This window comes from Schistocerca nitens, chromosome 7 (genome assembly GCF_023898315.1).
Source record: "Schistocerca nitens isolate TAMUIC-IGC-003100 chromosome 7, iqSchNite1.1, whole genome shotgun sequence".
In the NCBI taxonomy this organism is placed as follows: domain Eukaryota; kingdom Metazoa; phylum Arthropoda; class Insecta; order Orthoptera; family Acrididae; genus Schistocerca; species Schistocerca nitens.
In genome coordinates, this window is record NC_064620.1 from 627291978 (window position 1) to 627414445 (window position 122468).

At 41.0% G+C, this 122468-nt stretch overlaps 1 protein-coding gene across 4 annotated transcripts; it reads right to left on the reverse strand.

Moving 5' to 3' along the window:
• Window positions 1-512: 512 nt before the first annotated feature.
• LOC126194919 (HSPB1-associated protein 1) lies at window positions 513-88628 on the reverse strand. 4 transcript variants are annotated; one of them, XM_049933296.1, is made up of 7 exons: window positions 87838-87959; window positions 68571-68738; window positions 68364-68500; window positions 39569-39693; window positions 35042-35166; window positions 24786-24890; window positions 513-1549 (listed from the first exon to the last, which is right to left on the reverse strand). In XM_049933296.1, the coding sequence occupies exons 1-7, from the start codon at window positions 87880-87882 to the stop codon at window positions 1139-1141; spliced, it is 1116 nt and encodes a 371-aa protein (XP_049789253.1). In that variant the 5' UTR covers window positions 87883-87959; the 3' UTR covers window positions 513-1138. The 4 variants fall into 4 exon arrangements, with proteins under 4 accessions (XP_049789253.1, XP_049789254.1, XP_049789251.1 ...); XM_049933297.1 differs by lacking the exon at window positions 87838-87959 and adding an exon at window positions 70600-70652; XM_049933294.1 differs by lacking the exon at window positions 87838-87959 and adding an exon at window positions 88400-88628 and having other exon boundaries at window positions 515-1549.
• Window positions 88629-122468: the final 33840 nt, after the last annotated feature.

The following is a 122468-nucleotide window of genomic DNA, read 5'->3' on the forward strand; positions in this document are numbered from 1 at the left end:
CATGCACAGAAACATGCAGTTCACAAAATGAAAAAATGCAGAACACTATGGCTACAATATTAATGGGTCTCAATTAGAACCAGTCAACAGATACAAATAACTGGCTATAAACAATGTGTACAGATATGAAAAGAAATGATCAAATACACTCATTTGTAGGCAAGCAGGTGGCTGACCGGTTCAGTGGCAGGAAACTAGGAAGAAAACCCAGTCAGCCTAGATACAAGACTGCTTAAAAATCACTTGAGTAGCCCCTTTTAGAATACTGCTCAAGTGTGTGGGACACATAACAAGTAGGACTAAAAGGGATATTGAACATATGCAAAGTAAGGGTAGCAAAAATGGTTACATGTTTGTTTTACTAAAGGGGGAGTGTCACAAAAGTGTTGAAACAGCTGAGTTGGTACACTCTAGAAGACAGATGAAAATCATCCCATGAATGTCTACTTACAACATTTCAAGTATCATATTAAGTGAATAATCTAGATATATTCTTCAGCCTCAAACTTAACAGTCACACACAAATCTTGAAGAGACAATTAGAAAAATTACAGTATACACAGAGGCATTTATGCATTGGTTTCTCCCTCACTTCATATGTGATAGGAATGGGAAGGAACCCTGACATGTGGTATCATGCTGAGAACACTCTGCTATGTCTTTCACAATGGTTTGTTGAGTATGTACGTAGATGTGGAATTACCATAAGGCTTGTAAAATCCTACAATTTATTATAAAAATATGCAAAACACATGTACTTAAAAAAAAGGAAGAAAGAGACAACAAAACAGTTATACAATGGATATCACACTGAAATCATTGCTCATTTTTCTGACAGACACAGCAGACTCTGCATCTTCTAATTAACAACTAATTTGAAGTGGTAAAATTGCATCTTCACTTATCTGTCTAAGCATTTTAAAGTTTCTATTGAGTGTACATATTATTTAACGAAACATTCTTTACACAATTACATAATTCATTGCAATTAATGGAACACCAAATAACAAATTTAACTGCAGGAAACTCTTACATGGACCAGAAAGAAAAGAGGAAATAAAATATGATGCGAATGGGTTTTGGAAATGGTTGACTGTGTTGCCTTGTACAAAAATATTAATGAGAAGGTCAGTTCCTGTCATCTTAAATTTGTCTGTTTATCTGTTTTCAGAAGTACATCTCTGACTGCTGCGATGACTGTTGGGTGGCAAAATGCATTTAGACACTCTTCTAACAGTGTTCTTTGACAATTCTTCTCAGAGTCCGATTTATCAAAAGGTACGTTTTTACATTTATCAAGCAACAACTGCTGAAAATCTGCTACTGGGCAAGTAGGTACAATATTCAAAGCCGTTTTACTTATGGTGGAGTATATTTTACTTTTGTCTTCTTTTTCTTCTTTGCTTGCTGTAGTGCTCACTAACTTATCAGCAGTAGTGTGTGTGTCAGATGTGGTCACATCTTCAGAGGTTTTATTCTGTGTGTGCCTCTCCAAGCTTATCTGCACTAGCTGAAGAGTATCTTCAAGTGGAGAGACTGGCAAGTCAACCTATAAAAAGAGAATCCACAGAGCAGTCAGCTTCACAGTTCATTTACAGACTGTCACACAGAAATTAAATGTAAAAGTCAACATCTGATAGATTCAGGCTGAACCTGGGTCAGTGAAAATGAGATAGATTTGTGAGTAATTACAAACTTGCCACTAGTACCTGCAGTTCAAATTTTTCACATTATGTTTTTTCAAGACATTGAAGAATGTAGCAACTTCTGGGTACTGGAGTGACTTTTTTAAAAAAAATTATGTGACAATATTTAACTTGAGAAATAAAATTTAGTTACTTATGGTACATCGTGCAATCTCAAAAAATATATAAAATGAATCTGAACACTCACTTTTGAAGTAGTACAAGAGGAAAAGCACTGTAATATTTTCCAGTAAGCAACTCCACAGCATATGAATCGAGAATGGAGAATCCATCAAGCATTGAAAAAATGAATACCAATGCCTATAGACACAGTGTAAGCAGTTCACACAGGGAAGCATTGTTATTTGTTGTTAGACAAGGTGCATTAGGTGTATTTTCTAATGGCTTATATTGTAAAGTTGGGTGTGCAATTACTGGTAGATTGGAATGTTGTGATATATCCGATGAAGTACACTACTGGCCATTAAAATTGCTACACCATGAAGATGATGTGCTACAGATGCAAAATTTAACTGACAGGAAGAAGATGCTGTGATATGCAAATGATTAGCTTTTCAGAGCATTCACACAAGGTTGGCACTGGTGGCAACACCTACAACGTGTTGACATGAGGAAAGTTTCCAACCGATTTCTCATACACAAACAGCAGTTGAGCGGCGTTGCCTGGTGAAACGTTGTTGTGATGCCTCGTGTAAGGAGGAGAAACGCGTACCATCAAGTTTCCGACTTTGATAAAGGTCGGATTGTAGCCTATCGCGATTGCGGTTTATCGTATCGCGGCATTGCTGCTTGCGTTGGTCGAGATCCAATGATTGTTAGCAGAATATGGAATCGGTGGGTTCAAGAGGGTAATTTGGAACGCCGTGCTAGATCCCAATGGCCTCGTATCACTAGCAGTCAAGATGACAAGCATCTTATCTGCATGGCTGTAACAGATCGTGCAGCCACGTCTCGATCCCTGAGTCAACAGATGGGGACATTTGCAACACAAGAACCATCTGCACTACAGTTCGACGACGTTTGCAGTAGCATGGCCTATCAGCTCGGAGACCGTGCCTGCTGTTACCCTTGACACTTCATCACAGAGAGGAGCGCCTGCGATGGTGTACTCAACAACGAACCTGGGTGCACAAATGCCAAAACGTCATTTTTTTGGATGAATCCAGGTTCTGTTTACAGCATAATGATGGTTGCATCCGTGTTTGGCAACATCGCATTAAATGCGCATTGGAAGCGTGTATTTGTAATCGCCATACTGGTGTATCACCCGGCGTGATGGTATGGGGTGCCATTGGTTACACGTCTTGGTCACCTCTTGTTCGCATTGACGGCACTTTGAACAGTGGACGTTACATTTCAGATGTCTTATGACCCGTGGCTCTACCCTCCATTCGATCCCTGCGAAAACCTACATTTCAGCAGGATAATGCACAACTGCATGTTGCAGGTCCTGTACGGGCCTTTCTGGATACAGAAAATGTTTGACTGCTGCCCTGACCAGCACATTCTCCAGATCTCTCACCAATTGAAAACGTCTGGTCAATGGTGGCCGAGTAACTGGCTGGTCACAATACGCCAGTCACTACTCTTGACGAACTGAGGTATCGTACTGAAGCTGCATGGGCAGCTATACCTGTACACACCGTCCAAGCTCTGTTTGACTCAATGCCCAGGTGTATCAAGGCCATTATTACGGCGAAAGGTGGTTGTTCTGGGTACTGATTTCTCAGGATCTATGCACCCAAATTGCATGAAAATGTAATCACATGTCAGTTCTAGTATAATATATTTGTCCAATGAATACCCGTTTATCATCTGCATTTCTTCTTGGTGTAGCAATTTTAATGGCCAGTAGTGTAATAAGGACAGCAATTAAGTTTTTAAAAGAGCTACACAGGCCTCCTATTACTAATAGTCCAGACCATCACTTTTTTTAAGGTTATGCAGGAACTATCAGTCACCACATAAGGACAGGCAGGAATGTGCAACAGAGAGATTCCTAAACATCAACAATGCAATGCTTGGTACATGCAATGGAAAGACACTTCATACAGAATTTCAAAGATGGAAAACAACACCAAGAATGCAGACTTTGAGGATGAAACCAGACAGATTGGAAGGGCTACTACTATGAGAAACAATAATCACTGTAAATGCCACTGATTACATTTCTGAAGGCTTCTTCAGTACTGTTAATTACCACGGAAAAAAATGTTTCTCCATGATGAAGGTGGCCTCAGATTCCTTTGTTGTGGTTTCATACGACCAATGTGGCAAGCTGGCAGCAGTGAAAGTGTATGATTAGAAGCTGAATGGAAACAAAGTGCACACATGTGGAGACATGATGGACTTTACAATAGGTCAAGATGAAGACACGGCCAAAATAATAATGATGAGAGATGAAGAGAGACATAACAAAGATATGCCATGGTTAAATTCCCTGCTACTTTCTATGCCCACCATTTAATCACATAACCACATGCAGATACACACAACAAAATGATAGCTTTGGCTAGGCCACAAAAATTTTTTGTACAATAGAAGTTCTAATGGTCAGCCTCAAAGATGAATTAGTGTCACTAAGATAATTGGAAAACTGAGCAGCAACAGAGCTATGCCGTTGTGATGTGGCGTACATTTCATTAATGCAAGCACATCCCTGTGGGAAGAGGATAAACTCTTTCTATCACCATAAGGGTGCTGAAGCACATTAGAGATTGTTAGTTCTTAACATGACTGCCATCATGTGGAGATTTGTTTGACTTGTTCCGGTGTAAAGTCAAGTGCCGGCATGCCAGGCAGGAACATTAGAGCAGAGGGGGGCTGTGAAGAAGACGTCAGAAAATAGTATGCTGACCGAGCCCTCTCTAGGACAACGATGCAATGGCTGCACCCTCTACATGAAGAGGACATAAGCGCCGCGCCACCTGGCTGTGACCCAGTTCTCTGAGTTCCATAGCAGCGATTTCAAGAATAGCATCAAGACTAGTCAGTTCACTTCTATTCTGTAGCATTGTCTATACTGAAGAGATTTCTTATTTTGTCTGTCACCCTTTGCTTGCAACACATCTGTAGTTCACAAAGTTAAGAATTATCATTTCCTTTTGTAATAAACTTCATTAATATGATTTGTTGGAATTGTTGTGTAGCGACCAGAGAAAGCAGGTTTCCTAGGCACCCCATATTCGATGAGTAGGCAAGATACAAGACTTAAGAGACCATTATATATAAAAAGAATGACTGTCCACATGCCTGAAGAAATTATGAGTGCAAAAATCCAGGTATGCATTGTTAACTTGAATAATGCAGAAGTGGAGCTAATGCAAGGTTCAGTCATTGCAACATCATCTAACATCTACATCTATATTCTGTAAACCACTGTGTAGAACACTGCAGAAGGTACTTCCAGTTGTAGCATTTGTTAGGGTGTTATCTCATACCATTTGCATATAGAGTACATGAAGAATGATTGCTGAAAGACCTTCGTGCACATTGTAATTAAGCTAATCTTAGGACTTTCAGGGTTAATTGGTACCTTCATGCGTCTGCCACTTCAGGTTTTTCAACATTTTTGGACATACTCATGTGAGTCATACAACCTTGCCACCCTTCTTTGTACACACTCAAAATCCTCTGTTACAGTTACCAGGTACAGGCCCTACACACTTAAGCACTATTCTTGGATAGTTTGCAGAAGTGTTTTGTAAGCAATATCCTTTGTTGACTAGCTGCATTTTCTAAGTATTCTATGAATGGACCTAAGTCTGCCAGCTTCTTTATCTATGTGTGAATCTGTATAATTGTTTCAATGTGTGTATTCACAATATGTTACATGCTGGTGTTTCTGCAAATTGAGTGTTTTAAATTGTGACTCACTGACATTGTAGCCATTGAATAGCACATTTTTGCATTTTTTCAAGTGCACAGTTTACAGTTCTGAACATTTAAAGCTAGTTGTCAATGTTTGCACTGGTTTGATGCCTTGTCAAGATCTGACTGAATATTTGTGCAGCTTGTGTCATATAGCACATCTTAGGTGACAGATATATTGGATGGCAGTTTTGTGGACCATTTCTGCCATCCTTCTTGTAGATGGCCATGAACTGTGCTTTCTTCCAACCAACAAGCATAGTTTTTTGTTCAAGCAATCTAAATTATGGTTAAAAGAAGGGCAAATTCAGTCTTAAATGCTGTATAGAATCTAATTGGGATTCAATCAGACTGCAGTATTGTCCAATTTTGACCATTCCAGATATTCTCAGTGGAATATTCACTAATATATGTATCATTTATCTTTGCAGGGGTGGAAATTTAAAGTGGGATAATACTTCTGTGACCTTCTGTGTAAAGGAAGATTTGGCAATAGTCTTCAGCATTCCTGTTTTTGCTTTTCAACTCTCACTTTCAGTTTCTGTTTTATCTATGAATGGCTAGATACTAACTTTAGTGCCACTAAAATGCATAGATGTGACCAGAATTTTGTTGGGGTATTTTGATAAGGTTCTGCTATGGTAATTTAAGAATTCAAGCATTGCCAGTGTATTTCAATTAAAATTTTTCTATCTATAGATCTATGCTTTGCTTTACACCAGTAGTACAGTAGTTGCTGTTTCTTTACAGAGACTACATGCCAAAGCCCACCTACCATCACATGATGTTCAACAATGTACACATCTGTTCTGTGTACCATCAACAGTTATAGTTCCTCTAGATGTTCCTTCCCAGAGCTACATGTTGTGTTCCAGTTTGAGATGTGCACCACTGCCTGTATCTAGTTTACTGGACTTTTCAACTATTTTAGTTGCACTTTGTGCTTTGGTAATCATTATTGGTACAACTGCCTCAGGGGTCACTGATACCAGATTTGATGAGGATATCCTTAAAGATATCCAACTTATTTCCATGATGTGTGGAATTCCGAATTATCTGCTCTGTTAAGTTTTCTGAGAAGCTATTTAGTATTGTTTCACAAGATATCATGCCACACTCACCACTTAAAAAACTATAATCATCCCAATTGATTTTAGGATGTTCAAAGTCTCCTCCAATGATGAAAATGTGAAAGGTGAACATAAATAATAGTGAAATGAGGTTTTCTCTGAAGTTTCAAGTCACATCTGGGGTTGAGTCTGGCGTCAATACAACAATCCAATGATATGTTTATGCCCACCCTTGATACTGAGTCTTGCAGAAACACTCTCACATGTACCGTCTATTACTACCATGGTGTATTTGAGTTTTCTGTCCACTGTGGCATATACACAACCTCCATTTTCATGAGCCTATCCTTTTTATTGGCCAAAAATGTCAGTGATGTCTATTTCTGAGTTAAGCATTCTTTCTGTACCTAGTAATAAAGTGACCTCCATTGCCTTTTATGACTGTGTCAATCTCTAACACTTTGTTTTGAATGCTTTGTCGTTTGGTCACAAGGATTATAATAGTCTTGCCTGGAGGGAGAGGGGTGGGGGAATTTCTTTGGATCCTGCGCCAACAGTTTCAGTTTCAGTGAAAGACAGCACTCTGAACTCCTTGGTTAGATGGATGGATGCGATACCCTGGGTTATGTCTGGTAAATGTCTCCCCTTGCGCAGAGCCTCCAGATTTATGACACATACAAACAAATACGCAAATGTGTGCATGCATACGGACACATGCACGATAGTTAGCTCTCTCTGTCTGACACAACATCTTTTGATTGCACAGTCTCAACAGCTTAAGACACTGGCAGATACCATTAGGAGACTCAGTTTCTGCTTTTGACACACTACAGAAAAACTGATAGAAAAATAAGCAACACTGACAGTGTTCCTTATATAATATTAGCTGTATTTCCTCAAATGTCACTCACAGTTGATAATTTGGTAAGCAGCCATCACTAAATGTGCACTAACACAAAAAGTATTGTGATGTATTAAACCTATACAGTAGCTGGTAGATTTACGCTAACAGTCGTTTAAATTTTTCATTGTTGATGCTTACACTTTGGCTGTTGTTTGTATGAATATTTCAGTTAAGAAAGCCTCCTTCAGTCATTTTAATATATTATTTATTGCATTACGCATTTCAAAGCCTGTGGCTTCATCATCGGCTACATTTTGGCTGTAGCTACATGTTCATTCTGCCAAAGAATGAGTTAATTAGATGAAGGATAATGTTAAAGAAAATCTGCTACCAGTCACTTCTGAAGATGATGATGTTTGGTTTGTGGGACGCTCAACTGTGCGGTCATCAGCGCCCATACAAAGTCCCAATTTTTTCACAGTCCAATTTTTTACACAGTCCAATATAGCCACTGTAATGAATAATGATGATGATCAAATGATGAGGACAACACAAACTCCCAGTCCCCGGGCAAAGAAAATCCCCAACCCAGCCAGGAATTGAACCCGGGACCCCATGATCCAAAGGCAGCAATGCTAGCCACTACGCCCCCCAGTCACTTGTGAAGGTAGGCTTATTTAAAACATTTCAGACTTATGCCCATACTCCAGTGAATACATTAAGTTTAGTCTTTCATTCATGTGTTAGTGATCACTGTGCACAAGAAAAACAGAGACAGATGTAAAATGATGATGGAAGCAATGTGTAGAGGATGATGGTTGATTTGGATGTGAAATATAATTTTCTGCTTTGATCAGAGCACCACTACCCATCAACACCTATCCTACCACCAGTGGCCTCCATGTCAATCCTTCATAGCATCCAGACCCTCAATTGCCGACCTTTTTCTGCAGTAATACCCTTCCCAACTCCTTCCCAACATATAACAATATCCAAATCTAAACAGACCCAAAACACTTGTGAGCTTAGCCACCAAAAACTTCAATCCTGCAGAAATTTTAGCCCTATCCAAAGGCCTCACCTTCAGCCCCACACCCAAGTTCAACCATGCTGGACTCATCAAAGACCTACTCTCCGTCTCCTGATCCCCACAGTGGAAACACTTTTTTAGCTACCAATCCCTCCTACCAAAACCAATCCAATCTCAACACCGAATCTTGCCTCTTCCAGTACATACACACAACCAACTGTGACTCTCCTCCTCTACCACCTAACCACTGTCTAGTTACCTTCTAGGAATTTGTTACCTGCAACTACACCTCATAATCATAATCATAATCATCAAAATCATCATCATCCTTCCCAAAGTCCATTACCTCTCAATGGAAGAAAGAAATACATCCACAACCTCGAGACTGATCCTGCAGACAAGGTTCTGCAAGTCATGATGAATCACAGCAACTACCTGACAGAAGGCATCCACCAATTATCTGGCTCTTCCCACCACAGGCCCCTGCCCTAGAGACCCCATCCCAGAAGTCTAGCACTCCAGAATCCTTCCCCTGAACCCACCTCCCTCCTCCCTTGAATGATTGCTCACACACTAACCTTATACATGCTTCCCAAAATCCATATGTCCAACAATCATGGATGCCCCATTCTATCTGGTTTCTGTAAGCCCATTGAAAAACTCTCCATTCTTGTTAACCAACACCTCCAACCTCCCATATTAAACATACGAACTACTACCTTGAGAGACTCTTGACTATCCCCACTGCATTATCACGTGGATTCCTACTAGTCACTGTTGATGCCATCTCCCTCTAAACCAACATTCCCCATGCCCATGGCATTGTTGCTATCGAACACTACCTCTCTCTCAATGTCCTTCCAATCCCAAACTCACTATCTCATTATTCATACACCTAATTGTCTCCTCACACATAACTATTTCTCATTTGAGGAAAAGATACACTTGAAATGAAGAAGAAGAAGTCGAAATGAAAAGAAAAGAAAAGGTGACACCACATGAAGGATTTCTCGATGGGATGGAACTTGGAGGACGTGATGTACATCTACAGACTAACAAATGATTACAGTTTCAGAAAAACTGGATAATTTATTCAAGAGGAAGAGCTTCACAAATTGTGGAAGTCAATAACACATTGGTTCACCCCTGATCATCATGCAAGTAATTATTCGGCTTGGCACTGATTGATAGAGTTGTTTAATGTTCTTCTAAGGGATATCGTACAAAATTCTGTCCAGTTGGCATGTTAGATCATAATAAATCCTGAGCCCTCAGCCCTCCCCTTAATGCTCCAAACATTCTCAATTGGAGAGAGGTCTGGCGAACCTTGCTGGCCAAGGTAGGGTTTGGTACATATAAATACAAGCAGTAGAAGCCCTCACTGTGTGTGAGCAGGCATATCTTGCTGAAATGTAAGCTGAGGGTAGCTTGCCATGTAGGACAACAAAACGGTGTGTACAATATTGTTGACACTCGACTGTGCTGTAAGGGTGTCATTGATGACAATCAAAAAGGTCCTACTATGGAATAAAATGGTACCCCAGATTAATGCACCTGGCTGTTGGGCCATATGGTCTGTGACAATCAGGTTGGTATACCATCACTGTCACTACCCTGGGTGTCTCTAGATGTGTCTTTGGTCTCGAATCTCATTGACTGGAATAGAATTCCCTTCAGTGATGAGTCCCACTTTGAACTGGACTCCAATGATCAGCCAGATAAAGCCCACCTACCGTACACACGGTGAGAGTTTCTACTGCTTGTCTCCGTTCTTGCCAAACGCTACCTTGGCCAAAATGGGCACTGGGTCTCACCACAATTGAGAATGTTCGGAGCATTATGGGCTGTACCCTCCAACCAACTCAGGATTTTGATGATCTAACATGTCAATTGTACAGAGTGTGGCATTATATCCTTCAGGAAGACATCCAACAACTCTATCAACCAATGCCAAGCCCAATAACTGCTTGCATGAGGGCCAGAAGGTGCCCAGTGTGTTGCGAAACTCTTTCTCTTGAATAAATCATCCAATGTTTCTGAAACTGTAATCATTTGTTTGTCTGTACGTGTACATCAAGTCTACTGACTTCTATTATTTTTTGGTAATTCCTTATTCCTTCAAGGTGTGTCCTCCTACCCCACCCTTACAGTGCAAGAGCCTGTTCAAAAAATTCTGGAACTTTGCCCACAAAATTTTTCTATGCTTACCTTTTACTTATTGTGCAACGTTTCCTTTGAAATACTCTCTTCCACAATTGATACACTGCTCCCAATGCCATTTCCACATTCGCAAGCAGTCTTGGTACACCTCTTGCCCTATCTGTGAATTTTCTTTTATCTCATCTATTGTTGCAAATCTTTGTCCTTTTGATGAGGTTTTCAACTTTGGGAATAAAAAAAAGTCCATATGGGCCAGGTCTGGAGAGTATGGAGGATGAGGCAGCACAGTGATTTTGTTAGTCATGCACCAACAGGGAAGAACGTGCTGGTGTGTTATTGTGATGCAAGAGCCATGAATTTTCTCACCACATTTCAGGCTATTTCCTTCTCATATTTTCTCGCAGGCATCGCAACACATCCTGATGGTACTACTGATTAACAGTTTGTTCCTGTCGCACAAATTTGTGATGAACTAATCCTTCAAAGTCAGAGTAAATTATGAGCATGGCTTTGACATTTGCCTGACTTGAGCAGCTTTTTTTGGTCTTGGAGAACCTTTCCCGACCCACAGTGAAGACTGAACCACGGTCTCAACATAATAACCGTAGGACCACATCTCATCACCAGTTATGATTCTCTTAAGGAACATCTTCTTATTATTTGAGTGATCTAAAAGTTCTTCGCAGATTGTGAGGCAAAGGTCTGTCCGGTCTTGACTCAAGACCTGTGGGATGAACTTGACAGCGACACAATGCATTCCAAGATGTTTTATCAGGATTTCACAACATGATCCAATTGAAATGTTACATTCTTCTGCAATCTCTTGAACATTCAGTGTTCCATTGGCATGCACAGTTCTGTTGACATTCTTGACATGAGCATCATTGGTACACATTGATGGGCCATTTTTAAACTGAGTGTAACATTTGTGACACTGAGTATGGCTTTAGCATTCATCACCATCTGTCTCTGTAAAGGTTTTCTTGAGTTTCACACAAAATTCAACTAATATAGCACTGAGCAATAACTAACTGACATACAATAATGAAACTTTCAGCTGTTACATTTTAAACACAGGTGAGTGCAGGGACGCTAATGGCAGAAGTACTTAACAGAACTACCAACAGAAAGAAGGCTCTGCAATGGGTAACACTTTGTGTAGCCTCCTATCGCATATTTCTATAAATCGCTTAGTTAACAAATTTTTAAAGGGTAAAAGGAAACTGACAGAAAAAGTAATTTATTATAAAAGATATGTTGTTGATACTGACCTATGTTCAATGACATCGTAAATGACATAGACTGTCTACCAGCTGAATTCAGCTCTCACCATACACACACATACTTTACAGTACAATATTAAGTGAATCAGTCTATAAATTTCCTTGATCTGACAGACAGGAATGAATACAAGCATGATTTTGCCATGTACAGGAAACCAACAGCCACAGACCTTCTACCCTCATCTAATGAGGACCTTACCTTTTCTGCAAATGCACTTATGCTGTTTATAGAATTTTTCTGTTTCTACAAAGCACATTGACTTTTACAAATAATAATGTTTTTTGTAACAAAATTTTCAATTTTTCTGGCCACAATCTTTCCAATTACTCTAGAGAACACTAGTGGAAGTGATACAGGACAGCAATTTGCCTTATCTTCTGTTGAGTCCTTTTTGCAGAAATTAATAGGAGGTATACAGAATTATTACCTTATTTCATTCTTCTCAGTGCTCTCTAAAAGCTGGGCACGCAAGTGGATTTTTGTGACAGGCCAGAACTGCAGGCCATTTCCGTGGACACTGTTGATGAATCTGGTCTGTCATTTTCCAGTATCATGCTGACCCTACCCATTGGACCTATTCTCTGATTCGTGCCCGGAGGCTGGATCCATTTGTGTGTGCAGTAAATCAGTGAACTTTCTTGATTTTTCAGTAAACTCAGGACTATAGTGCATGCTTAACAGGTCAGAGGTCCAGGCAACAGATTTCAGTACTCGTGACAACATCCAACAGAAAGTATATTGTACAGTGTGAAATATTTAGAAATTATTTTATGGCAGTTAAATTTTTGGATTTTGAAACTTGTTTATATCATCAACAGGAAGTTATTATGGATGGTAGCAGGAAGAAAAGTTGCTGTGATTTGTGTGCTATGTACTTGACAGTAAAAAAGCACAGAATAATCAAAAGATGGATTGCCAAAAGGCAATCTTCCAGGCATATGGATCTGACACAGAAACATGGGCACTCCTCTGAGAATCAGAAGATGTGATATGCTAGGAAAAGGTCATTCTCAACTCTTTTGTAAAGTACAGTAATTCTTAATACCTGCAAAACAATGGTTGTAGCACAGTTATGGGTAACACAACAATGAACTTAGTACAAGCAACTCTTTGTTGGTACTCCCCACTCAGAGACATATCAATGTGATCCTGTGACCTTGGCAGAACTACTAAGGCTTCGCCCCCTTCCTGAAAAGCAACTTTTCTGCAATATTTCAATGTTTACAACATACATTTAGGAAATTTTGTAATTTGTAAGGTAGGTTGATTAACAATGAAGATTTATTGAAAAAATATTTCTTAAATCAGCTATAGAGATGAAACGATACAGATAGTCATATCATAGGTGCAACCACAATGAAGGACTGTCTGTGAAGAGGACAGATTATGCTGTACCTCATGAAAAGGGGCAGCAGCTTTTTCAGTAGTTGCTGGATGACTGACTGACCTGGCCTTGTAACATCAACCAACATGGCATGCTGGAACTGCGAAAGGCTGAAAGCAAGGGGGAAACTACTGCTGTGACTTTTTTTTTCTCAAAGGTGTTCTGCTGTATTGAACAGTTAAATGAAAATGGTGTCCTCTCAGGTAAAATACTCTAGAGGTAAAGTAGTCTCCCACTCGCATCTCTGGATGGGGACTACTCAGGTGGATGTTGTCATCAGGGAAAACAAAACTGGCATTCTATGGGTCACAGCATGGTATGTTAGATATCTCAATATGGTAGATAGCTTAGAGAATTTAAAAAGGTAAATGGATAGATGGATGTTAGATGTAGAGGGCGTTAGTGAACTGCAATAGCAGGAAGAATGTGATTTGTGGTCAGGTCAGTATCAGGTTGTCAACACAAAATCAGATGCACATAATGCAGGTTTAGGTCTCATAATGAGTAACATGATAAGAATGCAGTTACACTACTATGAACAGCATAATGAATGCATTATTGTAGCAAAGATAGACACAAAACCAACTGCCACCACAGAAGTACTACTTTACATGCCTACTAGCTCCACAGATGACGATGAGAGTGATAGAATATATGATGGGGTGAAGGACATTGTTTAGATAGCTGTGATGAAAAGGAAGACATGGAAAATACTAACATAACATGGACCTGGGGAAAGTAATGGAAAAGGTCGCTGCCTGACAGAATATTGCAAAGAGTATAATTGCAACATTGCCTGTACTTGATTTAAGGATCATGTAAGAAGACAGTATATGTGGACGAGACCTAAGGACACTGAAAGGTTTCAGAGTGATTATGTAATGGTAAGATAGATATTTCATTTCAAGGAGCATATGTGGACACCGACCATAATTTATTGGTTATGAACTGTAGGTTAAAAGAGAAAAATTGCAAAACGACAGGAAACTAAGGAGATGGGACCTGGATAACTAAAATAACCACAGGTTGTTTAGAGTTTCAAAAGGAGCATTAGACAATGTTTGGCTAAAATAGGGGAAAGGAATACAATAGAAAATGAATGGATTGCTTTCAGGGGTGAAACAGGGACAGCAGAAGAGGTTCACATAGGTAAAAAGATGAGACCTATTACAAATCTTTTGTATGTCACATACTAAACTAACATAAACTAACTTATGCTATGAACAAAACAAAACACACACACACACACACACACACACACGAATGCCCAAAGGAGGACTCGAACCTCCGGCGGGAGGGGGCAGGCAATCAGTGACACGATGCCTCTAACTGCGTGGCCGTTCCACACAGCAAATTTGCTAGATGCGGATCTTGGTGAAGAACAGTTTTGGTCCAGAGAAATATAGGAACATACGTGGAAATAATGACCCTACATGTCCTAGAAGACATGTTAATGAACGGCAAACTTATGTTTATAGCATGTGCAGATTTAGAGAAAGCTTTTGACAATGAGGACTGGACTACACTCTTTGAATTTTTAATGGCTACAGCAATAAAATACAGGGATTAAAAAGTTATTTATAACTTCTAGAGAAACCACACTGCAATTATAAGACTCAAAGAAATTACAGGGAAGCAGTCGAGGAGAAAGTGAAACAAAGATATGGCCTATCCCCAACACCATTAAATCTCTAATTGAGCATCAAATTGTGAAATTCTATTTCTGCAATTTTTTTAAGTAACTTCTAATTATGATGATGAATGCATAATAATAATTACACAGAATCTGTAATAGTTGGGAACGATGCAACTGAAAGAGTGGGAAGCATTAACATGTTGACTGCTGTTGGGCCACCAGTGGCCACATCAGAACCATGTGTCTTATGCTGTTTGCCTTGTCCAGCCTGGTAGTGAAACATCCACCGTGAAACATATGGCAGTCTACATGTTAAATATGGCATGCTGCAAGGTTCAGTGCTTGGCTTGCTTCTGTTCTTGGGCTATGTAAATGATTTCCTGGAAATATCGAAGGACTCTTCAAAAACTGTAATGTTTGCTGATGACACAAGTATATTGATAAAAGGTCATACCTGACACACACAGGAGAATAATGGAACAGGTTTACAACTAGTTCATAGCCAACAGCATAACCCTTAATCTTTCAAAAAATTGTATGATGTACTCCCAAAGAAATGAAAATAAGTTACACGTACCAGAAATGGAAATTAATGGGTATACACTGTATGAGTCTCCATATGTGAAGTTTCTGATTATCCAGATGAATAATAAACCGAGGTGGCATGATCATGTGGATGAGTGAACTAAAAGGCTCAGTTTGACCTGCACTGTACTTAGAAATCTATCTCACTGTATCATCCTGGATAAAAGATTACTGTAACACTTTGCATACACTTGCTTGCAATTAATGACAACAGTGGATGAGTTCACAGATACAATCAATATACAAATAATTTCCATAATGACTGTGGATCCCTCTCTCGGGCTCAGAAAGGAGTGTTATATCCTGGTGCAAAGATCTATAGTAGGTCATTTGTGAACACCATGCAAGAAACTGAAAATTCCTATCTGAATACTTGGACTCAGGAATTAAAATTCAGCCTAACTCTACCATTTCAACAAAAAGAATCAATTTTTGATAATGTAAGTGGATAGATAAAAGATCTACTCACCAAGTGGTGGCACAAGAAAACATATAATGGTTAATTAAACATGCAATCTTTCAGAGCCAGTAGCATCTTCTTCTGGCAGAAGGATTGAAGGGGAAGGAAGAAGGATGAAGAAAAATGACTGGCAAGGTTTACGAAATGGGGAGAGTTAAGAAGTCACAAATAACCCTATGTCAGGGGAGACTTATCGGATGGGGTGAGAAGGAAAGACTGACTGTTGGGAACTACATGGGACACAATTTAGACAAGTGAGAAGTTAAAGGTGGAAGATAGGGCCATAAGAAAGGCAGAGATTATTGACAAGAAATCAGCGCGAGAGTTAACCCGATCAGAAAACTAAGTAAATTGTTTGTGGTACATGTGGGGGAGAACAGAAAGATCAGGAAAAAACAGCTAAAAACATTAAAAGGGAGTGAATAAAGGAACAGTTCCTGACAAGAAATGTAGAGACTGAAGAAAATTAACATAAAGTACGGATGGACGGGTGGCGAGAACAAAGGACATGTTGTAGTGACAGTTCCCATCTACAGAGTTCTGAGAAACTGGTGTCTGGGGGAAGAATCCAGATGGCAAGTGAGGTGAAATATGTATCAAGGTCATCACTGTCATCGCAAGAGGGTATTGCATGTTGCCAGTGTACACCTGCTGTTGATGCCCTCTCATCCTAACTGATAACTTGGTGGTAGTCGTACCAATGCAGAAGGCCAAATAGTGTTTACATAACAGACGGAGCACGACATGTGTTGTTTCAAAGGTTGCTCTCCCTTTGATAGTATGCCTTGCCACTTATCGGGCTGATATAGATAGTGGTCGGAGGGTGAATAGGCCAAGTCTTAGAGCGGGAATGATCACGGGGTAGGAGCCTGACGATAGGGAAATGGGCGCAGAGGGAGCATTGGGTCTGAGCAGAATATTGCTGAGATTTTTTTTTGGGGGGGGGGTGGGGGCACTAAAAAGCTATTCTGTGTGTGGTGGGCAAAATATCAGACATTAATTTCAGGACATTATTTTAAAAAGTCATGGCCTTGTTGAAGTAGATCATTAATACATTCAAGACCAGGATAGTACTGAGTGATGAGAGCTGTTCTCCCAAGTTGTTCTTTGGAGAGATAAACAGTACCAGGACTGGATGTGACAGCCCTGGAAATCTCCATTTGCACTAGCCTGGTGGGGTAACTATGTCCAGTGAGGTGAGAATGGCGCTGTATTGGCGAAAAGAGTCTGCATCTGAACAAATATGTTTGCTTCAACTGTCAAGGCTGTACAGGAGGGATCGTTTGAAATGGAAAGGATGACAACTATCAAAACATAGGTACAGTTGCTTCTTGGTAGTTTTGATGAGAATGGAAGTGTGTAGCTGATGTTTGGTGGTGGTGCATGGTGGTGGACAAAATGTCAGACAGAATTTTTGTACTGGATGGATCTTGACTTTTCAAGCACACAGATAGTGGTCTATGGAAAGTTACATAAATGCTTTGTTTTAAGTATTAGATAAAAATAAGAGTGGAATAGTGTGGAACAAGCAACAATGTTATTTTTAAAAGCATCTGTTTGTCTCTACATATACCAAGTAATGTAAAAGCAATAATCATACTTATCACTATGATTAAACTAGCAGAAATCATACTTTGTTGTTAGTATACTGTACACAAGTAGCCAGCTGTGGTCACTCCTGCCTGTTGATGTCTGACTTGATTCATACCACATCACTGAAGGCTCTCTTTTGTGATGCGACTGACAGAACGCCATGAGTGAATGAATATAAATGATACTGCAACAGTGCCTATAAACTAATGTCACATTTTTTGTTCTTTTGTATTTTCTTTTCATCAATTTACTTTTTTTCTATGAAAAAGGGCACTTATGATTCTTTTTCAACTTGACCTTGGTTCTGTATAACAAATCAGTGATTTGTAAACTGTACTTTTGGAGTCACAGAAATTATGCATTAATTTACATATAGACAGCTCAAGTAACAAACAATGGCCACTCAAAAAAACTGTCTCAAAATCTAGAACACAAGCAAAGACAAAGCACACACTGGAAACAACAAAATAAGCAAATAAATATGTTACCATTAAATTGATAAATAAATAAAAATTTACATGTGTTAAAATCTCCTTTGCCAAAAATAACAAACTAAGTCATTGCTTATGATACACTGGAGGCCTCACAACTCCTATAACCGAACACAGTGGAATCTACAAATTAAGCTCTATTGACTGCATTTCATTCTACATTTGAAAAACTCATTAAAACTCCACAGTAGCAAGCCACATGTACAACAGCAGACTTACAATGAGAGACTTAACAACCTCATTGTCCTACACATTGAAAATGACAGGAGAAATTGAGATTTATGAGAAGAAAGGGAAATACGGTTCTGGAAGGTGAAATTCAATGATCAAATACTCAAGGAACAAAGACTTTTGACTACAGCAAAAACTGCAGTATTTATGAGTGATGTACCTTCGCTCATGATGCATGCGATTCCAGAGGTTGTGCGTCCATACATTTCACAGACCTGCTTATGGAGGCCACATGGGTCGACCCCCTGGTGTGCTCTGGTGAGTCGCCAAATAAACATTATTATTTAAGCGACTGCAAACGAGTGCTCAATCTATTCTGCAACCTGTGTATCTTACGTGTGACTCTATAAAGTACTATGTTACATAAATTGTGTTTGTTCTTGTTGCAACAAACTTGGCAGTGAGTGAGGGCGGCAGTCTGGCCCTGAAATGTAAGTGGCTAAAATAGTGGCAGAGATTCAGGAAATGTCTGACTGTTAATGGTTGGCTACAGAAAGGACAACTGGGTGCAGGGTTGCCACTCAACAAGTGGTGGTGACTAAAGCCGCAGTGCCCTATTCGCACCCGAGCTAACATTACTTCCTCACAGTGAGACGGATGGGAGGAAGTCAACCAGGCTGTTGGAAGAGGTTTCACTTCTCCGAGTTTGTTCCCATGAAGGGAGCACCAATGGTCATGCCAAAGTGATGTGACATGCTGACAGAGAAAAGTTAAAATATCTTGTGAGGGAACAGAGTAAGAGGCGGGCTGACCGAGATAGACGGCAGCCTTGGCTGCAGCATTAGCAGCGTCATTCCCAGGTAAACCAACATGGCCAGGAACCCACATGAACATCAGTTGGGCTCCCCCATCCAGGAACAAATGGAGACTGCATCAAATGGGCTAGTACGGAAGGCACCAATGGCGAGATGGATACCCAAATGGTGTATTGTATTTAGACGGCGTAAGATAGAAGGCCATGCAGAGGAGTACACAATGCATCCATAATCCAACTTGGAGCGGACGAGAGGCAGAGGAGGAGAGTCCGGTTAGCTTCCCAAGAGGTACCACTCAATACAAGAAGGACACTGAGGGATCGGGTGCAGTGTGCAGCCAGGTAGGACACGCGTGGAGACCAACTGAGTTTCCTATTGAACGTAAGCCCTAGGAACTTCGTTGCATCCACGAATGGGAGAGCATTTTGGCCCAGTTGCAAGGACGGTGGAAGAAACGCCCTGTACCACCAGAAGTTGACGCATACGGATTTGGTAGCAGAAAAACGGAAACCATTTTTGACACTCCACGAAGAGAGACAGTCCAGACAATGCTGAAGACAGCATTGCAGGAGACATGCCCGCTGGGAGATGCAATAAATAATAACGAAAAGAGAGCTGGAAATGACAGCTGGAAGGCAGTCCATAAGGGTTGATGGCTATGGCGAAGAGGACGACACTCAGTACGGAGCACTGAGGCACCCCATTCTCCTGTCAAAAGGTGTGGGATAAGGAGAAACCCACACATACCGGGAAAACTTGGTTAGTTAAAAATTCCCGAATCAAAGTGGGAAGACAACTGCGGAGGAACCATGTGTGCACAGTACGTAGAATGCCTGTCTGCCAACAGGTATCATGGGCTTTCTCCAAATCAAAGTACATGGCCACTGTTTGTCGCTTCTGCAGAAAATTATGCATGATGAATGTCAACAGGATGACGAGATAATCAACCACGGAGCGGTGCTTTCGGAACCCACACTGAGCATTAGTGAGAAGACCGTGGGACTCCAGCCACAATACTAATCAACCATTGACCATGTGTTCCATCACCTTAGAAATGCTGCTGGTAAGAGAAATTGGATGATAGCTGCAAGGAAGAGATTTATCTTTACCAGGGGAACAATAGTAGCTTCACGCCAAAGCGTGGGTAATACACCGTCAGTCCAAATACGGCTGTAGGTATCGAGGAGAAAGCGTTACCCCACGGGAGGAAGATTCTGCAGCATGAGGACATGGATTGTATCGGGCCCAGGAGCAGAAGACCTGGAGAGGAGAGAGCACGCTTGAGCTCCCTCATAGTAAAAAGAGTATTGTAGCATTCTCGATTCAAAGAGAGAAAAGAGATTGCACGAGCCTCCTCCGCCTGTTTCCGAAAAAGGAAGGCAGGATGGTAGTGGGTGGAGCTTGAAACCTCTGCAAAGCGTTGGAAACATCGACAGGTTCGACTATAACATTTCCCACCACAGTCAGACCAGAAGTCAGGAAGTGGGCGGTAGTCCCGGAAAGCTGGCGCAGGCCACCCCAAACAAGAGAGGATGGAGTAAATCTGTTGAACGAGCTGGTGAAGGAAACCCAGCACGCTTTCTTGCTTTCCTTAATAGTGTGACAGCACTGCACACATAGTTGCATGTATCGGATGCAGTTCGTTAATGTAGGATGACGGTGAAAGACACAAAGCACACATCGTTGGGCACAAATCACATTGCCACACTCCACAGTCCACCAAGGGACCGGGACCTGACGGGGAGAGGTAGTGGTACAAGGGATAGAGGATTCAGCAGCCAAGAGAATAATGTCCACGAAGTGCTCGACCTGTTCGTCACAGCTGGGAAATGGCCGGTTGTCGAAGACTGTCAAGGAGGAATATAACCTCCAGTCAGCAAGAGAGAATTTCCAATGAGCGGACCGCTGTGGTGGGGTATGACTGTGCAGGCGAGTCACACAAGGGAAGTGGTCACTCGAGTTAGTATCGGGAAAAGCACACCACTCGAGACATCGAGCGAGCTGGGCAGAGAAGATCGAGAGGTCTACATGGGAATAAGTGTGCGTGGAATCAGAGAGAAACGTGGCTTCGCCAGTGTTAAGGCACACGAGATTAAGATGATTAAGAAGATCTGCCAAAAGAGAACCTCTCGGGCAGGCGACAGGCGAACCCCATAGGATGATGGGCATTGGTGTCACCGAGGAGCAGAAAGGGTGGAGGAAGCTGAGCAACAAGCTGCATCAGGTCTGCCCAAGTGATAGCAGAAGATGAAGGGGTATAAATGGTGCAGAGTGAAAAGGTAAATTTGGGAAGGAAAACACAGGCAGCAATTGCTTGCAGGTGGGTGTGAAGGCGAGAGGATGATGACAAACATCATCTGGTAGAAGCAGCATGACCCCACCATGAGCAGGAATCCCTGCCGTAAGGGGAAGGTCCATCCGTAGTGAAGTAAAATGAGAAAGCGTAAAATGGTCTTGAGGATGGAGTTTGGTTTCTTGGAGACAGACTACAAGTGGACGTTGTGATTGGAGGTGCAGCTGGAGATCCACCCTGTTAAACCGAAGGCCACACATATTCCACTGTAAAAGGGCCATAAAATTTAGGAACACCGGAGAATGAAGAAGAAGCATTCACCTCGACAGCCGCTTAGGGTGAGTCGTCAAGGGAGGACAGTCACTGGAATCCACAGGTGGAGGATCTTCGTCCATCAACTCTGCGGGATCAATGGAGCTTCCCCGGTGTCGGACAGTTGAAAGGGACCGAGTCGAAGAGGGCCGACGAGTCTGAGAGGGGGAAGATTGTTTGCCTTTGGACGATTGTTTTGGCTTTTGGTGATTGGCAGAAGAGCCAGACGGCTGCGAACTCAAGGTACACAACAAGTCTTCCCGGGAATATTTCTTTTTGAATTGACGGTTTGCTGGCTGCGTTGCAACCGTCTTCGCCGGTGAGGGCAAAGAACGGGTAGCAGAATCTACAGCCCGGGAAGTGGGAGATGGAATGTCAGCTTGAAGGCGAGGCGACTTTGGCACTATTGAACTTAACTGTAAGTCACAAGTTTGTGTAGCCATGTTTTTTGTGGGATGGGGAGAGTCTAACACGGTGCTGTAGCTTCCGGACGAAGGGACAGTCGGTTTACGTCTCGCCAACAGTTTCCGGGCAACAGGGAAAGGTACCTTCTCCTTCACCCTTATCTCCTGAACAGCCCGCTCATCTTGATAGACGGGACAAGAACGAGAAGAAGCAGCATGGTCTCCATGACAATTAATGCAGCAGGGGCTACATGTGACACATTTGGCTGTGTTTTTACAAGACGTGCTGGTATGGTTGAACTGGTGGCATTTATAACATCAAAATGGATTGGGAATATAAAGGTGCACAGAGATGACTTCATAGCCTGCCTTTATCTTGGTACGAGGCGTTAACTGATCGAAAGTCAGGAATAATGTGCAAGTCGGCACCAAATCGGTAGCTTCCTTTTCCATAACTCTATGAACAGCAGTAACGCCCTGATCTGATAGATAATTAGTTATTTCATCCTCCATCAAACCATCCAACAGCCATGTGTAGATAACACCGAGGTACGAGTTAAGTGTCCTGTGGGCCACCACTTTTATAAGTTATTGTGGAGGGTTTGGGCCTTGAGTAGTTTCTGGGCCTGGAGTGCACTACCAATTTCCAGAAGCAGATTACCATTGCGGAGACGAGAGCATGACTTCACAGGGCCAGCGATGCCATCCACACCTTTCTGTATAACAAAGGGGTTAACAGTAGCAAAAGTCTGGTTTTTGTCTAAACGTGAGACTACTAGAAATCGAGGCGCACAGGAAGAGACATTGAGGCAGGAGCCTCATTCCTCTTTTGTTTATGGGAAACACTCGGAGAAAGAGAAGGAAAGTCAGTCATTGGGAAGAAGTCCCCCATGATTGCCAGCATCTCTGATGGTGTGCTCCTTCCAGCAGGGGCCCTCCAAAGGGGGGGGGGCACCTTAGATGATTGTTCTCACCTTAGGTCACACCTCCCGAACAACAGAGGGAGGGACCAATTGGCAGAGGAGGAAGGTAACAGCTCAGGCAATCACCCTTCCCTGGGCTTGGCCTCTAACAGGGGGTACGTGTGGGCCCTACATGCCAACCCGCAGCTGGGAATTACCCGCTACCCAGTCTCCTGCTAGGCGAAAAATGTGTGGGTGGCCATCAGGCACACACAGGGAGGAGAACAAAAGATAAGAAGGAAAGGAGGAAAGAAAGAATGGCCTCAAAAGTCACAGAGGAGGAAAAAGAGATCAGAACAAGGAGAGAAAGGAACAAGGAGAGAAAGGAACAAGGAGGGAAAGGAACAAGGAGAGAAAGGAACAAGGTGGGAAAGGAACAAGGAGGGAAAGGAACAAGGAGGGAAAGGAACACAGAGAGAAAGGAACAGGGAAAACTGAAGTAGGGAAAGGGCAGTACAGGGAAAGGGCAGTACAGGGAAAGGGCAGTACAGGGAAAGGGCAGTACAGGGAAAGGGCAATGTAGGGAAAGAGCAGTGCAGGGAAAGAGCAGCGTAGGGAAAGATCGATACAAGGAAAGAACAGTATAGGGAAAGGGCAGTACAAGAGAGAAGAGTCCTACAAGTAAACCAACATAAATGAGCTTCAAGAGCCCATGGAGGCATGAGACTTCTCCCCAAGAGAGGGGAAAAGGACAGAAGAAGAGGAGACAAGTAGCACTGAAAGAGAAGCGGTGCTGCGAGGGCTGGGGCCCCGTGGTCGCCATGCACATAATCACCAAAGAGCGGTGATCCCCCCCGGGGGTGCTTACAGAAGCCACCTGGGTTGGCCTCCTGGTATGCTCTGGTGAGCCACCAAAGAAACAGTATTATTTAAGTGATTGCAAACGAGTGCTCGGCCTATTCTGTGACCTGTATGACTGTTATCCATTCGCTGTGTTCAGTGCAATCTGTACTTCATTGCATCTTACAAGTGGCTCTATAAAGTACTATGTTTCATAAATGATGTTTGTTCTTGATATAATAGCTAAATAGCCAAACAATTAGTTCCAGTAGTCAGCTTCTCTGATTTATCAAAATTCACAAATATTTTTAATGTATGTCTGAAGCAGGTATCTATCCTAGTTGTATGAGGCACGATTTTTGTCATTTTATTACACACTTATGAGAATTACAAGTGTACACATGATCGAATATGCATTACTTGATCAGTGAATTGGAATACAGATGAAAACTGTTTATGAAATTTAATGATACAACACACAGAACTGTAAGTATCATACAAATGTTTAAGATTTAGATACTGATATAAGATTTATTCATATGTTGCAATGAGTCTTTCATTGCATATAAAAGACCTTTGTTAGAATGAACATGTAACTTCCTCCAGAATGCACCTAATGATGAGGCCACAGACTTTGAAATGCATTATGCAATAAATGATACATTAACATGATTGAACGGTGATTTCTTAACCCCAATAGGAGATGTATCATATGTTAAAATTCTGTCCGTTACTGTGTCCTCTAATTATCTGCCTGTATGTGTTCACTACTGTAACAAGCAACAACAAAATTTAATTGCACACATACTCATAATTAACAACAAATGTCAATCAAGCAGTTTTCCTACCTTTGCAGAATGCATTAGATACTCTCTTGAATCTTCTCTTGAATAATATATTATTTTCACCATTTCTTTTGTTAACTTGTAGCTTACCTCATTAGGGTTCAAGAAAGACTGTGGATCAGTGCTACTCTTGCACGCCATGGCCATCATAAGACGAACTAATGATTCTTCTACACGAGCCTCATCATCAGCTTCCTGGAAAAGTTTGTTCAATTTTGTTCACTTGGTCAGTGAATTGGGATACAGACGAAAACAGTTTATGAAAATTTAATGATACAACACAGTTAATAAATGAGAGAAAAGTGAGTGGTATATATAAGAGTAAGAGAAAGAGAGAGAGAGAGAGAGAGAGAGAGAGAGAGAGAGAGAGAGAGAGAGAGAGAGAACTGCATCTTTATACTGAAGTTATAGCGTAGGCTGTTCGACACTTCTGTCCCATTTGCAGGCCCAGCACAATTTTAGATTTAGTGCAGTGCAGGAAAGGCTGACCTCCTGCATATAATTTTAATAAATTGTTTTAAAACATTTTAACTGAGCAACACAACTCTGTAGCTGTATTTACAGATGAGTCTACACAGGGGCACTCCATTGGTTGCTCTGTTGTTTTCCCTGTTCATGTCCTCAACATTCAACTGCCTCAAGGCTTTACTGTCTTCAGTGCAAAATTATACATGATCTTGTGGGCACTGGAGCAGATGAGGTGTATTTCAAGTGCTAAATTCCTTGTCTGTTCCAATATCCTGAGTGCCCTTCATTCTGTACAACACTTGCACCCAGCAGATAAAGTAGTCCAGTATGTCAAGGACACTCTCCCCCAATTACAAAGACTGAGGAAAGAAGTGTCTTTCTGCTAGCTACCAGGGCACATGTGTATCATGTAAACAAATGGGCAGATGTAGCGGCCAAGGATGCAAGCTGTGATCCTCAGATACTTCAGTGTGATGTCCTGCTACGTACTATCACTTCGCTGTTGAGGTGCAGAGTCACAGGTCTAAAGGGAGAAAAGTGGCTGGCAGTGACAGACAATAAGGTGTGTCTAGTAAAGTCCACAATGTGGACAAGTCATGCAATATTTGTTTGACAGTCAATTAAAATAGAGTGCAACTCTGTTGGCAAATGAGCTGCCACCAGAACAAGAAGCTGTGCGTCATAGGGCTGCGGACTATGAGGAGAGTAAGGAGGATTTCATCCTTCCTTCCAGTCACACAGGCAGGATGAGGTCCTCCTTACTCCCCTCATAGTCCACAGCCCTATGATGCACAGCTTCTTGTTTTGGTGGCAGCTCATTTGCCAACAGAGTTGCATTCTATTTTGACTGACCGTCAGATGAATGTTGCATGAATTTAAGGTTTTGTGAATTGTCCAACTCATCATCATCATCATCATTTAAGACTGATTATGCCTTTCAGTGTTCAGTCTGGAGCATAGTCCCCCTTATAAAATTCCTCCATGATCCCCTATTCAGTGCTAACATTGGTGCCTCTTCTGATGTTAAGCCTATTACTTCAAAATCATTCTTAACCGAATCCAGGTACCTTCTCCTTGGTCTGCCCCGACACCTCCTACCCTCTACTGCTGAACCCATGAGTCTCTTGGGTAACTTTGCTTCTCCCATGTGTGTAACATGACCCCACCATCTAAGCCTGTTCACCCTGACTGCTACATCTATAGAGTTCATTCCCAGTTTTTCTTTGATTTCCTCATTGTGGACACCCTCCTGCCATTGTTCACATCTACTAGTACCGGCAATCATCCTAGCTACTTTCATATCCGTAACCTCAACCTTATTGATAAGGTAACCTGAATCCACCCAGCTTTCGCTCCCATACAACAAAGTTGGTCGAAAGATTGAACGGTGCACAGATAACTTAGTCTTGGTACTGACTTCCTTCTTGCAGAAGAGAGTAGATCGTAGCTGAGTGCTCACTGCATTAGCTTTGCTACACCTTGCTTCCTGTTCTTTCATTATGTTGCCATCGTGTGAGAAAATGCATCCTAAGTACTTGAAACCCTCCATCTGTTCTAACTTTGTTCCTCCTATTTGGCACTCAATCCGTTTATCTCTCTTTCCCACTGACATTACTTTCGTTTTGGAGATGCTAATCTTCATATCATAGTCCTTACATTTCTGATCTAGCTCTGAAATATTACTTTGTAAACTTTCAATCGAATCTGCCATCACAACTAAGTCATCCACATATGCAAGACTGCTTATTTTGTGTTCACATATCTTAATCTCACCCAGCCAGTCTATTGTTTTCAACATATGATCCATAAATAATATGAACAACAGTGGAGACAGGTTGCAGCCTTGTCTCACCCCTGAAACTACTCTGAACCATGAACTCAATTTACCATCAACTCTAACTGCTGCCTGACTATCCATGTAAAGACCTTTAATTGCTTGCAAAAGTTTGCCTCCTATTCCATAATCTCGTAGAACAGACAATAACTTCCTCCTAGCAACCCGGTCATATGCCTTTTCTAGATCTATAAAGCATAGATACAATTCCCTGTTCCACTCATAACAGTTCTCCATTATTTGCCGTAAGCTAAAGATCTGGTCCTGACAACCTCTAAGAGGCCTAAACCCAAACTGATTTTCATCCAATTGGTCCTCAACTAATACTCGCACTTTCCTTTCAACAATACCTGGGAAGATTTTACCCACAATGCTGATTAAAGAGATACCTCTGTAGTTGTTACAATCTTTTCTGTTTCCCTGTTTAAAGATTGGTGTGATTACTGCTTTTGTCCAGTCTGATGGAACCTGTCCCGACTCCCAGGCCATTTCAGTTATCCTGTGTAGCAATTTAAGACCTGACATACCACTGTATTTGATGAGTTCCGACTTAATTTCATCCACCCCAGCTGCTTTATTGCACTGCAATCTATTGACCATTTTCTCCACTTCCTCAAATGTGATCCTGTTTCCATCATCATTCCTATCCCATTATACACCAAAATCTGAAACATTACTGATCGTAGTTTCACCTACATTGAGCAACTCTTCAAAATATTCCCTCCATCTGCCCAAGGAATCCACAGGATTAACCAGCAGTTTTCCTGACCTGTCCAAAATACTTGTCATTTCCTTCTTACCTCCCTTTCGAATAATGCTAATTATACTCCAGAATGGTTTTCCAGCAGCTTGACCCAAAGTCTCCAACCTGTTTCCAAAGTCTTCCCAAGATTTCGTCTTGGATGCTGCAATTATCTGTTTGGCTTTGTTTCTTTCTTCAACATAACTTTCTCTGTCTACCTGAGTTCTAGTATGTACCCATTTTTGATACGCCTTCTTTTTCCTTTTACAGGCTGCCTTGACTGTGTCATTCCACCAAGCTGTTTGCTTCATCCTACATTTACACACTACTGTTCCAAGACATTCTTTAGCTACTTCTAGTACTGTGTCCCTGTACCTTGTCCATTCCTTTTCCAATGACTGTAATTGACTACATTCAACTAACTGGTACCTTTCTGAGATCACTGTTATGTACTTGTGCCTGATTTCCTTATCCTGAAGTTTCTCCCCTCTTATCCTCCTACAAATGGACCTGACCTCCTGCACTTTTGGCCTCACAATACCAATTTCACTGCAGATTAAAAATAATGATCAGTGTCATCAAAGAATCCCCTGAATACACGTGTGTCCCTCACAGCCTTCCTGCATTGCTGATCTGTTATTATATAGTCAATGACAGATCTGGTTCCCCTGCCTTCCCAAGTATACCAGTGAATGTTCTTATGTTTAAAAAAGGAGTTTGTGATTACTAAGCCCATACTGGCACAGAAATCCAAGAGTTGTTTCCCGTTCCTGTTGGTCTCCATATCCTCTCCAAATTTACCCATAACCTTTTCATACCCTTCTGTTCGATTTCCAATCCTGGCATTAAAATCACCCATGAGCAGAACACTGCCCTTGTCCTTTACTCTAACAACTACATCACTGTTCTCTAAAATTTTTGGATGACCTTTTTAGTGTTATCACATTTCCTGGCTCATCCATGTTTTTTTTATGTGATCAGCCAACCACATATTTCTGTGAATCTATTTTAGTTTTTCTCATGTCCCACTTACATTTACTTAAATAAATTTTTGAACAGCTGAACAATTTTAATGCTATTTTCCAGGTTATGAGCTAGGGTGATTGTGTAGGTGTTCTGGTCTAACGTTTTGATGACTAACAGTGTGTGAGAAGTATATGTGCAAACTTCCCACTTCTCTTATACAGACATTGACACTCTGTTTTTTGCTTTCCAACATAGCTATCTGTCACAAATGTTTTTTGCTTTCCAACATAGCTATCTGTCACAAATGGTGTCCAATATCTACTGTCCCCTTTCCCAAAACATAGAAGATTTTTGTCAAAGTTTAAGATGACTTTAAATTCTAATAACCAATCTAAACAAAACAATATATCTCTATTGATATTCTCTACTATTAACAGCATTTGATGAAATAATATATTTACAATGCTGCAGTTCACTTGAGTTTCGTACTTTACAATCTCACTTTTTGTTCTTGTTATTTCAACTATATAAACTCCAGTTACTGGCAATAACGGTAAGTGCTGTTTAGTCTGTAATGAGTTAACGAATGCGCTAGATACAAGTGGTACTTCACTCCCTGAGTCGATAAATATGTTAACTTGAGAAGTGTCCACGGTCCCTACTATTACAGGTTGTGGATTGTTGATAACTAGGTTTGATTCTTCTAGTAGTAACCATTGTTTTGTAGGTATTCTGTGTATGAAATTAACATACTTATTATGAACCAAGCCTCCTAGTGTATCTCTATGACCTGGGCCCTGGATCCAGATCGCACCACATTTTCCTCGTTATTACTAATTACTGGTTAGTTACCAAAATAGGATATTACATTACCACTTTGTGTTCTATTATTATTCGGTACAAATTCCTGCAAAGTTAGTGGACCTAAATTCAAAGGTGGATGCTTCTTCTGATAAATGTCGTTACCATTTTTTCTGTTGCACTGGTGTAGTCTAGCTGGTTAGCCTCATGTTTATTAAAAATTATTACCACTGTTCCTTTTGTAGTTCGGGCTATTACTCTGGTGTCTTACGGTCTTTCTTTAGGGCATCTAGTGCATCAACAAAGGATAATAATTCTCCAATCATTTTCCAGCCACTACACAAGACGTCTTTTCTTGCATAGATGGATAATCATCTAATTAAAATTCGAACCAACCCCTCTTCCTCCATCGGCTTATTTAAATACTTAGCCCGTATTAGATGCCAGTCAAAATATTTCCTCGTGGTACCCCAAGTGTTATTGTAGTATTTCTGGTCCCACAAATCTGATATTAGTTTCTGCTGCACACTAGCAGACCAATATTTCTCTTTAAATTTCTTCTGGAAATCTCCCCATGAAGAAAAGTTCTCAATATTTACAGCACCCCATTCTGAGTCTGAGGCTTCCCCTAAAAGGTACCACACAGCAAATTTAATCTTTTTAGAATCTTTCTAGTTGTTTGGCAAGGCTTCGTTCAATCTTTTCAAAACATGAATCGGATGTACCTCTCTGTCGGGCTTGAATTTAGGGACTTGTCTTGATAATTCCGAATTCACTCCCCATTGCAAATCAGTAACTACTTCACTTGTCAACACAACATTGGGTGAAGTTCTTCATTTTTCTGCTTGTTCCTGGATAAGTTTGACTTCTCTGCAGAGTTCGTCTATGCCATTCCTAGTGTCAGTAAGTTCGGAAGAAGCCATAGGCGATGCATTCCCGGATGTTATTCTCTCAGTGACTTTCTGATCTATAATTTCTTCTACCTGTTCCTCGAGACTACTTACATTTATGATATCAGAGCTTGCTATCTTCTCTTTGAAGCTTCTTTCTACACTGCAATTGAATGACAGGCATTAATTCGCTATGCTTATCAATGCTCTCTTTCATAGTATGCCATCCCTGCTTTACAGCATTAAACTTAGCATTACATACATCCTCCAATGAGCCTAACTTTTCACTACTCTCTAATTCTACACTATTACATTTCTCTTCAATATTCAATTCTAATCTTTTTGTCAGATCCAGAAAATTATCCTTCTGTTTTTGATTGAAGTCAGTAAACAATTGATGTACATGAATGTTTAAAGAATCAGTCAGTTCCTTCTTTAAACCTAATTTCAAATTTTCTACTTTACTATTTAGGGTGTCAAATTCAGTCTTTAAAACGTCCATGCCTTTGCATAGATTACTAAATTCCTTGCTCTGTGTGTCACCTTTGGCAGTTAACAAAAATAGATTTGTTGCTTGACTATTCAAGATTTCACTCTGGTTATTTGGAACTTCACTCTGAGCATTTAAACTAGAATGTACCAAACTCAGCTCTTAACTTAGAGTTGCATTTAATTCCTTACTTAAAGTAGCATTTTGAGCTTTGATTAGATTTATTAACTCAGACCAGTCAGGCCCTTCTTTAGTAATTCTCATAGCCATGGTTCATTCTGACATTTCTCCAACTTGCTGTTCATTATCCATTTTCTTATGAGCTTTAGATCTAGTAAGCATTTAAAAATTAACTTTAACTATAACAACTACACTAATGAAGTTCATTCAACAGTTTATACCATGTTGTATTAAAACAATAAAGTTCTGTTTCACGCTCACCCGACGTAGAATTTGGGCTGCATCGGTGAGCGGATGGGGGATAAGCACCGGTGAGCAGCAACTGGTGCTGGCAGCGTCGGATTTTGGTTTCCACGTCTGTGTAACCATGATGCATGTGGGAGCTGTATGCTCCCCACACTGGATCTTCTCAGTCATCTAGTTCTAGACGTCTCTCTTCTTTTCCACATCTTCTCCCTTATTTGCATTTACAAATTCTCTCCATCAGATATTTGGACAGAATACAGTTCTGTGAAATGGTTCTCATCTTGTTATGCTCAGTTGCTATGGAAACTCTTGATAGCTTTTTCTCCTGTTTTCGTCTGTTTCCTTTGGTCCTTTCTCACTGGTCACCACATTCTAACATTTTGATGACTAAGAGTTTGTGAGAAGTATATGAGCAAACTTCCCACTTCTCTTATACAAGTCGACTTCCCTGGTGTACACAGATAATCTTCTTCTCTGGATAGCTGGCTTCTGGAATCTCTATATAAACTTCTTCTCCGAAGAATGATGCTAGTTACAGGAACCTTAAAGACTCTCTCCCTATTTGCGAAATAATTAGGTACTCAAAGAATACTTTTCAACAACTATCGGTATATTTGAGCTTCATAAAGAACAAAATTCACACTTCGCATATAAACATTAGACTCCTTGTAAGTCACTCGTATTGTGTCACATTAGAAACAGATTAAAGTCCATTTACAAAAGAGTTGGCTTAACAACCATGTCTATACTACAAACATATCGTAAAAATACGTCTTTCCTCCAGCAAGTCCAAGATAAGAGTTTTTTCACAATTCAGAATCTCAATTGCTCTTTAGTCACTTAACAATAGTCACAATTACAAACAGCACAAAATAACACAGAAGTTCCTTGGTTATTCCGTGTGTTTCACTACGACTTCCATGGATCGCCCGACAAGTACTCGTCGGCGCCGTTCAACCGCCACGTCAACTAAAAATTTCACACCTGCACACGCAGACAGGTGACGTGCAGTAGATAGGGTTCCTTTCTCCCACTCAGACAGTGGAAGGCCGAGTGGTTCTAGAATTTATGTGGAAATTCTCGAAACACTACAATGGGTGAGATTATTATTATTATTTCTCTTTCCTGTCTCAGACGTTATGTCTGGTTAAAAATGGAAAGTGAACGCGGACCTTGATCAAGCGTGACTTCCTTTCAACTGTACGGTATATGTTACATTGCATTTAGGAACTTTCGGGTAATTGAACATGTATCAATAATTACAGATTTCTGTAGTTGTATATATACGTTTGGATGCAGCTGTATTGCGTTGATGTACTGGTGGATATTGTGTGGTATAACTCCTGTAGTTGATAGTATAATTGGTATAATGTAAACTTTATCCTGATGCCACATGTCCTTGACTTCCTCAGCCAGTTGGATGTATTTTTCAATTTTTTCTGCTGTTTTCTTCTGTATATTTGTTGTATTGGGTATGGATATATGGACTAGTTGTGTTAATTTCTTCTTTTTACTGGTGAGTATGATGTCAGGTTTGTTATGTGGTGTTGTTTTATCTGTTATAATGGTTCTGTTCCAGTATAATTTGTATTCATCATTCTCCAGTACATTTTGTGGTGCATACTTGTAAGTGGGAACGTGTTGTTTTATTAGTTTATATTGTATGGCAAGTTGTTGATGTATTATTTTTGCTACATTGTCATGTCTTCTGAGGTATTCTGTATTTGCTAGTATTGTACATCAACTTGTGATGTGATCTACTGTTTCTATTTGTTGTTTGCAAAGTCTGCATTTATCTGTTGTGGTATTGGGATCTTTAATAATATGCTTGCTGTAATATCTGGTGTTTATTGTTTGATCTTGTATCGCAATCATGAATCCTTCCGTCTCACTGTATATATTGCCTTTTCTTAGCCATGTGTTGGATGCGTCTTGCTCGATGTGTGGCTGTGTTAGATGATACGGGTGCTTGCCATGTAGTGTTTTCTTTTTCCAATTTACTTTCTTTGTATCTGTTGATGTTATGTGATCTAAAGGGTTGTAGAAGTGGTTATGAAATTGCAATGGTGTAGCCGATGTATTTGTATGAGTGATTGCTTTGTGTATTTTGCTAGTTTCTGCTCATTCTAGAAAGAATTTTCTTATACTAACAAAGAGATACAGGGGCTGGCCAGTACTTACCTCAGCTCAGTACAGCCGATAGATACACAAAAAACAGAACCGAAAATTTACGTTCCTAGCTTTTGGAACAAATATTCCTTCATCAGGGAGGAGAGAGGGGAAAGAAAGGGAAGAAGGGAAAGTGGATTCAGTTACTCACAACCTGGGTTCCCTGTTGCTTCATAACCTGGGTTGTGAGTAACTGAATCCACTTTCCCTTCTTCCCTTTCTTTCCCCTCTCTCCTCCCAGATGAAGGAATATTTGTTCCGAAAGCTAGGAACGTAAATTTTCGATTCTGTTTTTTGTGTATCTATCGGCTGTACTGAGCTGAGGTAAGTACTGGCCAGCCCCTCTACCTCTTTGTTAGTATTTGTTTCACATCTTTATATGAGATTTTTCATTAAAGAATTTTCTTAAATTGTCTACCTGTCCATAATGTAGGTTTTTTATGTCGATAAATGTCCTTCCTCCTTCCTTTCTGCTTAATGTGAATCTTTCTGTTGCTGAATGTATGTGATGTATTCTATATTTGTGGCATTGTGATCGTGTAAGTGTATTGAGTGCTTCTAGGTCTGTGTTACTGCATTTCACTACTACAAATGAGTAGGTCAATATTGGTATAGCATAAGTATTTATAGCTTTTGTCTTGTTTCTTGCTGTCAATTCTGTTTTTAGTATTTTTGTTAGCCTTTGTCTATATTTTTCTTTTAGTTCTTCTTTTTATTATTATTATTATTATTTTGGGCAGGGGAGGGGGGGGGAGGGGGAGTCAGTATAATTTTATTTAACATTGTTTTCTATCTCTTTTCTCACATTTTAACCACATTGGTATCTACACATTTCATAAGAGCACTGATAACCATATTCCTGAATGCCCCTAGTGCACATGCATGCACGGAAGCTCTCTCTCTCTCTCTCTCTCTCTCTCTCTCTCTCTCTCTCTCTCTGTGTGTGTGTGTGTGTGTGTTGTAGGGAGCATCAGAATCACTTTTATTTAAAACTAAAGGACATGTACTGGATGATATGATAACTGAAAGAAACACCCTACATCTGAAGGAACCTAGAGCCCTTTATAAATGCAGGTTTACAGAAGCAGAAAAGAAGTTACTTTGATTAAAGCTATAGCTATTCCTTTTGCAGGAGCAGTACTCAGATGCTATTTTTATTTATCATACAATACTAACTATTTATTTAATTATTGCAATTTCAGAAACCATGTTCCGCTCTTTATATATTGATATGAATATTAGTGTTAACCATAATTTCATCCATTTCCCACATTGAAGTGATATTACTGAGATGGAGAAATTTCAGGGACATGGAACAAATCAAGGTATACATTAGCGATATACAAACAATATGAAGTAACTTAATCTGTGTGCTTATTACGTGACAACATTTCACTACGTGTGCTAGCATCAGCTAAAATGAACATAGGGTATCAGCAGTTACCCTCACTGAAAGATCTCTAAAATTTGCAATCAAAGCAACTGTCTGCAAGGAAACAGCATTTAATCACACACAAATGCATGGTCTTATAAGGCTAGAAAAGTACAAAGCATTCTTACCAGTGGTATCCATGTGTTAATACTGATAGCTGTGTCAAGATTCTCAACGTAGTGCCACCAATGGCGAGGAACAAAGAGAACTTGGCCAGGATTTAGAGTCACTACCCGTACTCCAGATAAATCTGCTGGCAATAATGGTGCATTACATAATTTTGTAATTTACTTAAAATATTGTCACAAAATAATGATGTTAGCTAATCAATAACCTTTGCTATCTGAATCAAAACCACAGAATATACTACTACTAGATTTTCTTGTCTTTTGCATCTGTCTGATGTCTTGCTTCTCCCATACTCCAGCAGAACATTGTTATACCTGGTGCACAGGAGAGACATGGCTGAAAGACATTTTGGTTCAGGTAACTACAGGAAATTCAGTATATGAAGGCAACAGATGAATCCTCAGAAAAGAGGACTCATATTATGAGGTATGTGTAACCTGAAAAGCCAAGAAGAGTCAACATTTAATTGAGAGATTTTAATGCACATATGATTAGATCACCCTTGGGATCTCTAACAATCATTTAATTGTTATTAGCCATTGAGTAAAATATTCTGGGGAGAAGCTGTATATTGGCAATGAATAATAATGAATGATGATGAGCTACTTTGAGAAATGTTTAATTCATATATTGCATTGGTAAATGGGAGGAAAGGCTAACCTGCAGTTGTGATGTTGAAAATGATACGAATTTCTAATGACATGTTATGCTTCAATGTATAATAGTACAGCAGAACTGAAATTGGATTGGATTGTTTGGGGGAAGAGACCAAACAGCGAGGTCATCGGTCTCATCAGATTAGGGAAGGATGGGGAAGGAAGTTTGCCGTGCCCTTTCAAAGGAACTAGCCTGGCATTTGCCTGGAGTGATTTAGGGAAATCACGGAAAACCTAAATCGGGATAGCTGGATGCGAGATTGAACCGTCGTCCTTCCGATTGCGAGGAACTGAAATTACCAGCAATAAATGGAAAACAGTATGGTAAACATGGTACGGTTAATTTTTTTTACTACTTCCACCAGAATAAAAATGTTTTACACAGTCCTCTTTCATAACCGAGTGTTCGTAACTGCCACAGCTTCCGGCCTAACTGTGCAGATGTCGCTGTGGCCTTACCTGGTGCAGCAGTGTCACTGTTTGAAGACACTCTCATCTAGCACACATACCTATCCACATCCACACTCTGGAAACTTCTGTGAAGTATATGACAGAGTGTACATCTCTCAGTACCATGTATTAGAATTTCTTCCTGTTACATTTGTGGATGAGACTGCAGGAATAATGACTGCTCAAATAACTCTTTACACATTGTAATTAATCTCATCTTGTGTTCACAGACCCTATGGAAATGACATATGGATGGCTGCAGTACAGTTCTAGATTCCTTGCTTATATTGTGGTGTTTGGAACTGAGTAATTAGGGTTTTGAAGGATGGCTGGCATATATCTTCAAGTGCTGCCAATTCCAGTTTTTCAGTGAATCATGATGGTCTCCAATGAGTTGTCAAACAAACTTGTCACCTTTCATGCTGCTGTATCGTGTACACATTCAGTATTGCCCGTTAGTCCTATTTGGTATGGATCCCACCTATATGAAGAGTGTTCAAGGCTGGGTCGCATAGGAGTTTTGTAAGCACTTTTCTTTGTAGACTGACTGAATTTTCCCAATAGCCTATCAATGAACGGCAGTTTACCACTTGCATTACCTACAATTGAGCCTAAGAGATTATTTCATTTCATGTCTTCACAAATTATTACATTCAGTTATTTGCAATTAACTGATTACAAATGTGATTCTGTGTTATTGCGTACTAAGAGTGCAAGGGTTCTGTGCTTTCTGAAGTGTACATTTCATGTATTTAAAGCATGATGCCAATTACTGCACCACTTTCAAATCTTATCAAGTGCTGACTGGATATTTGTCGAGGTTTTTTTGGGCAGTTCATTGTAAATTGCACCATATGTAAAAAGTCTGAGGTTCCTGTTCATACCACCTGGCAAAACATTATTAAACAACACAAACAGCAAGTGTCCAAACTAGCTTCTCTCTGGCACTCCTGAAGTTATTTCTACATATTTCAATGACTATCTATGCAAAAAAAACATCAGCAGTATAACATGAGTTATTCATGAACATGACTTATGTTTCACTGAGGACGCTTACACTGGCAAAAGATAGTAGTAACTCTCATAGTCATTTTATATAATGGGAAAAGTACACTGTGCACGCCCTGATCTGTGATTTATGCAGATGGTGCATATTCAGTGACGTTACACAATATGGGCAAGGCGCAGTGTTGTGAGCACAGTAGCAATTGCTGGACATGGACATTTATGCCTTGATGATGCCTCTTGTAGGTGTCATGAACACCTCAGAGAAAACTCACATACTACAATGTAAACACTCAGACAATTGAAGAGTGTAAGTTGAGTCTGATGTGGTCAGACATGCTGACTGACTTATTTGAATTTATGAGTTGCTGCTATTTGGATCTGTCTGCACAACTGACACACACTGTTGATGCAGCAGAAGATTATCACTGAAGACATGTTCGCCATTCAGTAGCTGGAAGATGTTCTCTTACTGCATCACCCTGTCTGGAGATGAAGCCAAGAAGAATAAGTTTGCACACAGGTGTGGTACAGAGAAGGCAGACCACAAGAACAAACCAAAAATGCGACCACTGTGGTAGACGAATAGTCAAAGGTAATTTAGGTCACATCAAACTGTCAGATCCATCACACAGCATTCCCTACTCATTGTGTTACAGTCACACACACACACACACACACACACACACACACACAAAGGGAAATACTGCATCTGGCGACCTTACTGAAGGACGAGAATACTGTGGCACTAGAAAGGAGAGTACTGGTAAAATTATTTGGAATTATTTCAAAGAAATACTTGGTTTACTTGGTTGCCAGGGCAGCTCAGAAATCAATATTAGAACTCATATGAGTGAGCACATGCTGTGTAGCACCCCAAAAAAAAAACATATAACAAAACTAATAAATTTTCATAACCAGAAGATAAGTAATGGTGGTTGTCTACACTAATTGAGACAACTGTTGTGTCTGTTTACAAAGCATTGTTCAAACTATGCACATCTCAACTATGGTGGTGCAAGTATTTGTGGTACGACAAGTCAGCTGCTCATTGCCAGAGTAGCGGCTGCCCGCCACCGCTTCTCAACACGATGCACCAGCTTCGTGTGTCCAGTTGATGGCACTGTCTCCAGTTCACTGTTCTACTCATTGGGTGAATTGAGATTCTTTTTTTATTGATTTAAGCCCACTAAGGAGCACTTATGACTAGTTGTTCTTCGATGCTCTTTTCCGTTCCCAATATCTCTTCAGCCCTGCTGGTAATTTCTCCTTTCTTTACTGTGAAAGGGTCTTCCAATGTTTAGGGACTCTAGGTGGTGGAGTCCAAGACTCTACCATAGCACAAAATTTGGAACAATCTTCTACCTCAAGGTCAGAGATCCCAGCTGAATCCAAGTCCTTTAGTACTTCATTAAGCCACAGGCTTCCAGACTTGTAGCTTTTAACCAATGAGACGATCTTCTTGGTAAGCCTATTGTTGTTCATTCATTGTAAGTGCCCATAGAACTTGAGCCTCCTACGTCACATACTGGTGTTGGCTTATTCTAACAGTTGATGTAGTTCAGAATTAGACTTCAGTTGGTAGGTTCCAACTGGGAGCAATCGCAGGCCATTAATTTTTCTGAGAATACGTCTTTCGGCTTTCTCCAGGTCCTCCATCATGCCTTTTCTGTTCATAAAGAGGGTCTCTGTGGCATACATAAATTGTGGTCTGGCAGCAGTTCTGTAATGACAGACCTTAGCATTCTTCAAAATGCACTTCTTGTTGTACAGATTATGGGACAGATGGTATGCTGCACTGAGTCTGTTACACCTTTCTAAGATATCCGCCCCCAGTAGCTGAGTGGTCATCGCTACAGACTGTCAATCCCAAGGGCTTGGGTTCGATTCCTGGCTGGGTCGGAGATTTTCTCCACTCAGGGAAAGGGTGTTGTACTGTCCTAATCATCAGCATTTCATCCCCATCGACTTGCAAATCGCCGAAGTGCCGTCAAATCGAAAGACTTGCACCCGGCGAACGGTCTACCTGACGGGAGGCTCTAGTCACATGACATTATTATTATTACCTTTCTAAGATGGAAGTGCCATCTCTACAATTGGGGTGGACCCATTCACCAAGATAACAAAAGCGATTGACCCTCCCAGTTGTTCCATGTATAGTCGTCAAAAGGGTGTTACTGGAGTGATGCTGTGACTCTGTTAATTTAGCACTTCTTTTTTTAATTCTGTTGTTGTTTTTTTTTTTTAAATAAAAAATACAAACAATCTGGAAATATTTACTGAACTATTCATCAATCTCCCTCATTTCTGAAATCGGGAAGCAGTACTCAAGAAACAGTTTCTATTTGTTATTTTGATTGAATGCATGGGTTGCACTAGCATTTGTATCAAATTGGCATAAGAAAAATAGCTTACCTTGTGTGATTTTAGCAGATGGACAATAGAAGTTGTGCATACTGAAGATACTAGACTCTTCATAAGGGATACGTGTGGGCAACATTTCATCATTCCTAGTTGGTGGAAATAAGTACCACTGTTTCCTAAAACATTTATCACAGTATTGCAGAAAATGATAATTCCTTAGGATGTGAGCAATTAATATTTTCCATATTCAAGACCAGTAACTTTAGTCTTAAATAGTTACAGTAGCTCGTATAGCTCAAAATAATATTTACAAAATGGGAAAAAAGAAAAGAGTAAAATATTCTAACTTCAGAATTGCAAATCAACTTCTATAATGTAACTGGAAAGATAAAAAATCTACTCACCAAATGGCTGCAGGAGAACACACACACACACACACACACACACACACACACACACACACACACACACACACACACACACACAAAGGTTTAATGTACGCAAGATTTTGAAACCAGTGCCTTCTTCTTCTGGCAGAAAGGATGAACAGGGAAAAAAAGAAATGATTGTGTGGCACTGTTGGCCATGAGGCCCCCATTCAGGGAGTTCGGCTGCTGGGTGCAAGTCTTATTTCAGGTGACACACACTGGATGACTTGTGCGGCAGTGATGATGGGATGATGATGATGATGATGATGATGATGATGATGATGACAGCATAAGACCCTGTCACCAAGTAGAGAAAGTCTTCAACCTGGCAAGGAATCAAACTGGGCCTGCTGCACGAAAGGCAATCACATAACCACTAAGCTAAGCAGGAGGATGACAAGGGGGAAGAAAGAGGGGTTAAGGAAAAAGACTGGAGAGGTTTTGGAAAAATGGTAAAGTTTGGAAAAGTCACCCATAACCCCGGGCCAGGGCAGACTTACTGGACTTACCCAGTCTCCAAGTGTCTGTCTGCCCATATCCCTTCTGGTAAATGTCATCTGACCCAGGGTTCTGGGCAACTTTTCCAAACTCTTCCCATCTCATAAGCCTCTTCAGTCCTTTTCTTTCACCCCTCTTTCTTCCCCTTCAAACACAACCCTTCTGTCAGAAGGAGGAGCCACTGGTTCCAAAAATATACATAATACCTTTTTTTAAAATTGTGTTCTCCTGTCACTGCTTGGTGAATAGATTTTTGTATCAATCCAATTACATTATATTGTCAAAAATTGATTATTTTTGTTGTTCAATCTACTTCTATGCAAAACAGAAGATTGTATACTAGACAAATCACACATTATGAAATAAGAGCAGCCCAGAGGTCCCTGGAGATAAGAGACAAGAGAATGAGTCTGTTATCCATAGATATTATAAAAATGAATACACATATGTATTTATGTACCACATCTTCTCCTAAATCAACAAAACTTGCTACACACAACACTTACTGAGTGAAGAGAGAATCGCTATGGGGGCAAGAACCAACTACCTATAGCAGGAATGGGAGTGGAGGTGAAAAAGTAGTGAAGCATTGAATTTGGAGAGTTTGTTAATCCAGTATTTGAGAAAGAGAGAACTTAGTGGCTTGCAAGAAACTTTACACACAATTTCAAATCCTTATGAAACTTTTCCTTGCTGACAACACCCACAAAATGACGAAAGGAAGAAAATTTTATCACTTACTACATTTTCAATGTTCATGCAGTAAAACTGTTGCATCAGCCATATTCATGAAAAATGTTATAGACAGTATTCACATATACTGCTGAATGTTCATGCAGAATTATATCATTTTATGAACATTTATGAACATGAACGATGGACCTTGACATTGGTGGGGAGGCTTGCGTGCCTCAGCGATACAGATAGCGGTACCGTAGGTGCAACCACAATGGAGGGGTATCTGTTGAGAGGCCAGACAAACGTGTGGTTCCTGAAGAGGGGCAGCAGCCTTTTCAGTAGTTTCAGGGGCAACAGTCTGGATGATTGATCTGGCCTTGTAACACTAACCAAAACAGCCTTGCTGTGCTGGTACTGCGACGGCTGAAAGCAAGGGGAAACTACAGCCGTAATTTTTCCCGAGGGTATGCAGCTTTACTGTATGGTTAAATGATGATGGCACCCTCTTGGGTAAAATATTCCGGAGGTAAAATAGTCCCCCATTCGGATCTCCAGGCGGGGACTACTCAGGAGGACATTGTTATCAGGAGAAAGAAAACTAGCATTCTACGGGTCGAAGTGTGGAATGTCAGATCCCTTAATCGGGCAGGTAGGTTAGACAATTTAAAAAGGGAAATGGATAGGTTAAAGTTAGATATAGTGGGAATTAGTGAAGTTTGGTGGCAGGACGAACAAGACTTATGCTCAGGTGAATACAGGGTTATAAATACAAAATCAAATAGGGGTAATGCAGGAGTAGGTTTAATAATGAATAAAAAAGTAGAAATGCGGGTAAGCTACTACAAACAGCATAGTGAATGCATTATTGTGGCCAACATAGATACAAAGCTCATGCCTACCACAGTAGTACAAGTTTATATTCCAACTAGCTCCATAGATGAGGAAGAGATTGATGAAATGCATGATGACATAAAAGAAATTATTCAGATAGTGAAGGGAGACGAACATTTAATAGTCATGGGTGACTGGAATTCGATAGTAGGAAAAGGAAGAGAAGGAAACATAGTTGGTGAATATGGAATGGGGTTAAGGAATGAAAGAGGAAGCCACCTGGTAGAATTTTGCACAGAGCATAATTTAATCATAGCTAACACTTGGTTCAAGAATCATAAAAGAAGGTTGTATACATGGAAGAAGCCTGGAGATACTGGAAGGTGTCAGATAGATTATATAATTGTAAGACAGAGATTTAGGAACCAGGTTTTAATTGTAAGACATTTCCAGGGGCAGATGTGGACTCTGACCACAATCTATTGGTTATGAACTGCAGATTAAAAATGAAGAAACAGCAACAAGGTGTGAAGTTAAGGAGATGGGACTTGGATAAATTGAAAGAACCAGAGGTTGTAGAGAGTTTCAGATAGAGCATTAGGGAACGACTGACAAGAATGGGGGAAAGAAATACAGTAGAAGAAGAATGGGTAGCTTTGAGAGATGAAATAGTGAAAGCAGTAGAGGATCAAGTAGGTAAAAAGACAAGGGCTAATAGAAATCCTTGGGCAACAGAAGAAATATTGAATTTAATTGATGAAAGGAGAAAATATAGAAATGCAGTAAATGAAGCAGGAAAAAAGGAATACAAACGTCTCAAAAATAAGATCGACAGGAAGTGCAAAATGGCTAAGTAGGGAAAAAAATTTAAGGATGTAGAGGCTTATCTCACTAGGGTTAAGATAGATACTGCCTACAGGAAAATTAAAGAGAGCTGTGGAGAAAAGGGAACCACTTCTATGAATAACAAGAGCTCAGATGGAAACCCAGTTCTAAGCAAAGAAGGCAAAGCAGAAAGGTGGAAGGAGTATATAGAGGGTCTATACAAGGGCGATGTACTTGAGGAAAATGTTATGGAAATGGAAGAGGATGAAGATGAAATGGGAGATGTAATACTGCGTGAAGAGTTTGACAGAGCACTGAAAGGCCTAAGTTGAAACAAGGCCCCGGGAGTAGACAACATTTCATTAGAACTACTGATAGCCTTGGGAGAGCCAGCCCTGACAAAACTCTACCATCTGGAGAGCAGGATGTATGAGACAGGCGATATACCCTCAGACTTAAAGAAGAATATAATTCCAATCCCAAGGAATGCAGGAGTTGACAGGTGTGAAAATTACCTAACTATTAGTATAATAAGTCACAGCTGCAAAATACTAACGCGGATTCTTTACAGACGAATGGAAAAACTGATAGAAGCCAACGTCGGGGAAGATCAGTTTGGATTCCGTAGAAATGTTGGAACACGTGAGGCAATACTGACCCTACGACTTATCTTAGAAGAAAGATTAAGGAAAGGCAAACCTACGTTTCTAGCATTTGTAGAAAGCTTTTGACAATGTTGAATGGAATACTCTCTTTCAAATTCTGAAGGTGGCAGGGGTAAAATACAGGGAGCAAAAGGCTATTTACAATTTGTACAGAAACCAGATGGCAATTATAAGAGTCGAGGGGTATGAAAGGGAAGCAATGGTTGGGAAGGGAGTGAGAGAGGGTTGTAGCCTATCCCTGATGTTATTCAATCTGTATATTGAGCAAGCAGTAAAGGAAACAAAAGAAAAATTCAGAGTAGGAATTAAAATCCATGGAGAAGAAATAAAAACATCGAGGTTTGCTGATGACACTGTAATTCTGTAGGAGACAGCAAAGGACCTGGAAGAGCAGCTGAACGGAATGGATAGTGTCTTGAAAGGAGGATATAAGATGAACATCAACAACAGCAAAATGAGGATAATGGAATGTAGTTGAATTAAGTCGGGTGATACTGAGGGAACTAGTTTAGGAAATGAGATGCTTAAAGTAGTAAATGAGTTTTGCTATTTGGGGAGCAAAATAACTGATGATGGTCGAAGTAGAGAGGATATAAAATGTAGGCTGGCAATAGAAAGGAAAGCGTTTCTGAAGAAGAAAAATTTGTTAACATCGAGTACTGATTTAAGTGTCAGGAAGTCGTTTCTGAAAGTATTTGTATGGAGTGTAGCCATGTATGGAAGTGAAACATGGACGATAAATAGTTTAGACAAGAAGAGAATAGAAGCTTTTGAAATGTGGTGCTGAAGATTAGATGGGTAGATCACATAACTAATGAGGAGGTATTGAATAGAATTGGGGAGAAGAGGAGTTTGTGGCACAACTTGACTAGAAGAAGGGATCAGTTGGTAGGAAATGTTCTGAGGCATCAAGGGATCACCAATTTAGTATTGGAGGGCAGCATGGAGGGTAAAAATCATAGAGGGAGACCAAGAGATGAATACACTAAACAGATTCAGAAGGATGTAGATTGCAGTAGGTACTGGGAGATGAAGAAGTTTGCACAGGATAGAGTAGCATGGAGAGCTGCATCAAACCAGTCTCTGGACTGAAGACCACAACAACAACAACAACAACAACAACAACATGAACACTAATTCAGGAGATATGATGTCATAAATACTGAGATGTCTGAAAAACTGCAGCATTGTGCATGATTTTTAAATTTATTATGTCTTTACTACTAACTCTATTTGGAACACATTTTCCAGACAGAATAAAAATATACCACTGAATGTCCCTGCAAAATTGTATCACTGTACAACACACTCTTCAGGAGATATGACATCATTGAGATTGAGCTGCATGAAATCAAAACTGCATGAGGAAATTCTCTACAGATACAGGTGAAATACGTGTGGAAATATATGTGAAATGTGTTAAATATATGTGACATGTGCAAGGAGACGGACAGAGAGAGGAGGGTGGAGGAGATAGACAAAAAGAGGGGGAAGGAGGAGCTGGGCTAATAGAATTGGATTTTACAACCACTGAGCGCCAACTGGAGTGGAGACATGATCAAAAATGTCTTTTTTTTTCCCAGCGCCTGACATATATGCTGCCCTCCATGATAATTATATTGTGGGAATAATATTGGCTTGCTTTATTGAACTATATTGCAGGGGCTATGCATGCTAATGTGCATGGCGGGGACAGGCTGAGATGGATAAAGGAGGCGATGGACAGAACAAGGGGGAGGAGGAAATGAGTTGAGAGAAGTGAGGAGGGGGACATGCATGAGGCAGGTGGATGTGGAAGGTGTCATTGGCAGTGGGCAGGTGGAAAAACGAGAGAGGGAGGTGGAAATGGAAAGATAAACTGCAAGGAGTATGTGCTCAGAGGGTGAGGGGGAATAAGATATAGTCGGGGAGAGGGGGTGGAGGAAATGGACAAAGAGAGGGCGGAGGGTGGGGGAGAATGAGATGAAGAGACAAAGAGAGTGAGGAGGAGGAGATAGAAAGATAGAGATGGGAGGATGAGGTGGACAACAGAGGGATGAAGAGGTGTACACAGAGAGGGGGAGGAGGAGGGGCTATGTTCAACATATACGTTGAAAGCATACACGGGCAAAGCTATGGGTGAAACATATTCATTTGCTAATGACAGCACGTATACGAAGACATGTCATAGGGCACGGGTGCATTGCTGAGGCATTGGAGCTTTGGTGGGATGGTTTTCAGTAAGCTCTCTGCAAGTGGGCAGGTACAAGTCATCCTGCAGACTCAGTGTGATTTCAAAATTTTCTTTAAAAATTTTGCTATCAATTATGATCTAAGTATAAAAGTAGAAGTCACCTAGGCAGAGGTTGTTTCCTCTAACTGCTGACACAGAATCTGCCCCATGCACATCAGATGTTAGCAACCAGCAGGGAACTAGGGGAAGGAATCATGCCCTGCCCACTGGCAGATGGCGAGGAGTGTCAGAACACATCAACCACTCTCTCTGGTGCTGGTAGCCACCTGGTTATGACATGCTTACTTCCTTACTTCTGCAGGGTCACAGGTTCCATTTCCATACATGCTGATCTCTTGGTCCCACCGAGACTGGCTTGTGAGGTGACTTGATTGTAGTTTGTAGGAGGAAAAAATTCTGTTTCTCCTTTACCCTAACGGGGCCCACAACTTGCCTATCTTAACCAGGCACAAACAACATGCCCATATGGGTGGCATGCAGATAGTGATCATTCCTGGAATAGATTTAGAAGGGACAATGGGTTTGGCAGAACTTCCTATAGCAAAGTAGTCTAAATGATCTGTTGTGCTTAATCCAATGAGGCATCTAGTAAAGGTGGCCTTACTTAGTTTGTGCCCCAATGGATTGTTGCGGACATTTCCAGTTATGACCTGCAACATACCTATTTTACTAGATGCAACAAGAGAATTGAGGAGAAAAATGGATGTCACTGCCTGAGAACTATATCATGCTGTTGCTGCAGTTGACAAGCAGCTTACGGTGTTACATTATTTCATTTCTACAATTTAACAAAGCTAAGGAAAACAATCAGTAAAAATATTTTGAAACAGTAGTACACTGTGCACGAGCCTGCATCAGAGAGATCACTTAGTAGCACTGGATTTGCAGTTACAGATTGTGGTATCATAAATCAATACCACACCTCACCAGCATCACACAGTCATCAACTAAAATGCATGTTTCCGACAGACACTCAAAGCAGTCGCACGGGGACCCGGCAGATCCACTGATGCTTGCCTGTTGAGCCACGTCTTCAGTGGCTATGACTACGAGTACCCTCTGCCACCGCAATATGGGATGGCTGGCAGCACCTGTATGTCCCAGTCTCAGTTGTGTTAACAGTGGGAGTCTCACATTGCACAATGTTCTTTCCTTGTAATAGCTGGACTTTATTGGTGTTTATTCTTTTGCAGAGTTTCTTCATAATGTTTGGAGAAAGCTACAAGTTAAGTAAAACTTCCATTTACCATAGTTAGGTGTCCCCAAACATTTCTGCTCGTGTCCAGTTTCCCTAGGACAAGAGCTGCTACACCACTCTGTAGCCCACCTCTCCTTACTGTTGTGTATGAAATAGTACATTACCAATATGAATTTGCAAAATGGTTCTAAGAGCCTTCCAAGGGAATTAACAAAATAATGATGACACTGCATTTTCAATCCGCATAAGAGAAATATCTTCATCTCACATTACCATATAAAGACAAACTGCAGTGTTCTGATAATCTCAGTGAAGTTTCATTCGTATCCCTGCTAACGATAAACTGGTTCTACACCACCCCCGTAAGTGCACTTTCTGAGTACCCTGTAAAAATGAACTGACCATTATCGTCCATTTTCTCACTTCTTGCACTATTATTAATTTAAAATAGCTCAATATTTAAGATATTTTTATGTCTATGATAACATTTACATGATATACTTTGAGTTTTTGTTATTACTTTATTTTATAAACCCCTTGTTACAGGATTTTAATATTCTATGTGAGTTGTTGCGTTTTATGTAACATAAGTATGGCATCTAATAGTTACATATAGTCTTTTACCTGCACTACCATGTTACTGTTATCAACCTTGTCGTTTTTTCTTGACTGAGATTCATGGATGACCTGAGGTCATTTGCATTTTTGATGTACACAGGGTGGTCCACAGATAGTGACCGGGCCAAATATCTCACGAAATAAGCATCAAATGAAAACTACAAAGAATGAAACTCGTCTAGCTTGAAGGGGGAAACCAGATGGCCCTATGGTTGGCCTCCTAGATAGTGCTGCCATAGGTCAAATGGATATCAACTGAGTTTTTTAAAAATAGGAACCCCCATTTTTTGTTAAATATTTGTGTAGTACGTAAAGAAACATGAATGTTTTAGTTGGACCACTTTTTTCGTTCTGTGATAGATGGCGCTGTAATAGTCACAAAGGTATAAGCACGTGCTATCACGTAACATTCCGCCATTGTGGACAGTATTTGCTTCGTGATTCATTACCCGTGTTAAAATGGACCGTTTACCAATTGTGGAAAAGGTCAATATTGTGTTGATGTATGGCTATTGTGGTCAAAATGCCCAACGGGTGTGTGCTATGTATGCCGCTCGGTATCCTGGATGACATCATCCAAGTGTCCGGACCTTTTGCCGGATAGTTATGTTATTTAAGGAAACAGGAAATGTTCAGCCACATGTGAAACGTCAAATATGACCTGCAACAAATGATATTGCCCAAGTAGGTGTTTTAGCTGCTGTTGCGGTTAATCCGCACATAGTAGCAGACAAATTGCAGAAGAATCAGGAATCTCAAAAGCGTCGGTGTTGAGAATGCTACATCAAAATCGATTGCTCCCGTACCATATTTCTATGCACCAGGAATTGCATGGCGACGACCTTGAATGTCGTGTACGGTTCTGCTACTGGCCACAAGTGAAATTACGGGACAATGACAGATTTTTTGCACGCATTTTATTTAGCAATGAAGCATCATTCACCAACAGCGGTAACGTAAACCAGCATAATATGCACTACTGGGCAACAGAAAATCCACGATGGCTGTGACATGTGGAACATCAGCAACCTTGGTGGTTCAAAATGGCTCTGAGCACTATGGGACTTAACATCTATGGTCATCAGTCCCCTAGAACTTAGAACTACTTAAACCTAACTAACCTAAGGACAGCACACAACACCCAGCCATCACGAGGCAGAGAAAATCCCTGACCCCACCGGGAATCGAACCCGGGAACCCGGGCGTGGGAAGCGAGAACGCTACCGCACGACCACGAGATGCGGGCAACCTTGGTGGTTTAATGTATAGTGTGACATAATGGGAGGAAGGATAATTGGCCCCCATTTTATCGATAGCAATCTAAATGGTGCAATATATGCTGATTTCCTATGTAATGTTCTACTGATGTTACTACAAGATGTTTCACTGCATGACAGAATGGCGATGTATTTCCAAAAGGATGGATGTCTGGCACATAGCTCACGTGCAATTGAAGCGGTATTGAATAGCATATTTCATGACAGGTGGAGTGGTAGTCAAAGCACCATACCATGGCCTGCGCGTTCACCGGATCTGACATCCCCGGATTTCTTTCTGTGGGGTACGTTGAAGGATATTTGCTATCGTGATCCACCGACAGCGCCTGACAACATGTGTCAGCGCATTGTCAATGCATGTGCGAACATTACAGAAGGCAAACTACTCGCTTTTGAGAGGAATGTCATTACACATATTGCCAAATGCACTGAGGTTGACGGACATCATTTTGAGCATTTATTGCATTAATGTGGTATTTACAGGTAATCACGCTGTAACAGCATGCGTTCTCAGAAATGATAAGTTCACAAAGTTGCATGTATCACATTGGAACAACCAAAATAAAATGTTCAAATGTATCTATGTTCTGTATTTTAATTTAAAAAACCTACCTGTTACCAACTGTTCATCTAAACTTGTGAGCCATATGTTTGTGACTATTCCAGCGCCATCTATCACAAAGCAAAAAAAGTGGTCCCACTAAAACATTGATATTTCTTTACGTACTACACGAAAATGTAATAAAAAATGGGGGTTCCTATTTTGAAAAATGCAATTGATATCCATTTGACCTATGGCAGCACCATATAGCGGGCCAACCATAGCGCCATCTGGTTTCCCCCTTCAAGCTAGACGAGTTTTGTTCTTGGTAGTTTTTTCGTTTGACACTTATATCGTGAGATATTTGGCCTGGTCACAATCAATGGACCACCCTGTATATGTATATTGCATTTGCTTGAAGTTTTTTGTGTTTTTGTAACTTGTACACAAGATTATAATGTTTTGTGCTTCTATTTAACTTGTAACCAGCAGATTAGCTTTTTAAACGATAACATTATACCTACTCAACCTGAATGATATAACAGGCAGCTAATTGTCCGTGTACACACGCATAATGGGTGCATGTCAGCCATCTTATTTACAACTATTCATGATGTCGCCTTTCCGGCTTAGATTTTTTAAGATGTGACTTGTAAGTACTGCATTTCTTTTCAGTCAGTACAAACTTTAATTTTATTAATGTATTATATACCTAATATGTTTTAGAACAGTTAGTTTAATTCTGAATACGACGCTCGTAGTAGCGTCTAAACCGGGTCAATTTTGACTTAATATTTGTGACCGAGGGCTTATTTGTTCTAATATAATTCTGACACGGACACTGAACGCCTTAGCAGCTATGTTCAAAGTTTTTTTTTCGGCTGCTGCTGCTACATTTTCAGGTTATCAAAGCTTAAGTGAATTTGAACGCGGTGTTATAGTCAGTGCACGGGCAATGGGACACAGCATCTCTGAGGTGGGGATTTTCCCATATGAACATTTCATGACAGTACCACAAATATCAGGAACCTGGTAAAACATCAGATCTCCGACACTTCTGTGGCCTGAAAATGATTCTGCAAGAATGGGACCAATGACAACTGAAGAGAATCGTTCAAAGTAATAGATGTGCAACAATTCTATAAATTGCTGCATATTTCAATGCTGGGCCATCAAGTGTCAGCGTGCGAACCATTCAATGAATCATCATCAATAGAGGCTTTTGGAGCTAATGGCAAACTCATGTACCCTTGATGATTGCATGACACAAAGCTTCACGCCTCGCCTGGGCCCATCAACACCGATATTGGACTGCTGACAAATGGAAACATGTTTCCTGGTGGGACGAGTCTCGTTTCAAAAAGTATCGAGCACATGGATGTGTATGGGTATGGAGACAATCTCATGAATACATGGACCCTGCATGTCAGCAGGGGACTGTTCAAGTTGGTGGAGAATCTGTAATGGTGTGAGTATGTGCAATTGGAGCAGTATTGGATTCCTGATAAGTCTAGATATATCTCTGACAGGCTACACTTACGTAAGTATCTTGTCTGATCACCTGCAGCTATTCCTGTCCATTGTACATTCCGACAGACTTGGACAATTCCCGCAGCACAATGTGGCACCCCACACATCCAGAATTGCTGCAGAGTGGCTACGTGAACACTCTTCTGACTTTAAACACTTCTGCTCGCCCTCGAAGTCCCCAGACATGAATATTATTGAGCATATCTGGGACGCCTTGTAATGTGTTGTTCAGAAAAGATCCTCACCCTCTTGTACTGTTACGGATTTATGGACAGCCTGCAGGATTCATGGTGTCAGTTCAGTCCAGCCCTATTTCAGATATTAGTAGAGTCCGTGTCACATCGTGTTACAGCACTTCTGCATGTTTGCGGGGGCCTACATGATATTGGGCAGGTGTACCAGTTTCTTTGGTTCTTTAGTGTATGTCCATAAATCCATAAGAGAACTTGAAGGTGGAGATCTCTTCTGAACAGCATGTTACAAGGCATCCCAGACATGCTCAATAATGTTCATGTTTGGGGAGTTTGATGGCGAGGAGAAGAGTTTAAAATCAGAAGTGTGTTCTTGTAGCAATTCTGGATGTATGGGGTGCCGCATTGTCCCACTGGAATTGCCCAAGTCTGTCAGAGTGCACAAGGACATGAATGAATGCAGGTGATCAGACAGTATGCTTATGTACATGTCACCTGTCAGAGACAAATCTACACGTATTACGGGTCCCACACCATTACAGAGCCTCCAACAGCTTGAACATCCCCTACTGACATGCAGGGTCCTTGGCTTCATGAGGTTGTGTCTATATCCGTACACATCCATCTGCTTGATACAATTTGAGACAAGACTCGCCTGACAAGGCATTATTTTTCCAGTCATCAACAGTCCAATGTTGGTGCTGATGGGTCCACGCGAGACGTGAAGTTTAGTGTTGTGCAGTCATCAAGGGAACACGAGTGGGCCTTTGACTCCAAAAGCCCTTATCAATGCTGACACTTGTTTATGGCCCAGGAGTGAAATCTGCAATAATCTGCAGAAGGATTGCACTTCTGTCACTTTGGACAATTCTCTTCAGTCATCATTGGTCGTGTTCTGACAGGATCTTTTTCCGGCCACAGCGATGTCAGAGATTTGATGTTTTACCAGATTCTTGATATTCACGGTACACTTGTGAATCGGTCATATAGGAAAATCCCACTTCATAGCTACCTCAGAGATGCTGTGTCCCTTCGCTCATGCACCAGCCATAACACCACATTTAAACTCACTTAAATCTTGATAACCTGCTATCATAGCAGCAGTAACTGCTCTAACAACTGCGCCAGACACTTTTTGTCTTATATAGGCATCCCCGACCACAGCACTGTAGTCTGCCTGTTTACATATCCCTGTATTTGAGTACTCATGCCTATATCAGTTTCTTTGGCACTTCAGTGTAGATACTCCACAAGCCACCGCAAGTTCCATGGTGGAGGGTACCCTGTACGACTTCTATTCAATTCCTTTCCAGTTCCACTTGCAAATAAAGTGAGACAAAAAAAAAATTGTCTATGCACCTCTACATGAGACCTAATTTTTCAAATCTTACCTTTGTGGTCCTTACGCGAAATGTATGTTGCCAACAGTAGAATCATTCAGCAGTCAGCTTCAAATGCCGGTTCTATAAATTATCTCCCCTCCAGGGATTCCCTTTTGAGTTCCCAAAGCATCTCCATAACACTTACATGTTGTTCAAACCTAGTGGTAACAAATCTAGCAGGCTTCCTCTGAATTGCTTCAAAGTCTTCCTTCATTCCAACCTGGTGTGGCTCCCAAACACTCATGCAGTACTCAAGAATAGGTTGCACCAGAGTCCTATATGTGGTCTCCTTTACAGATGAACCACTCTTTCCTAAAATTCTCCCAATAAACCAAGTTGACCATTCACCTTCTGTAGCACAGTTCTCACACGCTAGTTCTATTTCATACTACTATGCAGAGTTTTGCCCCTATATTTATAAGGCGTGACTGAGTAAAGCAGGACATTAGTAATACAGAAACTGAACATTACAGGTTTGTTCTTCTTACTCATCTGCATTAACTTACATATTTCCACGTTTAGCGCTAGCTGTCATTCATCACACTAACTAGAAATTTTGTTTAGTCGTCTTGTATCTTCCTACAGTCACTCAACTTTAACACCTTACTGTACACCACAGCATTATCAAAAAACAACTGTTGGCAAAGCCTATATATGACAACAAGTGTCTCATGCAGTTGTTAGATCAGTTACTGCTGCACAATTTCAGGTTATCAAGATTTAAGTGAGTTTGAACATGATGTTATAGTTGATGCACGAGCAGTGGGACACAGCATCTCCTTGGTAGTGATGAAGTTGACATTTTCCCATATGAACATCCTCAAGTATACTGTGAATATCAGGAATCTGGTAAAACATCAAATCTCTGGCATCACAGTGGCCAGAAAAAGATCCTGCAAGAATGGGACCACCAACAACTGAAGAGAATCATTCAATGTGACAGAAATGCAACCCTTCTGCAAATTGATGCGGATTTCAATATTGGGCCATCAACAAGTGTCTGCGTGTGAACCATTCAATGAAACATAATTGATATTGGCTTTCAGAGCCAAAGGCCCACTCATGTACCCTTGATGACTGCATGAAACAAAGCTTTACACCTCACCTGTGCCTGTCAACATCGACATTGGACTGTTGATGACTGGAAATATGTTGCCTGGTCGGACGAGTCTCATTTCAAATTATATTGAGCAGATGGATGTGTATGGGTATGGAGACAACTTCATGAATCCATGGACCCTGCATGTCAGCAGGAGACTGTTCAAGCTCGTGAAGGATCTGTAATAGTGAGGGGTGTGTGCAATTGGAGTGATGTGGGACCCCTTATACATCTAGAGACGACTGACAGTTGACACATACGTAAGCATCCTGTCTGATCATCTGCATCCATTAATGTCCATTGCACATTCCAATTGCCCAGAATTGCTACAGAATGGCTACAGGTACACTCTTCTGAGTTTAAACACTTCCGCTTGCCACCAAACTTACCAGACATGAACATTATTGAGCAAATCTGGGATGCCTTGTAGTGTGCTGTTCAGAAGAGATCTCCATCCCCATGCACTCTTATGGATTTATAGACAGCTCTGCAGGATTCATGGTGTCAATTCCTTCCAGCATTACTTCACGTATTAGTCACGTCCATGCCATATCGTTTTGCGGCACTGCTGTGTGCTCACAAGGGCCCTACACAATATTAGGCAGGTGGACCAATTTATTTGGCTCTTCAGTGTATGTATGTAGAGAACAGTGGCGGTCCTATCACACTTCCCTGGGGCACTCTGGATGATACCCTTGTCCTGATTAACATTTGCCATTGAGGAGAGCATACTGAGTTCTTCTACTTAAGAAGTCTTCAAACCACTCACATATCTATGAACTTATTCCATACGCTCGAGCCTTCATTAACAGCCTGCAAATGGGGCACCATGTCAAATGCTTTCAGGAAATCTAGAAATATGGAATTTAGCCTGTTGCTCTTCATCTATAGTTCGCAGCATATCATGTTAGAAAAGGCGCAAGTTGAGTTTCGCACGAGCAATGATTTCTAAAACCACCCTGATTCATGGACATAGGCTTGTCAATCTCGAGATAGTTTACTATATTCAAACTGAGAATATGTTCTAGGATTCTGCAGCAAACCGAAGTTAGGGATGTTGGTCGGTAATTGGGGGGGGGAGTGTTGTCCATTATTTTACTCTTCTTACATACTGGATTTACCTACACTTTTTTCCAGCCACTTGGGACTTTGTGCTGGGCAAAAGATTCACATTAAATGCAAGCTAGGTAAGGGGCCAGTGCCATAGAGTACTCTTCGTAAAATTGAATTGGGATTCCACCCGGACCTGATAATTTATTTGCTTTCAAATCTTTCAGTTATTTATCTGCTCCAGGAACACTTAATACTATCATCCATACAGGAGCCTGTCTGATGGTTAAATGGTGGTATGTTTGTGTGATTCTGCCGTGCAAACGATTTCTTGAACATGAAATTTAAAACTTTGGCTTTTGTTTTGCTTTCTTTAACTACCACACCAGACTGGTCGGCAGGTGACTGAAGGGAAGCCTTAGATCTGCTTAGTGATTTTACAAATGACCAGAATTTTCTCGAGTTCTCTGCCAGATCTTTCGCTAAGGTGTGATGCTGGTAGTTGTATGCTTCACACATAGATGCTTTCACAGACAGATGAATCTCTACTAACTTTTGTTTGTTGTCATCTGTGCATTCTCTTTTTAACTGAGAGTGCAATAGTCTCTGTTTCCTCTGCATCTTCCACATTTTGTTATTAAACCATGATAGGTCTTTCACATCTTTTATCCACCTACTAGGCACATAACTCTCCAGATCACAAGGTACAATCTTCTTAAGTTTTGCACATAATTCCTCTGCATCCATCTTACTGGAACTAAGTGATGTCTATTCACCGTGTAAGTGAGATGCTAACAAATGGTTATCTGCTCTATCTAGCAGATACACTCTCCCAGCCTTCTCAACCGATTTAGTAACTTTCATAATGATAGTTGCTATAATGACATCATGATGTTAATCCCCGTTTCTATAGTGACATTGTCAATATGGTCCAACCAATCTATAGCTGAAAGGTCAAAGATATTTCCATTGCATGTGGGTTGCTGAGTTGGCTGCTCATGACAGTTTCCAGAAAATGTATTCAAAAGTGTTTCACATGAATGTCTGCCTGTACCCGCACAATGAATCCGTAGATATCCTAGTCTATACTTGGTAGGTTAAAGTCACCTCCAACTAGTACTGCAGGATCTGTGTATTTCCGCACTGTCACAGTGGTGTAGGGTAGCTGGTAAAATCATCCTACAATTAACTTGGTTTCCCCTATACCTGTTATACATGACCAGATAACTTCACTGTCACACTCAACTTCGACCTCAATAGAGAGAATATTTGTGTCAACTGCAATGAACATTCCCCCTCCTATGGCCTCTAATCTGTCTTTCAGATATATGTTCCATGACATGCTAAATATCTTAAGAGTTTTCCACTTCAGGTTTCAGGCAGCTCTCGGTCCCAAAAATAATTTGAGCATCAGAACGTTCTTGGAGGGCAGTAAATTCAGGAACTTTAGTATGAATACTTCAACAGTTTACTGATAAAATTTTGACATGCAAAGTGTCTTTACTCTGAACAAAAAACACTTGGAGCGGTCAGAGGAGTGCCTTTATCCTCGACTGATAAGCTAGTGGAGGCTATTACAAGGCTAACATGGAGAATGTTGTGGTAATGAGGTGAAATGTATGTACTGCCCCAGTCTTTATGGCAGGGATTGCATTGTGTCTACAAAGGAACATGAAGCCATGGTCTTTGTAATGTTCTCTTAGAGAGTAGGATAACCAGTGAGCTGTCATAATGCTGAATATAAGGGATTAGGATTAATTATCTTGAGTATGGTAGTGTAAGATTATTGTTAAATGTCTAAGGAAGATAATGAAATAACTTTAGATGAGAAGTGCTTTAAGAATTTATAATAATCAGGGAATCTACTTGGAGGATAAGTAAACTAAATAAATTTACAGAAATACTTTAAAACTTGAACACAGTGTGTATGAGAAAGTATGTTTAATGACGGAGACACTGACAATGTACTGGTTTGACTATGATTGTGAGAGTGCAAACGTATTAACTCTATGAGGGAAGTGTCATTCTGCTGTTACATGTTACGTAAGCAATTATTTTAATTCACCTGAACGATGTTTATTAGTAATGAACATTATGGGGTGACACGCTGAGTCATTTAGACAATATGTGCGTTAGGGAGAAGTATAACATTTAATGGAATGATTGAAGAGGTAGATTTATGAAGCCCTTATTTTCCTAAGGTCAAGTGGTGGTTAGGTTAATTCTTGTCGGGAACACCATGAATCATACTGATACTGTATCCTTCATACCAACCAACCACAGTACTGGAGCGACTTATAATCATTTCTAATTATCTGGTGGAGTTTTGTCATTATATTTATGGTAATTACCTATTTGAGGTGCAGAAGCCTTATGTTATTTATTAGTATGGTCAACTGATGTCATTGTATGATGAGTATTCAGTTAAGCAGTCAAGTGTCTAACTTCTGCTGCAGAAAATGCTAAGCTTAAAAAGAATCACTGATTCACCAAGAAACTATGAGATTAAGATTCAGCCTATTCCTCAAAGGTGCTGAAGCATTACTGTGGGTTTAATCACATAACATTTATCAGAATTTAGTACTAAATGGAGATAGAATATATATATAATAGAGGGAAACATTCCACGTACGAAAAATATATCTAAAAACAAAGATGATGTGACTTACCAAACAAAAGTGCTGGCAGGTCGATAGACACACAAACATACACACAAAATTCAAGCTTTCGCAACCAACGGTTGCTTCATCAGGAAAGAGGGAAGGAGAGGGAAAGACGAAAGGAGGTGGGTTTTAAGGGAGAGGGTAAGGAGTCATTCCAACCCCGGGAGTGGAAAGACTTACCTTAGGGGGAAAAAAGGACAGGTATACACTCGCACACACACACATATCCATCCGCACATACACATGTCTGCGCCCTCCCTCCCCGCCAATAGCGGTTGATGAGCCCGGCTCCTCTTCCCGCTGTCGCCCGCCTCGGCACCATCTGGGGCGTTTCCGCCCCTACGCTCAAGTTTCAGGGGGGAGGGATCTGGTACCGTGCGCCGTGGAATTTGAATCCCCACCAGACATCATGGACATCGAAGACCCATAGAGGTCTCTGTACCATCGTGCCGTAAGCTGTGGCGGCGCGTGCCTCGTGGCCCACATTTAGAGTGAGGGCGCCACAGTGGAACATGTGGTTGCAGCGGCCAATAGTGGCGTCCCCGATCAAGTACTTAAGCACCTGCCTGTCGCTCAGTCTGCCAGTCTAACCTCGCGTCTCAGGACAGATCGCCTTCCAATAGACAGCGTATTGACTTTCGTGTTGCTTTACGAGTGGACGTGGTTGTCTCGTTTGGTTCGTGACTCTGTTGTCTGTTCTCGTTTTGTGTCGTAAGGTCTTTCGTCGGTCGTGTCTGTCCTCTCTCGTCATGTTGTTGGTTCGCGGGCCGCTCCGCGGGTCCCACCGCGTTTCCGTCACTACAACCGCGTGACCGCTCCGGTCGCCGTTACAACATAGTGAATGTAGGGGGGAGACTGCAAGGTCTTGTAGATCTTCTTGGCCTCACCGTACGGGATACATTTTGATGTCTTAATCTCCTGTATTGTCCTTCAAGAAAAACACTGCAATTCCTACTTCAGACAGGCTAACCCTCAGGGTAATTTACACACTTTGGAGGTGAGTAGCAACCACCTCCAACAGCGGCGGTCTTGCAACATCTGCCACAAGTGGCTCACCCTTACATCCTAAGGCAGTGCACTGAAAACAGTGCAATGGATTGGGGATGTATGGCCATTTGCTCAGACAGAGGAAACCTGCCTTGATATGCTCTGGGAGTTTCATGCTATAAAGGTAAAAACGAAGGAGTCAGATTTTATGAGATCCCAATCCACATTTTTCAATATCTTTTGCACATCCTTTATTCATTTCTGACTCCACTAATCCTTCAATTACTTCTTGGGAATGCTGACCAGATCTCTACAGGTCACAACACTTCTGCTATAGTCCATTGTGTTGGGGCACATTCCCCAAGGCACTTAGCTTTCCAGAGGTTGTTGGGAACTAGCAGTTTCAACCACGGTGTTCTGTTACACGATCACACGACTGACTTCAGAGTACCTGTGATGCCCTCTAAACCTTTCTGAATCTAGAAAGGTGAAACCTTTTCAAGGCTGTCCTCTTTTCATTTCACATCCTGACCAGCAACATGAGTTATGTTACTGAATATGAAGAACTCTGTATAATCCGTGGGTCAGGAGGACTGGCTATTCGAGCCCTCTTGTTAGATTGGGTCTTAGTACCTACCAGTGGCTTATCCTTTCCACTGGGGGGAGGAGGATATAATTTCAACAGTTCCATTTTGGTCTCATGAGCAGCTAGGGAAATAGAGGTCCACTCAGACAGAGCCCACCATGCATGAGTATGCCTTATACAACTGAGGTGTGGTAGGTTCCCAAGAGGTTGCCCGCTAACAACTGTGCTCCTTTAACAGCCGTGCATATCATCAGCGTGCAGCACACCTTACGACTGAGGTTTCTTTTATAGAGGTTTTTACCATTCTCGTGGTCCAGGCAGTCAAGCCAAGATCCCTGTTCCCTACGACACACAATGTTCCACCGTTGCACAGCCCGGTGGTCGCTGAAGTACGCCCAGAGCTTATGGCGACAGGGGGCTGGTGGTGCCTACCAGTCCACAGCTCAGGAACCCTGGGGTCACTAAGCCCATACCCAGCAAACGAATGCTGAGCCCCTGAGTGTTAGTACTAAATGAATGTGTTATTATTAGAAGAATATTTTCATACTGGGCAAGGCACATTTTGTTATGTGAACTTGCAGCCCTGGGATTGCATCCATATCGATTTTGCAGGCCTGTTTTTGGGGTTCATATCGTTACTCATTGTTGATGCCTACCCCAAACACCCGTATGTTGTCCGAATGGCATCCACCACCGTGGAGACTACACTCACGGCCCTGGTCCAGGTTCTCGCCATTGAGGGTCTGCCACACACATTGGTCTCTGATAATGGTCCCCAATTCACGGCGTCCTCATTCCGTAACTTACTTATGTACAAGGAAGCATACATTATTTTAAGCTACAGGCCATTAACAATGGTTAGTGTTGCTAATAAAATTATTTATTTACATGAGCAAATAAAGCATCAGTCCTTTATTGTTTAATGTTACATAAAATGTTTGAAGCTCAAAGGATTTATAATTACTAATGTGAAAAAAATTGTTGAGGTTCTGTTGTTTGTCAGTTACAGCTGTAACTTCACTGCAGTTTTATCACTGGCTTGGCACTAGCATACCTAAGCATCAGTTAACTAACTACTCACAGATGTTTTAATTTTACTGCCCGATGTATAACTGATTGTAAGGGAGACAAATATTAAATGCATAAATATTGCGTCCAGTCATTAAAGAAAAGCCACAAGACAAATCAAGTTGCTTCAAGCAGTTGAAAAAGCAGGCTTACAAATTTCCTTTGAGAAAACCAAATTTATAAAAACATTAAGGTAGCCCCAAACATAACAAAAACTAAATGTGAAAAAAACCAGAGAACTAAAAAGTTCAAGTATCTAGGAGAAGTAACTGAACAACCTCACCAAGGATATATACAACCAATATTCATCAATGGTGAATGTACATACTACTCTACAGTAATTCTTTTAGAAGCACTTCATGCAGCAGAATGTTTAACACTAAACAAAAAAGTGACGATGGAAGCACTGGAAATAACAGAATATAAAATACTATGGAAAATTCTGGGACTAGTTAAAGATAAAGAGCAAACACAATATGGAAGAGGAATAATAGTAAACCTATACATACATTGAAAAACTGCAGACATGATTAGGAAAAGAAGAATAAATTTCCAAAGGATGAATCCCAACAGGGTGAGAAACTGACTGTTCATTTACTTCAGTAAATTAAAAATGGATAACACATGCTGGAAGGAAGTTGTAAGGGACATGGACAAACTCCAAATGACACCCCAAGATATTGAGGAACATCTGACACTCGGAAAAAAATTACAGGGCTTCATAGGTTTCCATGAAAAACCCAAGAAGACTGGAGCCACTAAGATAGAAGAAACATCGAGAAATTATGAAGGGAATGTGGAGGAAAAGAATGGAGGAACAGTTGAAACAATTGTATTCCATAGTGGCTTATATATAAAAGAAGAAAAAGAAGAAGTAAAGGAAAGGCCATGTTGGCACAAAATATAATTTTGTAAAGAATAACTACCTATTGTCATAATGAATAAACAGGTGTCATACATAACAGAAACTGAGAGTACTAACTTAGCCTGTGTGCATAAGTAGAACACCCTTTAAGTCCACTTCCTTGCTTGAAGACAGGCAAAAAATGGCTCTGAGCACTGACAGGCAACCATGAATGCTGTATGTGTAGCATACACTAATTAGTGATATGATATGAATTGTAGAATGTTAAAAAAATCTACTCATGAGGCGGAATCAGGAGAAAACACATGTAAAGATTAAAGAAATGTGCAAGTTTTCAGAGCCAGTGGCTTCTTCTGGCAGAAGGGTTGAAGGGGAAGGAACAGGGGTGAAGCAAAAGGACTGGCAAGGCTTAGGGAATGGGGACAGTTTGTAAAAGTTACACAGAACCCTGGATCACGTGAGATTTAACAGAAGGGATGAGAAGCAAAGAATGATAGTCAGAGAAATCAAAACCTGAGAGCCTAAAGGTGGAAGACAGGGCCACAACCAAGCCAGAGATTAGTGACAAAAGATCAAGCAAAAGTTAAGAAGATCAGAAAGCTAAGTGCATCATATGTGGTATAGGTGGGGGGAATAGAAAGGTCAGAAAATAATAGATAGAAGAAAATTAATGTAAGTTAAGACCAGATGGGTGGCGAGAACGAAGGACATGTTGTAGCACAAGTTCCCATCTGCATAGTTCTGAGAACCTGGTGACTAGCGGAAGAATCCAGGTGGCAAGCGAGGTGAAACAGGTACCGAGGTCATCACTGTCATGTTGCAAAGCATCCTCTGCAACAGGATATTGTGTGTTGCCAGTGTATACTCTCTGTCTACGCTCATTCATCCTAACTGATAACTTGGTGGTAGTCGTACCAATGTGGAAGGCCAGTAACAGCTGGTACACAACATGTGTTGTTTCACAGATGACTCCCCCTTTCACTGTGTATGTTTGGCCAGTTACAGGGATGGCACACATGGTAGTAGAAGAGTTAATAGGGCAAGTCTCACAGCGGGGATGGTCACAGGATAGGAGCCATAGGGTATGGAAATGAGAGCAGAGGGAGCATAGGTCTGAACAGGATATTGCACAGATCTTGGGGAAGGTAACAAAAAGCTATTTTAGGTATCATGGGCAAACTGTCAGACAGAATGGACATCACCTCAGGGCATGATTTTAGAAAGTCATAGTTTTGACAAAGTAGCTGATTAATAGATTCAAGACCAAGTATGACTACCACCAAGCTAACAATTAGGACAATGGGCATAGACAGAGAGGGGGATAATGGAAAAACACATATCCTGTTGAAGAGCACACTATACAACACAACAGTCATGGCCTCGATGCCTGTCTTACCACATGAACAGCCTGTATTGTCCCTCCTGACACCAGTTTCTCAGAACACCGCAGGTGAGAACTTGCATTACAACAGGTGTTTGGTTCTTATAACCCTACAAGCATAAATTCATGTAGTCTCAAAAATTATATTCATTAACTATTTCTCTCCTCCACTTCCTTTTGCTTTTCTATACCTTTTATTTCTCAGTATCTTTCCTCACCCCCTCAACTGTATACAATGTATAATGCACTTGGCCTAGTGCTGTTGTACATAGTTTTTTTTTTTTCCAGTAATCTCTCTCTCGCTTATTACCTTACCTTCCATCTTCAAGTTTTCAGGTTTTCTAATCTCATCTGGAGCAAACACCAGCAATCACCTTTCCTTCTCATCCCATCCAATAAGTCATCGCTGATATGGTATTTTGGGTGACTTCTCCATAATTCTCCCTATTTCCTAAATCTCACTAGACCTCTCCCTTCATCTCCCTTACTTTTCCTTCAAACCTTCTGTTATAAGAGGAATGAGCCACTGACTCTGAAAGTTTGTACATTTTCATATCTTTTATGAGCCTTTTCTCTTGCTGCTACTTGGTGACTAGATTTTTTATCTCTCCATATTAAGATTTTTGATCTCTTCATATTATATTAAGTTTCACTGTTTGCTACAGTACTAGCGGAACTACAGCACGTGACACGAGAGCAAGGTAAAAATTCACTAACAGACAAAGAATACTCTTCCATCTCGACTGAAGAAAATTAAATGCCTGCTAATAACATATTCGTTCTGATTTGGATTGTATAACGGGTGTTCAAAATGAAATGAGCCAGAGGCATAATCACAGAAACCAGTACCTGTATGTTAGAAGTATTGACCCTGGCTGTTGAGACACTTTTCCCACTGTGACACAAGTCAGTGAATGGCTGTCTCATAAAATTCATGGGGCTGCGATGTTAACCAGTTCTGCACGTACAGCTTGACATCATCATCTACAAGAGGGCAGGAAAGGTTATGCTGATGTTCTTTATTGGCCAAGATGGCCCCCTTCTGATTCACTTCCTGTGGCACAGGACAACAGTGAATGCCCAGCATTACTCACAAACCTTGACCACCCTTCGCCAAGCTATCAAATCAAAATGACCACGCAATCTCACCCATGGGGTCATGCTGCTCCACGACAATGCAAAGTCTCATACGGCCAACACAGTGACAGCACTCTTGCAGAAATTCAAATGGGAGGTTCTTGGCCACCCTCCATACAGTCCAGACTTCTTTCCGTGTGATTATGCCATTTTTGGTCCCCTTATAAAGGCTTTGAGGGGCAAACAATTCACCTAGGATGACGACGTCCAGCTGTATGTGCTGAACTGGTTAACATCACAGCCCCATGAATTTTAGGAGACAGCCATTCACTGCCTTGTGTTACAGTGGGACAAATGTTTCAACAGCCAGGGTCAATACTTCTAACATACGGGTACTGGTTTCTGTAATTATGCCTCTGGCTCGTTTCTTTTTGAATGCCCCTTTTATAACAAAAGGATCTATGTGCCAGGCCAAGGCTTGTGTTCAAATACAGATCAGTACTGACATTTTTTAAACTGCGTTTACTTGAATGATTAATTTACAACTACAATAGTGGTGGAGAATGTTTTTGGAATATTATCAGCACGTTTCCAAAATAAATTATACTGCCATGCACAAAATTGTCTAGGCATGCCATTTCAAGCATAATTGATAAAGATCTCTAATATGGATATAACAAATAATTGTTACACTACACAGATAGTGAAACTGGAAATTCCATGAAGGAGAGTAACTTAAGATGTGCACAGCTGCTCCATCCACAGACAGACCAATGGGCCCCAACTGTCCGCAGTATAATTCATCAGCCAAAGGCATCATATGGATGCAGTGTGGAGGTTAGGGATCAGGTGCCTCTACTACTCTGTCAAGCGGCTCCTAGACTTGCATCACGGAGCTGAGGGCACCCTGTTCTTGTTCTTGCACGAAGGTAAAATTCCTGGTAGTACCGGAAATCAAACCTGGACCTGGGGAGCCCCACTGGCAGGCACAATTGCAGTTGTCGGTGTCTGCCGGTGTCCTGCACTGTATCACACTTGCAACTTCAATCTTATCGCTTTTATACCTTCGTGCCTTTACTGCCACGATACTTCTACACCTTTTGCAAATTTATAGCCTCACATGCATCACTATAGCATCTTTACATTTATCAGCTTTTTACTGAACTCACAATCGTGCAGTGGGGGATGGACCTGGAGTCTGAGAACCCACTGACCATAATGGATATACCTTAGTTCAGTGGCCACATCAGAGGTAGCCTCATCAAGCAACAACTATCAGATCGGTTCAGTGCACTTTAACATTTTCCCATATGTGGTCCCAGAGCTAAGTGTTTCAAAGCAGAATCTCAAGAGTGTTTTGTAAAAGAGTAATTCAGTATACTTCTTTCTCTAAATGAATGATTCAGCTCCCACTCCCGAATCTCTCAGTATTCCCTGAGCCTCTCAGAATTCTGACGTTCCTGACTTTTTTAGTAAGCTACTTTTCTCTGAGAGTTCTTTAGTATTCAGGTTTTTCAACTCACAACAGTAATGCCCACTTTACTCTTTGCCGTCAAGCTCACATTCAGTACTGCTCAGTTCTGTCTCGAGTTTATTTCTCCAGTAGTGTTAGACGTACATTAGCAGTGGTACACAGCAATACACACAGATTTAATGATAAAGAGTTACGAAAGCTGAAGATACAAGTACTGTGATGTGGCTGCCACAACACCAGGAACAGTTCAGTATAGTGTCACTGCACTGCTCTTCCATTGCATTCATTATATTCATGCCTGAGGTGCATACTGGTCAGCTCTTCATTAGTAAACCTATCCATATTGCTGTGGAGCACTGCTAACATACTACTAACACTGACAGAAAAAACAAACTTGAATCAGAACTGGGCAATAACAAATACAAACTTCATCATTAGGAGGAAATTTGGCATTACGGTTGTTGACAGCAAATATCATAGATGAACGGAAAAAATTCATTTTCATACAAGATGAACACCACATACCACTGACAACTGCAATGTTGTGCAGATGTTATCAATGTAATACAGACACAAAGATAAATGGGTGTAAGAAATCAAACATAATGTAATTACTCTGTAATGATCCATTGGAGGCCAAGGGCCTCTTACACCAAAATACTCAGAAAATACACAGTGTCCCAGGATGAATGGTCAATATTCAGCGATATGAAAGAAACAATCATCCAAAGGGGAAACAAAGGGCTCTATAATGCGTACCTTAAGAGCTATGAGCAAGTCTTCACCATTGGTACTGTAAAACACATCTCTTCTATTGAAGACTCAGCAGCATTAGTGGCAGAACAACTGAGAGAAAATTTGGAATACATTTCACATAAATTTTCTCAGCATGTTATAGTCTTAGGTGGAGATTTCAATTTACCAGATATAGACTGGGACACTCAGATGTTTAGGATGGGTGGTAGGGACAGAGCATCGAGTGACATTATACTGAGTGCACTATCCGAAAATTACCTCGAGCAATTAAACAGAGAACCGACTCGTGGAGATAACATCTTGGACCTACTGATAACAAACAGACCCGAACTTTTCGACTCTGTATGTACAGAACAGGGAATCAGTGATCATAAGGCCTTTGCAGCATCCCTGAATATGGAAGTTAATAGGAATATAAAAAAAGGGAGGAAGGTTTATCTGTTTAGCAAGAGTAATAGAAGGCAGATTTCAGACTACCTAACAGATCAAAACGAAAATTTCTGTTTCGACACTGACAATGTTAAGTGTTTATGGAAAAAGTTCAAGGCAATCGTGAAATGCGTTTTAGACAGGTATGTGCCGAGTAAAACTGTGAGGGACGGGAAAAACCCACCGTGGTACAACAACAAAGTTAGGAAACTACTGCGAAAGCAAAGAGAACTTCACTCTAAGTTTAAACGCAGCCAAAACCTCTCAGACAAACAGAAGCTAAACATTGTCAAAGTTAGCGTAAGGAGGGCTATGCGTGAAGCGTTCAGTGAATTCGAAAGTAAAATTCTATGTACCGACTTGACAGAAAATCCTAGGAAGTTCTGGTCTTACGTTAAATCAGTAAGTGGCTCGAAACAACATATCCAGATACTCCGGGATGTTGATAGCATTGAAACAGAGGATACGCGTAAAGCTGAAATACTAAACACCTTTTTCCAAAGCTGTTTCACAGAGGAAGACCGCACTGCAGTTCCTTCTCTAAGTCCTCGCACAAACGAAAAAATGGCTGACATCGAAATAAGTGTCCAGGGAATAGAAAAGCAACTGGAATCACTCAACCAAGGAAAGTCCACTGGACCTGACGGGATACCAATTTGATTCTACACAGAGTACGCGAAAGAACTTGCCCCCCTTCTAACAGCCGTGTACCGCAAGTCTCTAGAGGAATGGAAGGTTCCAAATGATTGGAAAAGAGCACAGGTAGTCCCAGTCTTCAAGAAGGGTCGTCGAGCAGATGCGAAAAACTATAGACCTATATCTCTGATGTCGATCTGTTGTAGAATTTTAGAACATGTTTTTTGCTCGAGTATCATGTCGTTTTTGGAAACCCAGAATCTACTATGTAGGAATCAACATGGATTCCGGAAACAGCGATCGTGTGAGACCCAACTCGCTTTATTTGTTCATGAGACCCAGAAAATATTAGATACAGGCTCCCAGGTAGATGCTATTTTTCTTGACTTCCGGAAGGCGTTCGATACAGTTCCGCACTGTCGCCTGATAAACAAAGTAAGAGCCTACGGAATATCAGACCAGCTGTGTGGCTGGATTGAAGAGTTTTTAGCAAACAGAACACAGCATGTTGTTATCAATGGAGAGACGTCTACAGACGTTAAAGTAACCTCTGGCGTGCCACAGGGGAGTGTTATGGGACCATTGCTTTTCACAATATATATAAATGACCTAGTAGATAGTGTCGGAAGTCCCATGCGGCTTTTCGCGGATGATGCTGTAGTATACAGAGAAGTTGCAGCATTAGAAAATTGTAGCGAAATGCAGGAAGATCTGCAGCGGATAGGCACTTGGTGCAGGGAGTGGCAACTGACCCTTAACATAGACAAATGTAATGTATTGCGAATACATAGAAAGAAGGATCCTTTATTGTATGATTATATGATAGCGGAACAAACACTGGTAGCAGTTACTTCTGTAAAATATCTGGGAGTATGCGTGCGGAACGATTTGAAGTGGAACGATCATATAAAATTAATTGTTGGTAAGGCGGGTACCAGGTTGAGATTCATTGGGAGAGTCCTTAGAAAATGTAGTCCATCAACAAAGGAGGTGGCTTACAAAACACTCGTTCGACCTATACTTGAGTATTGCTCATCAGTGTGGGATCTGTACCAGATCGGGTTGACGGAGGAGATAGAGAAGATCCAAAGAAGAGCAGCGCGTTTCGTCACAGGGTTATTTGGTAACCGTGATAGCGTTACGGAGATGTTTAACAAACTCAAGTGGCAGACTGTGCAAGAGAGGCGCTCTGCATCGCGGTGTAGCTTGGTCGCCAGGTTTCGAGAGGGTGCGTTTCTGGATGAGGTATCGAATATATTGCTTCCCCCTTCTTATACCTCCCGAGGAGATCACGAATGTAAAATTAGAGAGATTAGAGCACGCATGGAGGCTTTCAGACAGTCGTTCTTCCTGCGAACCATACGCGACTGGAACAGGAAAGGGAGGTAATGACAGTGGCACGTAAAGTGCCCTCCGCCACACACCGTTGGGTGGCTTGTGGAGTATAAATGTAGATGTAGATGTAGAAGAAGTGCTCATAGTTTTGGTTCATACTACCTCCTGAGAAAATGTGGAAAGAAAGGAGCTTGCAGTAGAAGACAGCTGTTTCACAGTATCAAATATGAAGAAGTACTCATAACTCTTGAACTATGCATTTTACAGCTCATGTTAACTAGACTTTTTCTTTGAATGATCGTTCCTGGATATTGAACATTCCTCTTGGGACTCGCTATATATTGGAACAAACTCCAAAATTTTGTCGGTAGAGTTTATTTTCATCCTCCTTAGACATAAAACAAACACAATTAAAGGATAAAATCTGTAACTTGCTAAGCTGGATTAAATAAGACAGATGGTTGCAGTGTGAAAATGGCCAGACAGAAAAATACAGACTTTCATGGTAAAGTGAAGATGATACTCTACTATCATATATAACACACCTGCCTAGCACCTGTGCCACCAGATTGCAACCGTACACATCTATGTGGCACGGGGTATGTGCACCTTTGCTGCCAAGCCACAGTGTAGACTCTGCACCACCATATTCCGGGAATCCTAGGGTTCCCCAGTCCACCGTCTGTGAATTAATATGTTGCTTTTCTTCATGTGGATAACTAGATAAGTATTGTTCTCTTAATAACCCTAACCTGTAATATTTCTGGATATTCTTGAAACCATTCGTGCATGTACTTGTAGTCAAAGTACCACCATTTCTTACATTGTTTTGGAGCCTCCGTATCATTAAAGTTGGACATTTTGATAAATTCACAAAGAGTCAGTTTCTCCTGTTGACATTCATGCTCCCATTGCGGTAGCTGAAACAGATTTGCAAATCATGAATGACAGTAAAAACAAACAATTCTAGTAAAAGTGCAAACAATTTGTTGTGACTAAATTATCAACATAATGTACAATAAGTAAAGGGCAAAATGGCATGCAGGCTAGCTCAGTATTAAAAAGGGAAAATTATAATGAAGGCCAAATGATTGATTGCAGTGAAGGGAAACATGGACAGACAAGAGATAGCAAATATAACACCAAGGGATGAGGTGGTTAGGTTTCCAGACATAAATTTGTGTATAAAAATGATAATAAATGGTAATATTCAGGAAACACTGTAAATTTGTAAAATATTTGAAAAAAGCTGATTAACTGGTAAACCTTTGTATGTATATCTGTTTTGGCATTGCTACCATCAAGTTCTTTACTGTCTTATCTGGGCACGTATGGAAACCAGGTTTGGCCTCACTAACATCCTTTACGTAAGACACAAATATCTCCGAGTTTTGTGTCAGATGTTTTGATAATATTCTCCTTGATCAGTTGTGGAAGGCTTCTTGTATTACACTATTCACATGCAAACATGTTTCATTCAACATATCTCTATCTACAGCCCTATGATTTTTCACCTGTTCTGCATTAACTGCTGTTTCTTTAGAAGTATTCTTACAGAAACTGTTTACAAGGTAGATCCATTCCATCATGATCTGTTCTACTAGATACACACGTATCAAGTACTTGGTAAGTTATACTTTGAAATTTGGACCCCAGTTCCTCTACATGCCCCTGCCCTGAGCCAAAAGTTTCAAGTTCCTCCCTGAGATTGACACTACTGCCTGTTTATCAAATTGGTCAAAAATTTAAATATTTTACTTTATTTTACTTGTTTCAGTGGCTCTCTGTATTTTAGTAATTGTTTTGAAAGAAATTAGTTTTGTGCACTAGCTGATTGTTACATCCATTTTATTTTTATTTAGTGTACTGAGACTTTTTGCCAGTGTGGTCATTATCAAGCAAATGTTTAACATGTTTAACGCGTATTTTTTGGATTAAAGTGATAATTTCTTGGGCAGTGTGAGTATTCTATGTGTGTCATTAGGTGGCCATCTTTACAACTAAAATATTGGTAATCATTTTTGTTAGAAATTCAACATGTTCACCAATATGAGATCTGAACATAACCAGCCAAAAAGAAGTCAGGTCTATTTATTCCCAATAGTTAGCAGCACTAGAAATATCTAACCCACTAGAGTGAATTTTAAGTTACAATATGATAACATAAATATAATAAGGCAAAACAGTTTATATGGAAGACAGTTCTTTCTCACAGTACATATGGAATGACTTGTTACCAGCAAGCGGTGTATTCAAATATGCAGCAGACAAGATAATCAGACTAATCCTTACTAAACTGAGGATTAGCACCTTCTTCAGCCAAGCCCTACAATTATTTCCTAACAGTAATCCCATCTACCACTATTAGTTATTCTGTAGTTTGAAAATTGTGTCAAAGTTTTATGTTTTTAATAACTAAGAATCAAATGTATGCACAATTAGCTAACACAGTGCCTACGTTATGTAACAAATAATTTAACAGGTGCTAACTACGTATAGAAGTAATCGTTATTACTTTTCCACACTAATTTTGAGTGGTGAAGAATCTCCGAAAGGAGTTTAGTACGAGCACAGTCAGTACTATCTATAATGTATAAGATGAAGAGAATATCTACATTTATGATTAACATGCAGTTAACCAATTCTATAATGTATAGCAGTACTATCTGGTCTATACTTTGCTGCTTCACTTCTCTTATGTCTCTTTCAGCTGTAGCAAACTCAGTATCATTATCAGCATAGTTTGATCTTATTTGACATAAAAGTAAGCAAGTCACTTACATTAAACATCAAGAGTAAAGGACCAAACAAGAAACTTTATGGCACACTCTAAGCCATGTTCAGAACTGCCCATACTTTCAAGCAGTATTATGTGTTTTCTACCATTCAAGTACAAGGCAGACAGACAAGAGTTCTGAGTTTTTTAAACCATGCTAGCACAGGTATTTTTAACAGAATTACATGCCTGACACAGTCAAATGCCTCGCTGAGATCAACAGGCATGCATTAACTGACAATTTCAGTTTTAATCAGGATAACAGAAATGTAGCAATATTTTCATCTGCTTTTACAGTTAAAAACCACATATAAAACCATATTGAAAGCCACTTAGAATGCTATTTGCAGAAAGATGTCAGCAGATTTGGAGTTGCACACAGCAATCTATTATTTGAATGGGTACACAAGAGTTTGGATGGTGATTATTAGCATACGAATTCAGTTTTTTTATATATATTAGTTGTTAATAATTGACAAATTGCTCACAATTTGAAAACAACAGTAACAGCCATAAAAATAATATTAGAGGGAGAAATGACTTACACAATCCTTCACACAGCCTTATTGTAGCACAGAAAGGAGTGAGAAATTCAGCAATAAAAATAAGGTACTAGTAAACAATGCAATACCAAGCTGACAGACCGATGGCATTATTAACATTATGGAGACTGAAGCCCCAAGAAACAGAAATGAGTGATCTGCTTCTGCACTTCTATGGATTGAGTGATCAGTGGCTCAAAAAAAGGTAGTAGTAGCTCTTCAGTCCCAAAACACCTCTACAGTGAGGTCACTGAGTGGAGTGAAGATTCTAGGACAGGATGCAGCAACAAAGTCCTACACAACTTGCTGAATTAGTCACTATGGGATAGGTCATTACAATAAGAACTGTCTCCTAAGGTGCAGAAAAATAAACCATTTGTGTGTGTGTTTACATAACTTAATGCAGTGCACAACATTTGTCAGTCACAAAAGAAACAAATAGAAACAGAAAAAAAGGTCACATCTTTAGGACTCTGCACTAATACAGAAAAAACCCTTCATCTTTTATTTCTGCTCTCTATTCGAAAAGACAGCTTGACAGGAGAGCTCACAGAAAGTAAGTTGCAAGGAACTGCCGAAAGGGAAGTTGTGAGCTAACACTCTGCAGCCTTACCACTCCTGACTCACAGGTAAGCCACGGATTGCCAGCCGCTCGTCTACCACGCAGCTGGGGTGCACTGGCGAGCCGGCTCTCACCAGTCACTCTTGACTTGCCTACTGCTCCTGATTCTGCACAGAGCAGATTGAAAGTTGACTCACAAGTCAGCTCCTCACTCTTTGTGCCCTCAGCAGATTTTCGATTCAGCTTGCAGCACTACTGGCTCTAACACTGATTCAGCTCACAGTTCAACCCAATTCCTTCTTGACACTCTGTTATCCATATTCATTTCACTCGCTGTGCATGTTGTTCATCGTACATGTAATGGTATACACTAGTAATTTTACACATGTGTTAGTGCATGTACAGATTAAAAAACTGGAACCGCCCGAGGACTGAACAGTAGAATACGTGACCATGTTAGGTTGTCGATATCAGGATAGACCTCACCCCATGTGCATGGGTGAGCCTCAGCTTAATGGGTTGGGTGGGTGGGGGGGTGGGTGGGGGGAGGGTGGCCTGCTCGGCATCTGAAGGCACAAATTCATTCATTATTCAAAAATACAATGTTGTCTTCATTCACAGCTGCCGGCAGCAGTGGTAGGCAGAAGGGCACTAGCCATGCCAGAATGTGCTGACTCCTGTACATGCCACACTGTGAAGGCGAGTATTCAGTGCCCTGTGAAGTCATGACAAGTTAGCCATAGGTCAGTTGGTGTTATCCACAGTGTGTCAGGTGCTAGCAGGTCGGGGCAGTGGTTTACCGGAGCACTCTCGTTGATATCATCCACAACCCCCAGTAAGCACCCACTGGCTCTGCACAGAATGTGTGACATGCTGGGTCACACTGTGGCCTTCGACAGGAGAAAAGCCCGCAACATCAGAGTACATCTACATGGACAGAAAGCAGGTGATGGCAATGGCATGAGTCTTCACAATGAGTCGGGAATGGTTCTCTGAGACCAACAAAATCTTATCAGGTCAAATGTCGAAGCCACAGGAACAAACTATTAACCAGTGGTACTATTGGAACATGTTGCGATGTCTGCAAAAAAATGTGAGAAGGAAACGTCCTGAAATGAGGTGAAACAATTCGTGTCTCTTGCATCGCAACATTCATCCCTGTTTGTTCATGACTATTGGAGAAAATACGAAATCACTGTGCTGCCTCATCCTTTGTACTCTCCAGATCTGGGGCCTGCGAACTTTTTTTTTTTTATTTCCAAAGTTGAAAACCACATCAAAAGGATGAAGATTTGCAATGACTGACGAGATAAAAGAAAGTTCGCCGACGGCACTTCATGCGATCTAGCAAGAAGCTTACCAAGACTGCTTCTGGAAGTGGAAACATTGTTGGGTGCATTGTATCAATTGTGGAGGAGAGTACTTTGAAGGAGACCATGAACAATAAGTAAAAGCTAAGCAAAGAAAAATTTTTCAAACAAAGTTCCGGAAGTTTCTGAACAGACCTCGTACACAGCACCTTTGACCGACTATTTCTGGAATTGCAATCTTCGAGAGAACAACCGAATTAAGTTTCTTATTTTTTTCAATCAAGTCCCTTTTTGATACAAGGATCTGCAGTTTATCAAAAAATTTCTTCAGTATTACACTTCAATAATTTGATGTGGTTTACGTTCTGGTTACACAATATCCGAGTATGACTAAAAAGACTAATTAAAATTCAATCCATCTATATTCATTTCTTCAGACCAGGTGCATAACGTCACATTTGGTGACATTAAAACTGAAGAGGACTCAACCAAGTTGGTTGGGGGTGGTTGTGGAAAGTAACCTGCAACCGGTGATGGCTTTGGAAAGCTATGAGGCATGCTGGATGCTGGGCCAGTGAGAAATGGTATCATTTACGATGCAGATGACAGTGAGATAAACTGACCTGGTGGTGGCAGCCAGGCACACTTTCTCTTTGAGAGTGGTGATCTACACCACATTCCAGCCAATATTCTACAATTAACTTACCCAGTGAGTTCAATTCATGCTGGCAGTGAAAGAAATATTCACTGCTGTGAAAAACTATACACAGATGTGTTGTCAGTGTGATTAAGCTATTGTCAGAATTTCATATTATATTATAAATAATCTACACTATAATTATCTCTCACATCTGAAGAAAGTTTTGTTGAGGAGGAAACAACTTTGTGGATCTGAACAGCAATGCAAAAAACAGACAAGTCAAACTCAACCTAAGGATACACGTTAATAGTCTACATACACAGATTGAGAAAACAAAAATAAACTGATTCAACACGTTAATAGTGTAAGTACCAAAGCTGCAAATATACATTCACAATCAGATACGCATATTCACAAATCAAGGGAAGAAAATGCTCTTATGAAACAGATATAGTAACGTTAAGTGAACAGATAAGGAATTTAAAATTACAAATGAGAGCAAAAATTGACAAATACAAAGTTAGATTATCGATCAAACTGATTTAGTTCATGCAGCCACCTGGCTGAAAATGACTTACAAGTTCATGGCACCCTCCATCAGTAATACTGGAATTCAATATGCTGTTGGCCCAACCTAAGCCTTGGTGACAGCTTCCACTCTCAAAGGCAAACGTTCAATCAGGTGCTGGAAGGTTTCTTGGGTAATGGCAGCCCATTCTTCACTGAGTGCTGCACTGAGGAAAGGTATCGATGTCTGTCAGTGAGGGCTGGCATGAAGTCAGCATTCCAAAACACCCCAAAGGTGTTCTATAGGATTCAGGTCAGGACTCTGTGCAGGGCAGTCTGTTACAGGGATGTTATTATTGTGTAACCACTCCACCACAGGTCGCACATTATGAAGAGGTGCTCAATCATGTTGAAAGATACAATTGCCATTCCCAAACTGCTCTTCAACAGTGGAAAGCAAGAAGGTGCTTAAAACATCAATGTAGGCTTGTGCTGTGATAGTGCCATGCAAAACAGGGGTGCAAGCAAAAACACGACCACAACCACGCCTCCGAATTTTACTGTTGGCATTACACACGCTGGCAGATGATGATCACCAGGCATTCACCATACCAACACCCTCCCATCAGATCGCCACATTGTGTACTATGATTCCTCACTCCATACAACATTATTCCCCCTGTTCAATCACACAATGTTTACACTCCTTACACCACGCGAGGCATCATTTGGCATTTACCGGCATGATGTGTGGCTTATGAGCAGCTGCTAGACCATGAAATCCAAGTTTCCTCACCTCCCACCTAGCTGTCATAGTAATTGCAGTGGATCCAGATTCAGTTTGAAATTTCTGTGCGATGGTCTGGATAGATGTTTGCCTATTACACATTATGGTCCTCTTCAACTGTCGGCGGTCTCTGTCAGTCAACGGACGAGGTCGGCTTGTACGCTTCTGTGCTGTATTTGTCCATTTACATTTCCACCCCACTATCACATTGGAAACAGTGGACCCAGTGATGTTAAAGAGTGTGGAAATCTCGTGTACAGGTGTATGACAGAAGTGACACCCGATCACCTGACCACGTTCGAAGTCCGTGAGTTCTGTGGAGTGCCCCAATCAGCTCTCTAACGATGTGTAATGACTACTGAGGTCGCTGATATGGAGTACCTGGCAGTGGGTGGCAGCCACAATGCACCTAATATGAAAAACGTATGTTTTTGAGGTGTCCAGATACTTTTGATCACATAGTGTATTGTCAGATGTTGGAGGTTAAGTCGCTAAAACTTTATATGAAATTTGGAGCCATATCTAATTGTATTACTGATGGACACAAAGAATTAGAAAATTTAAAATCTAAATTACAAGAAAACTGCTAGGCATTAAGATTAGTGTCTTGAAGACCAATGTAAGCAACAAGTGTTCATACTATGGGAAAAATCATGGGTTAGAAAAAGCTGCTCTGTTTGGATGTACAGAACACGCAGAGCACCATTTGCAAGAGATATGTAAACAGATATCTGAGTTTTCTTCATAGAAGAGCCCACTTATTACAGATAGAAGTAGGGACAATGAGCAAAGTGGAAACAAAACTGGACTAGTGTTTTCCAAATGGTATGGGGGAGCCACTAGAACATGAAACAAAAATGGTCACACTGTTTCCACCACACCAGTGAGAATCAATCATATCACAACATGAATGGCAGGAAGGGTTTAGCTTAGCAAAAAACAGTCATATGGCAAGTAGTTTCTCAAGTTTTAAGCCTGAAGGGGAGCTACGCCCAATTATATTTATGAGAACTTTTGAGGAAGCTTTATCTTCTGCAAGGGATTGTGAAAGGAAGATCCAGTTTGTGATAGCGTGTTTCGACACAGAAGCTGCAGAATGGGGTGTCTTTACAAACAGGACTTCAAAAAGTGGGCAGATTTCTCACAGAAATTTATGGATAAATGTTGGTCAGAAGGCAACCTACAGAAGCTGACTCTAGAGTTACTAGATCCTGGGCCTCATACTAAAAGATGGGGAAGATTTGGGAAATATACTGAATGACATTCGATTCAAAGAAAGTTTGCAGACAAACCTGTTAGTGAAGTTACCTTACTAGGGAACATATTAGGAAAATGCCAGAATAAAAGTGATTGGGAGAGAAGTGTCAAAGGCTGTGCTACACTTAGATACCTAAGTAATTAGATATCTTGAATAAAACTAGGGACGATGATATGTTTAGAAACAATAGAAAAGAATATGGTAAGGCAAGTAAAAAAGAATAAAGGAGGAGTAACAGTAAGGCCAGTCAATATCGACAGGTTAAAAGACAGAATCCTGTCTCTTGGGCAGAAAGACATAATGGAAATAATTCGAAAACATGTAAGATCCAAAAGAAACCATTTTTCAAAATGAAGAACTATGGACCAGACTAACGTGATATGTGTCAATAAGTATTTGTTTATACGAGGGCAGTTCAATAAGTAATGCAACACATTTTTTTTCTGAAACAGGGGTTGTTTTATTCAGCATTGAAATACACCAGGTTATTCCCCAATCTTTTAGCTACACAACACTATTTTTCAACGTAATCTCCATTCAATGCTACGGCCTTATGCCACCTTGAAATGAGGGCCTGTATGCCTGCACGGTACCATTCCACTGGTCGATGTCGGAGCCAACGTCGTACTGCATCAATAACTTCTTCATCATCCGCGTAGTGCCTCCCACGGATTGCGTCCTTCATTGGGCCAAACATATGGAAATCTGACGGTGCGAGATCGGGGCTGTAGGGTGCATGAGGAAGAACAGTCCACTGAAGTTTTGTGAGCTCCTCTCGGGTGCGAAGACTTGTGTGAGGTCTTGCGTTGTCATGAAGAAGGAGAAGTTCGTTCAGATTTTTGTGCCTACGAACACGCTGAAATCGTTTCTTCAATTTCTGAAGAGTAGCACAATACACTTCAGAGTTGATCGTTTGACCATGGGGAAGGACATCGAACAGAATAACCCCTTCAGCATCCCAGAAGACTGTAACCATGACTTTACCGGCTGAGGGTATGGCTTTAAACTTTTTCTTGGTAGGGGAGTGGGTGTGGCGCCACTCCATTGATTGCCGTTTCGTTTCAGGTTCGAAGTGATGAACCCATGTTTCATCGCCTGTAACAATCTTTGACAAGAAATTGTCACCCTCAGCCACATGACGAGCAAGCAATTCCGCACAGATGGTTCTCCTTTGCTCTTTATGGTGTTCGGTTAGACAACGAGGGACCCAGCGGGAACAAACCTTTGAATATCCCAACTGGTGAACAATTGTGACAGCACTACCAACAGAGATGTCAAGTTGGGCACTGAGTTGTTTGATGGTGATCCGTCGATCATCTCGAACGAGTGTGTTCGCACGCTCCGCCATTGCAGGAGTCACAGCTGTGCACGGCCGGCCCGCACGCGGGAGATCAGACAGTCTTGCTTGACCTTGCGGCGATGATGACACACGCTTTGCCCAACGACTCACCGTGCTTTTGTCCACTGCCAGATCACCGTAGACATTCTGCAAGCGCCTATGAATATCTGAGCTGCCCTGGTTTTCCGCCAAAAGAAACTCGATCACTGCCCGTTGTTTGCAACGCACATCCGTTACAGACGCCATTTTAACAGCTCCGTACAGCGCTGCCACCTGTCGGAAGTCAATGAAACTATACGAGACGAAGTGGGAATGTTTGAAAATATTCCACAAGAAATTTCCGGTTTTTTCAACCAAAATTGGCTGAGAAAAAAAATGTGTTGCATTACTTATTGAACTGCCCTCGTACCTTACAGGCCTGTATTGACTAGTAGTCTAGTACTTTTTAAGTTTTGTAGTCCCGTTACTAACTACAGAAGATACATCTTTGCGGACTAGTAGCTCAATGAGCTAAATAATTAATAGACAGATCAGTGATGGAAGTAAGGAGATGTAGTGTAATATTACCATCAAAATATTGTCAAGATTAATATATTATGAGATGAGCTGGGGTTAATGATTATCAGCTGTTTATGAAGAACAGGATAGCAGAAGAGTGTAATTATTAGACTAATTACGAATAATACTGGATACAATCTTTTGTTTGAAACTAAGGTAACGGATAAGAAGCAATTTTTTTTACAGATGTTATGTTACCAACCAATTATTCCACATTCCTACAGGGAGAGAGAGAATACTTATTAAAAACAGGTATTATAAAGCAATAAACAAGACAACTATAAATGTGTTACATCTACAGGGAAAGTTTATGAAATGAAGCACTTACAATATTGATAGTATTTTTATTGAAAAGAGAATAACATCAAAGTGATTGAGTTTATTTTTCAGGTGATTGAGTTTATGTCATTAACATATATTGCACAACATCAAGCTCAAAATTGGCCATAAATTAAGAAAAATATTCACTCTCTAGGAAATGCCAGATGTAAATCACCATCTTGTAAAAAGTTCAGTAAATAATAGTAGGAGAACTATTATGTACTGATCTTTTTACAAGATGGTGGTTCACATCTGGCATTTCATGGGGGGCTAATGTTTTTCTTAATTTATGGCCGATTTTGAGCCTGATGTCCTGCAATATATGTTAATGACATAAACTCAATCACTTGAAAATGGCATAAAAGGCCGAAACCTGGGTCATAATTAAATAAACAATACAGTGAAATGGAGGTGTATTCATTTAAAAATTATTGTATGACTGTTGCTCAACAACATCACAAAACTGTTTACGTACACAATTGTTTTGGGAACCATGGGAATCCAGGCTGAAATAGCCACATGGAGGTAGTGTGAGCTGTCACTAAGCTGTGCAATAGAGCAAGTTCATGTTTCAGTATTAGTTGAGTACTTCTGTAGAGGGAGCTGCTAGGAGAAGGCACTTCGAACCTGGCGGTATAAAACACACACACACACACACACACACACACACACACACACACACACACACACAGAGAGAGAGAGAGAGAGAGAGAGAGAGAGAGAGAGAAATGTGCTTCACATATGTGTATGCTGTGTTGCATTGATATTATAGACTATGAACATTCAGAATGGAAAGTATTACAGGACACTCTGGTATATTCGAAGAGTTAGGCATATGTTTTTGACCCCATGCCTCTCCAGCCACATACTTGTACATAATTATTAACTATCATCAAATGGTGGAATCTGAATATCGTTGGGGTCATGTGCACCAATACTAAGCTTATTTGGGAATGACCTATGCTGAAATTAGGTGATAGTAAGAGAAAAATTTATCATTATGTCTATTTGCAAGAAATATGAGTTCTGTTCAAAAAAATTCCAGAACTTTGTCCACAATATTTTTCTACGCTTACCTTTTACTTATAGTGGATGGTCTCCTTTCAAATATTCTCCCCCACAATTGATATACTACTCTCAACGCCATTTTCACTTCTGGAAGCAGACTTGGTATGCCTCTTCCTGGATTGCATGAAATGCTGTCTGCGAATTTTCGTTTATCTCATCTATCACTGGAAATGATAGACTTAGGAAATAAAAAATCCACATAGGCCAGATCTGAGTATGGAGTTTGCACGCTCCAAAAGCTCTACGCAGACTGTGAGGTGGAGGTCTTTCTGGTCTCGACTCATGAACTGTGTGACAAACTTGGTGGCAACTTGACACATTCAAATGTTACGTCTACACTCTCACACAGTCAGTCTTTGATTGGCATGCACAATTTTGTTGACATTCCTGACATGAGTGTTGTCAGTAGATGTCAAAGGGCACCATGAATGAGGGTCATCTTTAACTTTCGTCTGGCTATTTTTAAACCACATGAACCATTTGTAATATCGAGTACAGGTTAAGCACTCATCACCATAAGCTTCCTGGATCATTTGATGTGTCTCTGTAAAGCTTTTGTTGAGTTTCATGCAAAATTTAAGCAGACTTGTTGATCCTCTTACTCTGCCATCTTGAAATTTGCAAACTGTGCGACCATATGTTTTACTCAATACAACACTGAACAATAACTAACAGACATATGACAATGAAACTTCCAGCAGTGACACAATAAACACAGACGTGTGCAGGAATGCCAACGGCATTTTGCTCCAACATGCCATTGGTGCGAAATTATGAATTTTCCAGAATTTGCATCTACTGGCTTTTTCATAACATGGTATCTCCCTTCCAATGTGAGTACTCATGGAATTGTATACTGTATTTTAATTAGTTATCCAGATTGTAAATTGAAGATATGAAATATAAATGGCTCTAAGTGCTATAATAAGGAATGTTGAAGTTTATGTAAAATGAGGTCTTCATGACACATCCAATAAAGTTAAAGTCTCAGACTGCCACCATTGAAAATATAGAACCAAATCCAATCAATGAATGGCATGCGGCAGAATCATTAAAAGTCCAAAACTCAAAACCAATGATGTTCTGGACTACATCTTTACTGATAGATATGATTTTAAAATTCGCTTGAAATCAGCAAAGTACACGAAATGTTATAATTTTTGGATGAATTCTTCCCTTACACAAGGAAAAGGCTAAAACAATTAGTCATAATTACATTTCTTCATAAAAATCATCTGGCTTTTATTGGCTGGAAGGATACAGATGGCATAGATCGTGAAGCAGTCACTGAAATTGAGTGTGTTGCATTCAGCTGTGTGCTATGCCACTCTGCCCTAGGACATTGTTTGGTTGTGGAAAGCCATTCATTCATTGAGATGGATAACTGATAGCTCAAAGATGTGATAATAGGTTTCTACATATTTTTGGATTATGGGTGTGTGACAGGTTCCTCTGTGTTAAACAGAAGTGTGAGTCAAGGACCATTTTCACAATACTTCTAAAAATTTTCATAATTTTCTTTCTGTTACTTACCATGTTACAAAAATTTTTGCATTATTCTTCTTACAAATGTGTTCAACGAACAGTAGGTATATGAGCTTGATTTATCAACAAAATAATTGTTCTAACAAAAGCTTTGTCTATTACAACAATTCCAATGCTTGAAAAATTATTACCTCTGAAAGAACATCAGGATATAACATTTTCTGATTCTATGTACACTTATCAGTAACTTCCTTGTCAGACAAATGTGATCAGTACAGTGTCTTATTAAAATAGTTTTGTATTTTAGTAAATACAAGAATACACCAATAACATGGGGCTAAATGTACAAGAATATACCTTTCCCTTATGCTACAGTTTTGTTGTGAGCAGCAAAATTTAATTTCTGATTTTCAGGCTCAACCACACATGGAATGATTCCATATTAGATGTGTTATAATATCTACATCTACATTCTGTGCACCACTGTTTAGTACTGGTCATCAGAGCTTCTTCCTGTTCCATTCATGTATAGAGCATGGGAAGAACTACTGTTTGAATACCTCCATGCATGCTGTAATTATTCTAATCTTCTCCTCATGATACCCATGTGAGTGATAGGTGGCAGGTTGTAGTACATTTCTTGAAACTCTATTAGTAGACTTTCTCGGGGTAGTTTTGTCTATCTTCAAGAGTCTACCACTTTAGTTTCTGCAGCTTGTCTCTGACACAATCCTACAGGTGAAAAGAACTTGTACTATCCATGAAATCCTTCTCTGTGCATGTTCAATATCCCTCGTTAGTCCTATTTGGTACGCGTCACACACACTTGGGCGATATTCTAGAATCAGTCACATGAGTGATTTGTAAGCAATCTACTTTGTAGACTGATTGTACTTCCCCTTTAGTTCACCAATAAACTGAAGTATACTATCTGCTTTATCCACGACTGAAGCTATGCCATCATTCAGTTTTGTATCCCTACAAAGTGTTATGCCCAGGTATTTGTGTGAATTTGCTGATTCCAAATGTTACTCATTGGTATTATAGTCACAGGATGCTATGTTTCTTTCATTTTGTGGAGTGCACAGTTTTACATTTTTGAACATTTAAAGCCATTTGTAAATCTTTCTGCCACTTTGACACATTTTCAAGACCTGGCTGAATATTTATGCTCCTCCTTTCAGACAGTACTTCATTATACAGGGGGATTATAATAAAACTTTTAAATCCCTGTAGAAGTAACACAACTGGTCAGAATGAAATCAAATTGTAATGGAATGTTATTGGAGAAGGGGGAAAACACATGGCAGAAAAAAAGGCTACATAATGCAGCAATAGATGGCTCTGTAAGCATCATAATTTAATAGTGGTCGACTACAAATGACAAATGAATCATACAACAATGCCTAAGGTGTATGTTTGAGGTTAAACTGTACTACTCAGTGTGCATGGGTGTACAGGTGTGATACTGTTAGATATGTAAGCCCATCCACCATGGCACGGTCATATCACATTGGGTGGGAAAAATTGGTTTTTAAACATCCTGAGGCCAAAAACCGCATAAGAAGCATCAATCACATCGGTTTTTAATTTTCCTGAGGACAAAAAACACATAAAAAGCATCAATCAATATCAAATTGGATTATTAATTTCCATGTGACTGGCACAAAACATGTCCAATATGCTGTCCACCATTTTCTGAAACAAGTTGAAATTGAGAAACAGCATGTTCCACGACTGATCAAAGTGTTTCCAGAGTCACGTACAGAATGTGCTGCGCAATGCGTGCCTTCAATGCAGCTAAGTTTGCGATTGGAACACTGAATACAACGTATTTCAGACAGCCCCACAGCTAGAAGTCACATCGATTAAGATCAGGTGATCAGGACTGCCAAGCTGTAGGGTAATGGTGGCTGATAATTCTAGCATTTCCGAATTGGCACTTCAGCACATGCTTAACTGGATTTGCAATGTGCGGAGGTGCGCCATCTTGTATAAAAATGATCCCATCCACAAATCCATGCTGTTGGAGAGCTGGAATGACGTGGTTGTGCAAAAGACACTCATAGCACTTACCAGTGATGGTACAGGTAACAAGTCTCGAAGCACCCTATGATAAATGATGCAGTGAACCCGCACCACACAGCGACCTTTTCAGGATGAAATGGTACTGGTTATTTGCATTTGGATTTTCCATTGTCACTATTCAACAATTCTGAGTATTGACATGTCCACTTCGATGTGCGCAAGAAATTCTAAAGGAAAGAGCTCTCTTGCTGGCAGGTCAACAGGAAGCAACACATGCACATGAATAGTTTTGAATGGATAGCAAAGAAGGAAGTTTGGTAGAATTTTACGCATAGTGTTCATGGGTATGTCCAGTGTTCAGGAAATTCTCCGTGCACTACACGTTTGCACACCACCACTCGTCTCCTGTACTGCTGTGACCACTGCTTCCACTGACATCAAGTCTATTCGTTTCCTCCTCCCTCTACCATGTCGCACACCAAAAGTACCTGTCTTTCCAAATCATTTTCTCCAGACCCATGGCAGTCATAGGACCAACGCCTTTTTTCAAACCCTTCAGTGTCTGGAACTTCTGCAGAGTGACGTTTGCACAGCCATCATTCTTGTAATACAGCTTTGCAAGCAGAGCATGATCCTGCATTGAGACAGTCATGGTGAATGTCGCAGACATGAAAGGAAAAGCCTTGTACATGGTGTGTTTATACTAACTTCAATGAGTCGTGCACATGACCGGTGTTTTCATTTATGTATTCTGACACATACAGCACCATCAATTGATCAATTTTCACACTATTTTTTCTTCTGCCTTACGTTTTCCCTTTCTAGGATAATATTCCATTGCAATCTGATGTTATTCTGCCCAGTGGTGTTATTTCTACAGCGTTTTGAAAGTTTAACTTTAATTATAATCACCCTGCATGTAACTGTATCATCAGAAAAAAATCTGAGGTAACTATTAATATTGTCCACAAGTCATTAATGTAAAGCATGAACAGGAAGGCCCCAACACACTTCCCTGGGGCACACCGAAAGTTACTTCTATATCTGACGATGAATCTCGATCCAAAACAATTTGCTGCATCCTTCCTACCAAGAAATCCTCAACCAGTCACAAACATCACTTGATACCCCACATGACTGTACTTTTGACAATAAGTGTAGGTGTTGCACTGAGTTACATGCTTTTTGAAAATCAAGAAATACAGCAGTTACCAGACTGCCTGGATCCAAAGCTTGCAGTGTGAGTTGAGCTTCAAGTGATTGATGTTCTCAGTATCCATGTTGGACGGCATGGAAGAAGTCATTCTGTTTGAGATACCTCATTATGTTTGAGCTCAGAGCACGTTCTAAGATTATACAACAAATCAGTGTCAATGATACTAGATGGTAGTTTTGCAGATCACTTCTACTACCCTTCTTGTACATGGGTGTGACCTGTGCTTTCTTCCACCTACTGGGCACAGTTTTTTGTTCAAGGGATTTACAGTAGATTATAGTTATAAAAGGGGCTAACTCAGCTGAAAATTCAGTATGCAATCCAATAGGGATGCCAACAGGCCATGGGGCTTTGTTCAATTTTAAAACTTTCAGCTGTTTATCAACACCACTGACACTAATAATTATTTCACTCATATTTTCAGTTGCACAGGGAGCAAATCTGAGCAATTCTTGTGGGTTTTCCTTTGTAAAGAAACATCTGAAAACAAAGTTAAGCATTTCAGCTTTTGCTTTGTTACCATCAATTTCAGTTCCTATCTCATTCGCTAGGGACTGGACACTAACTTTGGTGCAACTAACAGTCTTTACATACTACTAAAATTTCTTTGGATTTTGTGAAAGCAATTTGACAATATTCTGCTATGGTAGTCATTGAACACTTCACGCTTTCCTCTCTTGACAGACAAATGCGTTTCATTTAGCACCTCTGTAGCTATAGTCTTACACATTGTTTTAAACTTATTGTGCAATAGTCCCCATTTCTTTAGAAGTTTCTTTACAGAGCCTGTATACCATGGAGGGCCCCTCCCATTATGAGCTATTCTACTGGGTACATATCTATCCACTGGATGGTCATGTATTCTTTTAAACTTAGGCCACAGTTTCTAAACATGCTCCTGCTCTGTGCAGAATGTTTCCTCATTGAGATATGACACTACTTTTTCTCTGTCTAGTTTGTTGAATTTATAAATTTTTGTGGTTCCTTCAGTTGCCCTTCGTGTCTCGCTTTTCATTGTTGCTATAACTGCCTTGTGTTCACTGATACCAGTTTCAATGTGGACTTCCTGAAAGAGGTCGGGTCTGATTGTTGCCATTAGATCTGATATGTGGGGTTCTGAACTATCTGTCCAAGGTAGTTTTTAGAAGAGGCATTTAATATTGCTTCATAGGATGTCTTATCATGCCCATCACTAACAAAACTGCAGTTTTTCCAATCAATTGTTGGATGATTAAAGTCTTCACCAATGATTACTGTACTATTGGGAAACTTGTGTACAAGTGAGTTGTTTTCTCTTAAGTTTTCAGTTTCACCAGCGGATTTGTCTGGTGCGTGATGGGATTCAATTATCATTTTATGTCCTCCCTTGATTACAAGTCTCACCCAAATAATCTCACAAACTACTTCAGTTTCTATCCCTCTGGATCTCAGCTTCTTGTCTACTGCGGCAAATTTGCCGTCTACATTTCCCATTAACCTATCCTTTCAATATGCACTTAAATTTTTCCTAAAAATCTCACTGCCATCAATTTCAGGATTCAAGCAGTTTTCGCTGTCTAGTATTATGTGAGTTTCCCTGCTGTCCAGGAACACTTTGAACTCTGGCACTTCGTTGTGAATGCTTCGGCAGTTAACCATTATGATTTTAATACCTATGGGTGCATTCCTTTGGATCTCCCTAAGTTCTTGGTTACCAACAGCTGCCATTATCCAGATCGGATGGACAGTCACCTAACCTAAAAAGCCCTTGCATGCACCCCACACATGATCCACTACCTGGATAGCAGCTTTTGATGCATAGCGAATCCATGACCCATTTAGAGAGACCCCACAGATCTCAATGCTATGGCACAAGGCCATGAAGCAGCAGCCTAGCTTGTCACAGAACTTTTGAAGTCTCGGGTTCAGTCCTTGTGATCGACTCAGAACCAAGGGGGCCACAATCAGTTCTAGGAACGATGCTGCTACTTTTGAGCTTCATTGAAGCTGTATGCAAGGCTCGTCGTCTTGACATTTTCTGCCAGTCACTGAAATGATCCAAGTATCACCTTGGACCCCAGATGTCAGGCATCAATCTGCAGTTAGTTGCACCTTTTTCCCCTCAATGGCAGCTGGAGCAGCCTCTTCAGCAAGTTGAATGAGCCTCCAGGCATAAGTGCACCTGGTGTGCTTTCCTGTCCCTTGCTACCATTTCCCTAAGAGGTACCATCTTTTGCCATACAGTTGAACTGCAATACTTAATAGGCCCCGACCTTTTTCCATTTGTCTCCTTTTGACACTGGACAAATCAGGTTTCGCCCAAACAGGTCAAGTCAGTCCCACAGGTTCACTTTCAGTTTAAGAATGCACCTCGAACTTATTGTTATGGGGATCAGTATAATACCCAGTCCTCCCCGGTCACTGTCTGTCAATCACACAATTGGGGGGGGGGGGGAAATCCCTCTTCATTTGATTGAGTTAATTTTTCTATTGCTGTGTTACTGTCACTTTCATTTAAAGGCAGCAATCACATGTTCAAATTGCACAATATGCATAACCAAATTAGGTAGTGCACTTTTTTTTTTTAGTCACGGATCTGATTTGGTATGGTGAAAGGTCACACACTGTATGGCCATCCTCAGTTAGACATACAGTGTTATTCCTAAATCACCTCAGAGAAATGCTGGGATGGTTAATTCAACAAGGCCAAGCAAGACGAGCTGTCCTCATTCAACATATGGTTATATTCATGTGTGTCTACATATCTGACATCCGTTTTCCTTGTATTAAGTTTATACACCCTACATGATTGTAAAATAATCCTTGGATGAAGAACTTACTAATACCATAAAGTTGCAGGGGCTGTCAGTGTGATATGCGTTCTGAATGTTGTATTTGCAGATTTTCTGATTTGCAAGCAGGGTTATTCATGTTACCAGCATTAATGAAGTACTGAAATTTTCTTTGAGACACCAACATTACTTCAACTCAGTTTTGTAATATCATGTGCTGCTTTACACCTTTGTACGTCATTTGAAAACCACATATGTACAGGAGTGGGATTATGTTCTTATAGGCTACATTTTTTTATCGTAAGATGTAAGTGTCTCTTTTATGTAACAAAGTTTTGGCTGCATGATGGTACATACATTAAAAAAAATTAAAAAAGAAAGTTACACCATCTTTCATCCTGTTTCCAAAAACCTGTTGTCCATGTTACTAAGATGTAATATCGTTAAGGAAGTCTTTATAGACCGGACTGCTACACTTGTTATGAAAACACTTGTGATCTCTCTCTCTCTCTCTCTCTCTCTCTCTCTCTCTCACACACACACACACACACACACACACACACACACACACACACACACACACACAACAACAAGTTTAGTGACCCAATTTTTTGTATCCAATAAGTTTAATATTGAGTTCTAACATTCCTATTTCACTGTCAAGATTTTGTTTTCATTATCTGCATCCGTATCTTAGAGATTACCACTGGCTACAAAAGTTACTAAACTGCCAGTACAAAATGATACATTTGTCTATGACTGTGAACCAAATACAAGTACTGCAGAAATCGCACCCTATGGAAAAATTAGATGCTTTCAGAAATGAAGCTGTCTGTACCTTGGTAACTTACCAGGAGGAAAGCATATGGGAAGGGGCTTAGGATCCAGAAGCACATTTAATTTTCACTCTAATCAAGTGTGACTTCAGTTCCATTACGGAGGCTGTACAACATAATGGTATAAAAATGTACTCTCTTTGACTTCTTTAAAACGCTTTCACGAAACAACTGTATCTGTCACAACCAGATGGCGAATCAAATCCTGTACAATGAATCCTAGGTATGAAAGCAGGCAACTGATTACTAACTTAACGTTGAGCTGCCTATTCTCATTTACAGAATACTTTTAGTAGATAGTGGCTAATACTCCTTCATACAGAATAACTACGTCCAAAACTCGTTCATGCAAATTGTTTACGCCTGAACATGAAACACGCATTTATTTTAACTTTGTATTCTCTATGTATACGGCATTCCATACTCTGCTAAACGTGGAGCAGGGTTAAAAGTAATTATAGTCTTCATATTCACACGACCGACTGGCTAATTCTTAACTGATGAACCCGTATGATACCTAGGAATCTCAAACCAAAGATGGCATATGAAGAAAAAATTATTTCTGAAACAAACTTACTGGGGCTGCTTTGTTTAATCCAACCCTGAATGGCAGTTTCTTGTCGCCTAATTTACTCGCCCATTGTTCCATGTCCCAAGACAATATTTCCCAATTTGTGATCATATTATCGAATACAACAGGTTCTTGAACAACATTCAATAAACTATGACGTAATTCTGTTACCGACGTATCACCGCAATCACTCATTTTCAGGTTTGAACTTAGGCACACTCGCGTCGTCTGCTTGTACTTGAATGCGAAAACAAATGACGCTATACATTCGATATGACCGCAGTTGAATTATTCGATCCATAACTTTGCAAAAAATCTTCTATGTTAACTTAATTAACTTCATGTTTTTCTGTTATCGAGAATGTATTTTCAGCTGCTTTAGACGTGATCGTTCGTGTTGACAGGAGAAAGTAGCGCATACTGCACGTATGAATAGATCTGAGACAAAATTCGCATCTCGGTGTAGTAATTAAGCCGCGTTTCCACTGTCTATGAAAATTTGCATATGCATCCACCCACAAGTCCCGTAGGAATGCAGTATTAAATTGCTTTTATTTACAAGTTTGTGGACACTACAGAACACCAATATATCGGAAGTGCAAAGCCTGCGTTAAGATTTGCAAACAGATCTGTAGCGACCTACTGGCGATACAGATCGACAATTCGAGAAATCGATGCGAGTGCATGACTTGAGAGAACTGCATCTTTTTCTCTTTCTTTATTGATATTTCATCCCGTCACCCCTTTCCAGCGGGGATCTATGTACCACGAATTTAAAATTACTGTAAAAGATGATGTTAATGGAAGGAGTAAGTAAATAATACTGTCTTCGTGAATTATTTACAAACTGTAATAAAGATGTATCCAAGGTTCTCGGGTGTCCAGCTGGATCCGTTCGTCGAAGTTCCACGATATTTCAGCGGATAACCGTTCCGCCATCATCAGGTGGTGCTGATGGAATGATCTGTCTGCTGCTGCTCTCATCTATTACTTTCCCCTCTTTGGGGAAGTGTGAGGGGGAGTTTGTAGCCTTTCGGCTTTTACTCCCCTGTGAACGTGTGTGTGTGATTTTTCTATAGTTTTTTGGTGTCTGTGATTTGTGATGATTGTTGTGAGTGTGTCTGGTACTTGCCTGAGGTAGGCGAGAAGATTGGTGTTATTAGGGAAGGAACTGGATTAAGGATTGGGTGTTGGGATTTTCTCTTCGACTTAGTCGTCGAAGATCGTCATAGGGCGCTTGTGCTTATCGCGGGACATGTCATACCGACCTATGGAGTGGATGAGTGCGTTTCCGGATCTGGAAGAACCCTCATAGAAGGCCCTTGCCAGATCTTGGAAACGCTCTCTCAGGAGTGGGATTTCGGCTGCGGCGTGCAAGTCGTCTGTGGGGAATCCAAGAGGTAGGTGCAGTGCCCTTCTGAGGGCGCGGTTCTGCAGCCTCTGGAGTTTGTCCAGGTGCTGCTTTGCCGCGTATCCCCAGACAGGGCACGCATACTCCATTACTGGCTGGATCAGGGCCTGGTATACATTTACTGCCACTGGGCAGGGGAGGGAGCTGGTTGTGTTCAGGATAGGGTATAGGATGGACATTCTGGCGCAGGCCTTCCTGTGGACCTCGTCTATGTGGGGTTTCCACGTAAGACGAGAGTCCAAGGTTACGCCGAGGTACTTGGCGGTTCTGCGCCAGGGGAGTTGGGTTCCATTTAGGTGGAGGTGGAGGGGGGTACGTTGAGGAGGTTCGCGCCTTCCGAGCCTGCGGGTAATCAGCATTGCCTGCGTCTTCTCAGAATTGATGGTGATGCGCCAGCGACGGGCCCAAGTTTCTGTGTCATCTAAAACCTTTTGTAGCCTACGGATGACCAGGTCCTTGTTCGCATTTCTCGTGTAGAAGGCTGTATCGTCAGTGTACTGTGCAGTGTGCACCAGGGGGGCCGTTGGAGTGTCCGCAGTGTACAGACTGTACAATACAAGATTCAAGATTCTTTATTAGCCATTGATCATGCAAGATGAAATAGGCTTCGTCAGTACATAAAATAATATTAATATTCCAGACACTATATATAAGGCATAGATATAATTAGCATATGAGTAACTTACAAATAACCTAAACCTTAAGCAGGTGACTACAATGCTTAATACATATTCTTGTTTCAGATACATACAAAGGTACCAAAAATGAGTTACATTGTAGTAGCAAACACAGTAGTTACGTAACACATCATAACACTGGCAAATAAAGTAGTTACCTAACACAGTTGAAATACAAAGGTATTAGATATGAAATATTTTGTAACAGTATATATAGTAGTTAATTGAGTTAATTATGCAATTACAGGTTTATCTCTGTGCTACTCAGATCATAATATTCTTGCATAGAATAAAATGGATTGTCAGATAACCAATTGTACAAATTTTGTTTAAGAATTTTTGTGGGCATGTCCCGAGCAGATTGCGGTAGTTTGTTGAATATTTTTAAGGTATTCACTTTGTGTGAGTTACTAATTTTTGTTAGTCTGTGTCTTGGTATATCATAATCTGCCTTCCTTCTAGTGTTGTAGTTATGAATTTCTTCCCTGACAACACCTTCCATACCATTGTTTTTAATGTGTAACACACCGATATAAATATACAAGTTTACAATGGTCAACAGTCTTAGCCTTATAAAGAGAGGACGACAGTGCTCCGTGGGACCGACTTTACACATTATGCGCAGCATTCTTTTCTGCATCAACAAAATTTTGTTAATGTGAGAGCTGTGCCCCCATATGAGAAGGCCATATGTAATATGTGACTGGAAGAGTCCACAGTACATTGTTCTCAGAAAGTTCATGCTAATCATGTCCCTAAGTTTCCAAAGGAGATAGGAGACTCTTGAAAGCTTTTTGCAAACCTGATTTACGTGTTCTTCCCAGTTAAGTTTGGAATCAATATGCATTCCTAATAGTTTTACAGTTTTGTTTTCTATGGTTTTGGGTAACCCTAAGAGAAGCTGTTGTGTTTTCTCTGAGTTACACAGTAATTTATTGGATGTGAACCAGTGGATGGCTGATTTGAGTGATTCCTGTGTGTTATTGTCCAAAGCTGAGATGTTCTGATGTGAGGTGAGGAGGGTTGTGTCATCTGCATAGCATATGGTAGTACTATTTATGTGATGAGGTAGGTCATTGATGGCTATGATGAAGAAGAAGGGTCCCAGAACCGAGCCCTGTGGTACACCAGTACTAACTGCTGCTACAGGGGAGTAATTATTTTTAACTGAGACAAACTGTCTTCTATTATGAAGATATGACTCTATTACTGCTAATGCTGGGTTACATACACCATAAAATTCTAGTTTTGCAACCAGGGTGCCAAAGGGAATGCAGTCAAAAGCTTTGCTCAGATCACACAAGACAAGTGACACCATATTCCGGTCTTCAAAGGCTGTTAATGTCTGGTCAACAATTTCCAGGATGGCCGCAGTGGTATTTCTGCCCTGTCGGAATCCGAACTGACTATTGCTCAAAAGGTTGTGTGTCTCAAAATAGCTACTTAATTGAGTGTACATAAGTGACTCAAATACTTTAGAAAATATTGGCACAATTGAGATTGGGCGATAACTTTTAGGAAGATGTTTGTCACCCTTTTTAAACACTGGAATAACTTTGGAAATTTTGAGGGAGTCGGGAAACACTCCTGACTGTAAACATTTATTAAATATGAATGCCAATGGTTTAGCGATCGAGTCTACAGTTTTTTTTACTATGTAATTGGAGAGCCAGTAGCAGTCCATACTTTTAGAATTTGAAAATTTTGTGACTGTTCTTTTAATCTGAGCAGGTGTGATACTATACCAGTTAAAGACATGATCTACTGGTGGAAGGGCATTAAGTAAATCGCTTGCAGATGTATCTGTTTTTTCTATCTTACTTTCAATTTCTTTAATTGAGCTAATGAAGTAGTCATTTAGTTCCCTTGGAGTGAGCTGAGTTTCATGTGTGTGACGTGTGGGATTTTCTTGTGCTACAATCTGCCATGCTGCCTTGCACTTGTTTGTTGCACCTTCTATGTACCCTTCATAAGCAGCCTTTTTTGTCTGTATCAGCTTAAGTTTGTAGAATTTTTTACATTTTTGGTATGCTGCATAAAAGGTGCCCTCCTGCTCTGATCTTTGTTTACATGCATTTTTATATGCTGTGTATAGTACGAGCATGTTTTTTCTTATCTGGACCAGTTCGTCTGTGTACCATTCCAGCTTTTTATTTTTATATGTTCCAGAAGAGTTGGTTTTAATTAGTGGTGAGCATGAATACCATAATTCTGTATAATTTTTAAGGAAGTTTTCAAAGGTAGTTTCAACATCAGACTTCTCAGATGAACACTTATAGACAAAGTCCCAACTTGCGTCCTCTAGTATACGAATAAATGACATAATGTATTCTTCTTTTTGTCTTCTTACCCATGTCATATTGTGCACACTAGTGGAATTTGGTTGCTTACTAACGAGATTGAGAAGCAATGGGTCGTGGTCTGCAAAGCACCCATTTGCAAGGCTAACAGTGTAGCTGCCACGGGGAAAATTCACAATAATATTGTCTATGCATGAATTTTTACGTGTTGGACACTGGATGGTGCAGTACAGATTAAGGGACCTTAATAAATTAAGAAAAGTTCTTGAGGGCTCATTACTTGTGTTTACCATTTCTATATTAAGATCACCACATATGGCAATCTTTGTTTTATGCATTAGTATTTTTCTAACCATTAGTTCAAATCTTTCAAAAAATGTATCAATGTTGCCATTGGGAGATCTGTATAGGCTTACAATTATTAGATTTTCATCAGTCATTTTTATACAACTAAATTCTGCATCTAACTCTGTACAGTAAGATGATACATCTATTTTTGTAAAGTTGAAATTATCTCTGATAAAGATCCCAGCCCCACCATTTCGCCTCTGCTTTCTGCACATTATGTCTGCAGTGACGTATCCTTGAGGTACAAACATATCTACCTCATTTGCAACTAACCAATGCTCACATACACATATTACATCAACATTCTTAATCTTACAGAAATGTTCCAATTCTAACATCTTATTTCTAATACAACAAATATTAACTTGAAGTAATGTCAGCATATTATCTCCCTTTTTGTTTATCTGGATACAGTTTGACTTTGAATCACAGTTTATATTTTTTACATTACCTACGAGTGGTGTGCTTGTCAGATTGTTGATCCCCATGTCTGTTATGGTGTGCTGTTGCTGATCTGGGGCCAACAAAAATCCTGACTTCTCGCAGGTGGTTGCCTCTTGTGAATTGGTCGGCTGCTGCTGGCTTCATTGTATACAAAATCCTGGTCCTTTAGCTGTTTCTTTCTTCTCTCTCCTCTCCCATATCTTGGCTGCAGGATCTCTGAAGGTGGTGCTTCTTCTTCAGCTGGTGGTGTCACAACTTCTTCTTCTGGAGGTGACAACACTGGTTCTTCTGCTGGTAATAACACTGATTTTTCCTTTATAGGGCAAAGTGGTGACTCTTCCTTTTCTTCCTTCACTGGCAGTGTTATGGGTGGATGTATCTGTTCTTGTGGTTTGTCAATTTTTTCTAATATTTCTTTGCACAGAATTGTTTTACCAAAATTGTTTCTGTGCAACCCATGCTTTGTAAAATGATCTCTCTGAGAGCTTGTTGCATCAATAAATGTTACATTGGCGAAACTGCTACAGATCTTTCTAAATTTTCTATTTGTTCGAATAATTTCTTTATTTACGCATGAAGCTTCCATCAAGTCGTGTCTTTGTGGAATGCTTACAACATATACATCTGAATGTGTAATTTTCCCTAAGGTTTCACGTAGAGCCCTTGTTGCATTGACACTTTCGTTTCTATAAACGTCGTTACCTCCTCCAATAATGACACATTTCGAACCTTTTGTTACTGATGTTTCACAGTTTTTTAGCACTTCTCGTAGAGGAGCCCCAGGCTTGGTGGTTCCACTTACTTTTCGTTTATTTTGCATAGTGGCCATTTTACCTGCTAAGCCTCTTCCGTGGCTAGCTGAAAAAATGTAAACATCGCCCTTACTCTCACTTCGTGAACCATTTTGCGAAAATTTAGTGTTTTCTTCACTCTTCAGAGTATGCCCTAGAGACGTGTATTCATTTCTCTTATGTCCCTGGTTGTTCGTCTCTTCATACGTGTCTAGCAGCTCATATTTATTCCTTGTTTTTAGTTCGAAACGATTTCCACTTTGTTTCACACGCCTGTTTATTTTAGGCCTAAGAAAAGGCTCGTTTTCCATTTTTGTTTTTGTTTGAGATCACTAATCACTGTTTCCAAATTATGTATATACTCTTTAGCGTACAATAAATCCTGTTCTAATGTGGAGACAACGTTTTCTTCTCGCACAGTATCTTGTTTTGATAAGCACATCGATCGCAAACAACAGCCAATTACACCACAGTCACATTTTGCGCTTACCGCGGCAGAACTCGAGATGCATTTTGAATGAATCCATTTTTGACTCGCTGAACATAGTCTGAAACCATTAAAAAGTCTTTCACTGCATAAGATGCACTTTATATCGGCAGTATACATGTTTTTCACGGAGCCACTTACTAAAACTTCTATACGAGCCGCCATCTTGAACATGAATACGGGCCCCAGGACCGATCCCTGTGGCACCCCAGCACGAATACGCCTTTTGGTGGAGGTGGCAGTTTCTACTTTGACGGAGAAAGTCCTATTCGTGAGATAGCTCTTGATCAGCTGAACTATGCTCCCGGGAAATCCTTGTGTGTACAACTTGTAGAGTAGCCCTCTATGCCATACCGAATCAAATGCTTTGGCTACGTCTAGTAGCAGTATCCCGCAGTAGCCTCTGTGGTTGAAGCCCTCTGTGTCCGTGGTATTTATGTCCGCGGGGTCCCGAGTCGTACCCCGGCGCGGGCGGCCGGCGGGGCGCCGCGTGGTGGGAGGGGTGGGGGAAGCTGCAGCCACGCCCGGTGGTAGGCGCAGTCCATCTCCGTCCGCCGTGGCGGAAGGATCTCGCGTCCGCTCGTGCCGTTACTCTTTGATGGTGTTTAATAACGGTTTCCAGGCCTTGCTAAGTTGAAACCCGGTGTCCCTGTTGATGAGGTTATCTGTTACTCGAATTTCTATGGCCTCCTTGTAGATACTGTCCCAGTAGGCAATTGTGGCAGTCAGGATTTTTGTTTCTTCGAATTTCGCTGTGTGTCCGGTTTCAATGCAGTGTTCTGCTAGGGCCGAATGGCTGGGTTGGCGTAAGCGGGTGTGACGTTCGTGTTCTCTGCATCGGTTCTCGACCGTGCGAACTGTTTGACCGATATAGGATTTGCCAAGGCCGCACGGGATTTTGTATACGCCCGCTTTCTTCAGCCCTACGTCATCTTTTTCCGTTCCTAGTAGGTCACGAATCTTTGCTGGTGGCCGGAAGACTGTGTCAATCTTGTGTCGCCTTAACAGTCTCCCTATTTTTGACGACACGTTGCCAGCAAACGGCAGAAAGGCCAGAGCTTGGTTTTCTTCTTCGGATTGTTCTTCATCTCGGTTCTTGCTGCACTTCTGTTGTCGGAAGGCCCTTTGGATTTGGCGGTTGCCATACCCATTCTTGCAGAACACGGTCTCCAGGTGTTTGAGCTCCGTTGTCAAGTTCTGTTCATCAGAGATCGAGTGTGCTCTATGTACCAAGGCGTTGAGCATTCGATTAAGCCGCGCCGGATGGTGGCAGCTGGACGCATGTAGGTACAGGTCAGTGTGTGTGGGCTTTCGGTACACACTGTGACCCAGTGAGCCATCAGACCTACGTTCCACTAGGACATCAAGAAAGGGTAGCTTTCCATATTTCTCAGTCTCCATCGTGAACTGAATGTTACTATGGACCGAATTTAGATGTTGCAGAAATATCTGTAGCTGTTCCTGTCCATGTGGCCAGATGACGAACGTGTCGTCCACTTAGCGTAAGAAGCATACAGGTTTCAGTTCGGCGGCTTCCAGTGCTTCCTCTTCGAAACTCTCCATGGACAGGTTGGCCACCACTGGGCAGAGCGGGCTCCCCATGGCTACTCCGTCGGTCTGCTCGTAGTATTGACTGTAGAAGACAAAGTACGTCGATGTTAACACGTGCCTGAACAGTTGTGTCAGTTCTGGCCCGAATTTCTCACTGATTAAGAGGAGAGAATCTTCCAGCGGGACACGTGTGAATAATGAGACGACATCGAAGCTGACCATGATGTCGGATTCTTGTACTGTCATCTCCTTCAGGCGGCCAATGAAGTCCGTCGAGTTCCGGATATGGTGCGCACGTTTCCCCACATAAGGTCTTGACATGCCCGCTAAGTGCTGCGCCAAAAGATACGTCGGTATGTTGCTGACTATGGGTCATATCCCTTCTTTGTGCGTTTTAGGGAGACCATATATCCTCGGAGCTACCGCCGAACGTTGCCGAAGTCTTTTGATGTCCTTGTCCTCGAGTGCGCCATTTTTCAGCAAGGTGGCGGTGCTTTGTTGTATCTTCCTGGTCGGGTCTGTGTTGATTTTCCGATATGCTGGATCGTCTAGCAATTGCAGCACCTTCTGTTCGTAGTCGCGTCTCGCAAGGATGACTGTGGCATTCCCTTTGTCGGCAGGAAGAACGACGATCTCCTTATCGTCTCTGAGGGCTCGTAGTGCTGCTCTTTCTGCTCCCGAGATGTTGCTTCTGGCTGGTTTTGCCCTTGAAACTATCCGGCAAGTTTCCCTTCTGATTTCTTCCGCTTTGTCATCTGGTAAGCCGAGTGAGCTGCTGCATCTTCACCTACGATTATCCTCAGTACTCCAAGTACGGTAGGCTAAGATTTCCCGAGTTTCAAAAGATTCCAAACCGGCTCTTCCTGCATTGTTGCAAGCAACGAAAGCTACAGTTACCCATCCGTTACCCAAACTGGAGGAAGAAGAAACTTTCATTAAGGAAAAATTTAACCTCGCACCACAAAATAAAGTAGGTCCATTAATAAGAACAAATTGAGTAGTTTTACCTACTCCTCTTGTTTCGTTCTTTTTACCCTTCGCAGTAGATGTCGAAGCACCAAGAGTGCCGTCCACATTGACAAGTGATTTGTAAACCAGCATTCGCCGGCGACGACGAAAACAACGTTTACGCAAAATTGTAAACAAACCGAAACATGAGACAGTGCCCACTAGGCGGACCGTGATTAACCTCACGGGTAAACCACTCGGCGACGCAGCTGCCACCAGGGAGCATCCCAGAGTGTACCAGAGACCATCCCAGAGTGCCCCAGAGATCATCCCAGAGTGCCCCAGTGAGCTAAAACACCAAGAAGAATCGCTTCTCGGCTTTTGGCAAGATCAATGTGTAGAAGTACATATCAAATCATAACATAATAAAACGCACCGACACCTGCATATCTGCCGTTCAATGAAATAATCTCTTCAGTAGAACAGGCAGTCCGTGGCTTACCAGATGACAAAGCGGAAGTAATCAGAAGGGAAACTTGCCGGATAGTTTCAAGGGCAAAACCAGCCAGAAGCAACATCTCGGGAGCAGAAAGAGCAGCACTACGAGCCCTCAGAGACGATGAGGAGATCGTCGTTCTTCCTGCCGACAAAGGGAATGCCACAGTCATCCTTGAGAGACGCGACTACGAACAGAAGGTGCTGCAATTGCTAGACGATCCAGCATATCGGAAAATCAACACAGACCCGACCAGGAAGATACAACAAAGCACCGCCACCTTGCTGAAAAATGGCGCACTCGAGGACAAGGACATCAAAAGACTTCGGCAACGTTCGGCGGTAGCTCCGAGGATATATGGTCTCCCTAAAACGCACAAAGAAGGGATATGACCCATAGTCAGCAACATACCGACGTATCTTTTGGCGCAGCACTTAGCGGGCATGTCAAGACCTTATGTGGGGAAACGTGCGCACCATATCCGGAACTCGACGGACTTCATTGGCCGCCTGAAGGAGATGACAGTACAAGAATCCGACATCATGGTCAGCTTCGATGTCGTCTCATTATTCACACGTGTCCCGCTGGAAGATTCTCTCCTCTTAATCAGTGAGAAATTCGGGCCAGAACTGACACAACTGTTCAGGCACGTGTTAACATCAACGTACTTTGTCTTCAACGGTCAATACTACGAGCAGACCGACGGAGTAGCCATGGGGAGCCCGCTCTGCCCAGTGGTGGCCAACCTGTCCATGGAGAGTTTCGAAGAGGAAGCACTGGAAGCCGCCGAACTGAAACCTGTATGCTTCTTACGCTAAGTGGACGACACGTTCGTCATCTGGCCACATGGACAGGAACAGCTACAGATATTTCTGCAACATCTAAATTCGGTCCATAGTAACATTCAGTTCACGATGGAGACTGAGAAAGATGGAAAGCTACCCTTTCTTGATGTCCTAGTGGAACGTAGGTCTGATGGCTCACTGGGTCACAGTGTGTACCGAAAGCCCACACACACTGACCTGTACCTACATGCGTCCAGCTGCCACCATTCGGCGCAGCTTAATCGAATGCTCAACGCCTTGGTACATAGAGCACACTCGATCTCTGATGAACAGAACTTGACAACGGAGCTCAAACACCTGGAGACCGTGTTCCGCAAGAATGGGTATGGCAACCGCCAAATCCAAAGGGCCTTCCGACAACAGAAGTGCAGCAAGAACCGAGATGAAGAACAACCAGAAGAAGAGAACCAAGCTCTGGCCTTTCTGCCGTTTGCTGGCAACGTGTCGTCAAAAATAGGGAGACTGTTAAGGCGACACAAGATTGACACAGTCTTCCGGCCACCAGCAAAGATTCGTGACCTACTAGGAACGGAAAAAGATGACGTAGGGCTGAAGAAAGCGGGCGTATACAAAATCCCGTGCGGCCTTGGCAAATCCTATATCGGCCAAACAGTTCGCACGGTCGAGAACCGATGCAGAGAACACGAACGTCACACCCGCTTACGCCAACCCAGCCATTCGGCCCTAGCAGAACACTGCATTGAAACTGGACACACAGCGAAATTAGAAGAGACAAAAATCCTGACTGCCACAAGTGCCTACTGGGACAGTATCTACAAGGAGGCCATAGAAATTCGAGTAACAGATAACCTCATCAACAGGGACACCGGGTTTCAACTTAGCAAGGCCTGGAAACCGTTATTAAACACCATCAAAGAGTAACGGCACGAGCGGACGCGAGATCCTTCCGCCACGGCGGACGGAGATGGACTGCGCCTACCACCGGGCGTGGCTGCAGCTTCCCCCACCCCTCCCACCACGCGGCGCCCCGCCGGCCGCCCGCGCCGGGGTACGACTCGGGACCCCGCGGACATAAATACCACGGACACAGCGCAGACAGATCATTCCATCAGCACCACCTGATGATGGCGGAACGGTTATCCGCCGAAATATCGTGGAACTTCGACGAACGGATCCGGCTGGACACCCGAGAACCTTGGATACAGCACATTCGCCGGGAAAGCCTGAGTTCTCATTGTAATAAAGATATGGGCAGACAGCACAGTAAAAAGATTTGAAAAAAATGAACATGGCAGAAGAGACACAGACCATTAAAAATATAGCACTGTAAATGTCCAGGACCTGCCCTGGGATGGGAGATAGTTGATAAAAAGATGTTATGGAGGGAGATAGGAAAATGGTGGTGATGAGGACTCATGGACTGGTAAGAGGTGAAGACACAATAGGGGTGGCTGGTATTGCAGTCGATAAATTTGCGAAGTGTGGGGTTGGGCACAGGCGAAAAGTCTGAGGTGTGGCATAGAAGAGGATGGGAACGGAGCATGATGGGAATAGCACAACCTGGATTTCTTCTCACATCATGTGCAGCTGCTCAAGTCTGTGCTCGGTAGCCAGAGACAATGGTGACTTGTGTGTGAGTTTCGTTTGCATGTATGTTGTCTAATTCGGAAGCAGGCCTTTTGGCAGAAAGGTTACTTGTTTAAGAGTCTTTTTGTTGTGCCTATCTGCGACCCAGTATCTCCACTACATGGTGAATAGTAGTCTACCATTTTATAATATTGATATTATTCGATGCAGGATTTTCCACTGAAACACCCAGAAATATATTTAATACCTTGTAGAATTAATGCTGACAGTTATTGTCACAGACGCCCATGAGGATGTCGCCCTTAGAAGCATTAGCTGCAGTTATAGGTAATTTATTTAGAAAACTTGATATGTTTTATTATAAAGGACATTGAGTTATCTGAACAGTTATGTGGAAGACGTAATGCATGGATGAAATCCATTTGTGTATTAAAACATATTGCTTCACTCAGGTACACGAACTTTGGCGTTACATTCATTTTAGATGTCTAGGTGGCAATATCATTTGATCCTAACACATTTTCAAGGGGTGGTGTAGAAAGGGTGGCTTACATTTAAATAGGTTAGGCTTGATGAGTCTGTCTTTCGAGATTCATAAAATAATGAAGTGCAAGAAAAGTCAATTGGGATGAGCAGTCACAATTGTCAACCAAAACTAAAATGTGTAACAGGGGTAAAAAAATATCTGCAGATCACACACAGGAAAAAAAACTGCCAGTAATTGGAAAACAAGTGCACCTTGCAGAATTTCCAAATATAATTGTCATTTTTTTCTTTGCACTCCATGCTACTCTGTCCTGTACAAGCCTCGCCAGCTCTACATAACAACTGCAGCCTACATCCATTTGAATCTGCTAACTCTGTTCAAGCCTTGATTTCTCTCTACAATTTTTACCCTCCCTCTCCAAAAGTTACTGATCTGTCCATATAATATTCAGCATTCTTTTGTAGCACTATGTTCCAAGAACTGTTTTGTTACTCATTCCAAAGGTAATGAACTTTCAGATTGTGCAACCATCTGTTTTGTCCATGAAATGTGTTTGAATTTGTGAATATGGACAACCGTCAGTTGTATAATGGAATGACAACAATGAAAATTCATCCCAGACCGGGCTGGAACCCAGATTTCGCACTTACCTTTAGTGGTTGCCTTACAGGTAGGTTATCTGAGCTGAGCTCACAGCTGGACGCAAATGTCCGAACATCGATAAGTGGGAAATCTATGTTTGAGTCTAAATACAGAATTACTTTTCATTGTCGTCATTCCATTATACTGGTGATAGTCGTCCATATTCGCAAATTCGAATATACACTCCTGGAAATGGAAAAAAGAACACATTGACACCGGTGTGTCAGACCCACCATACTTGCTCCGGACACTGCGAGAGGGCTGTACAAGCAATGATCACACGCACGGCACAGCGGACACACCAGGAACCGCGGTGTTGGCCGTCGAATGGCGCTAGCTGCGCAGCATTTGTGCACCGCCGCCGTCAGTGTCAGCCAGTTTGCCGTGGCATACGGAGCTCCATCGCAGTCTTTAACACTGGTAGCATGCCGCGACAGCGTGGACGTGAACCGTATGTGCAGTTGACGGACTTTGAGCGAGGGCGTATAGTGGGCATGCGGGAGGCCGGGTAGACGTACCGCCGAATTGCTCAACACGTGGGGCGTGAGGTCTCCACAGTACATCGATGTTGTCGCCAGTGGTCGGCGGAAGGTGCACGTGCCCGTCGACCTGGGACCGGACCGCAGCGACGCACGGATGCACGCCAAGACCGTAGGATCCTACGCAGTGCCGTAGGGGACCGCACCGCCACTTCCCAGCAAATTAGGGACACTGTTGCTCCTGGGGTATCGGCGAGGACCATTCGCAACCGTCTCCATGAAGCTGGGCTACGGTCCCGCACACCGTTAGGCCGTCTTCCGCTCACGCCCCAACATCGTGCAGCCCGCCTCCAGTGGTGTCGCGACAGGCGTGAATGGAGGGACGAATGGAGACGTGTCGTCTTCAGCGATGAGAGTCGCTTCTGCCTTGGTGCCAATGATGGTCGTATGCGTGTTTGGCGCCGTGCAGGTGAGCGTCACAATCAGGACTGCACACGACCGAGGCACACAGGGCCAACACCCGGCATCATGGTGTGGGGAGCGATCTCCTACACTGGCCGTACACCACTGGTGATCGTCGAGGGGACACTGAATAGTGCACGGTACATCCAAACCGTCATCGAACCCATCGTTCTACCATTCCTAGACCGGCAAGGGAACTTGCTGTTCCAACAGGACAATGCACGTCCGCATGTATCCCGTGCCACCCAACGTGCTCTAGAAGGTGTAAGTCAACTACCCTGGCCAGCAAGATCTCCGGATCTGTCCCCCATTGAGCATGTTTGGGACTGGATGAAGCGTCGTCTGATGCGGTCTGCACGTCCAGCACGAACGCTGGTCCAACTGAGGCGCCAGGTGGAAATGGCATGGCAAGCCGTTCCACAGGACTACATCCAGCATCTCTACGATCGTCTCCATGGGAGAATAGCAGCCTGCATTGCTGCGAAAGGTGGATATACACTGTACTAGTGCCGACATTGTGCATGCTCTGTTGCCTGTGTCTATGTGCCTGTGGTTCTGTCAGTGTGATCATGTGATGTATCTGACCCCAGGAATATGTCAATAAAGTTTCCCCTTCCTGGGACAATGAATTCACGGTGTTCTTATTTCAATTTCCAGGAGTGTATTTAATTTATTTAAAAATGGTTGCAGCCGCCGCTGTGCCTGTTTCTTTGGAATTGTGTGCATGTCTGAAGAAACTTTGTAACATATTTCTCTACAACACAGGTGCTGCAATATTGTACCTGTCTTAGCTGTATAAATGAACACTGGCATAATAAGATTGAATAAGCAATTGGTAATGGTGGTAAGCCTAATCTGTAGCAGTGTCTGAGTATAAAGTTAGGTTGAGAAGTGACAACTTGGTTGCAAGTTGGCACAGCCAATGAATGTGGAAATGAAATAAAAGTCGTGGTAGCAAATTGATCTGATCTCTACGTTTCATCCATATATCATGCACCTTTAATTATAAAAAACTAAAACTACAAGGCAAATTGAGGAAGCCTACATTGGATAATAGACAAATGCTTGCCAAGTGTTTTGGAACATGTACATATCTCGTATTTAAACAATTAGACACAAACTTGTGTAGGGCCTCTGATATAGATCAGGACTGGGATATATGTGCAATACAATGTCTGTACCTTATACCAGACAGTACTGTTAAAGGATTCACACAGTTTTAGGAGAAAATGTTCTTACGTGGTGAAAAATGGTCTAAATATTGGATTTTAATTTTTGGAGACATCAGTGTCTACATAAGTCTAAAGTGTAAAGACACCCAAGCAATTTGATTTTCTTAATATGCTATGATTGCATGACCAATATTGTATTAATAGTTCATGTAGACAATTTTCTTGTTTGGTAATGTTCAGAAAAATAAGTACAAAACTGGGTTGTTCCATAAAGGTCACTAGAGAATGGTAGTGGACCAGCTTCCTCACCCACAACTCCAGGATATCTATGTTTTGATGACAGACTGATCTGTAGTGTATCTCAAAGCCCATGTTTCATTGGAAAACAATATTTTAGTTGGAGCGCTAGTGAGTTCCATTTTGTAACCTCTGCCTACAAAGGCTAAAATTAAAAACTCAAATGCCCGCAAAACACTTCAAAGAAATTTATATTACACTTCTGAATCATGAGAGCACGAAAATTACTGCTAAACTTAAGGATATCAAAATAGAGTCACATCCTTGAAAATTTTTATCCTAAGTATACATTTCCATTATCTATCAATGCACTCACATATACAATGCGATCAAAAGTAGCCGGACACCTGGCTGAAAATGACTTATAAGTTCGTGGCGCCCTCCATCGGTAATGCTTGAATTCAATGCCATGTTGATCCACCCTAATCCTTGACGACAGCTTCCACTCTCCCAGCATATGTTGAATCGGGTGCTAGAAGGTTTCTTGTGCAATGTCAGCCCATTTTTCACGGAGTGCTGCACTGAGGAGAGGTATCGATGTCAATTGGTGAGGCCTGGCACGAAGTCGGCATTTCAAAACATTCCAAGGGTGTTCCATAGGTTTCAGATCAGGACTCTGTGCAAGGCAGTCCATACAGGGATGTTATTGTCGTGTAACCACTTCGCTACAGGTTTGCGTTATAAACAGGTGCACGATCGTGTTGAAAGATGCAATCGCCATCCCTGAATTGCTCTTCAACAGTGGGAAGCAAGAAGGTGCTTAAAACATCAGTGTAGGCATGTGCTGTGATAGTGTCACGCAAAACAACAAGGGGTGCAAGCCTCCTCCATGAGAGCACGACCACACTGTAATATCATCGCCTCCAAATTTCACTGTTGGCATTACACACGCTGGCAGACGATGATCACCAGGCATTCACCATACCAACACCCTGCCATCAGATCGCTACATTGTGTACCGTGATTCGTCACTCCACACAACGTTTTCCTACAGTTCAACCGTCCAATGTCTACACTCCTTACGCCACGCGAGGCATCGTTTGGTATTTACCAGCGTGATGTGTGGTTATGAGCAGCCGCTCGACCATGAAATCCAAGTTTTCTCACCTCCCACCTAGCTGTCATAGTACTTGCAGTGGATCCGGATGCAGTTTGGCATTTATGTGTGATGGTCTGGATAAATGTTTGCCTATTACACATTATGATCCTCTCCAACTATCGGCGGTCTCTGTCCGTCAACAGACGAGGTCGGCCTGTACACTTTTGTCCTGTATGTGTCCCTGCACGTTTCCACTCCACTATCACATTGGAAACAATGGTCCTAGGGATATTTCGGAGTGTGGAACTCTCGCATACTGATGTATGACACAAGTGACACCCAATCACCTGACCACGATCAAAGTCCATGAGTTCTGTGGAGTGCCCCAATCAGCTCTCTCACGATGTCCAATGACTACTGAGGTCGCTGATATGGAGTACCTGGCAGTGAGTGGCAGCAAAATGACCTAATATGAAAAACACATGTATTTTGGGGTGCCCGGATACTTTTGATCACATGGTGTTGTAAATATGAGAACGATTATGGTTCTGCTGAACTTCTCATGATTCATCTAGACTCAGAGTGAACTTTGAAAAACTATATGGAATATCTGTGTACCCACGTTAGCATGTGTTATATATTTTTTAACTAAACTCAGATTCTGTAATATTGGTAATGCTTAATATTTTTTCTGCCTTTTTCTACAACCAGTTGAACTATGGAGTTCTGCTGTGGGACAATTCCTCTTGATGTCCGCCTTTGTAGTGCAGTGGTAGCATTATTGTCTATCACGCAAGGGAGCCCTGGTTCGATTCCTGGCAGAGGACTGAGTGTTGTGTGTCCATCATCATTTTCATCAACACCGACATGCAAGTCGCCAAAGTGGCATCAACTGTAAAAACTTGCAATATGGCGGCCAAACCCTGAAGGGGATATCCTGGCCAATAAATGACATATGATCATTTAATTTCATTTCTCCTGATAAATAAAAAATTCTTAATTGGTAGAAAAAAGGCAATCAGATTATTTGGAGACAAAATTAAAGTGTCTTGTAGACCACATAAAAAACTTGAAAATACTAACATCTTTGTTGTCCTTCATTACAAACTGTTGCATACAAACAGAGCAACAAACTGTGACAATCTGTTTATCAACATGATACACGTAAAAAAGCAGATTGACATCCCAGGTGCCAGACTTTAAAAAAAATTTAAGCCATTCAATCAAGAGAATAATTTAGAATTTGCCTCCAAAATGAATACTAATATTGTTTCATTTATGTTGACATTTATTTATGTAATGTACTGTTTCACATATGTATTATATTGTGACAGTAATTTTTTAATTTATTCATCCAGGGATCATCTCACAATGAAATAGGATCTATCAGTATAGTACAAAGAAAGTAAATAGCTCCAGTATACATGACGATAGTACTGGGTGGCTGGCCATGACCTTACTGAAGGCACCATCCCAGAATTTACCTGAAATGGTTTAGCAAACTCAAATCAGTATTGCCAGATTGAGTGAATTTCATCCTTCCAAATATGAAGTCGATGTTTTCGCTACAGTTCTCACTATTCCAGAGAATACCGCACCACAATTGATAAGCCATGCTCGAAACACTCATAATGCAGCAGCTGTGTGGGTTGGTAGTATGAACTACACTGAGGTCTGCCAATGGCCACAGCTGTCAACCTAAGGGTATCACGTGTGGATAGCGATTGGTTGATGCCTCATTAAATATTGGATCACTGAGCTACAGCAGATAGTTTTCTTCAGTGCTCCATGTCATATGTAGTCTCCAGTTATCGCGAAGTCTACAAGCTGCAGTATTCGTCTCTTTTCTCCAAGACTTAGACTCCATAGGCATTGTCGGCCAGCTCTGGACTCTATGTAGGCATCACTCAGAGGCACATTGACAGGACTGTAATATTTTAGAGGACTTGTAATAATTTCAAATGTCTAATTGTGCTGGGCATTTCACAAGGAGAAGCATCATTTAAGATGTGCATTTATTCATGTTTAACAAATATCATTCTATTATTAATTCTTGGGAAGCTTTCTGATTGAAGATAACCTACGCTGTCCTCCACCATTCCCAACAGATGTCTTCACAATAGTACAGACCCATTTGGTTGATCCTCTATCGTACAATATTCTTTTTATCATGTATGATTTGCATCAAATATTTTATAATACAGGGTGAATCAAAAATAACTTTGGAGTGATACAGAAATTTATTGAGACAACTTAGAGAATCTATAGATGTGTCGTTTTGTAGCTAACAAACATCAAGTTTCACACGAAAGTGTTAAGTGTCACTTTGGCTCGATGTGACTACCATTTGTGATGCTCTAAACATTCCACTGGTAATCAAATTTCTTCCCACATTCGTTGCAGCATATCGGGCTTAACTTGTGCAATTGCAGCATAGATTAAATTTTTCAGGTTGGGCAAATTGTTTGGTGGTTTGGTGGGGGAGGGACGTACACACGGTCTGTAATGAAACCCATAAGGAAGAAATCCAGTGGTGTCAGATCTGAGGAGTAAGGTGCCCATGTGACTGGCCCTTCAAGGCTAATCCACCAACCTGGGAAGCAATTATCGAGAAACCCTCAAATTTTCGAGAGGAAATGAGGTAGCGCACCAGTGGTGACTTATGAGCAAACATTCTGAGTGTTCACAAATTTTTAGATCGAGATAAATGTGAGAGTGTGGAATAATAGCATCTCCTGTATAAGATTTATTCTTATCAACATATTTACATGACTACATCCACTGACAATAATAATAATAATAATAATAATAATAATAATAATAATAATAATAATAATAATAAGCTGATCAGATCCGTGTAATAATCAAAAATAACAAGATACCCCAGTCAGAATTAGAAAACATCAAACAACAAGTAAAACAAATACTGGAACAAAATAATGTGCAATCAGAAGAAGAAGAAAATACAATAATGGATTCAAACATCCCAGAGCAAACAAACAAAAAACAACACACATCAATTAAACAATCAGAGGAAAACGAAATCTTAAGACAGCCACCAGAACAAGCACAAATAGAACACGAAGTGACACACATGTTAGATATAGAAGAAAAATTTCAGATGACATATATAGAATACAAAGACACAAATACAGACATTAGACCATTCTTGCATAGACCACCAAATAACCCACAAGTCAAAACAACAATAAAAACTATCAACACAATCATACACAACAAAATAAATGAAAACACAACTGTGGAAGAGTTACAACTACTGGTTTATATAGGAGCACTCACTACACTAAATATACACACTAGGCAGAGATCAGAACCAACCAACACACAGAAGAAACCCACAAAACCAGCATGGCAACACAGGCTACAGATCAGAATAGAAAAACCGAGAAAAGACATTGGACAGCTAACACAATTTATAAGAAATGAAATGTCAAAAAATCACGAAAAAGGTTAGGTAAAATCTCACAACAAGAAGCGATAGAGCAATTAGGTGAAAAGAAGCAGAAATTACAAGCATTGGCCAAACGACTTAGAAGATACAAAAAAAAGTGAAAATAGAAGGAAACAAAACCAAACATTCAACACAAACCAAAATAAATTTAACCAGACAATAGATAAAACACACATTAAAATAGACAATGCACCAAACATAACAGACATGGAACACTTCTGGAGCAACATATGGTCAAACCCGGTACAACATAACAGGCATGCACGGTGGATACGAGCAGAAACAGACACATAGAAGATAATACCACAAATGCCTGAAGTGATAATTTTGCAACATGAAGTCACCCAAGCAATTAATTCTACTCACAATTGGAAAGCCCCTGGAAAAGATAAAATAGCAAATTTCTGGCTAAAGAAGTTCACCTCAACACATTCACATCTAACTAAATTATTTAACAGTTACATTGTAGACCCATACACATTCCCTGATACACTTACACATGGAATAACTTACCTGAAACCTAAAGATCAAGCAGACACAGCAAACCCAGCTAAATATCGCCCCATAACATGCCTACCGACAATATACAAAATATTAACTTCAGTCATTACACAGAAATTAATGACACATACAACACAGAACAAAATTATAAATGAAGAACAAAAAGGCTGTTGCAAGAGCACGAGGATGTAAAGAGCAACTGATAATAGATGCAGAGGTGACATACCAAGCTAAAACTAAACAAAGGTCGCAACACTATGCATACACTGATTACCAATAAGCTTTTGATAGTGTACCCCACTCATGGTTACTACAAATATTGGAAATATACAAAGTAGATCCTGAATTGATACAGTTCCTAAACATAGTAATGAAAAACTGGAAAACCACACTTAATGTCCAAACAAATTCAAATAATATCACATCACAGCCAATACAGATTAAGCGTGGAATATACCAAGGAGACTCATTAAGTCCTTTCTGGTTCTGCCTTGCTCTGAACCCACTATCCAACATGCTGAATAATACAAATTATGGATACCATATTACTTAAACATACCCAGACAAAATCACACATTTGCTATACATGGACGATCTAAAACTACTGGCAGCAACAAATCAACAACTCAACCAATTACTAAAGATAACAGAAGTATTCAGCAATGATATAAATATGGCTTTTGGAACAGACAAATGTAAGAAAAATGGCATAGTCAAGGGAAAACACACTAAACAAGAAGATTACATATTGGATAACCACAGCGACTGCATACAAGCGATGGAAAAAACAGATGCCTATAAATATCTAGGATACAGACAAAACATAGGAATATATAATAAAAATATTAAAGAAGAACTAAAAGAAAAATATAGACAAAGACTAACAAAAATACTGAAAACAGAATTGACAGCAAGAAAGAAGACAGAAGCTATAAATACTTATGCTATACCAATATTGACATACTCATTTGGAGTAGTGAAATAGAGTAACACAGACCTAGAAGCACTCAATACACTTACACGATCACAATGCCACAAATATAGAATACATCACATACATTCAGCAACAGAAAGATTCACATTAAGCAGAAAGGAAGGAGGAAGGGGATTTATCGACATAAAAAACCTACATTATGGACAGGTAGACAATTTAAGAAAATTCTTTCTAGAAAGAGCATAAACTAGCAAAATACACAAAGCAATCACTCATACAAATACATCGGCTACACCATTGTAATTTCATAACCACTCCTACAACCCTTTAGATCACATAACATCAAAAGATATGAAGAAGGTAAATTGGAAAAAGAAAACACTACATGGCAAGCACCCGTATCATCTAACACAGCCACACATCGGTCTAGACGCATCCAACATATGGCTAAGAAAAGGCAATATATACAGTGAGCCGGAAGGATTCATGATTGCAATACAGGATCAAACAATAAACACCAGATATTACAGCAAGCATATTATTAAAGATCCCAATACCATAACAGATAAATGCAGACTTTGCAAACAACAAATAGAAACAGTAGATCACATCACAAGCGGATGTACAATACTAGCAAACACAGAATACCCCAGAAGACATGACAATGTAGCAAAAATAATACATCAACAGCTTGCCTTACAACATAAACTTATAAAACAACACGTTCACACATACAAGTATGCACCACAAAATGTACTGGAGAATGATGAATAGAAATTATACTGGAACAGAAGCATTATAACAGATAAAACAACACCACATAACAAACCTGACATCATACTCACCAATAAAAAGAAGAAATTAACACAACTAATCGAAATATCCATACCCAATACAACAAATATACAAAAGAAAACAGGAGAAAAAATTGAAAAATACATCCAACTGGCTGAGGAAGTCAAGGACATGTGGCATCAGGATAAAGTTTACATTATACCAATTATACTATCAACTACAGGAGTCATACCACACAATATCCACCAGTACATTAATGCAATACAGCTACATCCAAACTTATATATACAACTACAAAAATCCGTAATTATTGATACATGTTCAATTACCCGAAAGTTCCTAAATGCAATATAACATATACTGTATAGTTAAAAGGAAGTCACGCTTGATCAAGGTCTGCGTCACTTTCCATTTTTGACCAGGCATAACGTCTGAGAAAGGAAAGAAATAATAATAATATGCATAACCTGTCTGAAAAAAGACAGAATTGTTTTGGGGTTATTTTGTATGTAATTAAGATACACTTTAGGGTAAGAATAAAATAATGTATAAGTTTTCATTACTTTCCATTTCGCATTTTTGTGTAAGTGGGAGTTTTCGTGTGTTTTTATTTTTTCAGAGAAATGTACAAGATCTCTAACATATGTATTAGTTAACGAATTTACTTGGAAGGCTGAAAATCAAGACATTCTTACGTTGCACCCACACAAAAACTTACGTTTATTATGCACTTTTTGTTCACTTGCAGTCACACTTATTTGATTTCGTCACTTTCTCAGTCAATGGATCTTTTGTGGCTATCTGTTCCTGGTAATTTTCTTTTCTGTTAGCATTTAAAATAGATTCAACAGAGTTCATGTTGACACTACACATGAAAGCGATTCCAGCACAGTAAGCAACCAACTCCAAACACAAACTTCCATTTGTGTAAATGATTAAATTCATGTAGTACTACACTATGTTCAAATGGTTCAAATGGCTCTAAGCACTATGGGACTTAACATCTGAGGTCATCAGTCCCCTAGACTTAGAACTACTTAAACCTAAGTAACCTAAGGACATCACACACATCCATGCCTGAGGCAGGATTCGAACCTGCGACCATAGCAGCAGCATGGTTCCGGACCGAAGTGCCTAGAACCGCTCGACCACAGCGGCCGGCCTACATTATGTGATCAAAAGTATTTGGACACCAGGCTGAAAATGACTTACAAGTTCGTGGCACCCTCCATCAGTAACGCTGGAATTCAGTATCGTGTAGGCCCACCCTTGCCCTTGATGACAGCTTCCACTCTCGCAGCATACGTTTAATCAGATGCTGGAATGTTTCTTGTAGAATGGCAGCCCATTTTTCACGGAATACTGCACTGAGGAGAGGTATCGATGTCTGTTGGTGAGGCCTGGCACGAAGTCGGCGTTCCAAAAAGTCCCTGTAATGGACTGGCCTGCACATATTCCTGACCTGAAACCTATAGAACACCTTTGGGATCTTATAAACAGGTGCTCGATCGTATTGAAAGATGCAGTCTCCATCCCCCAATTGCTCTTAAACAGTGGAAAGCAAGAAGGTACTTAAAACATCAATGTAGGCCTGTGCTGTGATAGTGCCACTCAAAACAACAAGGGCTGCAAACCCCGTCCATGAAAAATACGATCACACCATAAGACCACCACCTCCGAATTTTACTGTTGTCACTACACACGCTGGCAGAGGACGTTCACTGGGCATTCGGCATACCCACACCCTGCCATCGGATCGCCACATTGTGTACCGTGATTCGTCACTCCACACAACGTTTTTCCACAGTTCAATCGTCCAATGTTTACGCTCCTTACACCAAGCGAGGCGTCGTTTGTCAATTCTGGCGTGATGTGTGGCTTATGAGCAGTCACTCGGCCATGAAATCCAAGTTTTCTGACCTTCCGTCTAACTGTCACAGTACTTGCAGTGGATCCTGATGCAGTTTGGAATCCTGTGTGATGGTCTGGACGGATGCCTTCCTGTGACACGTTACGAGCTTCTTCAACTGTTAGCGGTTCTGTCAGTCAACAGATGAGGTCGGCCTGTACGCTTTTGTGCTGTACATGTCCCTTCACGTTCCCAATCCACTATGACATCGGAAACAGTGGACCTAGGGATGTTTAGGAGTGTGCAAATCTCGCATACAGGTGCACGACACAAGTGACACCCAATCACTTGACCGTGTTCGAAGTGCGTGAGTTCTGCAGAGCGCCCCATTCTGCTCCCTCACGTTGTATAATGACTACTGCGGTCGCTGATATGGGTTACCTGGTAGTAGGTGGCAGTACAATTCACCTAATATGAAAAACGTATGTTTTTGGGGGTGTCCGGATACTTTTGATCACATAGTGTATCTAGCAACATGATCGCTTGACTAGAATAGAGATGAGGTGCTGAGAACCATAAGGGCCAAAAGCGCACTACCGTCGATTCCATATTTAATTGAATATCAAAGAAACCAGTGAGACAGCTTTTTGCTGATGTTTATATATAAAATGTGGGCTTACAGCACAGATAAACCTGACCCACCATAAGATCAACAGATGTCAGAAGTATGAATAAATGCTACAGTCTTACAATCAGTGATGATTTGCCTTTTTTCTGTTAGCACAACTACAACATGTGTTGATGGTCGATCTGATTTACTATGTAGTGAGTGAATTGGCATATCTAGGTAGTGTGCTACCGCACAGCGGGATTTACGCAAAGCGAATGGGCATAACAGTCTGCTGTAGTATGCTGTCACCTGGTGGCACTGATGTAGCTGAGTGGTAAGTGTTAGCACTGGACACTGTGCACCGTGCACATTGTCTATCAAATCCGTGCGTATTTGGCTCATTAGGCGATTACGTCACGCCAGTTGCGCATACTCAAAAGCTCCTTCAAATGCGCACAACCGGAAGTCTGCTCCTGGCCCTGATGCCAAGTTTCACGGAGTCTACAGGAGTAGAAATTAAGTATAGCGCGTTATATTTACCGCCGTGTACATCAGATTACCGCATCTACATTGCGTTCAACAACATTCATAGAAAAATAACTAATAGCTCCGAAAGGTGTCAAAATTCAGGGTGTTCACACGCTCTTGCGCTCTTATACAACAGCCACTGTCTTGCTGGTAGTAAACCATCACATCTCGGTCATATTCATCGATCTGCGGAATTAAAAAGTTTTCAAGTATATCCATATATACAATTCCAGTGACTCCATACCAGTGAAACCGGCCATTTTCACTGTGCACTTCGCTGGCGCTCCTGCTGCCAGAATGGAGTACTCAGGTAGGCGCAGTAGGCACTGTGCAGGAAGTAACAATTTTCCTGAGTTATGTGTATGACGCCAGAATGGAAGTAGCCGCGCCACACAGTACACTAGATCTCATTGTCTGTAATACGATGTGTACATCTTTGCTACTGCTGTTCTTTCTGCAACATTTGAGGCTTTAACGAAACAAACTGGTTACACATGTATCATTCAAAGAATTTCCCGTCACTGGCCACTGCTTTCTCTCATCTTTCGGGAATCCTGCGTTGAAAAACTTGTTCATCTTTTGAAGCAATCCACGAATCGATCTAATTTATGACTTCTTCATGAGATTGGAAGTGTTGATCAGCTAGGTCATGCGCCATTGATCTCAACAGGTGATAGAGGGTTCGCATTCGGGAGGACGACGGTTCAATCCCGTGTCCGGCCATCCTGATCTAGGTTTTCCGTGATTTTCCTAAATCACTCCAGGGAAATGCCGGGATGGTTCCTCTGAAAGGGCACAGCCGACTTCCTTCCCCATCCTTCCCTAATCCGATGAGACCGATGACCTCGCTGTTTGGTCTCTTCCCCCAAACAACCCAACCCAACCCCATAGTCAGAGGGAGCAATTTCTGGAGAATACAGCGGATTTCAGCACACACGGGACCCAAGTTACTTCTTTCTGAATCATGCCCATAGCCTTGAGACGTTCTGAAATGGCTTGCTGTGTCACTCCCACTAATCGCGCCAATTCTTCTTGAGTTTGACGCGTGTCTTCACTCAGCAATGTCTCCAATTCTGCGTCTTTGAAAACATTCTCTCTTCCACCACTATGCCGGTCTAAGACGTTAAAATCACCGTTCTTGAAGCGTTGAAACCACTCACGACACGTTCTTTCACTAATAGCATCCTTACCATACGTACCTGAGAGCATTCGATAAGATTCAGCCGCCGTTTTCTTCATATTGAAAAAAAAAAAAAAAAAAAAAAAGAAACAGTAACACCTCCTGCAAATGACGAGAATTAGGCTCGTAAACTGACATTTTCAATCAAGAACAACTTTGTGATGCAGACGCCAATCGACTAATGTTTGAGTGAGGTTATGCTGACTGAGGTCGAAGCTAACTGGTTGACGTCTGCGATCTGTTTCTTTCGACCTCTACTTACCGTTGTCGCCACCTATCGGCAAACGGCGGGAGCAAACTTGTACACCTTGTAGTTTTTTCTGTATTTATTGGAGTGCTGTGGTTCAGTTCTTCCCTCGGTTGTACACAGTCAATAATGAAAGCATTAACGAATTCGGGAGTGTTACGGTCTTTGCTACAATTTCATAAAGATTTCTTAAAAAACTAAAAACCCGCCTCGATTGCGAGAAAAGCACCTAGTGTCAAGTGTTAACCCGGGTTTCGGCGTAGATAAATACACCTTCTTCAGAACAACAATAAAACCCACAAGTGCTTAAGAAGATCTTTGTCAATGATTAAAAGAACATCGCAGCTATACATTTATAAACGAAAGAGAAAAGGAAAACACAAACAGTACATATGTACAAAGTCAAAACCACTACTTAACTTAATGGTGTACGCTCCACCTCACGCCGTCCTATGTTCGATGGGCCATGACCCGCCATAAACTGCAGCTACAAACGGTCGCTCACTTACAAGCCTGACCCGTTAACTATGCACATGCACAAGGCAAGGTAAGTTACTTGAATGCGCATGCGCATACGAATATGAATATGAGAAAGTTTATACATGGGTCGCGGCTAAATAGCCCATATATTCCCAACCGTGGATCAACGTATATCAAAAAATGAAATGGATAGAACAAGAGACGAGCTAAATCGGAGATGAAACCTAAAAATAACCGCAAACGGTTGCTTATGCTAGTAAAGAATCTAAAGACGTCGTGGTAATAAAGATATAGGGATAAAACGTGAGGTGTTCAACGGGCTAAAATCAACTTCATCGTAAAAGGAAAATGAAGATAAAAAGAAAGAAGATGAACAGCTTGACCAACTGTGTTTGCCAATCAGCGCGTGCATGTGATAATTCCCAGATCATCAGAGTTACAAGTATGAAGAACAAAGTAAAGGCGCGAAACCTTCAAAAAATTTTCTATTTCTTAGTAGGAGTTGGTCATTGAGGATATTGTCTTTAACATGGTGCAGATGCTCAAAGATCTGTATTTCTTCCAAAACATCCAGTTTTAAGCCCTTAACCTCAGCATGAAGTAACGCGATATTAAGTGGAGGGCTCGGCGCATGAGCCGTTTGCACAAGGTGTTCCGCATAACTAGAGCCCTTAGTACCGTCACCGCTTGTAGTAGGAATATGCTCTTTATACCTGAGACCCAGAGCTCTCCCCGTTTGCCCGATGTAAAATTTTGGACAATGCCCGCGTGTAATTTCATATACTCCTGATTGGGAAAGTTTATCGCTCTTACTCTGCAAGGTTAACTACTCTGCAGGCTAACTAGTGGCAGTGGTGCGATTTTCAATGTGTCACGTGCAACAGAAGACAGAAGCAAACGGTATTAGGAAACGAGAACTACACAAGAAATCTCTCGATACTCTGGAAAAGCTGTCACCAAATAAGAAACACATTTTGTTGACAATCTTTCTTCTGGTACAGATAAAGTTACTTGGATGAATGCTATAGCGGGACAAGAAATAAGGAATGCTGCTCTTACTAGCAAGTACGTGCAACCTCAAGCACGTAATGAAGATCTTCGGAGTCAGCTATCAAGGACACAACGACTTCAGCGCGAGGAAGAAATTAATAAGGGTGTTCTTGTACGTAACGAAATTACTCGTGTGTTGGGAAAAACATTTTCACCCAGTCAAATAAAAAAATTATTAGATGACTCAAAAAAGGCTCGATGGAGTAACGAGGACATATGTTGTAAAGCGATTACTCGGCGGAAATGATATAATTTGCTGAGGCTAGAAAATTGGGTGCCCTCTACCTGCAGTGTTAACGCTGAGGGCCTGGATAAACTGCTCTTTAGCTGCAGTCCTGGCATTTTGAAATATGTTTTAAGTATGATGAAAATGCAGGCTAAAACATTCACTGACAGATCAACAAAAGGACAGGCTATTGGGACCCCACAGCAATGTTTTAGTTGCTATGGTGCATGGGCTGTTTGCAAGTTGGAAAAAACCGGTTTATTTTTATTTTGACATTAGCATGACAGCTGTCCTCTGGAATGAAATGATTGTCGCCTTATCAACTAATTTGTGTAAGGCTTAACTTGTGTAGTAGACATGGCAACAAAAAAACATTTCCGCTTGGAACGAGCTAGTGTGATGCACATAAACAATTGTTTCCCTCATCCTAGCGACACACAGAAACATGTGTGGGTGTTTGTTGATGACCCATGTTTGCTGACGCTGTTACAGTATCATTTGCTGGCTGAAGGTGTTATAGTAGAAAATAAGGCAGTGATGGATCAATGATAAATTTGTCAACTGGGACAGCAACTTCCACCTTAGCACTATGTGGGACACAACATTGGCAAGAATATGAATAGAGCACACCGGTGGAGGCAGGATGGTGGCGGCTGATGGAATAAACAATCTGCATCGACACAAGACGCCATTACCTACAGCTCGCTCCTTCCCCCTCACTCACACCCACCATGCGCCGCCAATCTGATTCCGCTCGCTCTGACCGGTACCGAGGATGTAGAGGAGACCATGGTCCAGTGGCTATAAAGACCCGGACGAGACATAAACACCACGTGAAGATGGCAAGTAAGAAAGTTGTTGAAACGTTGCCAGAGAACAAAGCATAGACTCAGCTGTCAACCTGAGAAGATTTTAAAATCAAGAGATTGAAATTGTGAAGTAAGTCCTCCTGGAATAACTGCAAGCTCTTTATTTACCTGTCTCAATTTCTCTTTCACACAAGTTTTCAAATGTCTAGTAAACTGATCTAGCACAAGAAGGGAACTCTTCTTCAATGAAGTACCTTTTCTTGTCTCCCACACTCTGTTAATCCATAATTTCATACCAGCCTCATCCATCCAACACTTGTCATGTACATGAACAGCAACATCTGGCGGTATTTCAGAAGGTTCTGGCATTGTTTTGCGCTTGAAAATGATCATTGGATTATGTTTAGTACCATCAGCGCAACATGAAAGGTCAACAGTGTAGTTCATTTTTTCATGTCCATTGTTTTTATAGTTACAGTTCTAGCGCCTTTCATGGCAACAGCTCTGTTAACTAGAGTAGTATGGAGAAGGGGCATCTGTTAACTAGAGTAGTATGGAGAAGGGGCAACTGCCCCATTTTTGATATTAACTGATATACAAATTATTAAATTCATCTATTAATTCCCTCCTCTCCCTGACTAAGAAAACGGTTCCTAGAAATAGGTAATATAAATCCATTCTGTTATTAATCAATTGCTGGAGTTTGTATGGCTATATGCAGATCTAAATATTGACTAATGGAAGAACTGCTGCACTGGATAAAGAGCAAAAAGAAAATTATAGCAAAGACTAAACCGTTTAAACTATAATAATATTCAACATTCTTTTAGTGGTGGAGCGAAAGTAGATGGTTTTGATACAGAAACCAGTACTGTTTTTGGTATGGTTGTAAAAATGTTTTAAAACTGAAACGATTAACAATAAAATACCAAATTGTTGGTTGACATTAACAAGAAGTACAAAAGTACGAAAATCTGGATATAATTTAGTAGAGATGTGAGAATGTGATTGGATTAATTCAGTAGAAAAACTTAAAAATTAAAACAGTTATCTGAAGTTTATGACGTTTATGGTGGTCAAACAGATACAATGAAATTAAGAATTAAAGCAGATGGCACTATTGCAAGAATAAAATATATTGATATGTGTAATCTTTAGCCAACAATACAATATTATGATTATTACTGTGAGTGACATCCAATAAACCAAGATATTATATTAAAATGGTATAACCTAATAAAATGTAAAGTATTGGCACATAGAAGACTGTATCACCCAATTTTAACAGTATGAACAATAGATCGAAAAAAGTGAAAAACTTTTGTTTCCTTTGTATGTCAAATGTGCAGAAGAAAAAATAAATAAATGCAGTCAGAATGATGATGAAAGAACTTTTATTGGAACTTGGACAAATGAGGAAGTAAAGAAAGATGTGGAAAGAAGGATATGAAAAGCTTGTTTCAATATTGGTACAAGTCCATTACCTCCACTTTTCTGTCTATAATGCTTCAGACATTAATGATCCAACCAAACAGAAAGAAAGGTTCATCTCTAATAAGAAGCTATATGCTTGAATATTTCTGGTATGTCAACTGCAGGTTTTTCAGCACTTATTTAACTTTAGGACTCTATATCTCAAAATGAACAAAAATGGGTTTGTACCACAATTGAAATGAGCCCTTCATATATTAGATTGAGATGAATCACGGAAGTTTAGAAATAAAAGCACCAAAACTTTGTATATAATGTGTGTAAAAGGCTTGATGAAAATAAAATTATATGTATATATATACATATATACATACATATATATATATATATATATATATATATATATATATATATATATATATATATATATATATATATATATATATACTCCTGGAAATGGAAAAAAGAACACATTGACACCGGTGTGTCAGACCCACCATACTTGCTCCGGACACTGCGAGATGGCTGTACAAGCAATGATCACACGCACGGCACAGCGGACACACCAGGAACCGCGGTGTTGGCCGTCGAATGGCGCTAGCTGCGCAGCATTTGTGCACCGCCGCCGTCAGTGTCAGCCAGTTTGCCGTGGCATACGGAGCTCCATCGCAGTCTTTAACACTGGTAGCATGCCGCGACAGCGTGGACGTGAACCGTATGTGCAGTTGACGGACTTTGAGCGAGGGCGTATAGTGGACATGCGGGAGGCCGGGTGGACGTACCGCCGAATTGCTCAACACGTGGGGCGTGAGGTCTCCACAGTACATCGATGTTGTCGCCAGTGGTCGGCGGAAGGTGCACGTGCCCGTCGACCTGGGACCGGACCGCAGCGACGCACGGATGCACGCCAAGACCATAGGATCCCACGCAGTGCCGTAGGGGACCGCACCGCCACTTCCCAGCAAATTAGGGACACTGTTGCTCCTGGGGTATCGGCGAGGACCATTCGCAACCGTCTCCATGAAGCTGGGCTACGGTCCCGCACACCGTTAAGCCGTCTTCCGCTCACGCCCCAACATCGTGCAGCCCGCCTCCAGTGGTGTCGCGACAGGCGTGAATGGAGGGACGAATGGAGACGTGTCGTCTTCAGCGATGAGAGTCGCTTCTGCCTTGGTGCCAATGATGGTCGTATGCGTGTTTGGCGCCGTGCAGGTGAGCGCCACAATCAGGACTGCATACGACCGAGGCACACAGGGCCAACACCCGGCATCATGGTGTGGGGAGCGATCTCCTACACTGGCCGTACACCACTGGTGATCGTCAAGGGGACACTGAATAGTGCACGGTACATCCAAACCGTCATCGAACCCATCGTTCTACCATTCCTAGACCGGCAAGGGAACTTGCTGTTCCAACAGGACAATGCACGTCCGCATGTATCCCGTGCCACCCAACGTGCTCTAGAAGGTGTAAGTCAACTAACCTGGCCAGCAAGATCTCCGGATCTGTCCCCCATTGAGCATGTTTGGGACTGGATGAAGTGTCGTCTCACGCGGTCTGCACGTCCAGCACGAACGCTGGTCCAACTGAGGCGCCAGGTGGAAATGGCATGGCAAGCTGTTCCACAGGACTACATCCAGCATCTCTACGATCGTCTCCATGGGAGAATAGCAGCCTGCATTGCTGCGAAAGGTGGATATACACTGTACTAGTGCCGACATTGTGCATGCTCTGTTGCCTGTGTCTATGTGCCTGTGGTTCTGTCAGTGTGATCATGTGATGTATCTGACCCCAGGAATGTGTCAATAAAGTTTCCCCTTCCTGGGACAATGAATTCACGGTGTTCTTATTTCAATTTCTAGGAGTGTATATATATATATATATATATATATATATATATATATATCTGAATTCATTATAGGGACAATACAGTACACATTTACAACAATTATATAAGGTACTAGTTGATGATTGATTAGTGAATATGGATATCAGTCGTATTAATCAGAATATGGTTCAGATGAAGTACAATTTCAAAGATTATTATGTGGAAAATAAGAGATCTAAAATATTTTTATAACATAATACACAATAAAAATGCAGTATGTACTTATAATGGTAAAAATGCTGTGGAAACAGGTTGTATGCTGTGTGACTGGACTGGTGAGTTAGGAAACAATTGAAGAGGTGAGGAAGATATAGTCCAAAGCCACACTATTCTCGAAACATTTTTTTTGTTATTTCATCTTTGTTTTGTGCCAGTCCAACTTTAATTCAACAGAGGAAGCTACCGCAAAAATATTTTAACTTTCACTCATTATATGACAGAGCAGTCCACACTTGTTTTTCTCATCATACATTGAGGAACTAGTCTTTTCTATGTGTCCCACAATAAAATGGCGCTTGCAAAGAATTGATTATTTTCATATGTAACCGGAAAAGACCATTCTCAGAAAGAAATTGATAGTTATGATGAAAAATTTGCATACAGTGGAAGCAATTATTGTCCTTCTGATGAATAGTCATTTGAAAATGACACGGTAGGTCGAAAATACGTAAATTTTTAAACAATAAAACATTGAGGCTACAATGTAATTGTGTAATTCTAATTCTGATAATTTACATGTTTATTAAAATATATAAACGTAAACCATATTGAAATTGTTCTTCTTCTATTAATATTACTGGATTATCAGTAACAATTTTAATATTATAATGCTATTTGTATAATATATTAAGGTGTGTTATGTATGTTAAAGTGGCTTTGATCTTTCTCATTCCGAATATTTTGCTTGACGTAGGATGCTGATAAATGTAAAAGTCTTGAGAGATGTCACCTGCTAAACTAACTAAGGGGAGGGAAGAAGAATTGGGAAAGGGTAAAATGTAAATGTCATAGAAATTCTGGCATCTGATACAGCTGGACAAAGTATTAGTGTTAAAATTCTTGGTGCTGAGTGTACATCAAAAAACAAATGTTGGAGCAAAATTCATGAATGTATAGAGCAGATATTACATTCTATTTTGGGATATGGGGCGACTTCAGTTGTCAAAAAAATTACCTTCTGACTAATATTAAGGTGGAACAAGTGCCAATGAGGTTACTTTGATTAATGAAAATCAGAAATTAGATTTTATATTACATAAATTTTTATAGATAAAATTATTATTATGACTGATTAACATATTTTATTTCTTCAGGCACCCAAAGAAAAGAAGCAGTGTACTTTTGATATGAGTAGTTGCTTTTCTATGCCAGGATAACATTAATGGCTGTAGTATTTTGATACGCTGAGAGGCATTTTAAAGTGTGCATGGGCTCCAGAACAATCAAGGATGTCTTAAGAATTTGCAGAAATTCTAGCATGATGTTCTGTGCAATTCTTCAAAATACAAAAGAAGTACCTAAAGAGTAAATTAATATTGCTTCCCAGAAAATCCGTAACTATAACATATTCTGTTTATTTGATTTTTTCAAGTGTTGTATTCAATCAAAAATTCACTAAATTTCTCTGACAAGGTCATTTAACTTTCAAATG

What these genes read in the sequence shown, in the direction of transcription:
- LOC126194919 (XM_049933294.1), bottom strand. Translation starts at nt 88,588, where the DNA reads ATGAGTGATTGCGGTGATACGTCGGTAACAGAATTACGTCATAGTTTA. An exon ending in ATCTGCTAAAATCACACAAG is followed by an intron (nt 35,167 to 39,568) that starts GTAAGCTATTTT and finishes CATTATTGCCAG; the next exon opens with CAGATTTATCTGGAGTACGG. An exon ending in CTTTCTTGAACCCTAATGAG is followed by an intron (nt 1,550 to 24,785) that starts GTAAGCTACAAG and finishes CTCTTTTTATAG; the next exon opens with GTTGACTTGCCAGTCTCTCC.